Genomic DNA, 144,179 nt, shown 5'->3' on the forward strand with positions numbered 1-144,179 from the left:
AAGTGATTATGTGGCTGGAGGCAGTGCAGTTTCTAGGTAAAATTTCTCTCAGGGCGAGTGTCAAAAAAACTCCCTTCCCCCCCCTCAAAACTGAAATAAGTGTCTACCCATTGTAAAAAATGTGGAACCACATTGCACGGACGGTCACAGTGACGCACTGTCCCACAGACTCAGGCTCTCACTCACAGCAGGCTTCTTTCTCAGCACTGCTCCGGGCGGGCGGTAACAGGCAGGCAGTGCGGGCGGCGGTGCTCACCTCACTCACTGTACGTCACACGGCGCGTGACGTACAGTGAGTGAGCGCCGCCGCCCGCAGAGCCTGCCTGTGGGGGGACATTATTTTTAATAAGGATCACTATGGACATTATTTAGAATGGAGGCTGCTGTGGGTGTCATTATAACTGTATAATGTCTGATAGGCCTAGTCCTGAGTTATATTACCCTGCCCTGTATAATAATGTACCCTGATACCCCTTAGTTATATTACCCCAGCGGGGTAATATAACTAAGGGGTATCAGGGATGGGTACATTATTATACAGGGCATGGGCAGGGTAATATAACTCAGCTCAGGACTAGCCCTATCAGACATTATACAGTTATAATGACACCCACAGCAGCCTCCATTCTAAATAATGTCCATAGTGATCCTTATTAAACTTAATGTCCCCCACAGTGACAGTGGCCCCCATTTTCATGTCTCCCACAGTGGCCCCCCCATTGTAATTAATGCCCCCCCCATTGTAATTAATGCCCCCCCCATTGTAATTAATGCCCTCCCATTGTAATTAATGCCCCCCCATTGTAATTAATGCCCCCCCCATTGTAATTAATGCCCCCCATTGTAATTAATGCCCCCCCAGACCATCACTCACCTCACAGCAGGCATCAGCACTGCTCAGGGGCTCAGGGCGGGCGGTAACAGGCAGGCAGTGCGGCGCTCACTCACTGTACGTCACGCGCCTGCGCCGCCTAGTGGGAGGAGCAGGCGCGTGACGTCAGTAAGTGCCGCCCGCACTGTCTGAAGAGTGAGAGGACTAGTCGGCACTCGGCAGGTCAGGTGAGATGTCAGAGGGAGGGAGCCAGGGCGCACGGCGGAGAAACTACAAGAGGGCGCCCCTGCTGGCGCCCCCCTTCTGACAGCGCCCCGGGCGGACGCCCGTCCCGCCCGCCCCTAGAAACGGCCCTGGCTGGAGGTATATTAGACTGTCAGTGGATAACAATTTTAGTGTAGGCCAGTACAGGCCCAAAAATTAGACATTTACCTGACATTAAAGAACAAGTGATTATGTGGCTGGAGGTATATTAGACGGTCAGTGGATAACAATTTTACTGTAGGCCAGTACATGTCCCAAAAGTTAGGCATTCACCTGACAGAAAAGATCAAGTAATTATATGGCTGGAGGTACATTAGGCGGTCACTAAATAACAATTTGACTGTAGGTCAATGGAATTTAGGCCCCAAAAATTATGAATTCACCTGACAGAAAAGAAATTGTGATGATGTGGCTGAAGGTACAATAGGCGGTAACTGGCTAAAAATTTTACTGTATGCCAGTACAGGCCCCAAAAATTAGGCATTCACCTGACAGAAAAGAACTAGTGATTATATGTCTTGAGGTATATTAGGCGGTCACTGGATAAAAATTATACTGTAGGCCACTGGAGTAGAGGCCCCAAAAATTAGGCATTCACATGACAGAAAAGTCCTTTTATGATGCTTTATATACATAAGACAAGGACCATTCTTTGTTCTTTGTGGTGGCGGATATGTGTGGGCTGGCATGAGGAAATTTAATTACACGTGGTCCTCACAGGTATTGAATTCCTCCGAGATCCATGCCTCATTCATTTTTAGAAATGTGAGGAAGTCCACACTGTCGTGAGCTAGGCGAGTGCGCTTATCGTTCATGATCGCCCCTGCTGCGCTGAACGTCCTTTCGGACAGGACACTCGACGAGGGGCAAGCCAAGAGTTCCATGGCAAATTGTGCCAGCTCTGGCCACAGGTCAAGCCTGCACACCCAGTAGTCCAGGGGTTTCTCGCTTCTCAGAGCATCCACATTGGCCGTTAACCCGATGTAGTCGGACACCTGTTGGTCTAGGCGTTCCCTGAGGCTGGATCCGGAGGGCGGCTGTCGATGGGTTGGTTGCAAGTATGATTTCATATCCAAATTGACCAACACATCTTCAAACCGCCCTCTTTGATGCTGGTAACATGTCCACCATTTTACATAGTAACATAGTACATAAGGCCGAAAAAAGACATTTGTCCATCCAGTTCGGCCTGTTATCCTGCAAGTTGATCCAGAGGAAGGCAAAAAAAAACTGTGAGGTAGAAGCCAATTTTCCCCACTTTAGGGGAATAAAAAATTCCTTCCCGACTCCAATCAGGCAATCAGACTAACTCCCTGTATCAACGACCCCTCTCTAGTAGCTATAGCCTGTAATATTATTGCGCCCCAGAAATACATCCAGGCCCCTCTTGAATTCCTTTATTGTACTCACCATCACCACCTCCTAAGGCAGAGAGTTCCATAGTCTCACTGCTCTTACCGTAAAGAATCCTTTTCTATGTTTGTGTACAAACCTTCTTTCCTCCAGACGCAGAGGATGTCCCCTCGTCACAGTCACAGTCCTGGGGATAAATAGATGATGGGATAGATCTCTGTACTGACCCCTGATATATTTATACATGTTAATTAGATCTCCCCTCAGTCGTCTTTTTTCTAAAGTGAATAACCCTAATTTTGATAATCTTTCAGAGTACTGTAGTTGCCCCATTCCAGTTATTACTTTAGTTGCCCTCCTCTGGACCCTCTCCAGCTCTGCTATGTCTGCCTTGTTTACAGGAGCCTAGAACTGTACACAGTACTCCATGTGTGGTCTGACTAGCGATTTGTAAAGTGGTAGGACTATGTTCTTATCATGGGCATCTATGCCCCTTCTGATGCAACCCATTATCTTATTGGCCTTGGCAGCAGCTGCCTGACACTGTGTTTGTACCGGGGGCTTAAGTACGTTGCCACCCAGTACTGTTCCTTGCCCTTTATCCTTTTTATACGGGGGTCCCTCTTCAAACACTGAAGCATGAAAGCCCCCATTTGCATTAAATTGGAAGCGGTGGAGCGCCCTGGCTCCTGCTCATAGCCCAGGAGAATGTTGTCCTTGGTCTCCTCCCCCCAGCCACTGACAACACCAGGGATCCCCGAAAAGTTTAAAGCCCCCCTCAAAGCCTGCTCTTCTTGCTGCTCCTACTCCTCCTTCCCGCAGCCACCATCCTCCTCTGACTGCTCTTCAGATTTCTGCTGACTTGTCTCAGATGGGGTAGCCCCCCCACTGGGAATTCATTCAGCATTGCGACTTCCTCATCTTCCAGCTCTTGCTCCTCAACAGCTTGATCAATGACACGACTCAATGCATGCTCCAGAAAGACGTCTGACGGACAAGTGGTGTCACCGCTGAACGTCAGCAAGGCGAGCCATGGCCGTCTAAGATCATCTAAAATGGCAGAGATTTTCCTGGCCTGCCGCAAGACGTCCTGGATCCCAGGGTAATTGGCAATGAATCACTGCACGACTAAGTTTAGGACGTGTGCCATGTACGGAACGTGTGTCATTTTGCCCTGTTCCAGCGTGCTCAACAGATTTACACCACTTTACCAACAGTCAAATTTAGCAGGGTTAGCCACTGATCGGCCTGTGACTGCAGAGCTGAAAGCAGTGCAGGACCGATGTGGCTCTTGGCTTCCAGGCACAACAGCCACAGCACACCATGGCAACGTCTCACCTGGCACGTCAAATAGGTTCTAGGGAGCTGGGGGGGTGCAGCAGAAGAGGTGGTAGCAGTGGAAAAGGAGGAGTCAGCCGAGGAGGAGACGGACGATGGAGTAGGAGGAGGAGAAGAAGAAGCCAGCCTGCATGCAATCCGTGGCTGTAACACACACGGGTGCCAAGGCTACATGCTTGACGGCCGTCAGAAGGTTCACCCAGTGGGCAGTAAAAGTTATGTACCTTCCCTGCCCGTGTTTGCTAAACCTGTCTGTGGTCAGATGTATCTTGGCATCAACACTGAGTGCCAGAGATACATTCACTTGCCGCTGAACGTGGCCATATAGCTCTGGGGTGCCCTTCTGGGAGAAATATTTCCTTCCGGGGACCTTCCATTGCGGTGTGCCAATAGCCACAAATTTTCTAAAGGGCTCCGAGTCCACCAGTTTATATGGCAGTAGTTGGCAGGCTAGCAGTTCCGACAAGCAAGCGGTCAGCCGTTGGGAAAGAGGATTATCTGGCGTTATCATTTTTTTACGCTCAAACATTTGGGCCACGTAAACCTGCCTTGTGCCAGCTGAACGTGACAACGGCACGGTGGAAGGTGGAGTGGAGGACAAAAGGGATGAGAGAGGAGCAGGAGTAGAGGCAGGACGTGGAGCACCAGGAGTGTGGCTTTGTGGGTTCTGATGGCGTTGCTCCCACTGGGCTCAGGGATGGGAAGCCAGGTGCCTTCTTAAAGAGGACCTTTCATCTGTTTAGCCCTAGTTTAATTAGGGTCATTCTCCTTGGCTATGAGCGGTGCGCTCTGATTGGATGCTCTCACAGCCAGGGAGAATAGAATCGCTGCAGTCTCCGCCTAGTATAACCAAGTCGGCTAATTAGAATATAAAGCGCCAAAATCAACGGGGGTCAACAGCGGACGAATAGGGGGTCTTTGAAAAAAATAAAAGTGTGATGACATCAGTGGGGGCCGCCCTATAAGGTAAGACCCTAATTAGACTAGGGTTAAACAGATAAAAGGTCCTCTTTAAGGCGGTCATCCCTAGGTGATTGTTGGGCTTACTGCAACTTATGCATTGACAGCACAGGCTGCAGATGGCAACACTATTATCAGCAGCTGACAAGTTAAAAAAAGCCCACACTGCGGAGCCATGTGCCGGCATCCTGGGAGTGCAAGATGTAACTGTGCATGGTGGATGGCTCGCTCCAGATACATTTGCTTTTTGCCTCCTGTGCACTGCGAGTTCTGCCTGCTTCTCATCCTTTCCTCCCTATCTGCTGCTCCGTCTCTCCCTCTGAACTCCCCTCCTCTTCCTCTCTTGTGTCCATCGACAGGTCATCATCGTCACCTAAGCAGCAACAGCGGGGACCACCCTCCTTGGGCTGATCTGGGTACTGTCGTCAGTCCGCTGAGTGGCGGCTGTGACTACCTCATCTTCCTCATCCGATGCCAAGAATTGCTGCGCATTGGTAAGGTCTGGGAATTGATGGGAAATTAATTCCTCTGACTCGAGTGGAGGGGCTATGGTGGTGGTGTCTTTGGGGGTGCACACAACAGTGAGTGAGGAGAGTGCAGATACAGAGGATGAGGAGGGTGCAGAAGCAGAAGGCTGAGTGAGCCACTCAACCAACTCTGGTGCGTACTTTGACGTAATCGCACGCACCTTTTACAACTTCCTACTTAGGCTCCATCCTGGTGCACCTGCCTGACCTCTACCACCCCTGCGGAATGGCCTGCCTCTTCCTCTGCCTGTAATTTTTAAAATGACCCTGTGACAAAGTCCCTATAGAAGAGCAGTATTTGTGGAGGCAGGTATATAGAAGAACCCCTTAATCAGTTTTTTGGGGGGACAAATGGTATATCACACCAGTTGCAATTAGTTGTTCCAATGGCGTTTGTCCCTCTGTATAGCTAAGGTATCTCAGCAGAACCGCACACAAATGCTGCACTATACAAATGCACTATATAGAAATTATATTATAGGTATATCACACCCCTGCCTCAATCCGATTTTTTTGGGGGAAACTGGTATATCACAGCAGTTGCAATTAGTTGTTCCAATGGCGTTTGTCCCTCTGTATAGCTGCAGTATCTCAGCAGAACCGCACACAAATGCTGCACTATACAAATGCACTATATAGAAATTATATTTTAGGTATATCGCACCCCTGCCTCAATCAGATTTTCTGGGGGCAACCGTTTTATCACACCAGTTGCAATCAGTTGTTCCAATTACTTTTGTCCCTCTGTATAGCTGCGGTATCTCAGTAGAACCGCACACAAATGCACTATATAGAAATTATATTATAGGTATATCACACCCCTTCCTCAATCAGATTTTTTTGGGGGCCACTGGTATAGCACACCAGTTGCAATTAGTTGTTCCAATAGCGTTTGTCCCTCTGTATAGCTGCAGGATCGCAGCAGAACCGCACACAACTGCTGCACAATACAAATGCACTATATTATACTTTCTATGTTAGAAAGTATATTATAAGTATATTACAACCGTCATTATGTCACACCTATCGATAGCACACCTATACCAGTTTAAAAGGATTTTTGTGGCCCTATTAGCTAGCGTTTGGTGTCTCTATACTCTCTAACAGTCTGTCCCTGCTCCACACAGCAACCTCTCCCTACACTGGCAAAAGACTGAATGTAAAATGGCGGCAAGATCGGGTTTATTTATAGGGTAGGGGGTGTGTCCATGTGCTGAAACGTCTAAACTGGCTGTCCTATCCCAACTGATGGATGTGTCATGGGTCATAGTTCGGCACTATGCAAAAAAAATGGCGTGTGCGAATATCGCCTTATGTTCGCATGTTCGGCGAATCGCGAACGAGCAAAGTTCGCCGCGAAACGACCGCCGGGCGAACCGCAAGGCCATATCTACAAGCAGGTATATCGCAACCCGCATCAGCATTTTGTGAAAATAGGTATTTAGAACCCGTTAATCAATATTTGGTGGAAGCAGGTGTATCGCAACCCTCAATCAGTATTTTGTGGAAGTAGGTGTAACGCAGGCCTCAATCAATATTTGGTGGAAAAAGGTATATCGCACCCCTCAAACTATATTTTGTGGAAGCAGGTATATAGAACCCCTTAATCAATATTTGGTGGAAGCAGGTATATCACACCCCTTAATCTGTATTTTGTGGAAGCAGGTATATCAAACCCCTTAATCAGTATTTTGCGGAAGCAGGAATATCGCACCCCACAATCAGTATTTTGTGGAAGCAGGTGTATCGCAGGCCTCAATCAGTATTTTGTGGAAGTAGGATTATGGCAGGCCTCAATCAGTATTTTGTGGATGCAGGTATATAGAACCCCTTAATCAATATTTGTTGAAAGCAGGTATATCAATCCCCTTAATCATTATTTTGTGGAAGCAGGTGTATTTCAGGCCTCAATTAATATTTGGTGGAAGCAGGTATATCGCACCCCTCAATCAGTATTTTGTGGAAGTAGGTGTAACGCAGGCCTCAATCAATATTTGGTGGAAAAAGGTATATCGCACCCCTCAAACTATATTTTGTGGAAGCAGGTATATAGAACCCCTTAATCAATATTTGGTGGAAGCAGGTATATCACACCCCTTAATCTGTATTTTGTGGAAGCAGGTATATCAAACCCCTTAATCAGTATTTTGCGGAAGCAGGAATATCGCACCCCACAATCAGTATTTTGTGGAAGCAGGTGTATCGCAGGCCTCAATCAGTATTTTGTGGAAGTAGGATTCTCGCAGGCCTCAATCAGTATTTTGTGGATGCAGGTATATAGAACCCCTTAATCAATATTTGTTGAAAGCAGGTATATCAATCCCCTTAATCATTATTTTGTGGAAGCAGGTGTATTTCAGGCCTCAATTAATATTTGGTGGAAGCAGGTATATCAATCCCCTTAATCAGTATTTTGTGGAAGCAGGTGTGTCGCAGGCCTCAATCAGTATTTGGTGGAAGCAGGTATATCACAACCCTCAATCAGCATTTTGTGGAAACAGGTATATAGAACCCCTTAATCAATATTTGGTGGAAGCAGGTGTATCGCACCCCTTCAATTAGTATTTTGTGAAAGCACGTTTATCCCAGGCCTCAATCAATATTTGGTGGAAGCAGGTATATCACACCCCTCAATCTGTATTTTGTGGAAGCAGGTATATAGAGCCGCTTAACCCCTTTCTGACCAGCGCCAAAATTGTATGGCGCAGCGGGACGTGACTTGCCGCCCAGCCCTGTACTATTACGGCCCGCTGATCGGGCGGGTGCAGGAGCTGCAGGGGACTGGCTGTTGCCGTTAGCCAGACCCCTGCTGTATGGCCGGCATTGGTGAAAACGCTGCTGTGGTGGGGACTCGATGGGTGAGAAGGCAGCTTGATGCCGTGCAGAGGCTGCCCAATGCCTTGCATGGCAACGGGACCTGCCTTCTATGGCTGCCTAGGAGTAGTGTTGAGCGACAGGGGCAATATTCGATTTTGTGCTATTTCGCGAATATATAGGCGAATATTCGTGATATATTCGCAAATTCGCTATCTTCGTGTACTTTTTTTTTCATTTTGAAAATCGCAATGTAAAATTTGCATAATGCGCATGCGTCAAATGGGCGTGGCCTAATGGCTCAACTGTTTTCAAACTACCCAAATTTGAGAAGATTGTACAAAATGGGGGAAAGCAAATTTCGCGACAGTGAAGAAGAACTACTGATCACTGTATGTAATTTGACATTACAGCAGTGTATTTGGTTACATTTCACATGCATGTCAGAACAATCGCTTTATATGCATATAAAGTGTTATAAAATAATCGTGATTGCGAAAATCGCCAATTATTATACGAATTTATTTTCGCAATACATGCAACTTCATATTTGATCAGGTCTAATTAGATATTACTGATTGGTGCACTAAGTATTGATGTGACATCACAGCACTATGTCTGTAGCATGTATGTATGGACAGCAGAGAAATATCTCTCACATGCACATCGCACATCAATTTTCCTGCCGCACACTATATACCCCACACACACACACACCAGCATAGTCTATAGATTAAAGTTTGTGTCCTGTTGGTCGGGACTCAGGAGAAGCTTTATTTGTATTACTGCCAGTATTTGCTGGTTCATTTAGAGTTACCCAGGGTGCACTACGGGGAGGCGAACCAGCTTTACACCCCTTACCGTAACGTCACTTCACTAGAAAGGTACATCTCTGCTACTCTGGCCAATATCCGATTGGTCAGACCCCACACACATACAATCGCAATACAATCCGATCTTTTAATGGTAACATTAAATCTAATATTTCCCCTTCAAAGACTTAAATACTTTTTGATGTTTTGTTGAGGACATTATTTTCAATACTTGTATAAAAAAAAATTGGGCTTAAATGCTTGTGTCTTTATCCTGCAGCGCATGTTGGAGCGAGGCTACGACCACACCCGAGTCCAGGCAGAAATGCAGAGGATCGTGAAGGAGATCCGGTCCTAGCTAAAAACAAATTCAAGCTCAATCACCCCAGGATGGCCATCAAGAAAAAATGGTCCGATCTGAAGAGGAGGCACATTGGCTGGATCACAGAGATCAGTGACCGCACATGCCCAGGTAAAATGCTTACATTACTTTTGTATCTCTCGCCAACACTCTGTAATTAGGGATGAGCGAACCCGAACTGTATAGTTCGGGTTCGTACCGAATTTTGGGGTGTCCGTGACACGGACCCGAACCCGAACATTTTCGTAAAAGTCCGGGTTCGGGTTCGGTGTTCGGCGATTTCTTGGCGCTTTTTGAAAGGCTGCAAAGCAGCCAATCAACAAGCGTCATACTACTTGCCCCAAGAGGCCATCACAGCCATGCCTACTATTGGCATGGCTGTGATTGGCCAGTGCAGCATGTGACCCAGCCTCTATTTAAGCTGGAGTCACGTAGCGCCGCACGTCACTCTGCTATGATCAGTATAGGGAGAGGTTGCAGCTGCGACGTTAGGGCGAGATTAGGCAGATTAACTCCTCCAAAAGACTTCATTCTGTGATCGATCTGCAGCTGTGGATCATTGAAGTGCTATTATTGACTTGCTCACTTTTTTGAGGCTGCCCAGAGCGTTTTTAGATCACTTTTTTTCTGGGGTGATCGGCGACCATTTTGTGACTTGTGGTGCGCCAGCACGAGCTATCACCAAGTGTATTTAACCATCGATAGTGTGGTTATTTTGTGCTATATCCTACATCAGCTGCAGGCTGAGCCTGTGTCACCGAAGTGCATTTAACCATCAACAGTCTGGTTATTTTTTGGCCATATACTACATCAGCTGCAGGCTGAGCCTGTGTCACCCAAGTGCATTTAACCATCAACAGTCTGATTATTTTTTGGCCATATACTACATCAGCTGCAGGCTGAGCCTGTGTCACCCAAGTGTATTTAACCATCGATAGTGTGGTTATTTTGTGCTATATCCTACATCAGCTGCAGGCTGAGCCTGTGTCACCCAAGTGCATTTAACCATCAACAGTCTGATTATTTTTTGGCCATATACTACATCTGGTGCAGGCTGAGCCTGTGTCACCCAAGTGCATTTAACCATCAACAGTCTGATTATTTTTTGGCCATATACTACATCTGGTGCAGGCTGAGCCTGTGTCACCCAAGTGCATTTAACCATCAACAGTGTGGTTATTTTTTGGCCATATATTACATCAGGGGCAAGTTGAGCCTGTCACCCAGCGCCTAAAAAATAGACCTGACATTTCTATTCAACCAAATCTGTACTGTTTTAGCTGGTCAAGTTATTTGTATTGACCGTAAAAGCACACTTTTTTTTCTGGGTTGAAAAAGCATTCCCAAATTTGCCATTCTCAAAATAACTAGTTTCTGGTATTTGAGGCCTACTTGAAATCTATCCCAAAAAGAAAATCTTACATTGAAGGTATTGATAGTGTCATTCAGAAAAACCTAAGACACACGCTAGCGTGCTGATAGAAGTGTGATTCTGTGATTAAACCTATACCTGTCACACAGCGCAAAAAAAAACAGGTCTCACATCTCTATTCAACCAAATCTGCACTGTTGTAGCTGGTCAAGTTATTTGTAGTGACCGTAAAAGCAGACTTTTTGTTCTGGGTTGAAAAAGCATTCCCAAATTTGCCATTCTCAAAATAACTAGTTTCTGGTATTTGAGGCCTACTTGAAATCTATCCCAAAAAGAAAATCTTACATTGAAGGTATTGATAGTGTCATTCAGAAAAACCTAAGACACACGCTAGCGTGCTGATAGAAGTGTGATTCTGTGATTAAACCTATACCTGTCACACAGCGCAAAAAAAAACAGGTCTCACATCTCTATTCAACCAAATCTGCACTGTTGTAGCTGGTCAAGTTATTTGTAGTGACCGTAAAAGCAGACATTTTGTTCTGGGTTGAAAAAGCATTCCCAAATTTGCCATTCTCAAAATAACTAGTTTCTGGTATTTGAGGCCTACTTGAAATCTATCCCAAAAAGAAAATCTTACATTGAAGGTATTGATAGTGTCATTCAGAAAAACCTAAGACACACGCTAGCGTGCTGATAGAAGTGTGATTCTGTGATTAAACCTATACCTGTCACACAGCGCAAAAAAAACCAGGTCTCACATCTCTATTCAACCAAAACTGCACTGTTGTAGCTGGTCAAGTTATTTGTAGTGACCGTAAAAGCAGACTTTTTGTTCTGGGTTGAAAAAGCATTCCCAAATTTGCCATTCTCAAAATAACTAGTTTCTGGTATTTGAGGCCTACTTGAAATCTATCCCAAAAAGAAAATCTTACATTGAAGGTATTGATAGTGTCATTCAGAAAAACCTAAGACACACGCTAGCGTGCTGATAGAAGTGTGATTCTGTGATTATACCTATACCTGTCACACAGCGCAAAAAAAAACAGGTCTCACATCTCTATTCAACCAAATCTGCACTGTTGTAGCTGGTCAAGTTATTTGTAGTGACCGTAAAAGCAGACTTTTTGTTCTGGGTTGAAAAAGCATTCCCAAATTTGCCATTCTCAAAATAACTAGTTTCTGGTATTTGAGGCCTACTTGAAATCTATCCCAAAAAGAAAATCTTACATTGAAGGTATTGATAGTGTCATTCAGAAAAACCTAAGACACACGCTAGCGTGCTGATAGAAGTGTGATTCTGTGATTAAACCTATACCTGTCACACAGCGTAAAAAAAACCAGGTCTCACATCTCTATTCAACCAAATCTGCACTGTTGTAGCTGGTCAAGTTATTTGTAGTGACCGTAAAAGCAGACTTTTTGTTTTGGGTTGAAAAAGCATTCCCAAATTTGCCATTCTCAAAATTGTGGTGAACGGGAACAATGAGGAAAACATCTAATAAGGGACGCGGACGCGGACGTGGACATGGTCGTGGTGGTGTTAGTGGACCCTCTGGTGCTGGGAGAGGACGTGGCCGTTCTGCCACAGCCACACGTCCTAGTGAACCAACTACCTCAGGTCCCAGTAGCCAGCAGAATTTACAGCGATATTTGGTGGGGCCCAATGCCGTTCTAAGGATGGTAAGGCCTGAGCAGGTACAGGCATTAGTCAATTGGGTGGCCGACAGTGGATCCAGCACGTTCACATTATCTCCCACCCAGTCTTCTGCAGAAAGCGCACAGATGGCGCATGAAAACCAAGCCCATCGGTCTGTCACATCACCCCCATGCATATCAGGGAAACTGTCTGAGCCTCAAGTTATGCAGCAGTCTCCTATGCTGTTTGAAGACTCTGCTGCCAGGGTTTCCCAAGGGCATCCACCTAGCCCTTCCCCAGGGGTGGAAGAGATAGAATGCACTAACGCACAACCACTTATTTTTCCTGATGATGAGGACATGGGAATACCACCTCAGCACGTCTCTGATGATGACGAAACACAGGTGCCAACTGCTGCGTCTTTCTGCAGTGTGCAGACTGAACAGGAGGTCAGGGATCAAGACTGGGTGGAAGACGATGCAGGGGACGATGAGGTCCTAGACCCCACATGGAATGTAGGTCGTGCCACTGACTTTCACAGTTCGGAGGAAGAGGCAGTGGTGAGACCGAGCCAACAGCGTAGCAAAAGAGGGAGCAGTGGGCAAAATCAGAACACCCGCCGCCAAGAGACTCCGCCTGCTACTGACCGCCGCCATCTGGGACCGAGCACCCCAAAGGCAGCTTCAAGGAGTTCCCTGGCATGGCACTTCTTCAAACAATGTGCTGACGACAAGACCCGAGTGGTTTGCACGCTGTGACATCAGAGCCTGAAGCGAGGCATTAACGTTCTGAACCTTAGCACAACCTGCATGACCAGGCACCTGCATGCAAAGCATGAACTGCAGTGGAGTAAACACCTTAAAAACAAGGAAGTCACTCAGGCTCCCCCTGCTACCTCTTCTGCTGCTGCCGCCTCGGCCTCTTCTGCTGCTGCGGCCGCCTCGGCCTCTTCTGCTGCTGCTGCCGCCGCCTCTTCCTCCGCCTCTGGAGGAACGTTGGCACCTGCCGCCCAGCAAACATGGGATGTACCACCAACACCACCACCTGCGTCACCAAGCATCTCAACCATGTCACACGGCAGCGTTCAGCTCTCCATCTCACAAACATTTGAGAGAAAGCGTAAATTTCCACCTAGCCACCCTCGATCCCTGGCCCTGAATGCCAGCATTTCTAAACTACTGGCCTATGAAATGCTGTCATTTAGGCTGGTGGACACACACAGCTTCAAACAGCTCATGTCACTTGCTGTCCCACAGTATGTTGTTCCCAGCCGCCACTACTTCTCCAAGAGAGCCGTGCCTTCCCTGCACAAACAAGTGTCCGATAAAATCAAGTGTGCACTGCGCAACGCCATCTGTGGCAAGGTCCACCTAACCAAAGATACGTGGACCAGTAAGCACGGCCAGGGACGCTATATCTCCCTAACTGCACACTGAGTAAATGTAGTGGCGGCTGGGCCCCAGGCGGAGAGCTGTTTGGCGCACGTCCTTCCGCCGCCAAGGATCGCAGGGCAACATTCTTTGCCTCCTGTCTCCTCCTCCTCCTACTCAGCTTCCTCCTCCTCTTCCTCCACCTGCTCATCCAGTCAGCCACACACCTTCACCACCAACTTCAGCACAGCACGGGGTAAACGTCAGCAGGCCATTCTGAAACTCATATGTTTGGGGGACAGGCCCCACACCGCACAGGAGTTGTGGCGGGGTATAGAACAACAGACCGACGAGTGGTTGCTGCCGGTGAGCCTCAAGCCCGTCCTGGTGGTGTGCAATAATGGGCGAAATCTCGTTGCAGCTCTGGGACTAGCCGGTTTGACGCACATCCCTTGCCTGGCGCATGTGCTGAATTTGGTGGTGCAGAAGTTCATTCGCAACTACCCAGACATGTCAGAGCTGCTGCATAAAGTGCGGGCCGTCTGTTCGCGCTTCCGGCGTTCACACCCTGCCGCTGCTCGCCTGTCTGCGCTACAGCGTAACTTCGGCCTTCCCGCTCACCGCCTCATATGCGACGTGCCCACCAGGTGGAACTCCACCTTGCATATGCTGGACAGACTGTGCGAGCAGCAGCAGGCCATAGTGGAGTTTCAGCTGCAGCACGCACGGGTCAGTCGCACTGTGGATCAGACCCACTTCACCACCAATGACTGGGCCTCCATGCGAGACCTGTGTGCCCTGTTGCGCTGTTTCGAGTACTCCACCAACATGGCCATTAGCGATGACGCCGTTATCAGCGTTACAATACCACTTCTATGTCTCCTTGAGAAAACACTTAGGGCGATGATGGAAGAGGAGGTGGCCCAGGAGGAAGAGGAGGAAGAGGGGTCATTTTTAGCACTTTCAGGCCAGTCTCTTCAAAGTGACTCAGAGGGAGGTTTTTTGCAACACCAGAGGCCAGGTACAAATGTGGCCAGACAGGGCCCACTACTGGAGGACGAGGAGGACGAGGATGAGGAGGAGGTGGAGGAGGATGAGGATGAAGCATGTTCACAGCGGGGTGGCACCCAAAGCAGCTCGGGCCCATCACTGGTGCGTGGCTGGGGGGAAACACAGGACGATGACGATACGCCTCCCACAGAGGACAGCTTGTCCTTACCTCTGGGCAGCCTGGCACACATGAGCGACTACATGCTGCAGTGCCTGCGCAACGACAGCAGAGTTGCCCACATTTTAACGTGTGCGGAATACTGGGTTGCCACCCTGCTGGATCCCCGGTACAAAGACAATGTGCCCACCTTACTTCCTACACTGGAGCGTGATAGGAAGATGCGCGAGTACAAGCGCACGTTGGTAGACGCGCTACTGAGAGCATTCCCAAATGTCACAGGGGAACCAGTGGAAGGCCAAGGCGAAGGCAGAGGAGGAGCAAGAGGTCACCAACGCAGCTGTGTCACGGCCAGCTCCTCTGAGGGCAGGGTTAGCATGGCAGAGATGTGGAAAAGTTTTGTCACCACGCCACAGCTAACTGCACTACCACCTGATACGGAACGTGTTAGCAGGAGGCAACATTTCACTAACATGGTGGAACAGTACCTGTGCACACCCCTCCACGTACTGACTGATGGTTCGGCCCCATTCAACTTCTGGGTCTCCAAATTGTCCACGTGGCCAAAGCTAGCCTTTTATGCCTTGGAGGTGCTGGCCTGCCCGGCGGCCAGCGTTTTGTCTGAACGTGTATTCAGCACGGCAGGGGGCGTCATTACAGACAAACGCAGCCGCCTGTCTACAGCCAATGTGGACAAGCTGACGTTCATAAAAATGAACCAGGCATGGATCCCACAGGACCTGTCCATCCCTTGTGCAGATTAGATATTAACTACCTCCCCTTAACAATATATTATTCTACTCCAGGGCACTTCCTCATTCAATACTATTTTTAATTTCATTTTACCATTATATTGCGGGGCAACCCAAAGTTGAATGAACCTCTCCTCTGTCTGGGTGCCGGGGCCTAAATGTGTGACAGTGGCCTGTTCCAGTGGTGGGTGACGTGAAGCCTGATTCTCTGCTATGACATGAAGACTTATTCTGTGCTGACATGAAGCCAGATTCTCTGTTACGCAACCTCTCTCCTCTGCCTGGGTGCCTGGGCCTAAATATGTGACAGTGGCCTGTTCCAGTGGTGGGTGACGTGAAGCCTGATTCTCTGCTATGACATGAATACAGATTCTGCGCTGACATAAGGCCAGATTCTCTGTTACGGGACCTCTCTCCTCTGCCTGGGTGCCTGGGCCTAAATGTGTGACAGTGGCCTGTTCCAGTGGTGGGTGACGTGAAGCCTGATTCTCTGCTATGACATGAATACAGATTCTGCGCTGACATAAGGCCAGATTCTCTGTTATGGGACCTCTCTCCTCTGCCTGGGTGCCTGGGCCTAAATGTGTGACAGTGGCATGTTCCAGTGGTGGGTGACGTGAAGCCTGATTCTCTGCTATGACATGAATACAGATTCTGCGCTGACATAAGGCCAGATTCTCTGTTACGGGACCTCTCTCCTCTGCCTGGGTGCCTGGGCCTAAATGTGTGACAGTGGCCTGTTCCAGTGGTGGGTGACGTGAAGCCTGATTCTCTGCTATGACATGAAGACAGATTCTGCGCTGACATAAGGCCAGATTCTCTGTTACGGGACCTCTCTCCTCTGCCTGGGTGCCTAGGCCTAAACGTGTGACAGTGGCCTGTTCCAGTGGTGGGTGACGTGAAGCCTGATTCTCTGCTATGACATGAATACAGATTCTGCGCTGACATAAGGTCAGATTCTCTGTTACGGGACCTCTCTCCTCTGCCTGGGTGCCCGGGCCTAAATGTGTGACAGTGGCCTGTTCCAGTGGTGGGTGGCGTGAAGCCTGATTCTCTGCTATGACATGAAGACAGATTCTGCGCTGACATAAGGCCAGATTCTCTGTTACGGGACCTCTCTCCTCTGCCTGGGTGCCTGGGCCTAAATGTGTGACAGTGGCCTGTTCCAGTGGTGGGTGACGTGAAGCCTGATTCTCTGCTATGACATGAAGACAGATTCTGCGCTGACATAAGGCCAGATTCTCTGTTACGGGACCGCTCTCCTCTGTCTGGGTGCCGGGGCCTAAATATGTGACAGTGGCCTGTTTCAGTGGTGGGTGACGTGAAGCCTGATTCTCTGCTATGACATGAAGACAGATTCTGCGCTGACATAAGGCCAGATTCTCTGTTACGGGACCTCTCTCCTCTGCCTGGGTGCCTGGGCCTAAATGTGTGACAGTGGCCTGTTCCAGTGGTGGGTGACGTGAAGCCTGATTCTCTGCTATGACATGAAGACAGATTCTGCGCTGACATAAGGCCAGATTCTCTGTTACGGGACCGCTCTCCTCTGTCTGGGTGCCGGGGCCTAAATGTGTGACAGTGACCTGTTCCAGTGGTGGGTGACGTGAAGCCTGATTCTCTGCTATGACATGTAGACAGATTCTGTGCTGATATCAGGCCAGATTCTCTGTTACGGGACCTCTCTCCTCTGCCTGGGTGCCGGGGCCTAAATGTGTGACAGTGGCCTGTTCCAGTGGTGGGTGACGTGAAGCCTGATTCTCTGCTATGACATGAAGACTGATTCTGCGCTGACACGAAGCCAGATTCTCTGCTATGGCATGAAGAGACTGATTCTCTGCTGACATGAAGCCAGATTCTTTGCTATGGCATGAAGAGACTGATTCTATGCTGACGTGAAGCCAGATTCTCTGCTATGGGACCTCTGTCCAATTGATATTGGTTCATTTTTATTTTTTTAATTTTTATTTTAATTCATTTCCCTATCCACATTTGTTTGCAGGGGATTTACCTACATGTTGCTGCCTTTTGCAGCCCTCTAGCTCTTTCCTGGGGCTGTTTTACAGCCTTTTTAGTGCCGAAAAGCTCGGGTCCCCATTGACTTCAATGGGGTTCGGGTTCGGGACGAAGTTCGGATCGGGTTTGGATCCCGAACCCGAACATTTCCGGGAAGTTCGGCCGAACTTCTCGAACCCGAACATCCAGGTGTTCGCTCAACTCTATCTGTAATGTATAAATACAGGTAGGAAAATAAGTATTTCATACCTTTACAAATGATTACTTAGTACCTTGTGTGACACGTAGCAAATCAGCAGGTTACATCATACATCTCTACCTCGCCATGAGTATATATATATATACAGTCAGGTCCATAAATATTGGGACACCCACACAATTCTATTATTTTTGGCTCTATACACCACCACAATGGATTTGAAATGAAACAAACAATATGTGCTTTGACTGCAGACTGTCAGCTTTAATGTGAGGGTATTTACATCCAAATCAGGTGAATGGTGTAGGAATTACAACAGTTTGCATATGTGCCTCCCACTTGTTAAGGATCCAAATGTAATGGGACAATTGGCTTCTCAGCTGTTCCATGGCCAGTTGTGTGTTATTCCCTCATTATCCCAATTACAATGAGCAGATAAAAGGTCCAGAGTTCATTTCAAGTGTGCTATTTGCATTTGGAATCTGTTGCTGTCAACTCTCAAGATGAGATCCAAAGAGCTGTCACTATCAGTGAAGCAAGCCATCATTAGGCTGAAAAAACAAAACAAACCCTTCAGAGAGATAGCAAAAACATTAGGCGTGGCCAAAACAACTGTTTGGAAACATTCTTAAAAATAAGAAATGCACCGGTGAGCTCAGCAACACCAAAAGACCCGGAAGACCACGGAAAACAACTGTGGTGGATGACCGAAGAATTATTTCCCTGGTGAAGAAAACACCCTTCATAACAGTTGGCCAGATCAAGAACACTCTCAAGGAGGTAGGTTTATGTGTGTCAAAGTCAACAATCAAGAGAAGACTTCACCAGAGTGAATACAGAGGGTTCACCACAAGATGTAAACCATTGGTGACCCTCAAAAACAGGAAGGCCAGATTACAGTTTGACAAACGACATCTAAAAAAGCCTTCACAGTTCTGGAACAACATCCTATGGACAGATGAGACCCATATCAACTTGTACCAGAGTGATGGGAAGAGAAGAGTATGGAGAAGGAAAGGAACTGCTCATGATCCTAAGCATACCACCCCATCAGTGAAGCATGGTGGTAGTAGTGTCATGGCGTGGGCATGTATGGCTGCCAATGGAACTGGTTCTCTTGTATTTATTGAGGATGTGACAGCAGACAAAAGCAGCAGGATGAATTCTGAAGTGTTTCGGTCAATATTATCTGCTCTTATTCAGCCAAATGCTTTAGAACTCATTGGACGGCGCTTCACAGTGCAGATGGACAATGACCCAAAGCATACTGAAAAAGCGACCAAAGAGTTTTTTTAAGGGAAAGAAGTGGAATGTTATGCAATGGCCAAGTCAATCACCTGACCTGAATCCGATTGAGCATGCATTTCACTTGCTGAAGACAAATCTGAAGGGAAAATGCCCCAGGAACAAGCAGGAACTGAAGACAGTTGCAGTAGAGGCCTGGCAGAGCATCACCAGGGATGAAACCCAGCGTCTGGTGATGTCTATGCGTTCCAGACTTCAGGCTGTAATTGACTGCAAAGGATTTGCAACCAAGTATTAAAAAGTGAAAGTTTGATTTATGATTATTATTCTGTCCCATTTCTTTTGGTACCTTAACAAGTGGGAGGCACATATGCAAACTGTTGTAATTCCTGCACTGTTCACCTGATTTGGATGTAAATACCCTCAGATTAAGGGCTCATTCAGACGGCCGTATGCTGTCCGCAAAAATACTGAATGCTATCCGTTTTTTTGCGGATCCGCAAAAAAACGGATCTGCAAAAAAACGGATAGCATTCAGTATTTTTGCGGACCCATAGACTTCAATTAGGCCATGTCCTGATTTTCACAGACAAGTATAGGACATGTTTCATTTTTTTTGTGGATCCGCAAAAAAACGGATAGCATTCAGTATTTTTGCGGACAGCATACGGCCGTCTGAATGAGCCCTAAAGCTGACAGTCTGCAGTTAAAGCACATCTTGTTCGTTTCATTTCAAATTCATTGTGGTGGTGTATAGAGCCAAAAATGTTAGAATTGTCCCAATATTTATGGACCTGACTGTATATATATATATATATATATATATATATAATAAAAATCGGACTGCACTCCAGATGAATCTTCAATGAAACAGTGTGTTTTTATTCACCAATACAGTGGCAAAGAGCGACGTTTCGGCTCATAGGCTTGAGAAAGGCTCATGTATGAGCCGAAACGTCGCTCTTTGCCACTGTATGGGTGAATAAAAACACACTGTTTCATTGAAGATTCATCTGGAGTGCAGTCCGATTTTTATTTTATACAAGTGGGTAAGCTCCTGTTGCCATACTTGGACATTGCACCCGCCTTTTACCTTTTTTTGGGTGGTGCTGCCAGTAATTTTTTCTATTATATATATTTATATATACATATATATATATATATATATATATATACACACAGCGAGGTACAGATGTATGGTATAACTGGCTGATTTTGTGCGTTTTACGGTGCCATCGGCAGTGCCATCAGGTACCCGTGGGGCTGTAGGGGGGACTCGATGGCATGGAAGGCAGCGCGATGCCTAAGGAAGCCTTTCGGTGATGAGCCTGTGAGATCCAGCCCCCTGGATCTCACAGGCAGGAAGCTGTATGAGTAATACACACAGTATTACTCATACAGCCAATGCATTCCAATACAGAAGTATTGGAATGCATTGTAAAGGGGATTAGACCCCCAAAAGTTGATGTCCCAAAGTGGGACAAAAAATATAGTGAAAAAAAGTTGAAAAAATAAAGTTTTCCCCCCAAAAAATTAAAAGTTTCAAGTAAAAATAAACAAAAATTTCACCCAAATAAAGTTAAAAAAAATTGGTAAAAAATAGGGAAAATAAAAAAAGTTGACATATTAGGTATCGCTGCGTCCGTATCGACCGGCTATATAAGAATATCACATGACCTAACCCCTCAGATGAACACCATAAAAAAGAAAGAATAAAAACTGTGCTAAATAAATAAAAAAATTGTCACCTTACATCACAAAAAGTACAATAGTAAGCGATCAAAAAGGCGTGTGCCCACCAAAATACTACCAATCTAACCGTCACCTCATCCCGCAAAAAATGAGCCCCTACCTAAGACAATCGCTTAAAAAATAAAAAAAATATGGCTCAGAATATGGAGACACTAAAACATCATTTTTTTGGTTTTAAAAAAGCTGTTATTGTGTAAAACTTAAGTAAATTTAAAAAAGTATACATATTAGGTATCGCCGCGTCGGATCGACCAGCTCTATAAAAATATCACATGACCTAACACCTCAGGTGAACACCGTAAAAAAAAAAAAAAAAAAAAACGTGTAAAAAAAGCAATTTTTTGTCATCTTACATCACAAAAAGTATAATAGCAAGCGATCAAAAAGACATACGCACCCCAAAATAGTGCCAATCAAACCGTCATCTCATCCCGCAAAAAATGTGACCCTACCTAAGATGATCGCCCAAAAACTGAAAAAAATATGGCTCAGAATATGGAGACACTAAAACATCATTTTTTTGGTTTTAAAAAAGCTGTTATTGTGTAAAACTTAAGTAAATTTAAAAAAGTATACATATTAGGTATCGCCGCGTCGGATTGACCAGCTCTATAAAAATATCACATGACCTAACCCCTCAGGTGAACACCGTAAAAAAATAAAAATAAAAACTGTGTAGAAAAAGCTATTTTTTGTCATCTTACATCACAAAAAGTGTAATAGCAAGCGATCAAAAAGTTATATGCACCCCAAAATAGTGCCAATAAAACCGTCATCTAATCACGCAAAAAATTAGAAACTACCCCAGATAATCGCTGAAAAACGGAAAAAACTATGGCTCTCAGACTATGGAGACACTAAAACATGATTTTTTTTGTTTCAAAAATGAAATCATTGTGTAAAACTTACATAAATAATAAAAAGTATACATATTAGGTATCGCCGCATCTGTATCGACCGGCTCTATAAAAATATCACATGACCTAACCTGTTAGATGAATGTTGTAAATAACAAAAAAAAAAAAAGAGGTGCCAAAACAGCTATTTCTTATTACCTTGCTTCACAAAAAGTGTAATATAGAGCAACCAAAAATCATATGTACGCTAAACCAGTACAAACAAAACTTCCAGCCTATCCCGTAGTTTCTAAAATGGAGTCACTTTTTTGGTGTTTCTACTCTAGGGGTGCATCAGGGGGGCTTCAAATGGGACATGGTGTCAAAAAAAACAGTCCAGCAAAATCTGCCTTCCAAAAACCGTATGGCATTCTTTTCCTTCTGCGCCCTGCCGTGTGCCCGTACAGCAGTTTACAAACACATATGGGGTGTTTTCTGTAAACTACAGAATCAGGGCCATAAATATTGAGTTTAGTTTGGCTGTTAACACTTGCTTTGTAACAAAAAAATATATATTAAAATGGAAAATCTGTCAAAAAAGTGAAATTAATTCTTGTGGAACACCTATATGGTTAACAACGTTTGTAAAATCAGTTTTGAATACCTTGAGGGGTGTAGTTTCTAGAATCGGGTCATTTTTAGGTGGTTTCTATTATGTAAGCCTCACAAAGTTATTTCAGACCTGAACTGGTCCTTAAAAAGTTGTTTTTTGGAGAAATTTCAAGATTTACTTCTAAACTTCTAAGCCTTGTAACGTCCCCCAAAAATAAAATGTCATTCCCAAAATGATCCTAACATGAAGTAGACATATTGGGAATGTAAAGTAATAACTATTTTTGTAGGTATTACTATGTATTATAGAAGTAGAGAAATTGAAACTTGAAATTTGCAAATTTTTCCAAATTTTTTATTTTTTTATAAATAAAAAAGATTTTTTTTACTCCATTTTACCAGTGTCATGACGTACAATGTGTGACGAAAAAACAATCTCAGAATGGCCTGGATAAGTCAAAGCGTTTTAAAGTTATCACCACTTAAAGTGACACTGGTCAGATTTGCAAAACATGGCCTGGTCCTTAAGGTGAAATAAGGCTGTGTCCTTAAGGAGTTAACCCCTGCTTACCACGGATTGTTCGAGAATCAGACATGCGCTGCTGTGACTGGGACCCGATGGCAGAAAAGGTAGCCAATGTCTTCGTTAGGCATCGTGTTTGCCTTGCGGGAGGGCCTGTGAGATCCAGCCCCCTGTATTACACCGGTAATACACTTATAGCCAATGCATTAGTATACAGAAGTAGTGTATTGCATTGTAAAGAGGATCAGACCCCCAAAAGTTGAAGTCCCAGAGAGGGACAAAAAATAATCTAAAAAAAAAAGTTATAAAAATAAAGCTTTCCCCAAAAAAATGACATTTTCAAGTACAAAAAAAAATTCCTTTTCCCAAAATAAAGTTAAATAAAAATTGGAAAAAATAGGCAAAAAAAAAGAAAAGTAGACACATTATGCATCGCCGCGTCCGTATCGACCGGCTCTATAGAAATATCACATGACCTAACCCCTCAGATGAACACCATTAAAAAAATTTATATAAAATAAAAAGTCTGCTAAATAAAGTATTTTTTGGGCACATTATATCACTAAAAGTGCAACACCAAGCAATCAAAAAGGCGTATGACCCCCAAAATAGCACAAATCTAATCGTCACCTCATCCTGCAAAAAATTAGCCCCTACCTAAGACAATCACCTAAAAAATAAAACAAATATGGTTCTCAGAATATGGAGACACTAAAACATGGGTTCAAAAATGCTATTATTGTGAAAAACTTAAATAAATAAGAAAAAGTATACATTTTAGGTATTGCCACGTCCGAAACAATCTACACTATAAAAATATCACATGAGCTAACAACTCAGGTGAACTCTGGAAAAATATATAAATAAAAACTGTGCCACAATTACAAATATTTTGGTCAACATGCCACAAAGTGTAAAAATGAATGATCAAAAAATCATATGTGCCCAAAAATTGTACCAATAAAAACAACAACTTTTCCTGCAAAAAACGCGCCTCTGCACAAGACGATCGGCAGAAAAATAAAAAAAATAAGGCGTTTAGAAAATGGAGACACAAAAACATATATTTTTTTTAAATGCTTTTGTCACGACTGTGACTGATCCAGACAGGTCTGGGAGGAGAAGGTCGCAGCGACTTGCTACTCGCGATAGCTTGTGAGTTTGCTCCGTGGTTCAGGGTATGTCATCTGGGTTTTGCCTTGTGAACCTTTTTGTCCTGACTGGGAATTTGTAGGCATCCTTCTCAGGTGAGTCCTGTCTGCCACTCCCAGCTACTATATTAGTTTCACTTTCACTTGCAGTCATTGCCAGATATAGTCCTTACTTCCAGTTCTATTCTGACCTTTGAAGGAGATCGTTTGATGGTGTTGCTGTGGAGCTCTTGTCTGGCGTGGACTGTCGTGATTAGGATCGCCTTCTCTGCTCGTGACTGGATAAGTCTATCTCTGATATAGTTTGTTGCTGTCTACCCCTGCTGTTCTCCTAGACATGAGTGATGGTGACTAGTGCTCCCATCGGCCTTTCCCCACTCTAGGCTTGTTAGGGTGACTGAGGGTTTAGGCATCCTGCTCGCCGCACTGGTTCACACCCCGTCTAGGGTATCAGGGCAGACAGGTGCCAGCTTAGGGTTAGTCAGGGGTGGCCATTCTATTTCCATCCGTAGATAAGGGTCCCCCTTCCCCTCCGTCTGGTGCGACACGACTGCTGCTGGGGTAGCGGTCGTGACAGTATATCTGGCCTTTTAAAAAAAAAAAAAAAAAGTGACATTTCTTTTTTTTTTTTTTTGCTTGCTGTTTTGCTTTGTTTTTTTCTGTTCCACTATGGATCCGGTTACGGTTTTGGCGAAACAATTACAGGGATTATCCCTTGAAGTGGCAGGATTAAAAGCAACAGTGCTGCAGCAGCAGCAGCAGCCATCCTTGGGTTCCACCATTGCTACGGGAAACCAAGGTACTCCTGATCCAAAAGTGGCTTTACCTGATAGGTTCTCAGGAGGGAGAGACCAATTTGTAACCTTCAGAGAAGCTTGCAAATTGTTCTTCAGGTTACGCCCTAGATCCTCCGGCGGTGAGGAACAACGGGTGGGTATTGTAATTTCTCTCCTGCAAGGAAATCCGCAGGCTTGGGCTTTCTCCCTACCATCAGACTCTCTGGCCTTACGATCAGTGGAGGAGTTTTTTGAAGCCCTGGGTCTCGTATATGATGACCCGGACAGGGTCTCACTGGCTGAGTCTAAGCTACGTAGACTTCGGCAAGAGAACCGGTCTGCTGAACTATATTGTTCCGAATTCCGTAGGTGGGCTACTGATACGTTATGGAACGACACGGCCCTTAGGAGTCAGTTCTGCCAGGGGTTGTCTGAAAAATTAAAAGACGCGCTGGCGGTATACGAGGTCCCTGGGTCTCTGGAGGCTGCTATGTCTCTGTCCATAAGAATCGACAGACGACTCAGGGAGAGACTATTACATTTTACGGAGGCCTCTATAGGGCAGGGATCGGTTTGTTATGATCCAGTCGAACCAATGCAAATAGGGGGCGCCACTAGACGGGTGAATCCTCCTAAGTTCCGCTGTAGGTCAGAGGTTTGTTTTCGTTGTGGGGGGAGGGGTCATTTTGTAAAGGTTTGTCCCTCAGAACCCAAGAGACCACAAACAAAGGAGCCGCCGGGAAAACTAGAGTCCCCAGATTGTGCGGAGGATAACAGTCTGGGCGTATTCGTTTCCTCCATACGCATGTCTCAGTTTTTGTTGTCCGCTACCGTTGAGGCAGGCAATAAGACTGAGATCTGTTCCGTCTTTTTGGACAGTGGGGCGGGGGTCAACTTGGTGGATTCACGGTTTGCTTAGGCTCTTTGTTTTACTCCAGAACCGATACGCAGAACTATTCCTGTTTTTGCCATCGACTCCTCCCCTCTTACTCAGAAAGAGTTAACTCAGATCATTCATAATATCCATCTGCAGGTAGGGGACCTCCATAAAGAGCATATCTCGTGTTATGTCCTGGACGGTCTTCCGGCTCCTATGGTATTGGGGCTTCCCAGGCTGGTGACTCACAATCCAGTGGTGGATTGGCAGGCCGGGGAGATTGTGGAGTGGAGTGAACATTGTAAGGACAACTGCTTGAGTAGTAGGTGCTCTACACTCTCTGTAACATCTTTACCTGCCTTTCTGTCAGATTTTATGGATGTGTTCTCTGAGAAGGGTTGTCAGGGGTTACCACCTCATCGTCCATATGATTGCCCGATTAATCTACTACCTGGGGCCAAACTACCTAAAACCCGGTTATACAATCTTTCCGGCCCGGAGAGGAAGGCTATGAAAGATTATATTTTGGAGAGTTTGGCTAAGGGACACATCAGACCCCCTTCTTCACCTGTGGCTGCAGGGTTCTTTTTCGTTAAAAAGAAAGATGGGGGCCTACGTCCTTGCCTGGATTTCTGGGAATTAAACCGGATAACTATCCGAGATCCCTATCCTCTTCCTCTCATTCCCGACCTCTTTAATCAGGTTGCTGGTGCTAAATGGTTCTCCAAAATGGATCTCAGAGGAGCCTATAACCTGGTTCGCATCAAAGAGGGGGATGAGTGGAAGACGGCTTTTAATACTCCGGAAGGGCATTATGAAAATCTGGTCATGCCATTTGGTCTTACTAATGCGCCTGCGGTATTCCAACATTTTTTCAACGATATTTTTAGTCACCTTATCGGGAGATTTGTTGTGATATATCTTGATGACATCCTGGTCTATTCCCCGGATCTGGATACACATAAGATCCATGTGAGACAAGTGCTGCAGATATTAAGGGCCAACAAATTGTTTGCTAAGTTAGAAAAATGTGTGTTCGCCGTAAAAGAACTGCCATTTCTGGGGTATGTGTTATCAGATTCAGGTTTCCGCATGGATCCAGAGAAAGTCCGGGCGATTATAGACTGGGATCTGCCTGAGAACCTGAAGGCATTGCAACGCTTCCTGGGGTTTGCCAATTTTTATAGAAAGTTTATAAAAAACTATTCCTTGGTGGTCAAACCACTGACGGACATGACCCGAAAGGGATCCGATTTTTCCAAATGGTCACATGCAGCCAAAACTGCCTTTGCATCTCTGAAGGAGAGATTAACCTCGGCCCCTATTCTCGTACAGCCAGATGTCTCGCTTCCTTTTATTGTAGAGGTTGACGCATCAGAGGTGGGGGTGGGAGCGGTACTATCTCAGGGCCCGTCCCCTGGTGAATGGCGTCCGTGTGCTTTCTTTTCGAAGAAATTGTCTACTGCAGAAAGGAACTATGATATTGGCAACAGGGAACTTTTGGCTATTAAGTTGGCTTTTGAGGAGTGGCGTCATTTTTTGGAGGGGGCGGTTCATCCCGTCACGGTGATTACTGATCACAAAAACTTATTATATCTGGAGTCTGCTAAACGTCTCACCCCTAGACAGGCTCGGTGGTCGTTATTTTTTACTAGGTTTAATTTTGTAATAACCTATCCCCGGGGGCAAAAAATACTAAGGCGGATGCATTGTCTCGAAGTTTTCCTGGAGGGGGTGATGTTGAGGTACCAGAGCCCATTTTGCAAAAGGGGGTGGTGGTCTCTGCATTACACTCAGGTTTGGAGGGGAGGGTGTTGGAAGCTCAGGGGGACGCCCCGGCCTCCTGCCTCTCGGGTAAACTGTTTGTGCCAGAAAATTTACGACTGGAGATACTAAAAGAACACCATAACTCCACACTGGCAGGACACGCAGGTAGTAGGGCAACCTCTGAGTTAGTGTCTCGTCAGTTCTGGTAGCCTAAATGGCGCCAGGAGGTGTTGAATTTTGTGTCTGCATGTGCTACCTGTGCTCGTTCTAAGGTAGATCATACTGGCCATCCCCAACAGGCCTTGGACGCACCTGTCAATGGATTTCATTACGGATCTACCAGTATCAGCGGGGAAGACTGTTATTCTTGTAGTTGTTGACAGATTCAGTAAAATGGTGCACTTTATTGCTCTTGCCACATTGCCTAATGCTAACACACTGGCTCAGGTTTTTATTGACCACATCGTGAAGCTTCACGGGGTCCCTTCCGATATTGTTTCGGATCGTGGAACCCAATTCGTTTCTAAATTTTGGAAAGCTTTTTGTTCTCGTTTAGGGGTTCATCTGTCGTTTTCTTCATCTTTCCATCCACAGTCCAACGGTCAGACTGAACGTACCAATCAAAACCTAGAGACATATTTGAGATGCTTTGTTTCCGAAAATCAGGTGGAATGGTCATCTTATTTACCGTTAGCCGAGTTTGCCATTAATAATCGTCGTCAAGAATCCACCGATAAGTCACCATTTTTTGGTGCGTATGGTTTCCATCCTCAGTTTTGTACGTTTAGTGAGGGGGGGCCGTCTGGGATTCCCGAGGAGGAACGATTTGCGTCTTCACTTTCTTCAGTGTGGCAGAGTGTGCAAGAAAGTTTGAAGAGAATTGGTGGTAGATACAAACGTGCGGCTGATAGGAAGCGCTCTGAAGGTCCGGACCTTGGGGTGAATGACTTGGTGTGGTTGTCTACCAGAAATATCAAGTTGAAGGTTCCCTCGTGGAAATTAGGTCCGAGATTTATTGTTCCTTATAGGGTAATTAAGATCATTAACCCGGTGGCTTTTCGTCTGGAGCTACCTCAGACTCTAAGGATCCATAATGTCTTCCACAGATCTCTGCTTAAGAGATATGTAGAACCTCCTGAACCATTGCCACTACCGCCTCCACCGGTGGTTGTTGATGGCAGTCTTGAGTTTCAGGTAGAAAAGATTGTTGATTCACGATATGTTCGCCGCTCTCTTCAGTACCTGGTGCACTGGAAAGGTTATGGTTCCGAAGAGAGAATGTGGGTTCCAGCATCAGAGATAAAAGCGGACAGACTCATTCGGGCTTTTCATAGCTCCCATCCGGAGAGGCCTGGTCTTGAGGGTCCAGGGGCCCCTCGTAGAAAGGGGGGTACTGTCACGACTGTGACTGATCCAGACAGGTCTGGGAGGAGAAGGTCGCAGCGACTTGCTACTCGCGATAGCTTGTGAGTTTGCTCCGTGGTTCAGGGTATGTCATCTGGGTTTTGCCTTGTGAACCTTTTTGGCCTGACTGGGAATTTGTAGGCATCCTTCTCAGGTGAGTCCTGTCTGCCACTCCCAGCTACTATATTAGTTTCACTTTCACTTGCAGTCATTGCCAGATATAGTCCTTACTTCCAGTTCTATTCTGACCTTTGAAGGAGATCGTTTGATGGTGTTGCTGTGGAGCTCTTGTCTGGCGTGGACTGTCGTGATTGGGATCGCCTTCTCTGCTCGTGACTGGATAAGTCTATCTCTGATATAGTTTGTTTGTTGCTGTCTTCCCCTGCTGTTCTCCTAGACATGAGTTATGGTGACTAGTGCTCCCATCGGCCTTTCCCCACTCTAGGCTTGTTAGGGTGACTGAGGGTTTAGGCATCCTGCTCGCCGCACGGGTTCACACCCCGTCTAGGGTATCAGGGCAGACAGGTGCCAGCTTAGGGTTAGTCAGGGGTGGCCATTCTATTCCCATCCGTAGATAAGGGTCCCCCTTCCCCTCCGTCTGGTGCGACACGACTGCTGCTGGGGTAGCGGTCGTGACAGCTTTATTATGTAAAACTGAAACAAAAAAAATAAAAAAATAGACATATTTGATATCATTGCCCTCGTAACAACCTGATCTATAAAAATAGCACATGATCTACCCTGTCAGAGGAATGTTGTAAAAAATAAAAAATAAAATCTGTGCCAAAACAACCATTTTTTGGTTACCTTGCCTCACAAAAAACGTAATATAGAGCAAATTAAAAATCATATGTACCCAAAATAGTACCAATAAAACTGGCATATCCCTTAGTTTCAGAAATAAGGTCACTTTTTGGGAGTTTCTGCTGTAAGGGTGCATCAGGCGGGCTTAAAATGGGACATGGCATCTAAAAACCAGTCCAGCAAAATATGTGTCACTGCGCCGTCTAGGAGGCGGGCACGTCCAGAGCGCGCGCGCATCATCAGTGCGTCCAGCGTCACCCGCGCTCCTGATAATACTATGCGTGCATCTATCTGCATTCATGCTAATGGTTTTAGGGCTGAGCACAGAGCTGATCACTCGGTGCTTGGCTGTGTAGTCTGTGTGGAGTCATGTGATGCTGGCCACGTCACATGACCCCTCCAGCTCCCTATTTAAACAGGCAATCTGCTGGCCACAGATTGCCTGTTATTTAGGTTCCACCTGCGATTTTGTCTTTCCTGGCGTACTTACCTCCTGCTGAATTCCTGACGATCCTCTGCATGCTCCTTGTGTACTTTGCTGCTCTCCTGGTATTCTGACCCCGGCCTCCTCCTGACGATCCTCTGCTGACTCCTTTTGGTACTTCACGACTCTCCTGGCATTTATGACCCCGGCTTCTCCTGACTATTCTCTGCTTGCTCCATTTGTACTTTGTAGCTTTCCTGGTATTGACTCGGTCCGTTCACGTTCTGTTGTTTGTCTGTCTGTCATCCCTGGACTTATTCCAAGCTAGGGATTGCCATCCAGTTGTCCCCTGTCATTAGGACTCGCGAGGCAAGTAGGCAGGGCCAGGGGTAAGGGGGGAGCGCAGTGGTCACTTCCCTCCCCCCTGTGTGTGTGTGTACGCGACCGTTACAATATGCCTTTCAAAAACCATATGGCGTTCCTTTCCTTCTGCACCCTGATGTGTGCAGGCTCACTGGCAGCAACCACTCGTCGGTCTGTTGTTCTATACCCCCCCACAACTCCTGTGCGGTGTGGGGCCTGTCCCCCAAACATATGAGTTTCAGAAATGCCTGCTGACGTTTACCCCGGGCTGTGCTAAAGTTGGTGGTGAAGGTGTGTGGCTGACTGGATGAGCAGGTGGAAGAAGAGGAGGAGGAAGCTGAGTAGGAGGAGGAGGAGACAGGAGGCAAAGAATGTTGCCCTGCGATCCTTGGCGGCGGAAGGACGTGCGCCAAACAGCTCTCCGCCTGGGCCCAGCCGCCACTACATTTACCCAGTGTGCAGTTAGGGAGATATAGCGTCCCTGGCCGTGCTTACTGGTCCACGTATCTGTGGTTAGGTGGACCTTGCCACAGATGGCGTTGCGCAGTGCACACTTGATTTTATCGGACACTTGTTTGTGCAGGGAAGGCACGGCTCTCTTGGAGAAGTAGTGGCGGCTGGGAACAACATACTGTGGGACAGCAAGCGACATGAGCTGTTTGAAGCTGTGTGTGTCCACCAGCCTAAATGACAGCATTTCATAGGCCAGTAGTTTAGAAATGCTGGCATTCAGGGCCAGGGATCGAGGGTGGCTAGGTGGGAATTTACGCTTTCTCTCAAATGTTTGTGAGATGGAGAGCTGAACGCTGCCGTGTGACATGGTTGAGATGCTTGGTGACGCAGGTGGTGGTGTTGGTGGTACATCCCATGCTTGCTGGGCGGCAGGTGCCAACGTTCCTCCAGAGGCGGAGGAAGAGGCCGAGGCAGCGGCAGCAGCAGCAGAAGAGGCCAAGGCGGCGGCAGCAGCAGAAGAGGTAGCAGGGGGAGCCTGAGTGACTTCCTTGTTTTTAAGGTGTTTACTCCACTGCAGTTCATGCTTTGCATGCAGGTGCCTGGTCATGCAGGTTGTGCTAAGGTTCAGAATGTTAATGCCTCGCTTCAGGCTCTGATGGCCCAGAAAAAAGTGATCTAAAAACGCTCTGGGCAGCCTCAAAAAAGTGAGCAAGTCGATATTAGCACTTCAATGATCCACAGCTGCAGATCGATCACAGAATGAAGTCTTTTGGAGGCGTTAATCTGCCTAATCTCGCCCTAACGTCGCAGCTGCAACCTCTCCCTACACTTGTATCAGCAGAGTGACGTGCAGCGCTACGTGACCCAAGCTTATATAGAGGCTGGGTCACATGCTGCACTGGCCAATCACAGCCATGCCAATAGTAGGCAAGGCTGTGATGGCCTCTTGGGGCAAGTAGTATGACGCTTGTTGATTGGCTGCTTTGCAGCCTTTCAAAAAGCGCCAAGAAAGCGCCGAACACCGAACCCGGACTTTTACGAAAATGTTCGGGTTCGGGTCCGTGACACGGACACCCCAAAATTCGGTACGAACCCGAACTGTACAGTTCGGGTTCGCTCATCCATAGTTAAAGAATAAAAATGGATTAAAATGTAAAATCTGCCAAAAGAGTGAAATTTTGAAATTTCATCTCCATTTTCCTTTAATTCTTGTGGAACACCTAAAGGGTTAACAAAGTTTGTAAAATCAGTTTTGAGTAGCTTGAGGGGTGTAGTTTCTACAATGGGGTAATTTATGGGGGGTTTCCACTATGAAAGCCCCACAAAGTGACTTCAGACCTGAACTGGTCCTTAACCCTTTCATGACCAAGGGTCATTGATGCCCCAGTGTCCAGGTCAAAATTTACAAATCTGACATGCGTCACTTTATGTGGTAATTGCTTTGGAACACTTTTATTTATCCAAGCTATTCTGAGATTGTTTTCTCGTGACATATTGTACTTCATGATAGTCATAAATTTGAGTCAATATATTTCACCTTTATTTATGAAAAAATTCCAAATTTATAAAAAAAATAGAAAAATTCACAATTTTCAAAATTTCAATTTCTCTGCTTCTAAAACAGAAAGTCATACCTAATAAAATATTTACTACTTAACATTTACCATATGTATACTTTATGTTGGCATCGTTTTGGAAATGTCATTTTATTTTTTTAGGACGCTAGAAGGCTTAGAAGTTTAGAAGCAATTCTTCAAATTTTTAAGAAAATTTCCAAAACCCACTTTTTAAGGACCAGGTTCAGGTCTGAAGTCACTTTGTGGGGCTTACATAGTGGAAACGCCCCATAAATGACCCCATTGTAGAAACTACACCCCTCAAGTTACTCAAAACTGATTTTACAAACTTTGTTAACCCTTTAGGTGTTCCACAAGAATTAAAGGAAAATGGAGATGAAATTTCTAAATTTCACTTTTTTGGCAGATTTTCCATTTTATTAAATTTTTTTCTTTAACACATTGAGGGTTAACAGCCAAACAAAACTCAATATTTATTACCCTGATTCTGCGGTTTACAGAAACACCCCACATGTGGTCGTAAACTGATGTAAGGGCGCACGGCAGGGCGCAGAAGGAAAGGAACGCAGATTTTGCTAAACTGGTTTTAGATGCCATGTACCATTTAGAGCCCCCCTGATGCAACCATACAGTAGAAACTCCCAAAAAGTGACCCTATTTTGGAAACTAGGGGATAAGGTGCCAGTTTTATTGGTACTATTTTGGGGTACATATGATTTTTAATTGCTCTATATTAAGTTTTTTGTGAGGCAAGGTAACTGAAAAATGGCTGTTTTGGCACAGTTTTTTTTTTTTTTTTTACAAGATTCATCTGACAGGGTAGATCATGTGCTATTTTTATAGAGCAGGTTGTTACGGACGCAATGATATCAAATATGTCTACTTTCTTTGTTTGTTTCAGTTTTAAATAATAAAGCAATTTTAAAAAAGAAATTATGTTTTTGTGTGTCCATTTTCTCAACGCCATATGTTTTTTATTTTTCTGCCGATCGTCTTGTGCAGGGGCTCGTTTTTTGCAGAAAGAGTTGAGGTTTTTATTGGTACCATTTTTGGGTACATAGGAATTTTTGATCATTCATTATTTCACTTTATGGGGCAAGGTTTTGGAACAGTATTTATTTATTTTTACAGCGTTTATCTGAGGGGTTAGGTCATGTGACAGTTTTATAGAGCAGATTGTTACGGATGTGGCAATACCTAATATGTATACTTTTTCTTATTTATTTAAGTTTTACACAATAATAGCATTTCTGAAATCAAAAAAATGATATTTTAGTGTTTCCATAGTCTGAGAGCCATAGATTTTTTTTATTTTTTGGGCGATTGCCTTAAATAGGGTATAATTTTTTGCGGGATAGGGTAACGGTTTGATTGGTACTATTTTGGGGGTCATAAGCCTTTTTGATCGCTTGCTGTTGCACTTTTTGTGATGTAAGGTGACAAAAACGTATTTTTTTAAAAATTTTTAATTTATTTTTATGGTGTTTATCGGACGGGGTCTATCATGTGATATATTTATAGAGACGGTCGTTACGGACGCGGTGATACCTAATATGTGTATTTATTTTTTCATTTTTTATAGGAAAAAGCAATTTCGTTTTTTCATTTTACATTTTTATTTATTTATTTTTTTACTTTTATTATTTTCACTTTTTTTTTATCAAGTCCCTCTTGGATCTTGAAGATCCAGTGGAACTGTTGGCTGTACTATACTTTGCAATGCCCTTGCATTGCAAAGTATAAAACAATCAGATGCCCTGTAGGTGGCAACAGCGGACGCTTTTGCAAAGCGTCCGGTTGCCATGGCAACCATCGGGCGCTGCAATCGCAGCGCAGCAGCCCCGATGGTGGAGAGAGGGAGCCCCCTCCCTCTATTAACCCCATGGATGCCGCTGCCACGGCATCTATGGGGTTACAGCAGAGTGTCAGCATAGAGCTGACACTCTCTGCTGATGGCGGCGGCTCAGGAATGGAGCCGCCGCCATCACACACAGCAGGGGGACCGCACGTCATGGGGACAGCGCTGGAAAGGGGGGGTGTCACGGCCAGCATTGAGGGGGCAGGAGGAATGTATGGGGCGGGGAGGGGGCGGACCGCAGGAGGCAGGAGATAAGCGCTTCAGCGGCAGGTGGACACAAGGGGGGGCTTTGAGGGGCACAGATGGGGGGCACAGATCGGGGAGGGGGGGCACGAGGACACATTACCTGATTTCAGGCTCTGATCTGCAGAGCGCAGATCAGAGCCTGAAACCGGCATTTTTTCACTGCCGCGATCCGATTGGTTAGTCTGCACAGACTAACCAATCGGATCGATTGTCGGCAAGGGGCCACTCTGATTGGTCACTTGCCGGCATTACTGAACTGTATGCTGTCCGTGACAGCAGCAGGACAGGGGCAGAAGCTTTAATCCAAGCGCTTTGATAAAAATGGCCTGAGCAGGAAGGTAAAAACTGGCCCAGGGTAGAAAGGGTTATTAAATATTTTGTGGAAGCAGGTATATCGCACCCCTCAATCAGTATTTTGTGGAAGCAGGTTTATAGAACCCCTTAATCAATATTTGGTGGAAGCAGGTATATCGCACCCCTCAATCTGTATTTTGTGGAAGCAGGTATATCAAACCCCTTAATCAGTTTTTTGCGGAAGCAGGTATATCGCACCCCTCAATCAGTATTTTGTGAAAGCAGTTGTATCGCAGGCTTCAATCAGTATTTTGTGGAAGCAGGTATATCGCAACCCCCAATCAGTATTTTGTGGAAGCAGGTTTATAGAACCCCTTAATCAATATTTGGTGGAAGCAGGTATATCGCACCCCTCAATCAGTATTTTGTGGAGGCAGGTTTATAGAACCCCTTAATCAATATTTGGTGGAAACAGGTATATCAATCCCCCTAATCAGAATTTTGTGGAAGCAGGTATATCAAACCCCTTAATTAGTATTTTGTGGAAGCAGGTATATCAATCCCCTTAATCAGTATTTTGTGGAAGCTGGTATATAGAACCCCTTAACCGCCTCCGGACTGCCTAACGCAGGATCGCGTTCCGGAGGCGGCTCACTCGGGCAGAGTCACGCATCTACGCGTCATCTCGCGAGACGCGAGATTTCCTGTGAACGCGCGCACATAGGCGCACACGTTCACAGGAACTGCAGGTAAGCGAGTGGATCTACAGCCTGCCAGCGGCGATCGTTCGCTGGCAGGCTGTAGATGCGATTTTTTTAACCCCTAACAGGTATATTAAACGCTGTTTTGATAACAGCGTCTAATATACCTGCTACCTGGTCCTCTGGTGGCCCCTTTTGCTTGGATCGACCACCAGAGGACACAGGCAGCTCTGTAATAAGTAGCACCAAGCACCACACTACACTACACCCCCCCTGTCACTTATTAACCCCTGATCACCCCATATAGACTCCCTGATCACCCCCCTGTCATTGATCACCCCCCTGTCATTGATCACCCCCCTGTAAGGCTCCATTCAGATGTCCGTATGTGTTTTACGGATCCATGGATCGGATCCGCAAAACACATACGGACGTCTGAATGGAGCCTTACAGGGGGGTGATCAATGACAGGGGGATGATCACCCCATATAGACTCCCTGATCACCCCCCTGTCATTGATCACCCCCCTGTAAGGCTCCATTGAGACGTCCGTATGTGTTTTACGGATCCACGGATCCATGGATCGGATCCGCAAAACACATACGGACGTCTAAATAGAGCCTTACAGGGGGGTGATCAATGACAGGGGGGTGATCACCCCATATAGACTCCCTTATCACCCCCCTGTCATTGATCACCCCCCTGTAAGGCTCCATTCAGTATGGATCCGTGGATCCGTGGATCCGCAAAACACATACGGACCTCTGAATGGAGCCTTACAGGGGGGTGATCAATGACAGGGGGGTGATCAGGGAGTCTATATGGGGTGATCACCCCCCTGTCATTGATCACCCCCCTGTAAGGCTCCATTCAGACGTCCGTATGTGTTTTGCGGATCCACGGATCCGCAAAACACGGACACCGCGGATCCGCAAAACACATACGGACGTCTGAATGGAGCCTTACAGGGGGGTGATCAATGACAGGGTGGTGATCACCCCATATAGACTCCCTGATCACCCCCCTGTGATTGATCACCCCCCTGTAAGGCTCCATTCAAAAAAAATTTGGCACAAGTTAGCGGAAGTTGATTTATTTTTTTGTTTTTTTGTTTTTTCTTACAAAGTCTCATATTCCACTAACTTGTGACAAAAAATAAAATCTCACATGAACTCACCATACCCCTCACGGAATCCAAATGCTTAAAATTTTTTAGACCTTTATATTCCAGACTTCTTCTCACGCTTTAGGGCCCCTAAAATGCCAGGGCAGTATAAATACCCCACATGTGACCCCATTTCGGAAAGAAGACACCCCAAGGTATTCGCTGAGGGGCATATTGAGTCCATGAAAGATTGAACTTTTTGTCCCAAGTTAGCGGAAAGGGAGACTTTGTGAGAAAAAAAAATAAAAAATCAATTTCCGCTAACTTGTACCAAAAAAAAAACTTCTATGAACTCGCCATGCCCCTCACAGAATACCTTGGGGTGTCTTCTTTCCAAAATGGGGTCACATGTGGGGAGAAGAAGTCTGAGAAGCGTGAGAAGAAGTCTGGAATCCAAATGTCTAAAAATGCCCTCCTAAAAGGAATTTTGGCCCCTTTGCGCACCTAGGCTGCAAAAAAAGTCACACGTGTGGTATCGCCGTACTCAGGAGAAGTTGGGGAATGTGTTTTGGGGTGTCTTTTTTCATATACCCATGTTGGGTGAGATAAATATCTCTGTCAAATGCCAACTTTGTATAAAAGAAATGGGAAAAGTTGTCTTTTAGAGAGATATTTCTCTCACCCAGCATGGGTATATGTAAAAAGACACCCCAAAACACATTGCCCAACTTCTCCTGAGTACGGCGATACCACATGTGTGAAACTTTTTTGCAGCCTAGGTGGGCAAAGGGGCCCAAATTCCAAAGAGCACCTTTAGGATTCACAGGGCATTTTTTACACATTTTGATTTCAAACTACATCTCACGCATTAGGGCCCCTAAAATGCCAGGGCAGTATAACTACCCCACAAGTGACCCCATTTTGGAAAGAAGACACCCCAAAGTATTTCGTGATGGGCATAGTGAGTTCATGGAAGTTTTTATTTTTTGTCACAAGTTAGTGGAATATGAGACTTTGTAAGAAAAAAATAAAAAATAAAAAATAAATCATCATTTTCCGCTAACTTGTGACAAAAAATAAAAAGTTCTATGAACTCACTATGCCCATCAGCGAATACCTTAGGGTGTCTACTTTCCAAAATGGGGTCATTTGTGGGGTGTTTGTTCTGTCTGGCCATTGTAGAACCTCAGGAAACATGACAGGTGCTCAGAAAGTCAGAGCTGCTTCAAAATGCGGAAATTCACATTTTTGTACCATAGTTTGTAAACGCTATAACTTTTACCCAAACCATTTTTTTTTTATCAAAGACATGTAGAACAATACATTTAGAGAAAAATTTATATAGAAATTTAGTTTTTTTTGAAAAATTTTACAACTGAAAGTGAAAAATGTCTTTTTTTGCAAAAATTTTGGTAAATTTTGATTAATAACAAAAAAGTAAAAATGTCAGCAGCAATGAAATACCACCAAATGAAAGCTCTATTAGTGAGAAGAAAAGGAGGTAAAATTTATTTGGGTGGTAAGTTGTATGACCGAGCAATAAACCGTGAAAGTAGTGTAGTGCAGAATTGTAAAAAGTGGTCTGGTCATTCAGGGGGTTTAAGCTAGGGGAGCTGAAGTGGTTAATCAATATTTGGTGGAAGCAGGTATATCACAACCCTCAATCTGTGTTTTGTACAAGCAGGTTTATAGAACCCCTTAATCAATATTTGGTGGAAACAGGTATATCAATCCCCTTAACCACCTCCGGACCGCTGTACGCACAGACGCGTCCTGGAGGTGGTTGTTTCATTCCGGGTGGACGCGCCGGCGCGTCTTCTCGCGAGACGCGAGATTTCGGTCTCAGCCGGCCCGCGCATGCGCATCGCGGGCCGGCAAAAGTTCGAGGAGAGTTGCATCAGCAACCTGCCAGCCAATGATCGTCGCTGGCAGGTTGCTGATTTTTAAAAAATCGAATCACAAGCCAGATAACAGATCATATTAGTAAATATGATCTGTTATATGGCTTCTCTGCTCCTCTGCTGGTCCTTTTCGTCGGTTGGATCCAGCAGAGAAGCAGACATCACTGTGAGTACACACAAAACACTGCCCTTAGCCCCTGATCACCATCCATCACCCCCATCATCCAAATTAACCCCTTGATCGCCCCCTGTCAATCACTTAGTGAAAGACAAAAAGTGATCAGTGTAAACTGTCACTTTTTTTTTTCACTAGTATTGGCTGTTAGGTTTTAGGGATAGTTTAGGCCCCTTGGTAGGTAGTTAGCGTCAGTTAGCGCCCACCCCACCGCACCGCAGTCACTTTTATTCGCTGATTAGCGTATCGCTAATCAGCATTTGTACTTTTATAGTATCTGTAAGTGATCAAAACTGATCACGGTCAGATCTATAATAGTATTAGTGTCACTTTAGTTCGCCCTCCACCCAAAACGCAGTGTTTGCCCGATCAGGCCTGATCGGTCGCCCACACGTGCGTTCACCCACGCCCGCCCCACCGCAGTGACAAAAAATTATTATTTTTTGATCACTGCACATTCACTTTACACGCACTGCGGCGATAAAAAAATCAGTTTTGATATTTTTTATCAACCGCAGCGGCCTCCGGTACTTCGCTAGCCTCCCCTTTGTAAGACAGGTTTGCTTTTTTTCTTGGGTAGTCTCAGGGAATACCCCTAAATTTAGTAGTCCAAAATGTCAAACGGGGTATTCTTCTGAAGAGGCCTACAGGATTCTGACCCAGTCGGATGAGGAGTGGGAACCCTCATCTGATGAATCTAGCGGGTCAGAATATGAACCTGTAGAAAGCAGTGGCTCTCTGACCCAAAGTTCGGACGAGGAGGTGGAGGTCCCTGGCAGCACCAGGCGTACCCGGCCCCGTGTCGCTAGACCACAGGTTACGCAGGATCCGTTTCAAGAGCAGCAGAGTGGGGCTGTCGCTGCCGGATCACGTGGTGAGGCATACACCAGCAGCGCAGCCCTTCCTGGACCTAGTACCAGCACTGCCGTACAACCTGGTGAAGTAGCGAGCACCAGAAGGGCAGTTGAAGCTGGTACGGTGGCACGTGCAGTAGTTACCCCGTCGCAGCCACCGCGCAGACAGGCCCGTAGACCCCCTAGAGTCCCTGAGGTGCTGGCAAACCCTGATTGGCAGTCACCAACTTCAGCCGCACCTGTAGTTCCCCCTTTCACCGCCCAGTCTGGAGTTCGGGTTGAGACGGCTCAAATCGGTTCGGCCCTGGGATTTTTTGAGCTGTTCTTGACTGCGGAGCTCTTGGACTTAGTCGTGGCAGAGACCAACCAATATGCCACACAATTTATAACCGCAAACCCGGAAAGCTATTATGCCCAGCCTTTCCGGTGGAAACCAGTCCAAGTTTCCGAAATTAAAATTTTTCTGGGCCTTCTCCTCAACATGGGCCTGACAAAAAAGCATGAATTGCGGTCATATTGGTCCACGAACCCAATTCATCACATGCCCATGTTCTCTGCTGCTATGTCCAGGACACGATTTGAGACCATCCTGCGTTTTCTGCATTTTAGCGACAACACCACCTCCCGTCCCAGAGGCCACCCAGCTTTTGACCGGCTCCACAAAATTCGGCCCCTCATAGACCATTTCAACCAGAAATTTGCAGATTTGTATACCCCTGAGCAAAACATCTGCGTAGACGAGTCCCTAATACATTTTACCGGGCGCCTTGGCTTCAAACAATACATCCCAAGCAAGCGTGCCCGGTATGGGGTCAAATTGTATAAGCTCTGTGAAAGGGCCACAGGCTATACCCACAAATTTCGGATCTATGAGGGAAAAGATCAGACCCTGGAGCCGGTCGGTTGCCCTGACTACCTGGGGAGCAGTGGGAAGACAGTCTGGGACTTGGTGTCACCCTTATTCGGCAAGGGGTACCATCTTTATGTGGACAATTTTTACACAAGTGTGGCCCTCTTTAGGCATTTGTTTCTAGAACGGATTTGCGCCTGTGGCACCGTGCGACCTAGTCGCGTGGGCTTCCCCCAACGGCTTGTAACCACCCGTCTTGCAAGGGGGGAGAGGGCTGCCTTGTGTAACGAAGAACTGCTCGCGGTGAAATGGAGAGACAAGCGTGACGTTTACATGCTCTCCTCCATTCACGCAGACACGACAATCCAAATTGAAAGGGCAACCCGTGTCATTGAAAAGCCCCTCTCAGTCCACGACTATAATGCGCTCATGGGAGGGGTGGACTTCAATGACCAGATGTTGGCTCCCTATTTAGTTTCCCGCAGAACCAGACGCTGGTATAAGAAGGTGTCTGTATATTTAATTCAATTGGCGCTGTACAATAGTTTTGTTCTCTACAGTAAGGCTGGGAGAACACGATCCTTCCTCAAATTCCAGGAAGAGATCATCGAGAACCTCCTGTATCCAGAAGGTTCCGTGGCCCCATCCACCAGTGTAGTTAGCCGTCTACACGAGCGACATTTCCCCAGTGTCGTTGCTGGTACCTCAACCCAACCGCCACCCCGAAAAAAATGTCGTGTCTGTAGCAGGAGTGGAATAAGGCGTGACACCCGCTATTTCTGTCCTGACTGCCCTGACCACCCTGCCCTATGCTTAGGTGAGTGTTTCCGGAAGTACCACACACAGGTACACCTAGCATAGGGATTGCATCTCACAGGACAGGCACACAGGGCTATTAGGGCCCATTCACTCACAGCTGCTGCAAACCTCTCCTTTCACCTGGGATAAAGTGCATAACGTACTTCGCCACATCTTTGGGCGATTTGCGCTTTGCACATTGTCCCATGGGGAAGGAGAGGTTTGTTCTATAAAGGTAAAAAAAACTAAACAAAAAAAAAATTACCGGTAAGTAAAAAAGTTAAAAAAAGTTTAAAAAAGTTAATATGTTCTGTTCTAAAGTTAATAAAGTTATTGCTTTGCGGCCTGGTTTTTTCTTTTTTGTTTTGTTTTTTTTACCTTTCAGGTGGACCAACCGATCGACTAGCTGCAGCACTGATGTGCATTCGGACAGAAGCATTGCGCTGCTGTCAGATTACACGCAAGTCGGTGTATGCGGCGCTGCAAGACGAGATTTCTCCTCTGCAGTAAAAGATACGTTTGCCGAGGCATATGAGCTGAGGAGGTGGCGGTGTTCATATACTTTGGCAAACACTTTGTATATATAAAAAAAAAAATCCCGGCAATGATTTATTCATCCACATCGATTGATGTGAATGGAGAAATCGGGTTTGCCAGGGCATACGAGCTAAGTGGGCATGGATGTTGGGCGGAGCTCCTATGTCCTGGCAGACGCCTTTCCCCTCCTTTTTCTTTTTTTTTGGCAGAGATTTTTTCATCCACATTGATTGATGCGAATGAAGAAATCTGTGCCGTTCATTTTTTTCTTTCAGCCCAGAGGCTGAACGGAAAAAAAAATCTCATTACCTGTATGCTCAATATAAGGAGAATAGCAGAAACTCCTAATGCTGGGCATACATGTAATGATTGCGGAGACCCTCAAATGCCAGGGCAGTACAAACACCCCACAAATAACACCATTTTGGAAAGAAGACACCCCAAGGTATTCGCTGAGGGGCATATTGAGTCCATGAAAGATTGAAATTTTTGTCCCAAGTTAGCGGAAAGGGAGACTTTGTGAGAAAAAAAATTTAAAAAATCAATTTCCGCTAACTTGGGCCAAAATTTTTTTTTTTCTATGAACTCGCCATGCCCCTCATTGAATACCTTGGGGTGTCTTCTTTCCAAAATGGGGTCACATGTGGGGTATTTATACTGCCCTGGCATTTTAGGGGCCCCAAAGCGTGAGAAGAAGTCTGGTATCCAAATGTCTAAAAATGCCCTCCTAAAAGGAATTTGGGCCCCTTTGCCCACCTAGGCTGCAAAAAAGTGTCACACATGTGGTATCTCCGTATTCAGTAGAAGTTGGTGAATGTGTTTTGGGGTGTCATTTTACATATACCCATGCTGGGTGAGATAAATATCTTGGTCAAATGACAACTTTGTATAAAAAAATGGGAAAAGTTGTCTTTTGCCAAGATATTTCTCTCACCCAGCATGGGTATATGTAAAATGACACCACAAAACACATTCCCCAACTTCTCCCGAGTACAGCGATACCAGATGTGTGACACTTTTTTGCAGCCTAGGTGGGCAAAGGGGCCCACATTCCAAAGAGCACCTTTCGGATTTCACAGGTCATTTACCTACTTACCACACATTAGGGCCCCTGGAAAATGCCAGGGCAGTATAACTACCCCACAAGTGACCCTATTTTGTAAAGAAGACACCCCAAGGTATTCCGTGAGGGGCATGGCGAGTTCCTAGAATTTTTTATTTTTTGTCACAAGTTAGTGGAAAATGATGATTTTTTTTTTTTTTTTTTTTTTCATACAAAGTCTCATATTCCACTAACTTGTGACAAAAAATAAAAACTTCCATGAACTCACTATGCCCATCAGCGAATACCTTGGGGTCTCTTCTTTCCAAAATGGGGTCACTTGTGGGGTAGTTATACTGCCCTGGCATTCTAGGGGCCCAAATGTGTGGTAAGGAGTTTGAAATCAAATTCAGTAAAAAATGACGAGTGAAATCCGAAAGGTGCTCTTTGGAATATGGGCCCCTTTGCCCACCTAGGCTGCAAAAAAGTGTCACACATCTGGTATCTCCGTACTCAGGAGAAGGTGGGGAATGTGTTTTGGGGTGTCATTTTATATATACCCATGCTGGGTGAGAGAAATATCTTGGCAAAAGACAACTTTTCCCATTTTTTTATACAAAGTTGTCATTTGACCAAGATATTTATCTCACCCAGCATGGGTATATGTAAAAAGACACCCCAAAACACATTCCTCAACTTCTCCTGAGTACGGGGATACCAGATGTGTGACACTTTTTTGCAGCCTAGGTGGGCAAAGGGGCCCATATTCCAAAGAGCACCTTTCGGATTTCACAGGTCAATTTTTACTGAATTTGATTTCAAACTCCTTACCACACATTTGGGCCCCTAGAATGCCAGGGCAGTATAACTACCCCACAAGTGACCCCATTTTGGAAAGAAGAGACCCCAAGGTATTCGCTGATGGGCATAGTGAGTTCATGGAAGTTTTTATTTTTTGTCACAAGTTAGTGGAATATGAGACTTTGTATGAGAAAAAAAAAAAAAAAAAAAAAATCATCATTTTCCACTAACTTGTGACAAAAAATAAAAAATTCTAGGAACTCGCCATGCCCCTCATGGAATACCTTGGGGTGTCTTCTTTCCAAAATGGGGTCACTTGTGGGGTAGTTATACTGCCCTGGCATTCTAGGGGCCCAAATGTGTGGTAAGGAGTTTGAAATCAAATTCAGTAAAAAATGACGAGTGAAATCCGAAAGGTGCTCTTTGGAATATGGGCCCCTTTGCCCACCTAGGCTGCAAAAAAGTGTCACACATCTGGTATCTCCGTACTCAGGAGAAGGTGGGGAATGTGTTTTGGGGTGTCATTTTATATATACCCATGCTGGGTGAGAGAAATATCTTGGCAAAAGACAACTTTTCCCATTTTTTTATACAAAGTTGTCATTTGACCAAGATATTTATCTCACCCAGCATGGGTATATGTAAAAAGACACCCCAAAACACATTCCTCAACTTCTCCTGAGTACGGGGATACCAGATGTGTGACACTTTTTTGCAGCCTAGGTGGGCAAAGGGGCCCATATTCCAAAGAGCACCTTTCGGATTTCACAGGTCAATTTTTACTGAATTTGATTTCAAACTCCTTACCACACATTTGGGCCCCTAGAATGCCAGGGCAGTATAACTACCCCACAAGTGACCCCATTTTGGAAAGAAGAGACCCCAAGGTATTCGCTGATGGGCATAGTGAGTTCATGGAAGTTTTTATTTTTTGTCACAAGTTAGTGGAATATGAGATTTTGTATGAAAAAAAAAAAAAAAAAAAAAATCATCATTTTCCACTAACTTGTGACAAAAAATAAAAAATTCTAGGAACTCGCCATGCCCCTCATGGAATACCTTGGGGTGTCTTCTTTCCAAAATGGGGTCACTTGTGGGGTAGTTATACTGCCCTGGCATTCTAGGGGCCCAAATGTGTGGTAAGGAGTTTGAAATCAAATTCAGTAAAAAATGACGAGTGAAATCCGAAAGGTGCTCTTTGGAATATGGGCCCCTTTGCCCACCTAGGCTGCAAAAAAGTGTCACACATCTGGTATCTCCGTACTCAGGAGAAGGTGGGGAATGTGTTTTGTGGTGTCATTTTATATATACCCATGCTGGGTGAGAGAAATATCTTGGCAAAAGACAACTTTTCCCATTTTTTTATACAAAGTTGTCATTTGACCAAGATATTTATCTCACCCAGCATGGGTATATGTAAAAAGACACCCCAAAACACATTCCTCAACTTCTCCTGAGTACGGGGATACCAGATGTGTGACACTTTTTTGCAGCCTAGGTGGGCAAAGGGGCCCATATTCCAAAGAGCACCTTTCGGATTTCACAGGTCAATTTTTACTGAATTTGATTTCAAACTCCTTACCACACATTTGGGCCCCTAGAATGCCAGGGCAGTATAACTACCCCACAAGTGACCCCATTTTGGAAAGAAGAGACCCCAAGGTATTCGCTGATGGGCATAGTGAGTTCATAGAACTTTTTATTTTTTGTCACAAGTTAGTGGAATATGAGACTTTGTAAGAAAAAAAAAAAAAAAAAAAAAAATCATCATTTTCCGCTAACTTGTGACAAAAAATAAAAAGTTCTATGAACTCACTATGCCCATCAGCGAATACCTTAGGGTGTGTACTTTCAGAAATGGGGTCATTTGTGGGGTGTTTGTACTGTCTGGGCATTGTAGAACCTCAGGAAACATGACAGGTGCTCAGAAAGTCAGAGCTGCTTCAAAAAGCGGAAATTCACATTTTTGTACCATAGTTTGTAAACGCTATAACTTTTACCCAAACCATTTTTTTTCTACCCAAACATTTTTTTTTTATCAAAGACATGTAGAACTATAAATTTAGAGCAAAATTTCTATATGGATGTCGTTTTTTTTGCAAAATTTTACAAGTGAAAGTGAAAAATGTCATTTTTTTGCAAAAAAATCGTTAAATTTCGATTAATAACAAAAAAAGTAAAAATGTCAGCAGCAATGAAATACCACCAAATGAAAGCTCTATTAGTGAGAAGAAAAGGAGGTAAAATTCATTTGGGTGGTAAGTTGCATGACCGAGCAATAAACGGTGAAAGTAGTGTAGGTCAGAAGTGTAAAAAGTGGCCTGGTCTTTCAGGGTGTTTAAGCACTGGGGGCTGAGGTGGTTAATCAGAACTTTGTGGACGCAGGTATATCGTAGGCCTCAATCAATATTTGGTGGAAGCAGGTATATCAATCCCCTTAATCAGTATTTTGTGGAAGCAGGTATATAGAACCCCTTAATCAATATTTGAGGGTTGCGATAGATCTGCTTCCACCAATCTGTATTTTGTGGAAGCCGGTATATCAAACCTCTTATTCAGTATTTTGTGGAAGCAGGTATATCGCACCCCTCAATCAGTATTTTGTGGAAGCAGGTATATCAAACCCCTTAATCAGTATTTGGTGGAAGCAGGTATATCGCACCCCTCCATCAGTATCTTGTAAAAACAGATATATGGAACCCTTTAATCAATATATGGTGTAGGCAGGTATATACGCACCCCTTAATCCGTATTTTGTGGAAGCTGGTATATCAAACCCCTTAATCGGTATTTTGCAGAAGCAGGTATATCGCACCCCTCAATCAGTATTTTGTAGAAACAGGTATATAGAACCCCTTAATCAATATTTTGTAGAAGCAGGTATATCGCACCCCTCAATCAGTATTTTGTAGAAACAGGTATATAGAACCCCTTAATCAATATTTTGTGGAAGCAGGTATATCGCACCCTTCAATCAGTATTTTGTGGAAGCAGGTATATAAAAACCCCTTAATCAGTATTTTGTAGAAGCAGGTATATCGCACCACTCAATCTGTATTTTGTGGAAGCAGGTATATAGAACCACTTAATCATTATTCGGTGGAAGCAGTTGTATCACAGGCCTCAATCAGTATTTTGTGGAAGCAGGTATATCACACCAGTTGCAATTAGTTATTCAAATAGCGTTTTTCCCTCTATATAGCTGCTGTATCGCAACAGAACCGCACACAACTTCTGCACAATACAAATGCACTGAAATTTACTTTCTATATTAGAAAGTATATTATAAGTATATCACACCCCTCAGTATATCACACCTATCGATAGCACACCTATACCAGTCCTTAAAAGGACTTTTGTGGCCTATTAGCTAGTCCCTAACTGTCTGTCCCTGCTCCACAAAGCAACCTCTCCCTACACTGGCAAAACACAGAATGTAAAATGGCTGCTTGATCGGGTTCTGTTATAGGGTGAGGGTGTGTCCATGTGCTGAAACGTCTCAATTGGCTGTCCTGTCCTACCTGATGGATGAGTCATGGGTCAAAATTCAGCGCAATGCAAAAGAATATGGCGCATGTGAACATCGTCATATGTTTGCATGTTCAGCGAATCGCGAACAAGCAAAGTTCGCCGCAAAACGACCTCTGGTCGAACCGCAAGGCCATTTCTAGTTACTGATATTTAGGATGCGATAACATTATACTGGAGATGCAGCGTAGGTAATGTCGCTGCCACCAGCAGCAAAGAAATTTGACTGAATGTCACTGATATTTTGGATATGCAAACGTTATACAGGAGATGTAGCTCAGGTAATGTAACTGTCCACAGCCAACACCGTCTACGGAAAAAGTACACTGGATGTCAAAGATACTTTTAGGCTGCACACACGTTAGACAGGAGATTTAGCGCAGATAATGTCGCTGTCTGCAGTGGCCAAACAATTGCAAGCTATTTAGCGCAGGTTGCGCTAAAAATATATATTGGTGCCAGATACAACTATAGTCCTTAAATGGACTTTTGGGTCTCTAACAAGTTTTAGCAATTTAGTGCAGGTTGCGCTAAAAATATATATTGCTGTCACACGCCCCGTGCGGGCCACAATGCACAAACACCATCCGTGGGGCAGCCGCAGCGGATCGCGGACCCATTCACTTTAATGGGTCCGCGATCCGGCCGTTCCGCAAAAAGATAGGACCTGTTCTATCTTTTTGCGGAATAGAAGTACGAGACGAAACCCCATGGAAGCACTCCGTAGTGCTTTCGTAGGGTTCCGTTCCATGCTTCCGTTCCACACCGTTCCGCATCTCCGGATTTGCGGACCCATTGAAGTGAATGGGTCCGCATCTGTGATGGCAACGGCATTACGGCAACGGGACACCTATGATCGTGTGCAGGAGGCCTAAGACTAAACCGAACACGTGTCATCGGGTGCTATATAGCACCCGATGATGCGTTCTGGCCAGCCAATCACTGTAATGCCAGTAGCCAACATGGCTACGGCATTACAGTGAATGGCAATAATCACCTGCACGTTTATTGGCTGCGTAGCAGCCAACAAACTTGCGGGGAGGAGACTCGAGCATCGCGCTCGAGCACACACGATATTTAGTTATTACTCCAGGAAGCCAGGGAGTAAAAAACGAAAAATGGAAAATCTCCATTTCCTGAACACGTTAAGACTGAGTAGACTAATATATGCTGGACTGATTAAAATGTCACTTACCTGAAATTAGCATAGAAATATTAATATCTTCTGGTGCTGAGATCTCTTAGCAAACAATAATGAGCATGTTTTTCCAGAGGTATGGTGGCATGTACCCCATTACCATGCATTGTCTATGAAATGCAAGGGCATTATGTCAGAATAAGGCCTCATTCAGATGTCCGTAGTGTTTTGCGTATCCGTAAAAACATAGATACTGGCTGTGTGCCATTTGTGGAGTGCACATGGCCGCAACCATAATAGAAAGTGCCTATTCTTGTCATGCTCTATCCTTTCCAACGAGCCGCAGAACGTAACCATGGATGCAGACAGCACACGGTGTGCTGTCCACATCTTTTGTGGCTCCATTTAAATGAATGGGCCCACACTCGTTCCGCAAAATTGCGTAACTGGTGTGAACCCATTCATATGGCCATCTGAATGGTCCCTATGGGTGAGGAACCCATTCATTCCTCAATTCAAGGTGTGAACCTAGCCTTATTTTCTAAGCAAATTCTTGTTCTTCATTTGAGTTATAAAATTCCTGTTTATGTGTAAATTCTCCACTAAAGCTAGGCTCACAAATGTATCTGAGGATCCATTCGGAAGCCTTATTGCAGGTTCAATTCTATTTGATAGGAAAGATGGGACTGCATGGAGCATTATTTAGCAGAACTCAATTGAACCCATTGTAAATCGGTGATGTCTATCAGTCATTGGATCTAGCACTATGTTCCGCTTTCCATTGTAACTGGAGCCCACAATGCAGATGTGTTCCAAATTTTTAAAAAATGATCTCTAACATCTTTTTTAGGCATAAAAATGTTATTCGCATAATGAAACAAATTAGCTGCATTTAATATCCTGCCTGAGTGGAATTTATGTAACACTAGTAAACTGCATTGGATAATGATAGCATTTGGCTACCAAAAGCATACTTCTCAGTCAGTGCTTTATGCTATAGAGATTAAAAAGAGGTACTGCTTTTTTTGCATTAGTCCATTTCAGAAAACCCTCTATAGAAATAAGATGTTGCCTCATAAATGGGTATGCACATCTGCTAAAATGTACATACAAAATTGTAAATGAGCAATTATGACACATAGGGCACATCATGAAATTGGAGCGTAGGGAGATATGTTCACAGTTATTGTTAATGTGCATTATGCAGTGAAATCCCTATGCAATACTTTCAAAATTTCATCCAATAACACCATCATTGTATCTCTAATAGCAGATATTTAAATTTAATGTAAATTAGTAAAAAAAAAACTATAAAAATAACCTTGTATGAAACCTGTGTACAGATAAATGGATTATGTAAATCCCTTCCTAATTGGTGTTTATACATGAAATGAACGAGAAGCAACTAAAAATTTACTCTCTATACCAACTGCAACTTTTATAAAATATTGTAAACCACTTTTCTCTAAGAAATAAACATAGGAGAGTGCATAAGTCTGATCAGTGCAAGCATTTTCCTGCATCAATAAGGGAGAGAAGTAGACTGGAGATGAGCAAATCAGTTCTAAAGTAACCAGATTAAATAAAACGTTTTATCAACTCAAGGTGGATGTGGAATCGAGAGAGAGTGAGATATTCATATTTGTTTTTAAAGTGAGAGACAACAGAGAAAATTATGAATTCTAGAAGACCTCAGAGTGTCATACAAAAATCACGCCAATTGGAGCACTTTTAATTTCAACCTGAATCAAATCAAACGATTTGCCCGAATCAAACCTCAAATCAGACTAAATAACCTCTGAAGAAGACCAAAATCGTTTCCCCTACCAACATCCTAGAAAAAGACTCCAGCTTTTGAAGATAAATGAAAAAACACTTCTGCGACTCTGAAAGCATCATTTGTATGTACAGTAGAAAGTTCACATCTATGGCAGCAGATCGGCAGGCTGTTCTGGCAGAGTGCAGACTGCCGGATTTCTCTGCATCCAGCATTGCCGAATTCTATAGTTCACCATCGAATCCCCCCCCCCCATTGACTGTAATAAAAGTCCAGTGGTGAACCAACCGCTTTCTGGCATAAATTCCAGGTTTTAGCCAGACAAAAATTGCTGCATGCAAGCAGTATTTGACCCCCATAATCTAGCACTGATGGCCTAGGCAGGGATAGGCCATCAATTAAAAATAAATTTGGATACCCCTTCAAAAGGGACCTCTCAGCTCTTCTGAAATGTACTCAAGTTACTAGCTATTAATTACTTGTGTCCTTCATGAAATAATAATTCTATAGCAATTTTTCTCAGAACTCTATGTTGTGCCATCCTTCTGTTATTCCTCAAAAAATCGGAATAAATTGACTGGGTGTTATCAGTTGAATGTGTGTCCTTACACATTTCCTTATTTACAAATAGTCTTTTGGACTAATAATTGCCTCTTGTTTGTTATTACTAAGACGTAGCTTTTAATACATACATAGTATATAAAATGTTTTTTAAGACCAAATAAGTCAGTTTAAGGCTACTTTCACACTAGAGTTTTGCTGGATTCGGCATGGTTCAGCAAAAATGCTACTGTTACTAATAATACAACAATCTGCATCCATTATGGACAGATCCGGTTGTATTATCTTTAACATACCCAAGACGGATCCTTCATGAACTCCATTGAAAGTCAATGGGGGACGAATCCGTTTTCTATTGTGTCAGAGAAAACGGATCTGTCCCCATTGACTTGCATTGTGGGTTAGGACGGATCTGTTTTACTCTGCATCCCAGGATGGAAAGCAAACTGCAGCATGCTGCGGTTTGCTCTCCGGTATAAGAATGGAACGGAATGCATTATTGACAATAAATAGCGACAAAACTGAAGCGTTTTTTTCCGGTATTGAGACCCTATGACAGCTCTCAATAACGGAAAATATTAACGCTAGTATAAAAGTAGCCTAAAACTCTCAGTTGTGTTTAATTCTTTTTCTCATTAGTTAGATATAATGGCACTGTTTTCTTCACAGCGCTCCTATTGTAGCAATGGGCCGGGGCAGGATGGTTGCTGCTGGTGCTACCAGCCCCCTTATTGTCTCTGTCCCCTGCTACTATAAAGTTTAGGCCACTGCTTATAATCTATAAAATGCTGCACCTCTGTACTTAAAATCCCTCAAACTCTGCCCCCCGACATGTTTCGCCAGTTACACTTTCCTCTGGAAACTTTATAGTAGCAAGGGACAGAGACAATAAGGGGACTGGTAGCAGCGCGCAGCAACCAGCCTGCCACGGCCCATTGCTACAATAGGAGCTCTGTGAAGACAACAGTGCCATTATATCTAACTAATGAGAAAAAAGAATGCAACACAACCGAGAGTTTTAAATTGATTTATCTTAAAATACATTTTATATACTATGTATTAAAAGTAGGGGTGCACCGAAATGAAAATTCTGGTCCGAAACCGAAACCGAAAATTCAGGATGCCCTTGACCGAAAACCGAAACCGAAACTGCCTTTTTGCCCAAATACTTTTAAAATACTTTTTTTTTAATGATTTTATTAATAATTATTTTTCATGAATGAAATTCATCTGTGGGTGGCGCTGTTATGGAGAGGGGGATCTGTGGGTGGCGCTGTTATGGAGAGGGGGATCTGTGGGTGGCGCTATGGAGAGGGGGATCTGTGGGTGGCGCTGTTATGGAGAGGGGGATCTGTGGGTGGCGCTGTTATGGAGAGGGGGATCTGTGGGTGGTGCTGTTATGGAGAGGGGGATCTGTGGGTGGCGCTGTTATGGAGAGGGGGATCTGTGGGTGGCGCTGTTATGGAGAGGGGGATCTGTGGGTGGCTCTGTTATGGAGAGGGGGATCTGTGGGTGGCGCTGTTATGGAGAGAGGGATCTGTGGGTGGCGCTGTTATGGAGAGGGGGATCTGTGGGTGGCGCTGTTATGGAGAGGGGGATCTGTGGGTGGCGCTGTTATGGAGAGGGGGATCTGTGCACTGTTATGGAGAGGGGGATCTGTGGGTGGCGCTGTTATGGAGAGGGGGATCTGTGGGTGGCGCTGTTATGGAGAGGGGGATCTGTGGGTGGCGCTGTTATGGAGAGGGGGATCTGTGGGTGGCGCTGTTATGGAGAGGGGGATCTGTGGGTGGCGCTGTTATGGAGAGGGGGATCTGTGCACTGTTATGGAAAGGGGATATGTGCACTGTTATGGGCATAACAGTGCACAGATCCCTTTCCCCATAACAGTGCACAGATCCCTTTCCCCATAACAGTGCACAGATCCCTTTCCCCATAACAGTGCACAGATCCCTTTCCCCATAACAGTGCACAGATCCCTTTCCCCATAACAGTGCACAGATCCCCCCTCCCCATAGCAGTGCCATAGACCGATCCCCCTACCCATAACAGCCCCGGCCCTGCTGCTCACAGCAGACTACTCACTGCATCTTTATTTTACCTTACAATCGTGACGCTCCAGTAACAACTCTGCAGGCAGAGCGGAGGGCGGCGTAACGTCACTTACTCACGTGACGCACCTGCTTCGCCCACTTTATGAATGAAGGAGGCGGAGCAGGCGCGTCACGTGAGTAAGTGACGTTACGCCGGCCTCCGCTCTGCCTGCAGAGTTGTTAGTTACTGGAGCGTCACGATTGTAAGGTAAATTAAAGATGCAGTGACAAAGTAAACCGCCCGCCCGGCGCCCGCCCGCAGATGGTGGGTGACAAATCCCACACCCCATATTTTCGGCCGATATGTAACAATATCGGCCGAAGTGGATTAGGTGCATTTTCGGCCGATATTTTCGGCTGCCGATATTTCGGTGCACCCCTAATTAAAAGTTATGTCTTAGGCCACTTTCACATCTGCATTTTCGATTCCACTATTGAGATCTGTCATAGGATCTCAATAGTGGAAGAAAACGCTTCAGTTCTGTCCCCATTCATGGTCAATGGGGACAAAACTGAACTGAATGAAACGTAGTGCACCAAAATGCATCCCGTTCCATTTGGTTGCGTCTCCATCGCGGACAGAAAAATGCTGCAAGTAGCGAGTTTCTGTCCGCAATGTGGTGCGGAGAAAGACAGATCTGTCTTGACACATAATGTAAGCCAATGGGGATGGATCAGTTTTCTCTGACACAATAGACAACGGATCCATCCCCCATTGACTTTCAATGGCGTTCATGATGGATCCGTCATTGCTATAGAAGACATAATACAACCGGATCCGTTCATGACAGATGCATGCGGTTGTATTATGGTAGCGCAGGTGACGGATCTGCAAAAAAGCTAATGTGAAAGTAGCCATAGTAATAACCAACAAGAAGCATATGTAAAAATAAGGCAATTAGTCCAAAAGACTATTTGTAAATAATAATATAAAGTGCCTGTATCTATGCCTCGGGTCTACTTTTGTAGAACTTTTTTACATATTTCCGACATAATCCAATTGGTGCTGACAGTGCCAGACTAAGTAGACATACACCTCTTTGGTTGAATGGTAATTCCCATTTATCAATGTATTAATATACATTCTGGACTCTGAGGAATAACATCGGAATAACACAGAGTTATGAAAAAGATGCCCCAGAACAGTTATTTTATGTGATTTTCAAGTTTTTGCTAAAGCAGGCATGGCAGGAGTAGTATCAGATCTTCTGTAAAGACTTCAAAAATGCAGGTACACACTGGGGTATTACAAAATAATAAAAAAACATACTCACCTGGGGATTGGACAGCTGAGTAAGGCTTCTTTATTTTTACAGCACTTTCTACATTTACATATATTTTTGTGGGACTCGGAATCTCTTTAATGGTAGATGGAATAATGATAATAAAAATGTTTTGTTTTTCTGAAAAGGCACATTGATGACCAGCAAAAATCTGGGGCTTTCATACCTTTCGGAAAAATTACAAACTCTTGGAATTGCAGCTCAGCTCTATTTGATCAGACGTATGCTCTTATGCTACTTCTTGACAGAACATCCCATGGATCGGACCCCCAAAGAGTTCCTGAGCTCTTATTTTGAGGACTTTTTCTGGAGGTGCTAAGGTATTTACATGAAGCATACTAACAGTGAATATGCATATTGGAATCTCTGTCCACAGATGAAGAGATCTCTATGTCAGTAGATACAGAATGCATACAAAGAGATGCATGCATACAAACATAAGTGCTGCATATTCACAGGCAAGGAATGTGGAAGTAGGGATCTGTCATCAAAGCTTCCATCATCAAAGCTCTAGGATGCAGCAGAGACATATACCGAGCTAAAGAGATTCTGCACATTCTGTTCTCTGCTTAAGACTACCAAATGTTGTAATTAATTGTCATCACATTACATGGGATTATTCACAACATGGCAGCACTAAACATGAAAGAGCACATTAGGAATATATAATGCCATATAGTTTTTCATGCAGTTTATTTTATTTTTTGCAAAGCTAGAAGTGGAGATGTAAAAATCTTTCTTGCATACAGTACTTTCATGAAGACATACGGTACCTTCTTATGCCTTTGATTACATATGGAATTGGAAAGCAACAGTGGCATGCTCCATTGGGTACCATATTGCAGAGCTATTCTCCCCTAGAAGAAATAATTCTAATATTCCCAAGCATGATGCCGCACAGAGAACCATACGGTGGCACATGGAATGTCTATGCTTTCATCATATTGAGCACATGGTTCTGCATGACCCAGCATACTTTTCCTCTGTTATGATCCAATCCCGGCTTGGGCTGAAACAGTTGCACCAAGAACTGAATGAGTAAAGGCAGCATTATTAATTTTATTAATTACATGATATAAGGTTTATAAAGTAGAATGAGAAGTGATTTTCCCAATCTTTCATAATTTACCTGCTGAAAATCTAAAAAAATAAGATATTAAAAAAAATAGGAAGATATTGGGGGAAATTTATCATTGCTTTAAGGCCACTTTTATCATGTTAATTTGCAACCTTTTTTTAACCATTGAGAAAAAGGGGTGAGACTCAGTGGAGGGGCAAAACATCAGCTGCCCACTGGAATTACTATAATGTATGCCAGAAACTGGTGTACATTATAGCTTGTCTATGCCACCCAATAGCTAGCATAGATTTAAGTTTCTGCCACATAGAGAGCTATAGTTGCACCCAATTTATTAAGAAGCATTGCCTATAAATTAGGCACAAGGTTTAAGACTGGATTAGAAAATGCCATTCCTGATAAATCTCCCCCTATGTGCATAGAATCTTGTGTATACATTGAATAGACACACAGACTACATGCATCATTAGAGAACATATGAAAGATAATAATATAATAAAATTATAATATGGTTATTGTAATTAAAAAGGTTGTCCAAGATTAGAAACACATGGCTGCTTTGTTCCAGCCCCACACCTGTCTATGGGTTGGCCTGATATTGCAGTTCAGCTCCACTGAGGTGAATGAGCTGAGCTGTAATACCACATGCAACCTGTGGACAGGTGTGGTGCTGTTTTTGGAAGAATGCAGACATCTTTTTCAAGTCCTGGACAATCCAGTCAACTGCAATTAATTGTATTGAGTATTCCATAGGAAAACTTTAAGAAGTGTCTCTAAATGTAAAGAATCGATCTTGCCAGTTCTTAGGCAATAATTGCTTTACTTTAATCTATGAAACATCACTGTCAATGTGATAGTTTAATAGGTTTGAAATTTTAATCAAAAGAAGATTTCCGCTGGCTGCAGGATGATCATAAACAGCTGCCAGAGCCGCAGAGCTTGGTAAATAACAAGCAGTGCATGTAGCACAGCAGTACGCTGAGAGGAATCAATCAATGCATAATCCCTAAAATGAAATGGGAAATTATATTAGTGCTCCATACATGAGCAGAATATCATCTCGCCATAACTTTTCTATTTATCTGCTATTTATTTATGTAGTTCTCCTGTGAAATGTAAAGCACCCTCAAAGACAAGGGTAAAGAAATTAATATAGTAGATACAAACTGCCCTATAGACTAGGGATGCCGTAACTTACAGCAACAAACTCTTAAAAGGGACACTGCCATCATTTTTATCATATATTAATAGCCTATGTGCGAATATTCTATGACCTTTTTTTTTTTTTTAGAAAGGTAGATGGTTTTCTGGATATCGTGTTTTTCGTCACTCCATGTATTCTACTTCCTGTCCTGTGTCTATAATGACTCTTTCACAAATTAGAGAATCACAGTTGTGTGGTGCTTGTGGTCTCCATTGACAGCACATATAGTCATTGACTTAAATATCGATTGTCTATTCGCACACCGGTGTTATTCCACAGACTGTGGACCCTTGGTGACACCACTGAAGCATGACCTATTTTGACCATGATTACAGATGCCTTACGCATATTAAAGTCTATTGGATATTATAGTCTATGGACACAACAAGGATGCCATCCATGTTAGCTCCTTAGTTTCCACAGATCTTTGCTAGGAGATGCTCTGGAAATTAATTTTTAGCTTAGCAGTGTCTTTGGAATACGGATAGCACACAGAGGGCAATAAATGCACACAAGGACCAAACATGGACTCTCCATGGACATCTTCATGGATGAACCAATGACCATCTTGTCATGTCATCATGGACACAGACATGTGAATGAGTTCTAACGTCCTCCTTTGTTTGAACTTTTAACATGCCAAACAGTCTTGCTTGACTTTCTCATTTAGAGCATCACACATTACCCTGATAAGTGCAATGCTTTTCTTTAGTTATCTTCATCCAGGCCTATCAAGAGAACAATAGAGCTGCCATACTATTATCCCAACCCTACTAAGGCTACTGTCACATCTGCGCTTTCCTTTCCTGTATTGAGATCCATAATAGGATCTCAAAACCGGAAGAAAACACTTCAGTTTTGTCATCATTCATTGTTAATGGGTACAAAATAGTGTTGAGTGGCAGGGGCAATATTCGAATTCACGATATTTTGTGAATATTTGGTAGAATATTCGTCATATATTCGCAAATTCGAGATTATTTTCTTGATCGCTAAAAATTGGCAATGTAATATTCGCGTCATGCGCGCGAAATACAGGCGTGGGTCACTATAGCTACATTTTTCAAGCTGCTAGAAGTTTCCTGAGACTGGAGAAAATGGTTGGCATGGCAGAACATTACAATAGCTTTATATGCAGATAGAGTGCTCGCAATCGGCACTAATTATGCAAATATTTTGGCGCAATACATGCAAATTCACATTTTAACAGGTCTGACTACATATTACTGATTGGTGCACTAAGTATTGTTGTGAACTTGTGACATCACAGCACTATGTATGTAGCATGTATGTATGGACAGCAGAACCTATCAGCTACACTATATCACTATCTAACCTACACTAACTATCTCCCACTAACTGTATTATATACACTGCTCAAAAAAATAAAGGGAACACAAAAATAACACATCCTAGATCTGAATTAATTAAATATTCTTCTGAAATACTTTGTTCTTTACATAGTTGAATGTGCTGACAACAAAATCACACAAAAATAAAAAAATGGAAATCAAATTTTTCAACCCATGGAGGTCTGTATTTGGAGTCACACTCAAAATGAAAGTGGAAATACACACTACAGGCTGATCCAACTTTGATGTAATGTCCTTAAAACAAGTCAAAATGAGGCTCAGTAGTGTGTGTGGCCTCCACGTGCCTGTATGACCTTCCTACAACGCCTGTGCATGCTCCTGATGAGGTGGCGGACGGTCTCCTGAGGGATCTCCTCCCAGACCTGGACTAAAGCATCTGCCAACTCCTGGACAGTCTGTGGTGCAACGTGACGTTGGTGGATAGAGCGAGACATGATGTCCCAGATGTGCTCAATTGGATTCAGGTCTGCGGAACGGGCGGGCCAGTCCATAGCATCAATGCCTTCGTCTTGCAGGAACTGCTGACACACTCCAGCCACATGAGGTCTAGCATTGTCTTGCATTAGGAGGAACCCAGGGCCAACCGCACCAGCATATGGTCTCACAAGGGGTCTGAGGATCTCATCTCGGTACCTAATGGCAGTCAGGCTACCTCTGGCGAGCACATGGAGGGCTGTGCGTCCCTCCAAAGAAATGCCACCCCACACCATTAATGACCTAATGCCAAACCGGTCATGCTGGAGGATGTTGCAGGCAGCAGAACGTTCTCCACGGCGTCTCCAGACTCTGTCACGTCTGTCACATGTGCTCAGTGTGAACGTGCTTTCATCTGTAAAGAGCGCAGGGCACCAGTGGCGAATTTGCCAATCTTGGTGTTCTCTGGCAAATGCCAAACGTCCTGCACGGTGTTGGGCTGTAAGCACAACCCCCACCTGTGGACGTCAGGCCCTCATATCACCCTCATGGAGTCTGTTTCTGACCGTTTGAGCAGACACATGCACATTTGTGGCCTGCTGGAGGTCATTTTGCAGGGCTATGGCAGTGCTCCTCCTGTTCCTCCTTGCACAAAGGCGGAGGTAGCGGTCCTGCTGCTGGGTTGTTGCCCTCCTACGGCCTCCTCCACGTCTCCTGATGTACTGGCCTGTCTCCTGGTAGCGCCTCCATGCTCTGGACACTACGCTGACAGACACAGCAAACCTTCTTGCCACAGCTCGCATTGATGTGCCATCCTGGATAAGCTGCACTACCTGAGCCACTTGTGTGGGTTGTAGACTCCGTCTCATGCTACCACTAGAGTGAAAGCACCGCCAGCATTCAAAAGTGACCAAAACATCAGCCAGGAAGCATAGGAACTGAGAAGTGGTCTGTGATCACTACCTGCAGAACCATTCCTTTATTGGGGGTGTCTTGCTAATTGCCTATAATTTCCACCTGTTGTCTATCCCATTTGCACAACAGCATGTGAAATTGATTGTCACTCAGTGTTGCTTCCTAAGTGGACAGTTTGATTTCACAGAAGTGTGATTGACTTGGAGTTACATTGTGTTGTTTAAGTGTTCCCTTTATTTTTTTGAGCAGTGTATATATAAGCTAACTAACTAACTATCTAAAGTAATGACACAGGAAAGCAGAGAGCAAAATACTGCATACAAGGGCTGCTGGGGAGGTTCTTATATAATAAGGGGTAGGCAACTTTCCTATTGGTTGCTAGAGATTTTGCTAAGCTCAGACAAAGATATTGCAGCCTTCTCATTGGCCCACAAGCAAGAAGGGAGTTTACTGCTGAAGAAAAAAAATCTAGAATATTCGAAATTACGAATATGTATCACTATATTCTAAATATTCGCGAATCCTCGAAGTGCTGATATTCGCGATTAATATTCGCTATTCAAATATTTGCACCCAACACTAGTACAAAACTGAATGGAATGGAATGTGCCAGAATGCATTCTGATCCTTTTCATTGCGTTCCCATCCCGCACACAAAAATGCTGTGTCATGGGATACTGACCAAGAAGGATCCAGATTGCGGGTTTTGATACACCTGCTTCAACTAACAACTGATTGAGGCCTACCATATATCAGCTTCCACAAAATAGTGATAGAGGTTTTCCATATACTTGCGTCCACAAAATTACTGCTTGAGGGTGATATACAAGTTTCAACTAACAACTGATTGAGGCCTACCATATATCAGCTTACAAAAATCAGCCCCCAAAAAAACTGATTAAGGGGTTCTATATACCTGCTTCCACAAATACTGCTCTTCTCTAGGGACTTTGGCACAGGGTCATTTTGAAAATGACAGGCAGAGGAAGAGGCAGGCCGTTCCACAGGGGTGGTAGGGGTCGGGCAGGTGCACCAGGCTGGAGCCTAAGTGGGAAGTTGGAGAAGGTGCGTGCGATTATGTCAAAGGACGCACTAGAGTTGGTTGAATGGCTCACTAAGCCTTCCACTTCTGCGCCCACCTCATCCTCTGTATCTGCACCCTCCTCACTCTCTGTTGTGTTCACCGCAAAATACACCACCACCATAGCCCCTCCACTCGAGTCAGAGGAATTATTTTCCCATCCATTCCCAGACGTTACTGATGTGCAGCCATTCTTGGCATCGGATGAGGAAGAGGAAGTAGCAATGGCCGCCACCCAGCGGTCAGACGACAGTACCCAGATCAGCCCAAGAGGGTGGACTACGCTGTTTCTGCCTTTTCCGAGATCTCTAATATCAGTGGTGGTTAAGGTGACGATGGACATATCGATGGACATTACATGGGTGCCCACAAGAGAGGAAGAGGACGGGATGTTCAGAGAGAGAGACGGAGCAGCAGAGAGGGATGAGAAGGAGGAGAAGCAGGCAGAACTCACAGTGCACAGGAGGCAAAAAGCAGACTGCAAATGTATCTGGAGTGAGCCATCCACCATGCACGGTCACATCTTGCACTCCCAGGACGCCGGCACATGGCTCCGCAGTGTGGGCTTTTTTTAACGTGTCAGCTGCTGACAATAGTGTAGCCATCTGCAGTCTGTGCTGTCAATGCATAAGTCGAGGTAAGCCCAAAACTCACCTAGGGACGACCGCCTTAAGAAGGCACCTGGCCTCCCATTACCGAGCCCAGTGGGTGCAACTCTGTCAGAACCCACAAAGCCACACTCCTGGCGCTCCATGTCCTGCCTCTTCTCCTTCTCCTCTCTCCTCCCATTTGTCCTACACTCCACCTTCCACCGTGCCGTCGTCGCGTTCATCTGGCAGGATTCCATGGCCCAAATGTTCGAGCATAAAAAAAATGATGCCTCTTGCTCAACGGATAATGCCTCTTGCTCAACACCTGACCGCTGGCTTGTCGGAACTGCTAGCCCGCCATATAAATTGGTGTACTCTGAGGCCTTTTGAAAATTTGTGGCCATTGGCACACCGCAATGGAAGGTCCCCGGAAGGAAATATTTCTCCCAGAAGGGCATCCCTGAACTATATGGCCACTTTCAGCAGCAAGTTAATATATCTCTGACACACAGTGTCAGTGCCAAGATACATCTGACCACAGACAGAAGGTCTAGCAAACACGGGCAGGGAAGGTACATAACTTTTACTGCCCACTTAGTGAACCTTCTGACGGCCATCAAGCATGTAACCCGTGGCACCCGTGTGGATTTGGTGTTACCGCCTCAGATTGCATGCCGGCCGGCCTCTTCTTCTCCTCCTTCTACTCCTTCCTCCGTCTCCTCCTCAGCTGACTCCTCCTTTTCCACTGCTGCTGCCTCTTCCGCTGCACCACCCAAGCTCCCCAGAACCTATTCGACGTCCCAGGTGAGATGTTGCCATGCTGTGCTGTGGCTTTTGTGCCTGGAAGCCAAGAGCCACACCTGTCCTGCACTGCTTTCAGTTCTGTGGTCACAGGCTGATCAGTGGCTAATCCCGCTTAATTTGACAGTTTGTAAAGTGGTGTGCGACAACGGTGCCAATCTGCTAAGCGTGCTGAAACAGGGCAAAATGACACACATGCCGTGCATGGCACACGTCCTGAACTTATTCGTGCAGCGTTTCGTTGCTAAATATATTCGGTGTCCAGGATGTCTTGAGGCAGGCCAGGAAAATCTCTGGCCATTTTAGAAGATCTTACACAGCCATGGCTTGCCTTGCTAACGTTCTGTGGCGATACCACTTGCCCGTCAGATTTGTGACAGCCCGACGCGCTGGAACTCCACCTTGTATATGCTTGATAGGCTGCTCCAGCAGAAACGTGCCGACTACCTGTATGAACTCTGCGGCAGGACAGGTTCTGGGGAGCTTAGTTTATTTTCACCGCGCCAGTGGCGGCTCATGCGCAACGCATGCAGACTTCTGCGGCCATTTGATGAGATCACCAAACTGGTCAGTAGCAGCCAGGGTGCCATCAGTGACATCATACCTTACGCCTTTTTTCTGGAGCGTGCATTGTGTCATGTCATTGATCAATCCGTCGAGGAGCAGGAGCTGGAAGATGAGGAAGTCGCAATGCTGAATGAATTCTCAGTGGGGGGCTTCTCCATCTGAGACAAGTCAGCGGGAGTCTGAAGAGGATGATGGTGGCTGGGGGGAGGAGGAGGAGCAAGAAGAGCAAAGTTTGAGGGGACATTAAACTTTTCGGGGATCCCTGGTGTTGTCCGTGGCTGGGGGGAGCAGACCGAGGACGACATTATCATGGGCGATGAGCAGGAGACAGGGCGTTCCACCGCTTCCAATTTAGTGCAAATGGGAGCCTTCATGCTCCAGTGTTTGAAGAGGGACCCCCGTATAAAAAGCATTAAGAGAAAGGACTACCGGTACAAACACAAAATGGCGGACATGTTACCAGCATCACAGAGGGCTGGCAGAATGCAGCATTTCCAGGCCTTGCTGCGAGAGATGCTGCATTCTGCTGTTGCGGGCACTGGCAGAGAACTTTCCACCCACAGCGAAACAGGTGTGGGTACCAATCCTACCGCGCCTGCAAAAAGAGGGCGGTTTGAAGATGTGTTAGTCACTTTGGATATGAGATCGTTCTTGCAGCCAACCCAGCCGCTTTCCGGATCCAGCCTCAGGGATTGCCTAGACCAACAGGTGTCGGATTAACGGCTGATGTGGATGCTCTGAGAAGCGAGGAACCCCATGACTATTAGGTGTGCAGGCTTGACCTGTGGCCAGAGCTGGCACAATTTGACATGGAACTCTTGGCTTGCCCCACGTCGATTGTCCTGTCCGAAAGGATGTTCAGAGCAGCAGGGGGGATCATGACCGATAAGCGCACTCGCATAACTCACGACAGTGTGGACTACCTCACATTTCTAAAATGAATGAGGCATGGTGTCACGGCTGAGGATGGGGGAAATCCTCAGCCGTGTAAAGCCTGGTCATGTTATGGCCTACTCGGCCAGGAGAACAGGATAGGGAGCAGGTCACCTCCTAACAGCGTCCCTACCCTGACCCTAACTCCTAACTGCATGGGCCGACCTTAAAGGTAGGAGGGCCCATGCGCAGGAACCTCGGATCCCTAACTCACCCTCCGTCCGGTCCCTGCGCTAGGAGTCAGAGTAAGACGCCCCACTCCTCCTAGGCACGGAGGAGCAGGAGTCTCAACGGCCAAGCTGTTGGGAAAATGGGGAAACACAAACAGTCCTATGGATATGGCAGGTAATGTGAACTAGTTCCACTTACCTGCCACAGCCTTGCTGACTGGATCCCTGTGCAGGCAAGCTGAAGTCCAGACAAGATACAATGAACCCAGCAAACACAACACAGCCACACACAGGAACCCAGATCCATAGCTGCACAAATATATAACAGGAACCAAATCAACTGATCATAACATAACATAGTGTATCACAATTTATGATCACAAGGGTGGCCCACACTGGCAGATGGAAATGACCAGGAGAGTTCCTCCAGCTTACAAGGCTGGAGTACCCCTCAGAAGTCTGTCTAAACTGAGGCTTTATAGCCCAGGCAGCCACACCCACAAACGGACACACCCAGTGCACACACAGGGAAGGGAGTTAACCCTACACACACCACAGAAGGGAAACTCACAAAAAGGAACAGTGTCCAACAGATCACACTGTGGCCGTAGCCGCAAGCAACCACATGGGTGACAACACGTGTCCAGGGAGTCAGCCCGAAGGCCGGGACACTGCCACCCCATGTACCTAATACCACCTAAGGTTGCCACGGGAAACCACAGTGCGGGGAATGATGTCCGTGCGCACACAAACATAAAACACAGTGCACACCAGACATACAAACGTGCATCCACACACAACTCCCCGGGAACCGCACACAAGGCTGTTGTCCGCGGCAACCGCACCGAGGCCAACTACATTATGCCTCAGCTGCGGTTGACACAACAACCAAAACCGCGGGCAACTGTATGCGACTCCCAAGGAGTCACGACCATAACCGTGGCCGTGACACATGGATCTCAGAAGAACACCTGTGACGACCACGTGTAATTTAATTTCCTCATGCCAGCTCACACATATCCGCCAATACCCAGAACAAAGAATGGTCCTTGTCTTATGTATATACAGCGGCATAAAAGGCCTTTTATTGTCAGGTGAATGCCTAATTTTTGGGGCCTGTACTCCAGTGGCCTACAGTAAAATTTTCATCCAGTGACCGCCTCATGTACCTCAAGCCTCATCATCACAAGTTCTTTTCTGTCAGGTGAATGCCTAATTTTTGTGGCCTGTACTGGCCTACAGTAAAAAAAAAAATATCCAGTGACCGCCTAATGTACCCCCAGCCACATCATCCAGTGACCACCTAATGTACCTCCAGCCACATCATCATAAGTTATTTTCTGTCAGGTTAATGCCTATTTTTTGGGGCCTGTACTGGCCTACAGTAACATTTTTATCCAGTGACCGCCTAATATACCTCCAGCCACATACTCGCAAGTTCTTTTCTGTCAGGTTAATGCTTAATTTTTGGGGCCTGTACAGGCCTAAAGTAAAATTATTAGCCAGTGACTGCCTAATGTACCTCCAGCCACATAGTCACAAGTTATTTTCTGTCAGGTGAATGCCTATTTTTTGGGGCCTGTACTGCAGTGGCCTACAGCAAAATTTTTATCCTGTGACCATCTAATGTACCTCCAGCCACATAATCACAAGTTCTTTTCTGTCAGGGGAATGCCTAATTTTTGGATCCTGTACTCCAGTGGCTTACAGTAAATTTTTTATCCAGTGACCGCCTAATGTACCTACAGCCACATAATCATAAGTTCTTTTCTGTCAGGTGAATGCCTAATTTTTGGGGCCTGTACTGGCCTAAAGTAACCCTAATGTACCTCCAGCCAAATAATAGCAAGTTCTTTTCTGTCAGGTAAATGCCTAATTTTTGCGGCCTGTACTCCAGTGGCCTACAGTACAATTAAAAATAAACATTAAAAATAAACATTGTGCCAAAACAGATTTTTAGTGACAAAATGGTAGCAATGAAAATGCCACCTAATCCGGCAAAAAATGAGCCCCCACACAAGGCCATAAAAATAAAAAAACAATATGGCTCTATGAAAATTGCAACACAAAAACATGATTTTTTCTTTCTAAAAATGCTATTGTGTAAAATGCAAAAAAAAATAATAAAAAATAGACATATTTAGTATTGCCGCATCGATAAAAATTGGCTCTACAAAAAGATCTACCCCATCAAGTGAAGGGTGCAAAATATAAAAATAAAACCTCACCTCACAAAAAACATATCAATCAATCAAAAAATCGTATGTACCCCAAAATGTTAGCAATAAAAACGGCACCACGTCCCGCAAAAAAAAAAATCACACAAGACTGTAGCCAGAAAAATTAAAAAAATATGGCTTTAAAAAAATGGCAACACAAAAACATTTCTTTTCTAAAAATGTTTTTATTGTGTAAAATGTAAAATAAAAATAAATAATTGATATATTTGGTATTGTTGTGTCCGTAATAACCAGATCTATAAAATATCACATGATCTACCCCATAAAGTGAATGGTGTAAAAAAAATTAAAATTACACCAAACAGCTTTTTTTGTGACTTCTACTCCCAAAAATGAGATTAAAAACAACCAGAAAGCCAAATGTACGCCAAAATGGTGCCAATAAAACCTAGAGCTTGTCTCGCACAAAATAAGCCCTCACGCAGCTCATTCAACAAAAAATAAAAAAGTAAGGGGTTGGGTCAGCACAACCTGCCTGTAGGTGCAGAACACTATGGCGAAATACATATACAAACGGAAAATGCAAATGTGATCGCACACTACATCCAGCACTCTGCCCTCCATGCTGGATGAGACATTGGTTTATATTTTGGCCAAAGCATAGTAAGCCACTCACCGCGTCAAGGTTGTCTCATGAGTGGTCCCTAACTCTTGTTCCTACCTGTTCATGGGCCATGACAGCCACATAAAATCCAGGGGATGCAGGTCAGCATGCAAGCCAAGTACACTTTGCTTGTAACCCCGTCCGGTGCCATTACGGCTTTCATCGGATCCAGGGATGCAAGTACCAACATGCATGCTGAACCCACCATATACTTCTCCTGGAGCCAGATGGCTAATGGTAGGTTCTATACAAGCAGACTCAGTTTTATACTGACTTTAAAACCAGCCTCAAGGACAGATTAACTGGTCAGGTGTGCAATGACTCCAAGGAGATCGCCACGCCGCCAATATATACTACAAAGAAAAGTTAATCTGTCCTTGAGGCTGGTTTTAAAGTCAGTATAAAACTGAGTCTGCTTGTATAGAACCTACCATTAGCCATCTGGCTCCAGGAGAAGTATATGGTGGGTTCAGCATGCATGTTGGTACTTGCATCCCTGGATCCGATGAAAGCCGTAATGGCACCGGACGGGGTTACAAGCAAAGTGTACTTGGCTTGCATGCTGACCTGCATCCCCTGGATTTTATGTGGCTGTCATGGCCCATGAACAGGTAGGAACAAGAGTTAGGGACCACTCATGAGACAACCTTGACGCGGTGAGTGGCTTACTATGCTTTGGCCAAAATATAAACCAATGTCTCATCCAGCATGGAGGGCAGAGTGCTGGATGTAGTGTGCGATCACATTTGCATTTTCCGTTTGTATAAAAAATAAAAAAGGTTATTGCTCTTAAAAGCCATGACAGAAAATTCCATGTTAGAAAATCCAGATGCCGCTCCCTCCCGTCTGAGCCCTGGCATATCCCTATATAACAGTTTACAACCACAATTGGGGTGTTCAGGAGAAAGTGGGTAGCAAATTTGGTGTGGGGGGGTATTCTCCTGTTATCTTTTGTGAAAAAGAAAGTTTGGGCCTAAAGCACCATTTTCTTGCAAATAAAAAAATTTAATTTTTCATTTTCACACCCAAGTATTAAAGAGCACCTTTCACCACTCCTGACATGTCTGTTTTAAAGAGCTTCTGTCACCCCACTAAACTCTTTTTTTTTGGGGGGGGGGGTAATTATAATCCCTATACTGCGATATATCTATACATTATGCTATTAATCATTTTCGTTCAGTAGATAATGCAAAAAACTTACTTTTATAATATGTAAATTACCTGTCTAGTAGGGCGGCTACTTGCTGGTAGCAGCCGCAAAAAACCGCCCCCTCCTCTTGTTGATTGACAGGGTTAGCAGCGATCTCCTCCTCTGGCTGGCCCTGTCTGCATTTCAAAAATCGCGCGCCTGTCTTGATTCAGCGCAGGCGCTCTGAGAGAAGGAGGCTCGCCTCCTCAGCACTCCCTCAGTGCGCCTGCCCGGATGACGTCTTCTCTTTCGGTGACGTCATCGGCGCAGGCGCACTGAGGGAGTGCTGAGGAGGCGAGCCTCCTTCTCTCAGAGCGCCTGCGCCGAATCAAGACAGGCGCGCGATTTTTGAAATGCAGACAGGAGGAGGAGATCGCTGCTGGCCCTGTCAATCAACAAGAGGGGGCGGTTTTTTGCGGCTGCTACCAGCAAGTAGCCGCCCTACTTGCTGGTAGACAGGTAATTTGCATATTATAAAAGTACGTTTTTTGCATTATCTACTGAACGAAAATGATTAATAGCATAATGTATAGATATATCGCAGTATAGGGACTATAAGTAGCCCAAAAAAAAGAGTTTAGTGGGGTGACAGAAGCCCTTTAATAGCTTCATGCATTCCCCATGTAACAACAATTCTGGAGCATCTATTGTTTTGACTCTATGATGTGCCATTCCTTTATTATTTCTACTAGATGTTATGAATGAATTGCTATTAGCCTTCAGTAAGGGTACAGAGGGGAAGTGACAAGTTGGGGGTGTGTACCTGCACAGACTCACTCTATCCAATCAGTGCTGCCATTTTCAGACTGTGCAGGTACACCCCCCAAGTTGTTACCTCCCCTCTGTACCCTTAGTGAAGGCTAATAGCAATTCATTCATAACTTCTGGTAGAAATAATAAAGGAATGGCACAACATAGAGTCATAAGAGTAGATTCTCCAGAATTGTTATTACATGGGGAATGCATGATGCTATTAAAACAGGCATGTCAGGAGTGGTGAAAGGTCCTCTTTAAAAACTCCATGGAACAGCTGTTGAGTGAATTGCTCGCTACACCCTTAAAAATTCCTCTTCAAATGCAACATGTGCCCAAAGACCATTCCAGCAAAATCTGCCCCCAAAAACCATATGGCACTCCTTGCCTCCTGTGCCCGGCCGTGTGCCCAAACAGTGGTATACGACCACATATGGGGTGTTAATGCAAACTGCAGAATCAAGGTAATAAATATTGAGGTTTGTTTTGTTGTTAACCCTTGATGTGTTCCAGGAAAAAACTGATTAAAATGGAAAACCTGGAAAAAAAAGGGACATTTTGAAGTTTCACCTCTATTTTGCTTTAATTCCTGTGGAATACCTAAAGGGTTAACAACATTTCTAAAACCAGTTTTGAATATTTTGAGGGGCTTCATTTCTAAAATGGGGTCATTTATGGGTTGGTTCTATTATGTAAGCCCCACAAAGCGACTTCAGAACTGAACTGGTCCTTAAAAAAGTTGACTTTGGAAATTTTTTAAAAAATTAAAAAAATTGCTTCTAAAATTCTAAACCTTCTAGCGTCCTAAAACAATAAAATTACATTACTAAAATGATTCCAACATAAAGTAGACTTATGGGGATTGGGGAATGTTGATTAATATATATATATATAATTTTTATTTAGCTTTTTATATTTTTCATTAGATTTTCTTTTTATTATTTAACCACTTCCAAACCGGGCCATTTACCCCCTCCCTGACCAGGTCTAATTTTGCAAATGTGTAACTTTATGTGGTAATAACTTTGGAACGCTTTGACTTATTCAAGCCATTCAGAGATTGTTTTCTTGTGACACATTGTACTTCATGTTAAATGGTAAATTTGAGTCAATATGTTTTACCTTTAGTTATAAAAAGAATCCCAAAGTTAACGAAAATGTGAAAAAATTCACTGTTTTCCAAATTTGAATATCTCTGCTTTTAAGACAGATAGTGATGCCTCATAAAATATTTATTAGTTTTAGCAATAGTATAGCAGACTACGTATACACACAATTTTTTTAAACAAATAAAATGCAAATATATTACTTTTAGCAATAGTATAGTGGACTATAGTGTGTGAAATATATAGACGTACACACATTTTTTTTACTTTTTCTATCATAGTTTTTTTTCCCTTAAATCTAGGTATTTGTTTTCATATCCATTTTCACAATATAAACATACAGTAATGGCTTTAGAATGGTTTTGTCTTGAAATATTTAGTAAGAAAAACATTTATAAAAAAACAAAAAAATTTTTTTTTTTTCATAATTTTCATTTTTTCCTTCACTATTTTTAAAAAAAATATTATATCTGTCATCTAATGGAACAAAGGAAAGTTCTAATATGTTATGTAAAAAATATCAAATACATGTAGGTTGGCTCAGTTATTAAAGTTATTTGCAGTTAGATAGACCCATTGCCAAAATTGAATGAAGCATTGCATTTCTATGTCTAAACATACAACAATTAGCCATAAAATTAAAATCCTTGGGGAGGAGCCTGGCTGGGGCGTGAGAAGGTCGAGCCACTGTGAGCTCCAGCATGTTCCTGTTCCCTATGTGAAAGGCAAGCAAGATCCAGCTTTATAGCAGCTCATGGAACTCTGGAAAAGATCTGTATACTCGGCGTGGTCGCCTTCTAACCTCTGCGATACTGTCGGTAAGCTCCCTGAGAAACAGAGACAGGAGAGCTATGGTCAAAAGAAAAAAACTCACAGACTTTTTCGTCTCGCCTTGGCAGGAGTTTCTTCCAGATAGTGATGGCGGCATCCAGGTGGCGGAGCCTCGGAGTCACGGGGTGAGTGCTGCGGTGGTGCTCCTCTGGAGAACTCGGTGTCGGGCGGGGATGCCTGCTCTGTGGGAACCCGAGAGATCGGACAGACACCAAGTTAGCGACCTTGTTTTACCAAACAGCCAGTTGACAGCCGGAAGTGTGTCCTCCCCTGGCTCTTTCTTGAGCCTCCCTTGGCTCTTTCGGAAGTGTGTCCTCCCCTGGCTCTTTCGTGAACTGCAGGCGAAGCAGCGGGAAGCTGCATGTCTTGTAGTTTGTTGAGATTGGGGTTTCAAGATAATGTAAGTGCTCCAGTGAGCTCTACTTTAATGGGAGAACCGATATCAAACGAAAAGAACTTAATTCCTACACTCCCAGATATTAGGGGCGAGCCTCATAAATATAACTGTGAGTATATGGTGAGCTCCTCTGGGTCACTTACTGTATTTGGCCCAGAAAAAAACAGTACAGCCTCTAATTTAGAAAATCTGGAGTCTATGCCTGGCTCTGATGAAATAGTCACTAACTCGTCACTTAAAATCATGCTTTTGGCCTTACACAACTATATAAAAGAGGATTTAAAACTTGTAGTAACTCAGATGCAGGTGAATATTGAGGAGCTGGGTGGTCGTACAGTTTATATGAAGTAAATGACAGAGCATATTGAAGCACATAATTATCTGATAAAGTCACATACTGCTCTGAAAACTGAGGTCCAGCAACTAAGGGCCAAAGTTATAGATCTTGAGGATAGGTCAAGACGGCTAAACATTACGTTTCGGGGAATACCCGAAAATGTGCAATCTATAGACCTGATCCACTACCTACAATAGCTTTGCAAAAAAGTACTCCCTTCTTTACCTAACATGGATCTGAAGATTGATTGAGCACATACACTGCCGAAACCGAAGTCTGCTCCAGAATTTGCTCCAAGAGATGTACTCGCTAGGATCCATTATTTTCATATAAAAGAACAGATTATGAATGCTGCTCGGATAATGCAGTCATTACCATACCCATATAATTCTGTCCATCTGTATATGGATCTATCTGTAACTACATTGCAATCACAACGTCAGTTTCTGGGTGTGACTAAGGCACTTCGAGCAAATAAGGTGAAATACAAATGGGGGTTCCCTACAAAATTAATCATTACATATGAACATTCAACATGTGTTATTTCGACACCAGAGACAGGAAAGGAATGGCTTTTACATCATAATTTGCCTCTGCTAGAAGGTTCAATCGGGAGAGGTAATCGTGCCAATACTAATACTTGTATAAGTAAGGAGTAGTGATGATCGAGCATGCTTGGCCGAACAATCGGCACATCGCGGTGTTCAGCCGAATACCGCATGTGCTCGAGCGCAATGCTCGAGTCTCCTCCCTGCACGTTTGTTGGCTGCTACGCAGCCAATAATTGTGCAGGTAAGAACTCCCACTCACTGTAATGCCGTAGCATGTTGGTTACTGGCATTACAGTGATTGGCTGGCCAAAACGCGTCATCAGGTGCTATAAAGCACCCGATGACACATGGTTCGGCCAGTCTTAGTCAGGGAGAGCTCTGCTGTAAAAGGGACAGATAGTGTAGGGAATTTAATTATATTTTTTGGTTAGGGAGGGTTGGTGTTAGAGACCCAAAAGTCCTTTAAAGGACTATAGTTGTGTATGGCAGTAATATATATTTTTAGAGCAAACTGCGCTAAATTGCGTGCGATTAGAGACACAAAAGTCATTTTAAGGACTATTGTGTGTGGCAGCAATATATATTTTTGGTGCAACCTGCACTAAATTGCAAAAACTTGTTAAAGACCCAAAAGTCTTTTTTAAGGACTATAGTTGTATCTGGCAGCAATATATAGTTTTAGCGCAACCTGCGCTAAATAGCTTGCAATTGTTTGGCCGCTGCAGACAGCGACAATATCTGCGCTAAATCTCCTGTCTAACGTGTGTGCAGCCTAAAAATATCTGTGACATCCAGTGTACTTTTTCCATGGACGGTGTTTGCTGTGGAGTTGCAATACCTGCGCTACATCTCCTGTATAACGTTTGCACATCCTAAAAATATCTGTGACATCCAGTGTACTTTTTCCATGGACGGTGTTTGCTGTGGAGTTGCAATACCTGCGCCACATCTCCTGTATAACGTTTGCACATCCTAAAAATATCTGTGACATCCAGTGTACTTTTTCTGTAGACGCTGCAGACAGTGAAATTACCTGCGCTACATCTCCTGTATAACGTGAGCGCATCCTTAAAATATCTGTGAAATCCAGTGTACTGTGTCCAGTGGGCGCGGTGAAACTGTGCCTGCTGCCAGAGCACAAGAAACACACTCATCCACGATATCTAGCTTCATGTCCCAGTTTGCAGGGCGGTTCAGGACACCACTCTCAAAGTCAAACCAGTGCGACCAGGTGGTCAGTTGGATTGCAGCAAAAAATTGCTTCGTCGGTTAAGCACCACCCTGTCTTCCACAAAGTCCAGTCTCAGTAGCCAAGAGTCTGGTCAACAGAATCCTCACCCTGATCCTCCTTTCTCCCACCATGGAGAGTCTTGCCAAACAAGTGATCCCACACTCGGATCTTCCGAGGAGCTATTTTCATCGCCATTCCTTGATTTGGGCCTCTCGCCAAGCCCGCTTGAAGAGGGACATGAGGAGATCGTTTACACCGATGCCCAAACTCTTGAGCATCCACTGTCACAAGAAGATTACGGTGAGGAACGTCAATTAGTGTTTCACAAGGTGGATGATGATGATGAGACACAGTTGCCAATAAGTCAACCACAATTAGTGTCTGAAAAGTTCATGATGAGGATGAGATACAGTTGTCAATAAGTGAGGTTCTTGTGAGGTCAACTGTCACGGCCTTTGGTTTGCGCTGTGACACAGTTGCCACACTTGTGGTTGCCCGCGGCAACGTGTTGCTGTGAGAGCATGCGGTGGCAGTGTCTTGGCCTTCTGGGTGATTGCAGTGACATGGTTGCCACGCATGTTGTTGCCGGTGGTAACATGTGGTTTTGTATGCTTGTGTGTGCACTTCCCCTTTAAGTTGTAGCCTTCCCTTGTCTGGTGTTGGAAGGGTTAATTCCCTTCCTAGTGTCTTGTGAATACTGGGTTTTTGTGTGTGTGGGTGTGGCTGCTTGGGCTATTTAGTCTCTGCTGGATGCTCGAAGCCCAGTGTTCCTCCATCCTTGGTGTATGCTGGTGGTTCTCTTTTCCATCTGTCCAGTGAGGGCCACCCTTGTGGTCATCAATGTTATCACGGTGTCTCCTTCCCTTCCTGTCCCTTTGTGTATGGAGTGGGTTTTGATCAGGGTGTTGGTATGTCTATTTTTGGTGTTACATGTCTGGTAGTGTTTTGTGTCCAGCATGTTGTTTAGACATTCCCCTGTTTCACGTTTATTGCAGCTATGGATGTCCTGGGTTCCTGTGTGGTTGTGGTGTGTGCTGTGTCCTTTTAATGTTGGTGTGGACACCAGCACTTGTGCACGGGTTCCAGTCAGTGTGTCTGTGGCAGGTAAGTGTGTTACTGGTTTCACTTACCTGCCATCTCCTTATAGCTGTATGTGTGGCCTCAGATAGAGACTCCTGTTCCTCCATTACTGGGATGAACAGGTCGTCTCTTCCCTGCTCCTTGGTGAGGGATTACCAGGGTGACTTAGGGTCTTTAGGTATCCCGAGTATGAGTCGTCCTACCATCGGGGTCCGCTCATACAGTGAGGAGTCAGGGAGAGGATTAGGGACGCGGTAGGCGGTGACCTGCTCCCTTATTACTCCTTTTGGCGAGGCTGATCCCCCTTTACCCTCTGACACCGCACGGTGGGGGGTTTCCCCCACTCCCCGCCGTGATATCAACAAGTCAGGAGGATGACCAGAGTAAGGAAGTGAAAGAGGAGGTGGTGGACGATGAAATCACTGACCCAACCTGGGAAGGTAGCAAGCTGAGCGAGGACAGCAGTACAGAGGGGGAGGGATTTCTCTTCACCGCAACAGGCTGGAAGAGGCAGTGGGGTGGCAAAAGTGAGAAGGTGGGCCACACCAAACAGGCCTGCAACTGTTCCCTGGAGCACCCCCTTGCAGCAATCTCCCTTGCCAAGGGGTAGGTGTTCCGCAGTCTGGCACTTTTTTGAGGAAAGTGCGGACGATAAAATAATTGTCATTTGCAACCTGTGCCGTACCAAAATGAGCATGGGCGTGAACACTAGCAACCTCACCACCACCAGCATGATCCGCCACATGGCATCAAAGCACTCTAATAGGTGGGCCGAATGCCTGGGTCCACAATCATTGTCTGCGGGTCACACCACTGCCTCTTCTTCCCCTGTGTTACATGCTGGACAATCCCCTGTCCAAGACGCAGGCCCGGATGCCTCCCGCCCTGCACCTGGACCTTCACAAGCACCATCAGCTAGCACATCCACTTCTGTGTCCCAGCCCAGCGTACAGATGTCCATACCCCAGGCCTTAGAATGAAAGTGCAAATACCCAGCCACCCACCCACAGGCCTTAGCACTAAATGTGCACCTTTCCAAATTACTGGCCCTGGAAATGTTGCCATTTAGGCTTGTGGACACTGAGGCTTTCCGCAGCCTGATGGCGATCCCCGCCTTACACCAGCATGTGTCCCGTAACATCACTCGTGCCCTGACCAACGCAGTTATTGGGAAGGTCCACTTAACAAATGACACATGGACAAGTGCTTGTGGTCAGGGACGCTATATTTCCCATACGGCACACTGGGTGAACGTTGTGAAGGGCGGGAGCGAGTCGTACCCTGGGATGGCACAGATGCTACAGACGCCAAGGATTGCGGGCCCTACGTCAATCAGGTTTTCCGCCAGCACCTACATTAGTGGCTCCAACCCCCCACTTCTCCTCCTCCGCTTCCTCCTTCACTTCCACCTCCGAATTATCCGTGTGCAGCACCAGTCAGTGATTAGTCAGTAGCTGGAAGCAGTGTAGCATTGCGGTGGGGAAGCGGCAACAGGCCGCGCTGAAGCTGATATGCTTAGGGGACAAACAGAACACCGCTGCAGAGCTGTGGCAGGGGATAAGAGACCAGACTGAGCTGTGGCTCTCGCAACTCAACCTAGAAGGAGACATGGTTGTGTCTGATAATGGCCGTAACTTGGTGGCGGCTTTGGAGTTCGGCAAGCTCACACACATACTATGCCTAGCCCACATCTTAAACTTAGGGGTTCAGCTGTTTCTCAAAACCTACCCCAATTTGCCTGAGCTACTGGTGAAGGTGAGCAGTGTGTGCCCATTTCTGAAAGTCATCGACAGCTTCAGTCAGGTCTGGCAACGCTGCAGCAGCGCTTGAAATTGCCAGCTCACCGTCTGTTGTGTGACATGAGCACGCGCTGGAACTCCACGTTCCACATGTTGGCCAGGCTTTATGAGCAGCAGAGGGCAGAAGTGGAATACCAGCTGCAACATGGTCGTCGCCTTTCCAGTCAGCTTCCGCTTATCACAAGAGACGAGTGGGCATGGATGTCTGACTTCTGTAAAGGTTTAACGCAACTTTGATGAATCAACATAGATGGTGAGCGGCGATGCCACTATTATCATCATAACCATCCCACTTCTGAGTCTACTGAAACGCTCACTGCTCACAATGAAGTCAGACGGTTTGCATGTGGAAGAGGTGGAAATGGGGGAAGACAGTACACAGGGTGATAGCCAGACCACCCTCCGTTTGTCTTCTCAGCGTGAATTGGATGATTATGAGGAGCAGGAGATGGTTGCCTCCGCTACAGAGGGTAGTACCCATAGCAGATTTATTCCATCTGTTCAGCGTGGATCGGCCGAAGAGGAGGAAGAGGATGTGGAGATTGAATGTCATCCTCCTGATGAGGACAGTGAAGTCTTGTCTGTTGGGACTCTGGCTCACATGGCTGACTTTCTGTTAGGCTGACTTTCCCGTGACCTTGCTTTATACGCATTTTGGCCAACACCGATTACTGGTTGTTCACCCTTCTCAAAAGAAAACTTCTCATCTCTCATTCCTGTGGTGGAGAGAACTAGCAAAATGGTGCAATACCAGAAGGTCCTTGTGGAAAAATTGCTCCAAAAATTTCCAGCTGACAACGCTGGCAGTACGTAGTACGAGTACGTAGTTCCTTCGGCAACCGAATAGGGGAGACGAGGGCAACAGCAGTTCCAACAGAGTCAAGGCAACACTCTTCAAGGCCTGGGACAGTTTCATGACAACCCCCCAGCACCCTCACCCTGATGCACGGCCTAGTGTCACAAGAAGAGAAAAGTTTTGGAAGATGGTGAAGGAGTACGTAGCAGACCGTGTCAGCGTCCTCAATGATCCCTCTGTGCCTCACAACTATTGGGTGTCCAAGCTGGACACGTAGAACGAACTAGCGCTCTGCCGCCAGCGTTTTGTCAGAGCGGGTATTTAGTGCTGCTGGGGCCATAATAACTGATAATTGCATCCGACTGTTAACTGAAAATGCTGACAGGTTGACTCTTATCAAAATGAACAAGGCCTGGATTGCCCCTGACTTCTCTACTCCACCAGAGGAAAGCGGCTGAACATAAATGCACTTTAAATGTGGCTTTTATGGTATATTGAATACACTGTATTCCCATGCAGCTATTCCACAACAAAAAAGGGTATATGGTTCAATCTTCCTTTTCTCGTCCTTCTCCTCCTCCTCCATCATATCAACATGCTTATTAGGCTGCCCTCGCTCCTAATGTTTAGAGTGTCAGCTAAGCAGTAGGCCCGCAACTATTATTTTTTCCATGGTCCGATCAGCAGCAGGCCCTCAACCATAATTTTTTCCATGGTCAGATCAGTAGCAGGCCCTTGCCCCTAATGTTTTAGACAGTCAGCTCACCAGCATACCCTCAACCATAATTTTTTCGATAGCTCAGCAGCAGGCCCTCAAGCATATTTTTTTCCATGGTCATCTTAGCAGCAGGCCCTCAACCATAATTTTTTCCATGGTCAGATCAGCAGCAGTTCCTCGCCCCTAATGTTTTAGAGAATCAGCTCACCAGCAGACCCTCACCCCTAATGTTTTAGATGGTCAGATCAGCAGCAGGCCCTCGCCCCTAATGTTTTAGAGGATCACCAGCAGGCCCTTGCTCCTAATGTTTTTGAGGGTCACCAGCAGGCCATCAATCATAATTTTTCAAGGGTGTGTATGATGCCCTCCTTTATGTGTAATAAAGGGTGTATTGGAGTGCTGGTTCCTTGTAATTTTTGGAAGACCTTTCACTTAGTGCATAGGCTTTATGAGTGTAGGAGTCCCACTACCTGAAAAATTGTAGGGAATTTAGGGAATCAGGAAAATGTCCCTTACATGGTATTACTACTAAATACCCAAGGTGTTTGTCAATTTTTTTTTCTTTTGTGCTATTGATATCTGTATTTATATTTGCAATTTTGGTTTTGTACCTCACCTCACGAGGTCCACTGAGAAGTGGAGACGTGGGAAAACTATTAGATATATAGATGTAGTGTCCCACACCAGGTGGATGGGATTAATACAAAACAGTTTGTGCCATCCTATGTCATTTTGCACTATTTATTGTATTTTCCTTTGTAAATGCTGATAAATTTCCATTTCAGGCTGGTTCAATGCACTACACATATCCACCTCTAGGTGTCACTTTAACACCATTTATATAGGTCAGACACAGGAAGTTAGAGGGAGATTAGGAGTGAGGAGTTAGGAGAGGAGCCAGACTTGGCTCTGTCCTCCTGGGCCTAGCCCAGGGAGTGAAGCAACTTCAACCTTTTTAGTCCAAGACTAGGACTTATTGATCCTTCACTGTAATACCCCTTCCAGGGTTTAAGAAAATAATAATTGCTGTATCTTGCGCAACCTTTTCAAAGAATGGAGCAGAGAGTTTACCTGACATGAAGGAGACTGACCTTGGGTTGCTGAATCACTGAAGCACTAATTTTTGCTGAATTGCTAAGTGCAGAATAGAACTTACAGAGAATTCAAACTATTATTGAAAGGCTGAGTAACCAGAGCAAGATCATGAACCAAGTACAAGCAAGATCATCACTTCTATATAGTTGAGCTAGAACCTACATATACCACCTCACTGAGCCTGTTATTGGGATTTACAGCTTTACCATCTGTACTTATGACAAAGAATTGCTTTTGGATGATACTTATTGCAAGACTACAATTTACAAGTAAAGTTCCTGTTTCGTTCAACTACTGCCTCTCTCATTATTCTACTCTATCTCCTAATTCCACCTTACGGTGCTGGCGTCACGAACACAGGGGCCCAGCCACCAAAATACCCTTAGCATACCCACTACCATCAAGAGCACCTCAACTTCCATCTGGCTGGTGTTCCCTGCAATAGAGTGTGCCCCGGAGGATTTAGTGCTGTCTTCCCCTCCACTGCAGGCCGGCCCAGGGGACAACTGAACTGTGAGTACTACTACCCTCACTGGGAACATCATCACCATTTCCCTCACATACCACTCCTGCGGTCTGGAACATTGCATAGATACCTCACAAGCTTCTGTATTGAGGGTACAAGTACTGTAGATGACCAGTTTGACAATGCTTTCTTATTTTCTATAGTATGACTCTTGACCTGTTATCTTTGAATGTTAAGGGCCTGAATAGTCTGTTTAAACAAAATATGATGTGACGTGAGGCACTGCAGCATAGGTGTGATATATTTTTTGTCCAGGAGACACACTTTGCTTCTGGAAAGATGCTGATTTGTAAACATCATAGATTTCCTCACATCTATGCTGCTTGTGCCGCTCAGTAAAAGAGAGGTGTATTAATTGCAATAAGAGACTCTGTGAGCTTCCAGCTCCGCTCAGTGGTGTTGGACCCAGATGGGAGATATTTATTAGTTAGATGTTCCATAGATAGTGTGGCTTATTCCCTTCTTAAAGTTTACTTTCCTCATACGAAACATTAAAAATTTCTGAAGAAAGTGTTAAGGGTGTATCAAAAAGAATCATTTGGTACCTTAATAATGATTTTTACACTATTATGGACTCTGGGTTGGACACCACTAGCGGAACTGGAAGACGCACGCCTTTGACAGAGTATTTTCAAAATCAGGATTTGATAATTACATGGCGGTGTCTTCATGGGTCAGAGAAAGATTTTACTTTTACTTTTCACACTCTTGTTTGAGTTATTCTAGGATTGATATGTTTTTTTGTGAATAGGAGATCTCTCATGAAGGTGAAAAGTGGCCGTATCTCTACAATTACCTGGTCAGACCACGCACCAATTTCCTTAACAATTAAAAATGGTGATTGTCTGCCAGGTAACTCTTCTTGCAGACTTAATGAGTTTCTTTTGCACCATCCGCGTTAAGTAGGGGATACTTGTATAATGTGTATTGCCCATAAGGCATTTATGAGGGGACTATTCTTAAAATATGGAGCTATATAACAAAAAAGAAGAAGATCTAGGATAGATGAATTATTAAAACAGATTCATTTGACTGAGGTACAGAATAGAATCTGCCCCACAGTGCTAGGAACACAGCAACTTAGGGTACTTTCACACTAGCGTCAAGAAAATCCGGCAGTCTATTCCGGCAGGTGAACAGCCTGTCGGATCCATGTTGTTGCTAGTGCACGCGTGCCCCCGGACTATTGCTTTGGCCTCATTGACTTTAATGGTGGCGGGCCGGAGTTCCGGTGGCAGCACGGCAAACATGCCAAGAGGCGGCCGGAATAAAATTACGATATGTCGTCAGAACTCCGGCCTGCCCCCATTATACTCAATGGGACCGGAGCGGTAGTCCGGGGGCACATGTGCACAATCAGCAGCACGGATCCGACAGGCTGTTCACCCGCCGGAACAGCCTGCCGGAGTTCCTTGCCGCTAGTGTGAAACTAGCCATAGAGAACTAAGAGATAATTTACTAACCATTCTTACTTACCAACATGACCTTGCACTGTGAAGGGCAAAGCTTGATTATTATTTGAATGCCAATACAGCAGGGTTAATCTTAGCTCGAAGGCTAAAAGGTTTCCAAGCTAAGTCACAGATTAAATATTTAAAAATAAAGATGGCGGTAAAATTATAAACCCACAACATATTGCGGAAAGATTTTGCAATTATTATGCCCATTTATACAATCTGGCTTCGGACCCTTTTACCCTGCAACCTTTCTCTGAGCAGATTCACCACTCAACAAAAAAAGACTTTTCGTCTGCTACTGGGCAAAAACTATTTGTCCTATACTAAAATACTAAATGGAGTGTGCGGATTACAAATCCAAAGTCAGAATTGTTGTAACACGTCACGAAATTTTGCTATGCATAAGTATGTCTAAATGAATTAAGCACTTGGAAAGCATTGAATAATTTTGAACAGAACGATTTTTACGTTTGCGTAGTAAACAGTGTATGAAAATGTAATGGAATAACAAAATTTCAAAAAGTCTGTTTTTTTTCCGTTTAAAAGTCTTACTTGAGCAAGGCCCAATACTGTTAAAAGTGCTTCAGGCATCTGCTTTTGCGTTTGTGAACTGTCATATTTTCCCATTGCAAAAACCAGCAGTAGTCCCCCATCATGTTGGGATTCCAGCGGCCTTGATACCTGTTCTCCATTGTATAAATATCTTTATGGAACCACTCTCCATGATCGTCACTTATGTGTCCCAAATTGGGTGGGTAAAAGTCAAGATGGAAATGTAAGAAATGTACTTTCAATGACATTCGGCAGCCAAGTTGTTCATATTCTGTAAGCATGTTGTCTACTAATTCAGCATAGTTTGCAGCTCGTCTGTTCCCAAGGAAGTTCTGCACTACTAGCACAAATGCATCCCAAGCTGCAAGCTGAGGGTAGAGTTTTGTTCTGAATGTGTCATCATGCATTCGTTTGTTGATTTCGGGGCCAATAAAAATTCTGGGCCTTTATTTTAGCATCAGTTTTCAGTGTGCTAAACTTCCCCTTCAAATACTGGAAACCATTTCCATCACGATCAAGTACAATTACAAAATTTTTCCTTAAACCAAGTTTAATGTGAAGTGGTGGAAGATAAACTTGAAGTGGATCGACCAGTGATTTCTGTTGTACATTGTACTGACTAACTGTGTGCTCGACTCTGAGAGGCCACTGTCTCCTTTTGTAATGATTGTTGTCATCACGACTGTTCCATAGGCACAAGAAACACATATGCTTAGTGTACCCTAACTGTAGGCCAAGCAGCAGTGCTACCACTTTCAGGTCAGCACAAATTTTCCATCTATGTTCTGAGTATTTGATAATTTTTAAAATAAAATCCATAGAAGCATGGGTCTCTTTCATTCCAACGGCATGAGCCAATGGAACAGATGGTTTTTCGTTACCATTGTGCAACAAGACAGCTTTCAAACTTATTTTGCTAGAGTCTATGAATAGCCTCCATTTATCGGGAACATGTGTACCATCTAACTCCATCATAAGACCTTTTACATCAATACAGAAACAGACATCGCTTTCCATTGCATAGTATGCAGCTGACTTGGTGTGTCGATGATGAAAGTGTGTAGTTGTGGTGCCTCATTGTAGCAAATTCCATTTCTGAACTCTAGAAGCTTGCAATTCTGACTTTTCTTTAGATAATGACAGATCTCTTACCAGATCATCTAAATCTGATTGACTCAGCAAGTGTGGCTTACCCTTCAGTTGTTCTGATTAAGGAAATACAGTGTGACAATCAACATCTTCTTCATCAGGATCAGAACCGTCTGTTTCAATTGCCGTTCCTGCTGTGGGAGGGGCAGGCACTGGATTCTCTACATCGTGTGGTACTGGTTTAAGAGCAGACTCACAGTCAGGACACACAATTTGTGACTTGTTTCTCTTTGAATATCCAGCGATTTTAATCATGCACACTGTGAATGGTGATTTTTCTGCTCACGCCCAAACCATAGGCACTGCAAAAGCAATTCCTTTCCTTTTACCATTCAACCACTGCGTTAGCCCAGAGTAACACACAGTGCAACAAACATGAGGTGCCCAGCTTTTATCTTGAGCTCCAATTTTACAGTCAAAATAATACTTGTAAGCAAGACGCACTCGCTTTGTCAGATTCTTGTGCTGATCATAAGTAGTGTATTTGCCACATATGTAGCAGAAATTGTCTGGATCGTTAACACATTTGCGTTTATCCATCTTAAGTTTCAAAATTGATAGCACTATAACAGATCACTTTATCAAAATCTGTCCAGCTTGCTTTATATACTTACTGCTGACATCAGCCTGAGTGCGTCCGGACAGGCCTGGACATGTCCATTGGAATATTTCCAATATAATGCATTAATATTATAACTGAATAGGCTTTGCATGCATAACTTAAAATCTAGACATGTCGGGCAAATTCCGAGTTCATATTTGGAATCAGCGCGTTCATTTTTGTATAAATCACAAGTTTTCTCTCAGTAGGAAAATCAGTGTTGCACGGTGATGAGCTTTTTGGATAGCATAAATCTGTCAAAGCTGAAACCGGGTCAAATAGCCACTTTGTTAATGGCTTTTACATGCTCTGAGGTGGTGCAGGCGATACAAATCTTGAAGCCACATAAAGCACCTGGACCAGATGGATTCTCTAATGCCTATTCCATAGCCTTCCCATATGTGTTGTCCCCTCATTTGGTCGATGTGTTTAACTCCGCAGCATGTAGGCGATGCTTTCCATAAGAGATGTTGCGTGCCCCCATTATTACACTAACTAAGGAGGGCAAAGATCCAACAGCACATACTGCATCCTGGTATTGCCCATATGGCCCAGGTAGGTTTAGCGTTAGGTCCCGAGCTACTTAAGAAACCTTTGCGCGGTGCTCGGGCTCAGACATGTCCTCACGTAGGACATGTTGGTTAATCTCTCAATTTTAACACCAGTTTGAGGGCTTAGTAAGACTGCAGAGTGCACCTGTCTTTGTTTTTGTTGTATTATATATACTGTTTATCACATCCACACATTTGCTATCCTGTGTAGGATGTCCATTGTGGTACTTGTGGTCCGCTGCAGGCATCCTCCATTGTATGCATTTTTGCTGGGGATTGCCATTAGCAGCGGACCACAAGTGCAGGATCTGCCCCCCCGGTATAGATGCACCACTGCATATGGGGTTCAGCACTTCCTGCTTTTTAATACCACGCCAATTTGTAGTTTGTATTTAGAATTTTCTGGAGGTGTAGAAACTCCTAGTCTGAATGTGCCTTTATTTCCATCCACAGGCAGCATTCTGGTGCACATGTGAGGCCCGAGCTATATCAGCCAGTCTTGGGTGGGGCTCAGAGCTCTCTGCCTCCTCCCATTGTATGCATGGTCACATGCTGGAGGTTACTGGGAGATAGCTTTGAGTCGGACCTTGCGCTCCTTTAATTCGCCCACTGCATCCTGGTATTGCCCATATGGCCCAGATAGGTTTAGCGTTAGGTCCCGAGCTACTTGAGAAACCTTGGCGCGGTGCTCGGGCTCAGACATGTCCTCACGTAGGACATGTTGGCTAATCTCTCAATTTTAACACCAGTTTGAGGGCTTAGTAAGACCGCAGAGTGCACCTGTCTTTGTTTTTGTTGTATTATACATACTGTTTATCACATCCACACATTTGCTACCCTGTGTAGGATGTCCATTGTGGTACTTGTGGTCCGCTGCAGGCATCCTCCATTGTATGCATTTTTGCTGGGTATTGCCATTAGCAGCGGACCACAAGTGCAGGATCTGCCCCCCCTGTATAGATGCACCACTGCATATGGGGTTGTGCACTTCCAGCTTTTTAATACCACGCCAATTTGTAGTTTGTACAAAGATCAGTGCCTGAGAATTTTCGGCCAATCTCTTAATAGTGATATTAAGTTGTATGCTAAGATCTTAGCCATGAGGCTTCTAAATATCTTGCCTCATATAATTAATTCTGATCAGGTTGGGTTTGTGTCTGGCTGTCAGGTCTCTGATGGTACCCGTAGATTTTTAGATCTTATACAGTGGGTGGACCGAACTTGAACCCCTTCTCCGCTTCTGACTTTGGATGCGGAGAAGGTGTTTGACAAGGTCCACTGGGGATATTTGATGGCCGTGTTGGATAAATTTGGGGTCTCAGGCTTTTTAAAAATAGCTTTTTCGGATTTATACTCACAACTGTTTTTACCTTGGGTTATTTCTCTACTATGTTTAGTATAGACAATGGAACGAGACAAGGCTGCCTACTGTCTCCTATTATATTTTCTTTAATAATGGAGCCCATGGCGGAGAAAATAAGGAAGGAGAATTCGGTGCATGGTATCCAGGTTGAGAAACAGGAACATAAGATTGGGCTATATGCGGATCATGTCATCTTAGCTATAACTCGACCAGAGATGTCTATTCCTAGAATACAGAGGAATTTTGGAAGGTCTCCTACTATAAAATAAATATCAGTAAATCACAATTGCTAAACTTATCTGTGTCATCTGGTAGTCAATCTCGTTTGCATAGGCTCTTCCCGTATAAATGGGCTAAAGACAGTATAAAATACTTAGGTATTCAATTACCAGCAAAACATTTAGACCTTTACCGACTTAACTACGAACCGCTTATAACGGAAATTAATAATAAGTTGCTATGTTTTCAGAAAATCTCTTTCATGGTTGGGTAAAAATGTTTATACTATCTATTATACTGTATAAGTTTTGTACAATTGTTTGCCTGTTAACTGATGGATATATAAAGCGATTGCAACATATAATTTATGATTTTATTAGGTCTTATGGGAGACAGAGGGTGAGATAATAAAAGCATGACTTAGCCATGGCATCAAGGTGGTCTTGGAGTTCCAGATATTAAACAATACAATAATGCAACTACAGTATATTGGCCCTATTAAAAGATTGGTGGAGACCTATGCAATCAAAAAGATGGTTGGAGATTGAAACTGCAGCGATGCAGGCTCCCTTAATTAGTTTACTAAGGAAGAGTGAAGTCACTGAAACGTAAAACGTACCATTTATTTTTGATATCTTAAAAAATATATATGTATGTGTGTTTATATCCCCACAAACAATTAATTTAAACACAAATATATGGAGATCTCTGTAAATGCATCGGACATATATATATATACATATTTGGCTGCTCCACAGATGTGGATACAATACTGAAGACCCTTATGATGAGGAAATTTTTCATTAAACAGGTCGGGCACTGACGATCGTTCTGATCCTTCTTGTACAGGCTTGAATGCTTGTTGCTGAAGCTTGTGTACTGGAATCCTCTGGATAAATTAAAGGGGCACTAGTCCAAGATGCAAAGTCCGATTATAGGCATCTGGGAACTCTCCCTAGGTGTCTGTCCTGTCCCTGCCTAAAAGCAGAATAATCTCCCCGAAAGGGGCGGACCCACTTATCGGTGGCTATACCCTTACTAGGATTCCCTACCTGTCCAGTATTCCCAGTTATAGATGATGCCAATGGTGAAAAAACAAAAATCCAGTGCTGTATAATATCTCCAATGGCTCTGAAAGTCCCAGTTGTGAATGTAAAAAAGTCCAGTGCTGTATATAATCTCCAATAACTTTAAAAGTCCCAACGCGTTTCCTCTAGCTAATATATCGGTTCGTGAGGGGACTAGTGCAAAAAAGCGCAATGGCAAATAATGATAGAAGGTCAATTGTTGTTGACGCATGGCGCGGCTGTTCCCGCCATGGGTTTAAATTCCCTGTCTGCGATGTTGGCGTCTCTTCAGAGCAATTGTGCAGGTGTCGTGGTTGATAAACACGTGCGCCATACAGCCATTTGCCTAAGTGTATGTGATGCCCGAGAGGAGGGAGGGGTTTGATGCAGACGCGTCACTAGACGTGGGAGCGCCGAGTGCGCATGCGACCACTCCATTCTAAGGGAAAAACTGGTACTGGCAATGGGGATCTCAGTATTAATCTGCGCATGTCTCCTTATATAAATATAATACTGAAGGCAAATTATACATATTATAATAAATGTATAGGGGTTTTAAATATGTGTATCGGGCTATAATAGGATTAAGAAAAGCCCCTTCTAGCTTTTATATCCAAAATTTTAAAGACATAAAGGGGGAAAGAAGACCTTTCTTTTTTAAATTACAGGGAGACAAGGTAGCATATTATATGGGCTAAATAAAAAACACATAAACATTGTCTCAAAGAAAAATTTATGAGGGAATAAAGGATTGGATGTATAAGGGGACACCCATTTTTTTACCCCCAAAAAGGGGGAAGATAGATAAATGTTAGGGGGTCCCAAAAATTAAAATCCAATCCATAGGTTAAGATGTTTGATGTTAGATCAATATCTGATCGAATACATCCCTTTTGACCGGACTCAGATTTATGGGTGGACTATTAGTGGCCATGCCCAAGGGCCTCTTTAGTACAAAAAAAGGAAAAAAGATATATAAAAATATAAAACAAAAATATATAATTATAAAACAGGGACCTGGATCACTACAAAAAATTAATGAATGAAAGAGTCTCATTCAGTCCTTGTGGATTCACTGACTTTAATCTAAACATCCATTCAGTCTCCTTCTGCAAAATGATTTTCTCTAGATTACCCCCACTTGGAGATGGACAAATTTTTTCAACAACACAAAAATGTATAGATTTAGGGTCTCCACCATGTGTCTCTATTGTGCCTAATGTCACCTAGATGATCCACTATCCTTCTCCGTAGTTCTCTTATGGTTTTACCCACATATTGGAGTGGGCATGTGCAGGTGCATAGATATACCACCCCCGTGGTCTTGCAATTCACAAAATCACAAATTTTGTATACCTTTTGTGTGGTTACACTCAAAAAACTCTTTTTAGTATGTATATAAGGGCATGCTATGCATCCACCACATCTGTACATGCCACATATTCTTCTCTCCAACCATGTGCCTTGCTTTTTTAGCTGTACATAAAGACTGTGAACAATTCTGTCCTTCAATGATCTCCCTCTCCTGTATGTTATCGATGGCTGATCTGAAATTATATTCTGAATGTCTGGATTCATTTTGAGTAGGTCCCAATATTTATTCAAAACACCCCGTACTGTCATGCTCTCAGGGGCGTAGCTAAAGGCTCATGGGCCCTGGTGCAAGAGTTAAGCTTGGGGCCTCCCTTCCCTCAGTGCTTTGTGGCCAGGGGCAGGAAGTACAAGGCCTTCGTGCTGCCCGAGGTAAAAATTGAAACGGCACCCCCTTGAGCCAGAGGTGTAACTTGACCAGCATAAACATTCTATAATACTGGTGTCTTCTTATGCACCACAAGGGTTGCGGCATCCATGGGGTTAATAGAGGGAGGGGGCTCCCTCTCTCAACCATCAGGGCTGCTGCGTTAGCAGCGCCCGATGGTTCCCATGGCAACCGGACGCTTTGCAAAGGCGTCCGGTTGCCATGGCATAGGCGTCCGGTGCTGCCACCTACAGGGCATATGATTGTATTATACTTTGCAATGCAAGAGCATTGCAAAGTATAAAACAACCATCAGCCCCACTGGATCTTCAAGATCCAAGAGGGAACTGATAAAAAAAAAAGTGAAAATAATAAAAGTAAAAATAAATAAATAAAAATGTAAAAAATAAATTGCCTTTTCCTATAAAAAAAAAAAAAAAAACACACATATTAGGTGTCACCGCATCCGTAACGACCATCTCTATAAATATATCACATCATCAACACCGTCCAATAAACACCATAAAAAATAAAATATAAAAACGGTAAAGGCGTGTATACCCCAAAATAGTACCAATCAAACCGTTACCTCATCCCACAAAAAATGAGTTCATATTTAAGACAATCGCCCAAAAAATAAAAAAGGTATGGTTCTCAGACTATGGAGACACTAAAACATAATTTTTTTGGTTTCAGAAATGCTATTATTGTGTAAAACTTAAATAAATAAGAAAAAGTATACATATTGGGTATTGCCACGTCCGTAACGATCTGCTCACATGACCTAACCCCTCAGATGAACTCTGTAAAAAAAAAAAACTGTTCCAAAACAGCCAATTTTTTGGCCACCTTGCTCCATAAAGTGTAATAATGAATGATCAAAAAATCCTATGTACCCAAAAATGGTACCAATAAAAACCTCAACTCATTCTGCAAAAAACGAGCCCCTGCACAAGACGATCGGTAGAAAAATAAAAAAACATATGGCTTTCAGAAAACCAATCCAGCAAAATCTGCCTTAAAAAAACCATACAGTGTTCCTTTCCTTCTGCGCCCTGCCGTGCGCCCTTACATCAGTTTACGACCACATGTGGGGTGTTTCTGTAAACCGCAGAATCAGAGTAATAAATATTGAGTTTTGTTTGGCTGTTAACCCTTAATGTGTTAAAGAAAAAAATGTAATAAAATAGAAAATCTGCTAAAAAAGTGAAATTTTGAAATTTCATCTCCATTTTCCTTTAATTCTTGTGGAACACCTAAAGGGTTAACAACGTTTGTAAAATTGGTTTTAAGTAACTTGAGGGGTGTAGTTTCTAAAATGGGGTAATTTTTGGGGGGTTTCCACTATGTAAGCCCCAAAAAGTGACTTCAGACCTGAACTAGTCCTTAAAAAGTGGGTTTTGGAAATTTTCTTAAAAATTTTAAGAATTGCTTCTAAACTTCTAAGCCTTGTAACGTCCTAAAAAAATAAAATAACATTTCCAAAATGATGCCAACATAAAGTAGACATATGGGTAATGTTATGTAATAAATATTTTAAGAGGTATCACTTTCTGTTTTCGAAGCAGAGAAATTGAAATTTAGAAAATTGCAAATTTTTTACATATTTTGGTAAATTTGGGATTTTTTCATAAATAAAGGTGATATATATTGACTCAAAGTTATGATTGTCATGAAGTACAATGTGTCACGAGAAAACAATCTCAGAATGGCTTGGATAAGTAAAAGTGTTCCAAAGCTATTACCACATAAAGTGACGCATGTCAGATTTGTAAATTTTGACCTGGACACTGGGGCATCAATGACCTTTGGTCATGAAAGGGTTAAGGTGAAATAAGGCTGTGTCCTTAACCAGTTAAGAATTCAGTTTCTACTGGTCAAAAAGCTTGGGGAAATGAATGGTCTAACATTTTCACAATAGATTGGGATAATATATTTGCTAATTTAAGGTTCGTATCACATAACTTTAATCACGTAGTAGTTCAATTTAACAATATACACAGAATATATATCACTCCGATTTGGTTGAATAAATGCGGGTTGAGGGAAACCTCTTATTGTCCAAGATGTAACATACCTGAAGCAGATTTTCTACATCTGTTTTGGTCCTGCTCAGAGATGGGTAACTATTGGAATTTAATTATTGAATATATACTGCAAAGACTGAGAATAGTGATCCCACTAACCCCACAGTGTCTGTTACTGAATGATCTTTTTAACATAAAGTGCAGTAAAGACACTAGAATACTCCTCACTGGAAAAACGTTCTTGGCCCGCCTCCTAGTTACAAAAGTATGGTTTTCTTCAAACCGCCAAATTTAAACGTATTGGGTTAATTTAGTGAACAAAGTTAAAGGCTTTGAATACATTCTATATAAATAAAGGAACAATGGGGATAAATGGAAGAGGATTTGGTTATGACCTCATACCACTTTGTGAATCATGGGTGTAGATTCTCTGGCTCCCTTTATCCCCCCCCGCCCCCCAACGACCATCACGATAAGAGACCCATCGCAAAAAAGGGTGAGGTGGGGATGGGTTGGGAAAACTAAGCATTTGTATTAATGGCACTTTTTAGTTCTCCTGTGTGAGAACATTTTTGTATGGAATTTAATGCAATAAAGCTTTAAAAAAAAAGATGATACATCAGGAAGATATGTATCTATTGGAATAGAAGTATGATATAAAGGAACTAATTATTATAATATAATATTGTATATAAGCTTTTTTTCCCCCTTGATTAATTTATATATTTGATTTCTGTTGTTATTATATTGTTATAATCCTATTGCAAATTGTTTATTAAAGAATAAAGATTTTTTTTAAATTCTAATCCTTGTCAAATGAAATAATTAACATCTTCTGACAAGCGCACAAGTTAAGGGGTGGGATCTATTGGGCAGCAAGCAAACATCAGTTCTTAAAGTTAATGTTTTAAAAGCAGATAAAATAGGCAAGTTTAAGAAACTGAGTGACTTTGACATGGATGATAATGTGTTGGCTGACAAATGGGTCAGAGCAACTTCAAAACAACAGTTTTTCTGGGGTGTCTCTGATATGCAGAGGCTAGGATCTACTAAAAGTTGTCAATGATAGGATTACAAGTATACCGGAAATAGGGTCATGGGTACCTAAGGCTCAGAAGCAAAGACTAGCTCATCTGGTCTTATCCCACAGAAGAGCTATTATACTGTAGGACAAATTGCTGAGAAAAAGATATGAGAGAAAGGTGCCAAAACATACTGGTCATCAGGATCGGACTGGCCAACAGGGGTACAGGTGAATCCCCTGGTGGGCCCCTATGCAAAGTGGTCCCCTAGTCTCCCACCCCCTGCACAAGTGGCACGTAACACAGTATACTTACTGCACTACATACATATATTCAAAGTACAGAACCTCAACCAGCCTATGTTCATCTAAAAAAATGATACATTAATAAAGAAACTACCCAGTTAATTATTATAGACTAGTGATGAGCAGCAGGGGTCATATTTGAATTCACGAATATTCGTTCTATTCTACGATTTTTTTTACTCGAAAAATCGACAAGGTAATGATCGCGTAATATGCAAATTTTCATAATGCGAATTTTTATTGCGAATTTTTCAATTGCCGAGTAGAGTTGAGCGAACACCTGGATGTTCGGGTTCGAGAAGTTCGGCCGAACTTCCCGGAAATGTTCGGGTTCGGGATCCGAACCCGATCCGAACGTCGTCCCGAACCCGAACCCCATTGAAGTCAATAAGGACCCGAACTTTTGGGCACTAAAAAGGCTGTAAAACAGCCCAGGAAAGAGCTAGAGGGCCGCAAAAGGCAGCAACATGTAGGTAAATCCCCTGCAAACAAATGTGGATAGGGAAATGAATTAAAATAAAAATTAAAAAAATAAAAATGAACCAATATCAATTGGAAAGAGGTCCCATAGCAAAGAATCTGGCTTCATGTCAGCAGAGAATCAGTCTCTTCATGCCATAGCAGAGAATCTGGCTTCATGTCAGCGCAGAATCAGTCTTCATGTCATAGCAGAGAATCAGGCTTCACGTCACCCACCACTGGAACAGGCCACTGTCACACATTTAGGCCCAGGCACCCAGGCAGAGGAGAGAGGTCCCGTAACAGAGAATCTGGCCTTATGTCAGCGCAGAATCTGTCTTCATGTCATAGCAGAGAATCAGGCTTCACGTCACCCACCACTGGAACAGGCCACTGTCACACATTTAGGCCCAGGCACCCAGGCAGAGGAGAGAGGTCCCGTAACAGAGAATCTGGCCTTATGTCAGCGCAGAATCTGTATTCATGTCATAGCAGAGAATCAGGCTCAACGTCACCCACCACTGGAACAGGCCACTGTCACACATTTAGGCCCCGGCACCCAGACAGAGGAGAGCGGTCCCGTAACAGAGAATCTGGCATTATGTCAGCGCAGAATCTGTCTTCATGTCATAGCAGAGAATCAGGCTTCACGTCACCCACCACTGGAACAGGCAACTGTCACATATTTAGGCCCAGGCACCCAGGCAGAGGAGAGAGGTCGCGTAACAGAGAATCTGGCCTTATGTCAGCGCAGAATCTGTATTCATGTCATAGCAGAGAATCAGGCTTCACGTCACCCACCACTGGAACAGGCCACTGTCACACATTTAGGCCCCGGCACCCAGACAGAGGAGAGCGGTCCCGTAACAGAGAATGGCCTTATGTCAGCGCAGAATCTGTCTTCATGTCATAGCAGAGAATCAGGCTTCACGTCACCCACCACTGGAACAGGCCACTGTCACACATTTAGGCCCAGGCACCCAGGCAGAGGAGAGAGGTCCCGTAACAGAGAATCTGGCCTTATGTCAGCGCAGAATCTGTATTCATGTCATAGCAGAGAATCAGGCTTCACGTCACCCACCACTGGAACAGGCCACTGTCACATATTTAGGCCCAGGCACCCAGGCAGAGGAGAGAGGTCGCGTAACAGAGAATCTGGCTTCATGTCAGCACAGAATAAGTCTTCATGTCATAGCAGAGAATCAGGCTTCACGTCACCCACCACTGGAACAGGCCACTGTCACACATTTAGTCCCCGTCACCCAGACAGAGGAGAGGTTCATTCAACTTTGGGTTGCCCCGCAATATAATGGTAAAATGAAATTAAAAATAGTATTGAATGAGGAAGTGCCCTGGAGTAGAATAATATATTGTTAAGGGGAGGTAGTTAATATCTAATCTGCACAAGGGATGGACAGGTCCTGTGGGATCCATGCCTGGTTCATTTTTATGAATGTCAGCTTGTCCACATTGGCTGTAGACAGGCGGCTGCGTTTGTCTGTAATGACGCCCCCTGCCGTGCTGAATACACGTTCAGACAAAACGCTGGCCGCCGGGCAGGCCAGCACCTCCAAGGCATAAAAGGCTAGCTCTGGCCACGTGGACAATTTGGAGACCCAGAAGTTGAATGGGGCCGAACCATCAGTCAGTACGTGGAGGGGTGTGCACAGGTACTGTTCCACCATGTTAGTGAAATGTTGCCTCCTGCTAACACGTTCCGTGTCAGGTGGTGGTGCAGTTAGCTGTGGCGTGGTGACAAAACTTTTCCACATCTCTGCCATGCTAACCCTGCCCTCAGAGGAGCTGGCCGTGACACAGCTGCGTTGGCGACCTCTTGCTCCTCCTCTGCCTTCGCCTTGGGCTTCCACTGGTTCCCCTGTGACATTTGGGAATGCTCTCAGTAGCGCGTCTACCAACGTGCGCTTGTACTCGCGCATCTTCCTATCACGCTCCAGTGTAGGAAGTAAGGTGGGCACATTGTCTTTGTACCGGGGATCCAGCAGGGTGGCAACCCAGTATTCCGCACACGTTAAAATGTGGGCAACTCTGCTGTCGTTGCGCAGGCACTGTAGCATGTAGTCGCTCATGTGTGCCAGGCTGCCCAGAGGTAAGGACAAGCTGTCCTCTGTGGGAGGCGTATCGTCATCGTCCTGTGTTTCCCCCCAGCCACGCACCAGTGATGGGCCCGAGCTGCTTTGGGTGCCACCCCGCTGTGAACATGCTTCATCCTCATCCTCCTCCACCTCCTCCTCATCCTCGTCCTCCAGTAGTGGGCCCTGTCTGGCCACATTTGTACCTGGCCTCTGGTGTTGCAAAAAACCTCCCTCTGAGTCATTTTGAAGAGACTGGCCTGAAAGTGCTAAAAATGACCCCTCTTCCTCCTCTTCCTCCTGGGCCACCTCCTCTTCCATCATCGCCCTAAGTGTTTTCTCAAGGAGACATAGAAGTGGTATTGTAACGCTGATAACGGCGTCATCGCCACTGGCCATGTTGGTGGAGTACTCGAAACAGCGCAACAGGGCACACAGGTCTCGCATGGAGGCCCAGTCATTGGTGGTGAAGTGTGTCTGATCCGCAGTGCGACTGACCCGTGCGTGCTGCAGCTGAAACTCCACTATGGCCTGCTGCTGCTCGCACAGTCTGTCCAGCATATGCAAGGTGGAGTTCCACCTGGTGGGTACGTCGCATATGAGGCGGTGAGCGGAAAGGCCGAAGTTACGCTGTAGCGCAGACAGGCGAGCAGCGGCAGGGTGTGAACGCCGGAAGCGCGAACAGACGGCCCGCACATTATGCAGCAGCTCTGACATGTCGGGGTAGTTGCGAATGAACTTCTGCACCACCAAATTCAGCACATGCGCCAGGCAAGGGATGTGCGTCAAACCGGCTAGTCCCAGAGCTGCAACGAGATTTCGCCCATTATCGCACACCACCAGGCCGGGCTTGAGGCTCACCGGCAGCAACCACTCGTCGGTCTGTTGTTCTATACCCCGCCACAACTCCTGTGCGGTGTGGGGCCTGTCCCCCAAACATATGAGTTTCAGAATGGCCTGCTGACGTTTACCCCGTGCTGTGCTGAAGTTGGTGGTGAAGTTGTGTGGCTGACTGGATGAGCAGGTGGAAGAAGAGGAGGAGGAAGCTGAGTAGGAGGAGGAGGAGACAGGAGGCAAAGAATGTTGCCCTGTGATCCTTGGCGGCGGAAGGACGTGCGCCAAACAGCTCTCCGCCTGGGGCCCAGCCGCCACTACATTTACCCAGTGTGCAGTTAGGGAGATATAGCGTCCCTGGCCGTGCTTACTGGTCCACGTATCTGTGGTTAGGTGGACCTTGCCACAGATGGCGTTGCGCAGTGCACACTTGATTTTATCGGACACTTGTTTGTGCAGGGAAGGCACGGCTCTCTTGGAGAAGTAGTGGCGGCTGGGAACAACATACTGTGGGACAGCAAGTGACATGAGCTGTTTGAAGCTGTGTGTGTCCACCAGCCTAAATGACAGCATTTCATAGGCCAGTAGTTTAAAAATGCTGGCATTGAGGGCCAGGGATCGAGGGTGGCTAGGTGGGAATTTACGCTTTCTCTCAAATGTTTGTGAGATGGAGAGCTGAACGCTGCCGTGTGACATGGTTGAGATGCTTGGTGACGCAGGTGGTGGTGTTGGTGGTACATCCCATGTTTGCTGGGAGGCAAGTGCCAACGTCCCTCCAGAGGCGGAGGAAGAGGCCGAGGCGGCGGCATCAGCAGAAGAGGCCGAGGCGGCAGCAGCAGGAGAGGTAGCAGGGGGAGCCTGAGTGACTTCCTTGTTTTTAAGGTGTTTACTCCACTGCAGTTCATGCTTTGCATGCAGGTGCCTGGTCATGCAGGTTGTGCTAAGGTTCAGAACGTTAATGCCTCGCTTCAGGCTCTGATGGCACAGCGTGCAAACCACTCGGGTCTTGTCGTCAGCACATTGTTTGAAGAAGTGCCATGCCAGGGAACTCCTTGAAGCTGCCTTTGGGGTGCTCAGTCCCAGATGGCGGCGGTCAGTAGCAGGCGGAGTCTCTTGGCGGCGGGTGTTCTGATTTTGCCCACTGCTCCCTCTTTTGCTACGCTGTTGGCTCGGTCTCACCACTGCCTCTTCCTCCGAACTGTGAAAGTCAGTGGCACGACCTTCATTCCATGTGGGGTCTAGGACCTCATCGTCCCCTGCATCGTCTTCCACCCAGTCTTGACCCCTGACCTCCTGTTCAGTCTGCACACTGCAGAAAGACGCAGCAGTTGGCACCTGTGTTTCGTCATCATCAGAGACGTGCTGAGGTGGTATTCCCATGTCCTCATCATCATGAAACATAAGTGGTTGTGCGTTAGTGCATTCTATCTCTTCCACCCCTGGTGAAGAGCTAGGTGGATGCCCTTGGGAAACCCTGGCAGCAGAGTCTTCAAACAGCATAAGAGACTGCTGCATAACTTGAGGCTCAGACAGTTTCCCTGATATGCATGGGGGTGATGTGACAGACTGATGGGCTTGGTTTTCATGCGCCATCTGTGCGCTTTCTGCAGAAGACTGGGTGGGAGATAATGTGAACGTGCTGGATGCACTGTCGGCCACCCAATTGACTAATGCCTGTACCTGCTCAGGCCTTACCATCCTTAGAACGGCATTGGGCCCCACCAAATATCCCTGTAAATTCTGGCGGCTACTGGGACCTGAGGTAGTTGGTACACTAGGACGTGTGGCTGTGGCAGAACGGCCACGTCCTCTCAGAGCACCAGAGGGTCCACTAACACCACCACGACCATGTCCATGTCCACGTCCGCGTCCACGTCCCTTATTAGATGTTTTCCTCATTGTTCCCGTTCACCACAATTTTGAGAATGGCAAATTTGGGAATAGTTTTTCAACCCAGAAAAAAAAGTGTGCTTTTACGGTCACTACAAATAACTTGACCAGCTAAAACAGTACAGATTAGCTTGAATAGAAATGTGAGACCTGTTTTTTTTTGCACTGTGTGACAGGTTAAGGTTTAATCTCAGAATCAGACTTCTATCTGCACGGTAGCGTGTGTCTTAGGTTTTTCTGAATGACGCTATCAATACCTTCAATGTAAGATATCCTTTTTGGGATAGATTTCAAGTAGGCCTCAAGTACCAGAAACTAGTTATTTTGAGAATTGCAAATTTGGGAATAGTTTTTCAACCCAGAAAAAAAAGTGTGCTTTTACGGTCACTACAAATAACTTGAGCAGCTAAAACAGTACAGATTTTCTTGAATAGAAATGTGAGACCTGATTTTTTTTGCACTGTGTGACAGGTTAAGGTTTAATCTCAGAATCAGACTTCTATCTGCACTGTAGCGTGTGTCTTAGGTTTTTCTGAATGACACTATCAATACCTTCAATGTAAGATATCCTTTTTGGGATAGATTTCAAGTAGGCCTCAAATACCAGAAACTAGTTATTTTGAGAATGGCAAATTTGGGAAAAGTTTTTCAAACCAGAAAAAAAAGTGTGCTTTTACGGTCACTACAAATAACTTGAGCAGCTAAAACAGTACAGATTTGCTTGAATAGAAATGTGAGACCTGTTTTTTTTTGCACTGTGTGACAGGTTAAGGTTTAATCTCAGAATCAGACTTCTATCTGCACGGTAGCGTGTGTCTTAGGTTTTTCTGAATGACACTATCAATTCCTTTAATGTAAGATATCCTTTTTGGGATAGATTTCAAGTAGGCCTCAATTACCAGAAACTAGTTATTTGGAGAATGGCAAATTTGGGAATAGTTTTTCAACCCAGAAAAAAAAGTGTGCTTTTACGGTCACTACAAATAACTTGACCAGCTAAAACAGTACAGATTTGGTTGAATAGAAATGTGAGACCTGTTTTTTTTTGCACTGTGTGACAGGTTAAGGTTTAATCTCAGAATCAGACTTCTATCTGCACGGTAGCGTGTGTCTTAGGTTTTTCTGAATGACACTATCAATACCTTCAATGTAAGATATCCTTTTTGGGATAGATTTCAAGTAGGCCTCAAATACCAGAAACTAGTTATTTTGAGAATGGCAAATTTGGGAATAGTTTTTCAACCCAGAAAAAAAAGTGTGCTTTTACGGTCACTACAAATACCTTGAGCAGCTTAAACAGTACAGATTTGCTTGAATAGAAATGTGAGACCTGTTTTTTTTTGCACTGTGTGACAGGTTAAGGTTTAATCTCAGAATCAGACTTCTATCTGCACGGTAGCGTGTGTCTTAGGTTTTTCTGAATGACACTATCAATACCTTCAATGTAAGATATCCTTTTTGGGATAGATTTCAAGTAGGCCTCAAATACCAGAAACTAGTTATTTTGAGAATGGCAAATTTGGGAATGGTTTTTCAACCCAGAAAAAAATGTGTGCTTTTACGGTCACTACAAATAACTTGACCAGCTAAAACAGTAGAGATTTGGTTAAATAGAGATGTGAGGCCTGTTTTTTTTTGCGCTGTGTGACAGGTATAGGTTTAATCACAGAATCAGATTTCTATCAGCACGCTAGCGTGTGTCTTAGGTTTTTCTGAATGACACTATCACTAGCTTCAATGTAAGATATTCTTTTTGGGATAGATTTCAAGTAGGCCTCAAATACCAGAAACTAGTTATTTTGAGAATGGCAAATTTGGGAATGGTTTTTCAACCCAGAAAAAAAAGTGTGCTTTTACGGTCACTACAAATAACTTGACCAGCTAAAACAGTACAGATTTGGTTGAATAGAAATGTCAGGTCTATTTTTTAGGCGCTGGGTGACAGGCTCAACTTGCCCCTGATGTAATATATGGCCAAAAAATAACCACACTGTTGATGGTTAAATGCACTTGGGTGACACAGGCTCAGCCTGCACCAGATGTAGTATATGGCCAAAAAATAATCAGACTGTCGATGGTTAAATGCACTTCGGTGACACAGGCTCAGCCTGCAGCTGATGTAGTATATGGCCAAAAAATAACCAGACTGTCGATGGTTAAATGCACTTCGGTGACACAGGCTCAGCCTGCAGCTGATGTAGTATATGGCCAAAAAATAACCAGACTGTTGATGGTTAAATGCACTTCGGTGACACAGGCTCAGCCTGCAGCTGATGTAGGATATAGCTCAAAATAACCACACTATCGATGGTTAAATACACTTGGTGATAGCTTGTGCTGGCGCACCACAAGTCACAAAATGGCCGCCGATCACCCCAGAAAAAAAGTGATCTAAAAACGCTCTGGGCAGCCTCAAAAAAGTGAGCAATTCAATAATAGCACTTCAATGATCCACAGCTGCAGATCGATCACAGAATGAAGTCTTTTGGAGGAGTTAATCTGCCTAATCTCGCCCTAACGTCGCAGCTGCAACCTCTCCCTATACTGATCATAGCAGAGTGACGTGCGGCGCTACGTGACTCCAGCTTAAATAGAGGCTGGGTCACATGCTGCACTGGCCAATCACAGCCATGCCAATAGTAGGCATGGCTGTGATGGCCTCTTGGGGCAAGTAGTATGACGCTTGTTGATTGGCTGCTTTGCAGCCTTTCAAAAAGCGCCAAGAAAGAGCCGAACACCGAACCCGAATTCGGACTTTTACGAAAATACATACAGTTCGGGTTCGCTCATCCCTATTGCCGAGCAAAAACATGATTCCTCCCTGCTTCTTGCTTGTGGGCCAATGAGCCATAGCACTATATCGAATATATTAATTTTTTCAAATATTCGTAATATTCTAAAACAAGAATATATAGCAATATAGCGAATATTCGAAAAAAACAAATGTAGAGCAATTTAGCTAATATAGAGCTATAAGAAGATTATAGCACTATATTAGCTTAATTGCTCTATATTTGTTTTTTTCAAATATTCGCTATATTGCTATATATTCTTGTTTTCGAATATTACGAATATTCGAAAAAACAAATATATTCGATATAGTGCTATATATTAGTTTTTAAGAATATTCATCATTTTTCCCATTTAAGGTCATGATTCCTCCCTGCTTCTTACTTGTGGGCCAATGAGTCATTGGCCCACAAGCAAGAAGCAGGGAGGAATCATGTTTTTGCTCTGCAATTAAAAAATTTGCATTACGAAAATTTGCAATTAAAAAAAATCTCGAATATTTGAAATTACGAATATATATCACTATATTCTAAATATTCGAGAATTTTCAAAGTAACTATATTTGCGATAAAAATTTGAATATTCGTGATCAACACTTATAGACATGATCAGATAACTGAGATGACTTCTAGGTATAAAGGAAAGCTAGCCAGTATCCTCTTTTCCCCAGGACCTACCTTCTCAAAGTTGCTGCAGGGACCCCATATTCAATTATCTGGTAGCATCTTGCTGCTGTGTGAGCAGGTAATATTTGAATGTATCCGTACGGTGGTCCTCCAAAATAAATTTTACTGGTGGGCCCTAGGCACCCCATTCTGACACTGCTGGTTATTTCAGCTTGCTGCGTTAAGGGGCTGTACAGACACATAACAGCTATAGTGGCAATAATAACCCTTTTTCTCCCAGGAAAGTGCTTACAAGGTCCATGTGCGCATCAGAATTGGACCATACATCAACAGAAGAGGTAGTCTGGTCATGACAATGGTCTCTTTCAAGAAGATAATGCACCCTGACAGGCTGTAAAATTTGTTTAGGAACGGTTTTAAGAACTTTCAAAGATCTCATGGTGTTGACTTAGTCTTCAATTTCCCTAGATCTCACTTCAAACATCTGTGGGATGTGCTAAAAAAAAGTCTGAGTAATTCACACCTTGCGGATTACAGAAATAAGTCTACTTTCACACTCGTGTTTTGGCTTTCCGTTAGTGAGATCCGTCTAGGGTTCTCACACGCAGTCCAAAATGGATCAGTTTTGCCCTAATGCATTCTGAATTGAAAAGGATCAGCTCAAAATGTTTCAGTTTGCCTCCGATCAGTCTCCATTCCGCTCTGGAGGCTTGAAGAAACTGAGCCAAACGGATCCGTCCTGGCACACATTGTAAGTCAAAATGGGGACAGATCCGTTTTCTCTGACACAATCTGGCACAATAGAAAACGGATCCGTCTCCCATTGACTTTCAATGGAATTCATGACGGATCCGTCTTGGCTATGTTACAGATAATACAAACGGATTCGTTCATGACGGATGCATGCGGTTGTATTATTGTATCGGATCCGTTTTTGCAGATTCATGACGGATCCGCCCAAAACGCGAGTGTGAAAGTAGCCTAAAAGAATCTGCTGCAAATATCTCAATGCCAGATACCACTGGACACCTTCAGATGTTATGCAGAGTCCATGACCTGATAAGTCATAGTTGTATTGAAGTTATGGAAGATGTGGGGGAGTAACTACTTGATATTAGGCAGGTTTTACTAGATTTTTACTATTTTTACTAGACAACCTTTATTTCAATTTATGTTTTAGCATTATTTTGTTTTTACATTATTTTAACCCTCTGCTATTATAATCTTTTAAACTAAGCTGGCATTTCACCTTATTGGTTTTATTGCTTGCAGCTTGTAAGTAAGGCTTGACTTTTGAATTACACTGCTCAAAGAAATAAAGGGAACACAAAAATAACACATCCTAGATCTGAGTTAATTAAATATTCTTCTGAAATACTTTGTTCTTTACATAGTTGAATGTGCTGACAACAAAATCACACAAAAATAAAAAAATGGAAATCAAATTTTTCAACCCATGGAGGTCTGGATTTTGAGTCACACTCAAAATTAAAGTGGAAAAACACACTACAGGCTGATCCAACTTTGATGTAATGTCCTTAAAACAAGTCAAAATGAGGCTCAGTAGTGTGTGTGGCCTCCACGTGCCTGTATGACCTCCCTACAACGCCTGTCCATGCTCCTGATGAGGTGGCGGATGGTCTCCTGAGGGATCTCCTCCCAGACCTGGACTAAAGCATCTGCCAACTCCTGGATAGTCTGTGGTGCAACGTGACATTGGTGGATAGAGCGAGACATGATGTCCCAGATGTGCTCAATTGGATTCAGGTCTGGGGAACGGGCGGGCCAGTCCATAGCATCAATGCCTTCGTCTTGCAGGAACTTCTGACACACTCCAGCCACATGAGGTCTAGCATTGTCTTGCATTAGGAGGAACCCAGGGCCAACCGCACCAGCATATGGTCTCACAAGTGGTCTGAGGATCTCATCTTGGTACCTAATGGCAGTCAGGCTACCTCTGGCGAGCACATGGAGGGCTGTGCGGCCCTCCAAAGAAATGCCACCCCACACCATTACTGACCCAATGCCAAACCGGTCATGCTGGAGGATGTTGCAGGCAGCAGAACATTCTCCACGGCGTCTCCAGACTCTGTCACGTCTGTCACATGTGCTCAGTGTGAACCTGCTTTCATCTGTGAAGAGCACAGGGCGCCACTGGCGAATTTGCCAATCTTGGTGTTCTCTGGCAAATGCCAAACGTCCTGCACGGTGTTGGGCTGTAAGCACAACCCCCACCTGTGGACGTCGGGCCCTCATATCACCCTCATGGAGTCTGTTTATGACCGTTTGAGCAGACACATGCACATTTGTGGCCTGCTGGAAGTCATTTTGCAGGGCTCTGGCAGTGCTCCTCCTGTTCCTCCTTGCACAAAGGCGGAGGTAGCGGCCTGCTGCTGGGTTGTTGCCCTCCTACGGCCTCCTCCACGTCTCCTGATGTACTGGCCTGTCTCCTGGTACTGGCCTGTCTCCATGCTCTGGACACTACGCTGACAGACACAGCAAACCTTCTTGCCACAGCTCGCATTGATGTGCCATCCTGGATAAGCTGCACTACCTGAGCCACTTGTGTGGGTTGTAGACTCCGTCTCATGCTACCAGTAGAGTGAAAGCACCGCCAGCATTCAAAAGTGACCAAAACATCAGCCAGGAAGCATAGGAACTGAGAAGTGGTCTGTTGTCACCACCTGCAGAACCACTCCTTTATTGGGGGTGTCTTGCTAATTGCCTATAATTTCCACCTGTTGTCTATCCCATTTGCACAACAGCATGTGAAATTCATTGTCACTCAGTGTTGCTTCCTAAGTGGACAGTTTGATTTCACAGAAGTGTGATTGACTTGGAGTTACATTGTGTTGTTTAAGTGTTCCCTTAATTTTTTTGAGCAGTGTATTTTGTAGAGTCACATTATTTTGACCACCAGCTAATATCCAGAGTAACTGCTGTGTGCAGCATGGACAACAGCTAGACAGGCTAGGAGTGACTCAGTAAGGGCCAGGTAGGCTGTCCATGCTTACTGCACTGCATCCCATAGCTTCTGGAGGGAGCATGAGGTGAAGATCCATAGAGCGAACACGACGATAGAGGTTGTCCCACATATGCTTGCATAGGGAATTAGGGGGCCAGGTTATTACTTGGAAGTCTTGGTCATGCTCTTCCAAACAATATTGGACATTTCTATCCGTGTGACATGTCCCATTGTCTTGCTAGAAGATGCATGATGAATTCATACCCAAATCAGTTGAGGTGCCTTCCACATGGATGAATGGGCCCAGAGAATGCCACAATAACATTCTCCATTACCATATATTGTAGAGCAGTGTAGTGTGTAGTGAGGCCCCCCCGACACACATACACCTTAAGCAGGTCTGTAAGTGGAGGCAACCAGTCTTGATCACATTTTCAAACAGGTTGCTGGCAGCCATTTTAAGTCACTCCCAGATAGCCTCTTTAAGCTGCGAAGAGTCTGCAGCACTCACTGGAGCCCTACAAAAAGCCCTATTCTAAAGATATGCCATAAATTTCAAACTTGCAGAAAACCCCTGCATTGTTTATAAGTTGCTGCCAGGGTCATACATAAGGGTGCAGTGGCCCTACAACAAAGATTATAATAGGCCACCCTTTCAGTTAACCATATCTAACCATCTGGAACAGGGGAACTTGGCCTGTTTTGTTGAAATTTTGTTGTAATGACACCTGTCTTTTAAATTTACAGACCTTTACTCAGCCATATAGAATATGCATGATAGGTTCCTTTCTTCTAGCAGAAGAACTCATGTAAACTAGCATGTTGACATGATCATATCAGAAACTAAAAGTTGCTTAAATTATGAAACGGTAGATTGTTAAAAATGCAATTTTGGCATTTTACTCTTCCAATTATTTTCTGTCATTAATTCACTTTGAAATACACATTGATATATGTACTGCATGTATCTGTTTTAACAAATAAGCCCATCTCCTTCTTGTTAAGGTCATAAAATATACTGCATGTCCATCCCTTGCAGTTTACTCTTTTTAAAGAAGTCCCAAGACTCTTTACTGACAGATCTTTCTAACCAAGAGGGAGTCTACTCAAAGGATTAAAGCCGAGAACCTCAATTAGACTCTCTCTGATTTCTTCAGATGTTGTTTCTAATCTTTTAATGTGGGATTACAGTAAACTATATCTTATGGTTTTTACATAGCTGATTTTTTTCATGTATTAAAGCATGCTTATTAGATATGTTCAATGATTTTAGTGGGTCATGTGTCCCTCATCTTATTTATAGTTCTGGTATTCTCCATAATAACATGTTGACATTTTATGCTGCCGCCAAAATAGGTTGATAAAAGAATTGAAGCACACTACAGACTCTCTTCTCCGTGATCTGCAGGGTAACTCCCTAAGAGACTGATTAGACCATGCTTGTCACAAATAGGATAGATAATTATAAGGGCTTATAAGGGCTTAGCTGACTATGTTTAAGATGTTGGGAGGAAGAGAAATAGAAGAACACTTTAAGGTTTTATTATGAATCAGCCACTATTTTGAATTTAACCTATGTCTATTTATCTCTATCTGTTATCTATCTATCTATATCCACCCATCTATCTATCTAGCATCTATTTATCTCTCTATTGTTATATATATATATATATATATATATATATATATATATATATCTAATGCCTTAATTATTAGGCTGTATGAACAAAAATAATTTTGCCATTAAAGACACAAATAATTACCATATGCAATACAGTATCCAAATCATACCACCATGCTGTTATCAAAAATCTGCTTTATTTTCTCAAACAATTAGGCCATTTGAAGCCACAAATAACTAATTCCACATTGACTCCAAATATTTGGCCAAAGTAATTTTCCATACACTTATCAAAAAAAATAAAAAATTCAGCATGCTTTGACCAAATAAGATTGCCATAAAATGCTGAATAATTCTGCTATACAATGTACAGATAAGGCTACTTTCACACCAGTGCTTTTGCTGGATTCGTTGTATGAATGGATCCGGTTGTATTATCTTTGACATAGCAATGACAGATCCATCTCTAAAACCATTGTGAGTCAATGGTAGATGGATATATTTTCTTTTGTGTCAGAGAAAATGGATCCATCTCCAATAACTTACATTGTGAGTCATGACGGATCCATCTTGCTCCGCAACCCAGGATGCACTCAAAAACACTGCTTGCAGCGTTTTTGTGTGCGTCATGGGAACGTGATGAAACGGAACGGAATGCATTCTGGTGCCCTCCAATCCCTTCAGTTCAGTTTTGTCCCCATTGACAATGAATGGGGATAAAACTGAAGCATTTTCCTCCGCTATTGAGACCCTATGACGAATCTCAATAGCGGAAAGGGAAAACGCTGGTGTGAAAGTAACCTTATCCTGTCAAACAGAGATGAAATAGTTTATTGTACAATATTCACGTAATGCCAATGAAAACCATCTATGAAATTCAATGTTTCAATAATATATTTGTTCTCAGCTTAAATATTGTAGCCATACAGTGTCCATAACAGAGCAGATAGCGTGGGGGAGAGAATAATGCACATCCCCAGCTGGTCCTCTTCCACCCATGATATCAGTACACTAATTCTACCTTGTGTGTCCTCAGCAATTACTCTTGGCTCTGGTAGGCATAAACATTTATAGGTTGCATTGTTACAAACTCACATTTTGTAGATCTGTTGTTGTCTCCCAACGAATGCACGTGCCTACAGCCCAATATGTAGACTCAGCCTGGACCATGTCTACCCATGATGGAAGCATGACTGACAGGCCAATCCACCAGATTTTTAATCGTTACAGTAAGGTAGTATATTGATAAAGAGGATGATATACCCATTAGTGATGAGCGGCATAGGCAATATTCTAATTTGCGATATCTCGCAAATTGTTGGCCGAATATTCGCCATAAATTTGCAAATTCGAGAATTCGTGATCTCCAGTCATTGTTTACTTGATTGCGAAAATCGACAATGTTAAATATTCACGATAAATTCACGATAAAAATATTCAACACTATTTGCAAATACGAATATATAGCACTATATTCTAAATATTTGCGAATTCTCGAAGTGCCGATATTCGCGATTAAGATTTGCAATTCGAATATTCACGCTCAACACTAATACCCATATATTAGAGTGGCATAATGTACCCACAATACAACATTAGATACAAAGTGTAAGATTTTGTATATATATTTAACACAAGACATGCAAAACTTAATGTTTATGTGAGTCTATTACAGTTCTTTGTATATAGTCTTAGTCATGGTTGAGTAATTAAAGCCATTAAAGGGATTGTCCCATTAAAAAAATTGTATAAATTAGCACCTGGATCTGAGTACTTTTGTAATTGCATGAAATTAAAAATGTAGTATAGCTACTGAGTTATTCAATAAAATGTACTTGTACAGTGCTACTGTATGTGTTGTTTGTTCTTTTCCTTATTTCTCTGTCCACCTGCTATAATGTTCACAAATGCTCAGTTCCATAAATCCCTATCTACTTTTAGAAGGTATAGGGAGCCTCAGCAGAAAGGACACAACCCTTTAGCTGCCAGCTTGAAATAAATCTAGCAGAGCAATTGGAGCAAGGTAGGGGGCGGGTTCTAGCTTTGTTAGAAAGGGAATGTCATGTACTATATGATGTCTGATTATAATATTTAACATTAATCATTGGATAATCCCTTTAAGACAACATTGAAAAAGTGTATCAACTAAATTCGTGTACATGAAATACAAGAAGCTAACTTGCCAGTGGTTTGCCACCAATGAGGCTTGCTAGCTTCAAAATGTGAATAAAACAATCAGTAAATAAATGCTATAATATAAGCGCTACTACATGGAGGAGCATTGGCTTTACAATGGTGAATCTCATCCTGTCATTCATGTTATACATATTGCATAGCATTTACTCGGATAAAACATCAAAAGTTATGAAAATAGAAAAAGGGTGTAATATCATTTAGATAATTGTACACAGTTGCTAGTTTTATTAAAAGTATCTATAAAACTATTGCTATTGCTCCGTGGCAGTTGCAATATGAGGATGTTCTTAAGTACGGCCTTATGCTCATAGGTTGAAGGTCGGAGATGTTTTCTCCGTATCATATTCCTATGTTAGACATTTGAAAAGGTTTATAAATAAGTAATCTAGCATGTGTTTTCATATTTCTTTTCAGGGTCGTGATATGGCTTCCACAGGAAAATATCCTTGACCTGTACTTTCTAGACATTGATAAAATAATCCTTTGTACATTTCCCTCAGAAACGAAGCTGAACCGATTTCTAAGGTCACAAGGATGGCAATGTGATGAGCCCTGATATATAGACATAGATATAGACATAGATGTATAAACATATATATACATTTTTTTATATATTTTTTTTACTCTCCGAATTTTGTTGTTGTGAAAAGTTTCCTTAGCAATTTCCAAGAACAGATGGGAAATTACAAAAATATTATATATTTCAGTGTAAAAATTAAATATACATGTAAAGAGATCCAATGAAATATATTGGTACTCAAATCTGAGTAAGCCAGTCATTTTGCAAGACATGTTTTATTGATTTTTGGTTGGATTACAATTGATCCCTCCTCCATTAGCTTCAGTTGCAAACTGTCTAGCAGTTCCAAGCCTGCTAAGCTGCAGTCAATGCTCTGGGATAAAAGCTAATATCCACCTCATCACTGATAAAGATGATAGACCTGAAAAAACTATCTCCGTCATATGTAAAAAACTAGCTTTTTCAAAGTTTTTATTTTTTTTCCAGTATTAAAATGTAAGAAAAAAAAAAAATATATATATATATATTTATAGATTATACAAAACGTATTAAATATAAGAAAAAGAACTGGATCGCACATCCTCAATACTATACTTTTATCTAACTGCTTCTCTGCATAATTAACATCACTTCTCAGCGCAATATATCGTATACCAACCCCTATGCTACATATTGTACATAAGGCATTAGTATACAATTTGTTCAAAAAGCATTGGTGGTCGCCGTGCAGTGCTGCGCCAAATTTAGGTTAGGGTCCCATTCAAAGAGGCAACCTTGTCGTGGTGAGTGGGCCTATGCTTTTTGATCAAATTGTATACTATGTACAGTATTTAGAATAGAGGTAGGTATACGATATATTGCGCTGAGAAGCAATGTTAATCATGCTGAGAAGCAGTTACCGTATTTTTCGCCCTATAAGACGCACTTTTTCCCCCCCAAAGTGGGGGAAAAATAGCAGTGCGTCTTATGGGGCGAATGCTGCTGATTTTGCCGTATTTTCAATGATACACCCGCCGCGATGCCGCGCGGTGGGTGTATCAGCTGTGAGGGAGGAGGGGCTGGGGGCTGACATCTGCTTTTATAATGACAGCGGGGCCCGTGCAGTGACTGTATTCTACTACACGGGCCCCGCTCACTGTATAATCGTATCTGTAATAGTTAATTATGTATATACCGGTAATCGCATAATCAGCGCTACTTACAACTACAAGCGTTCGGTAGGTAGCAGAGAGGAGGGAGGAGGCAGGACGGGCGGGCGGAGTGTCACTCACTACGTCACGCGCCTGCACCGCCTACTTTATGAATGAAGCAGGCGGCGTGGGCGCATGACATAGTGACTCACGCTGCCAGCGCCGTCCTCCCAAGTCCCGGCCTGCCTCCTCCCTCCTCTCTGCTACCTACCGAGCATGCGATTACCGGTATATACATAATTAACTATTACAGATACGATTATACAGTGAGCGGGGCCCGTGTAGTAGAATACAGTCACTGCATGGGCCCCGCTGTCATTATAAAAGCAGATGCGACCCCCACCCCCTGTATTGAGGGTCATTCACTACAGGGACAATTATGGAGGGGATCTGTGGATGACACATAGCATAAGATGCTATATATGTGTCATCCACAGATCCCCTCATAACTGTCATACACAGATCCCCATAACAGTGCCATCCAGAGACCCCAATAAGAGCCACCCACAGATTCCCCATAAGTGTCACCCACAGATCCCCCATAAGTGTCACCCACAGATCCCCCATAAGTGTCACCTACAGATCCCCCATAAGTGTCACCCACAGATCCCCCATAAGTGTCACCCACAGATCCCCCATAAGTGTCACCCACAGATCCCCCCTAAGTGTCACCCACAGATCCCCCATAAGTGTCACCCACAGATCCCCATAACAGTGCATCACCCACAGATTCCCCATAACAGTTCGCCAGCCACAGATCCCCCATAACAGTGCGCCATCCACAGATTACAATTAGTTCAAAACCCACCAAAAGCACACCTATTAGTTCAAAATATATTTTTTCTTATTTTCCTCCTCAAAAACCTAGGTGCGTCTTATGGGATGCGTCTTATAGGGCGAAAAATTAGATAAAAGCATAGTATTGAGGATGTGCGATCCAGTTATTTTTCTTATATTTTACATATATTTATATATACAGTATATATATATATATATATATATATATATATATGGTATTGCCAGATTCGTACTGACCATGGAGAATGAAGAGCATGAGTCAATTTTACTGATTAGTTAACCCCATAAAAAAAACACATAAATTTGTGGGAAAAATTGCCTTTTTTCCAATTCCATTCCATTTGGATACTTTATTTTTTTTGCTTCCCACTACATCCTATGCAATATTAAATAGTAACATTATAATGTACAACTTGTCCACCAAAAAATAAGCCCCCAAACGCCTATGTGAATGGAAAAATAAAAAAGTTATGACTCCAGAAATGCAGGGAAGAAAAATTAAAATGCAAAAACCAAAAATCCTCCGATAGCCAAGGGTTTATAAAATAAAGAGTAGAATATAGACCTTATATAGCAATTGACAAATACATTACATATAAAAACTAAGGGGATCATTTATTAAACAGAAATAAAATTATTCCTGGTGCAGATTGCGGCGCAAAGGGCCTCTTTATAACTTTGGTGGATCCACCGCCAGTGCAGGGTTTTATTCTAACGCCAGTCTTACTAAATGTGCCCCTAAATTTATGGGACACCTGTCATGTTGAAAATTTAGTCTGAACTGCATTATGTTATAAAGCAGGAGGAGATCAGAAAACTCATATATATAGTTTTGTGGGAAAACATCCAGTCTATCCTATTATTGACTGATCCAAAACTCTGTTTATTCTGTGCTTAGGGTGGGTGGTTCAGGTGAAAATTAATACTTCACTTTTAATGATACTTGAATTAAAATTCTGAACGTGTACTTGATAACTTTATTTGTTTCTATTTAATGAGCCAAAAACAAAATTTTTAAAAAAATACAGCCATCACTCCACTGTATTATCACGGTTTGGTCAGTGATTCAAAGGGAGAGCATGTGCACTATCTCTCACCCCCGTCACTTTAAAGGCAAGGTACTGCCATTACCCCGCTTGCAGTGCCACTATCAACTAGACTGAGATGTGGGAGCGAGGAGCCGTCAACCCACTGCAAACACACATTAAGTTTTCATGTGCTATCTTATCAACATGTATCCTATTGATAGCGAAAACTGCGGGCGGAACAGTCACGGTTTTGATGCCGTGTCTAACTGCTAACATTGATAAGTAGGCCGACCGGACAATTTATTTTTTTTTTTTAACCGGCGTACTAGGTATAGCAGTGGTACTATACACCAAAAAATTTGTGAATTTCACCCGAAAATGTAAATGACAAAGTAGTGAAATGATATAAAATAAAACACGTACAAATAAAAAAAAAAAATTTGATTTATGAGGTGGAGTTCCATATGGAGTAGGAGTTTGAGGAGGCGGTGGACGTAGCGGTGTAGGTGGAAGCGGCGGTGGAGGAGGAGCGTGAGAAAGATACACCACATCCAAGGGAGGATTCATTTTTTCAAATATAAAAATATAGAGTTGAAATATGGGAGAAATTATTAAAGCGTAAAAGTGTGAAAACTTTTCAAAGTTTAAGCATTGAATGAAAGGATGTGGCGCGCATTAATTACTGAATAATATATTCAATTTTATTCCCTGTCACCTATGCATAGCAGGTGTTTATTCACGTCTAAAATTGTATAATGTCAACCCAAGAATGTAACAGAAAAATTATTGAAATTTATTAGGCCCCTTTCACACGGGCGAGTATTCCGCGCGGATGCGATGTGTGAGTTAAACGCATTGCACCCGCACTGAATCATGACCCATTCATTTCTATGGGGCTGTGCACACGAGCGGTGATTTTCACGCATCACTTGTGCGTTGCGTGAAAATCGCAGCATGCTCCTCTTTGTTCGTTTTTCACGTAACGCAGGCCCCATAGAATTGAATGGGGTTGCGTGAAAATCGCAAGCATCCGCAAGCAAGTGTGGATGCGGTGCGATTTTCACGCACGGTTGCTAGGAGACGATCGGGATGGAGACCCGATCATTATTATTTTCCCTTATGTTATAAGGAAAAATAAGAGCATTCTGTATTCAGAATGCTATTATTTTCTCTTATAACCATGTTATAAGGGAAAATAATACAATCTACAGAACACCGATCCCAAGACCGAACTTCTGTGAAGAAGTTTGGCTTTGAGTACCAAACATGCGCAATTTTTTTCACGCGAGTGCAAAACGCATTACAATGTTTTGCATTCGTGCTGAAAAATCGCACATGTTCCCGCAACGCACCCGCACCTTTTCCCGCAACGCCCGTGTGAAAGAGGCCTTAAGCTGTCAACTAGGTAGAGGAGGGGTATATTACACCCCAAAATTTATGAATTTCACAAAAAAAATTAACTGACCATTTAAAAAAAAAAAAAACTGTCTACTATGTATAGCAGTGGTACATCACACCCAAAAATTGGTTAATTTCACCCGAAAATGTAAATTACATTTTGTTTTGTTTTGTTTAAACTGTCTACTAGGTATAGCAGTGGTACTATACACCCAAAAATTGGTTAATTTCACCAGAAAATGTAACAGACAATTTTTTTTATTTATTTTACCGGTCTGCTAGGTATAGCAGTGGTACTATACACACCAAAATTGGTGAATTTCACCCTAAAATGTAAATGAAATATATATTTTTTTAACCGGCCTACTAGGTATAGCAGTGGTACTATACACACCAAAATTGGTGAATTTCAGGCTAAAATGTTAATGACAATTTTTTTTTTTAAGCGGCCTACTAGATATAGCAGTTGTACTATACACCCAAAAATTGGTGAATTTCACCCGAAAATGTTAATGACAATTTATTTTTATTTTTTAACCGGCCTACTAGGTATAGCAGTGGTACTATACTCCCAAAAATTGGTGAATTTCACCCGAAAATGTTAATGACAATTTATTTATTTTTAACCGGCCTACTAGGTATAGCAGTGGTGCTATACACCCAAAAATTGGTGAATTTCACCCGAAAATGTTAATGACAAAGTAGTGAAATGATATAAAATAAAACACGTACAAATAAAAATAAAAAATTTGATTTATTAGGTGGAGTTCCATATGGAGTAGGAGTTTGAGGAGGCGGTGGATGTAGCGGTGTAGGTGGAAGCGGCGGTGGAGGAGGACGAGGTTGCCAACACAGGTTTTTGGTTTAAATTTTATTTTTTAAAATTAGGGTACACTCCAAAAGAGTGTGAAATATACAAAATACAAACATGAGCAATTGCGCTGCAGTATAACAATGGCTGGTTAGTGCCGGCATACATGTCTATTCTGGACAAGGTACAGACAAGTCCTGAGGGATCCATGCCTGGTTCATTTTAATGAACGTGAGCTTGTCCACATTGGCTGTGGACAGGCGGCTGCGCTTGTCTGTGATGACGCCCCCTGCCGTGCTAAACACACGTTCAGGCCAGCACCTCCAAGGCGTAAAGGGCAAGCTCAGGCCATGTGCCCAATTTGGAGACCCAGAAGTTGAAGGGGGCAGACCCGTCATTCAGTACGTGTAGGCGTGTGCACACATAATGCTCCACCATGTTGGTGAAATGCTGCCTCCTGCTAAGATGTTCCATATCAGCTGGTGGTGCTGGTTGTTGTGGCGTGCTGACAAAGCTTTTCCACATTTCGGCCATGCTAACCCTGCCTTCTGAGATGCTGGTGGTGCCCCAGCTGCGTTGGCGACCTCTTCCTCATCCTCTGCCTTCGCCTTGTGCTTCCACTGTGCCCCCGCTGTCAGGTGGGTATGCCACCAGCAGCGCGTCTACCAGCGTGCGTTTGTACTCGCGCATCTTACGAACACGCTCTAGTGAGGGAATTAAGGACGGTACGTTGTCCTTGTAACGGGGATTCAGCAGCGTGGCCACCCAGTAATCAGCACAAGTTAGAATGTGGGCAACTCAGCGGTTGTTGCGGAGACACTACAGCATGTAATCGCTCATGTGTGCCAGGCTGCCCAGAGGCAACGAAAAGCTGTCCTCTGTGGGAGGTGTATCATCTGTGTTCTCTGCATTTCCCCATCCACGCACCAGTGATGTCCATGAGCTGGTCTGGGTGCCACCCTGCTGTGAACATGGTTCCTCCTCCTGAATCTCCTCCTCCTCCACCTTGTCATCCTCCAGAACTGTGCCCTGGCTGGACAATTGTGTACCTTGGGTGTGTGGGTCCAGAAACCCACCCTCGGAGCCACTTGGGAATGACTGGCCGGAATCCCTACGAAATGATCCCTCTTACTCCTCCTCCTCCTGTGCCACATCCTTTTTCATCATTGCCAGGAGCATTTTTTGAAGGAGGCATAGAAGTGGGATAGTAACGCTGAGAAAGGCGTTATCGGCACTGGCCATGTTGGTGGAGTACTCGAAACAGCGAACACAGGTCTCGCGTGGAGGCCCAGTCATTGGTGGTGAAGTGGTGCTGTTCCGCCGAGCGACTCACCCGTGCGTGCTGCAGCTGAAACTCCACTATCGCCTGCTGCTGCTCGCACAGTCTGGCCAGCATGTGCAAGGTGGAGTTCCACCTTGTGGACACGTCGCATATGAGGTGGTGAGCGGAAAGGCCAAAGTTACGCTGCAGCGCTGACAGCAGCAGCAGGGTGAGAACGCCGAAAGCGCGCACAGACGGCCCGCACTATATGCAGCAGCTCTGACATATCAGGGTAAGTTTTAAGGAATCTCTGCACCACCAAATTCAGCACATGCGCCAGGCAAGGGATGTGCGTCAAACCGGCTAGTCCCAGAGCTGCTACGAGATTTCGCCCATTATCGCACACCACCAGGCCGTGCTTGAGGCTGACTGACACAAACCACTCATCGGTCTGTTGTTCAAGGCCCGTCCACAGCTCCTGCGCGGTGTGTGGTTTGTCCCCCAAACAGATAAGTTTTAAAACTGCCTGCTGTCGTTTACCCCCGGCTGTGCTGAAGTTGGTGGTGAAGGTGTTACGCTGACCGGATGAGGAGCTGGTAAAGGATGAGGAAGCAGAGTAGGAGAAGGAAGCAACAGGAGGCAAACTGAAGTGCCCTGCAATCCTTGGTGGTGGAAGGACATGCGCCAAACTGCTATCCGCCTCAGACCCAGCCTCCACTGCATTTACCCAGTGTGCTGTTATGGAGATATAACGGCCCTGACCGTGCTTACTGGTCCACGTATCCGTAGTCAGGTGCACCTTGCCACAGATGGCGTTGCACAGTGCACACCTGATTTTGTCCCCTACTTGGTTGTGCAGGGAAGGGATGGCTCGCCTTGAAAAGTAGTGGGGGCTGGGCACGACGTACTGTGGGACAGCCACCACCATAGGCCTTTAAAACTATCTCCACCAGACGGAATGACAGCATTTCAAAGGCCAGTAATTTAGAAATGCTGGCATTCAGGGCTAGGGATCGCGGGTGGGTAGGGGGGTACTTCCTCTTCCTCTCCAGCGTTTGGGAGATGGAGAGCTGAACGCTTCTGTGGGACATTGTGGAGATGCTTGGTGACCCAGGTGTTGGTGTTGCTGGCAGATCCTCTGTTTGCGGGGTGGCAGGTGGCACTGTCACTCCAGAGGCAGATGAAGAGGCCGAGACTGCAGCAGAAGAGGAAGCAGGAGGAGCCAGAGACCTTTCTTGGTTTTTGAGGTGTCTACTCCACTGCAGCTGGTGCTTTGCACTTAAATGCCTGGTCATGCAGGTTGTGCTCAGGTTGAGAACATTTATGCCTCGCTTCAGGCTCTGATTGCACAGCGTGAAAACCACTCGTGTCTTGTCGTCAGCACATTGTCTGAAGAACTGCCACGCCAGGGATCTCCTTGGAGCTGGCTTTGGTGTGCTCGGTCCCTTGATGCGGTGGGCAGTAGCAGGCGTACTGTCTAGAGGACGGCCGCTCCGCTTTTGCACCCTGCTCCCTCTTCTGCTGTGCTGGTGGCTCTGTGCGACCACCGCCTCTTCCTCCGAACTACATAGGTCACTCGCATGACCTTGATTCCATGTGGGGTCGAGGACCTCATCATCCTCCACATCATCTTCCACCCAGTCTTCACCCCTGCCTTCCTTGTCAATCTGCACACTTTCAAAAGCCCCAGCAGTTGGCACTTGTGTTTCGTCATCATCCGAGACGTGCTGCGATGGTCCTCCCATGTACTCATCTTGAAAGATAAGTGGTTGGGCATTGGTGCACTCAATCTCTTCCACTTCTGAGGCAGGGCTAGGTGGATGGCCCTAGGAAACCCTGCTAACAGAGTCATCAAAAAGCAGAAGAGACTGTTGCATGACTTGGGGCTCAGACTTCTTGGCTGATTTGCAAGGGGGTGAGGTGAAAGACTGATTGACATCGGCTGCAGGTGCCAACTGTGGTCTTTCAGCAGGAGACTGGGTGGGAGACAATGTGAAGGAACTGGATCCACTGTCAGCAACCCAATCTACTATCGCCTGTACTTGTTCAGGCCTCACTATTCGTAGAGCAGCATTAGGCCCGACCAAATACCTCTGCAGGTTTTTTCGCCTACTCACACCTGAGGAAGGGGTTTCACTTGTGCATGTAGATGGCACAGATCGACCACGTCCTCTCCCTGCAACAGGAGCTCCATTAGCAGCACCACGACCTGGGCCACGTCCCTTATTTAACGCTCTCCTCATATTTTTTGAATTTAGGATCTTTCCCTAAATGGGTGTTTAATTAATAGTAAAAGAGAACGACAGTATGTAAAGGGTGTATCTCACACGGCCTGAACCAGACTAGGCCTCAATAAAATATATTTTTGCCCAAAATGGCTGTATTTCAAATGCCTGAATCAATCCCCTGTATGTAGAGGGTGTATCTCACACGGTCTGAATCAGTGTAGGCCTGAATTAAATATTTCTTTGCCCAAAATGTCTGTATTTCAAATGGCTGTATTTAAAATGCCTGAATCAAACCCCTTTATGTAGAGGGTGTATCTCACACGGTCTGAACCAGTGTTGGCCTGAATTAAATATTTCTTTGCCCAAAATGGCTGCATTTCAAATGGATGTATTTCAAATGCCTGAATCAAACCCCTGTATGTAGAGGGTGTATCTCACACGGCCTGAACCAGTGTAGGCCTGAATTTAATATTGGTGCACCAAATGGCGGTATTTAAAATCTCTAAATCTAACCCAAATGTATTAAGGGTGTATCTCACAATGACATCTGCATCAAAGGCTGCCAACAATTATTTTTTTTGCCCAAACAAGTGTTTGTTTAACAACTGAATTTGACAGCAGTATATAAGCCTGTAATTTTACACGTGCTGATGCTGCAAGGCCTGAAAATAGTGTTTTTTGTCAAAAAAGTGTGTTTTTAAAACCCCAGAAAATTATGGGTGTATTTCTAGCTTAAATTGCATACTGACTAATCCAGATGTTGTAGATTGCCAAAAAAGTGTTTTTTTTGGTAACAGAATATGAAAGCTGTATATATAAAACTTGAATTTAACACTTGCAGATCAGGAAAATACAGTTTTTTGGCAAAAAAGTGTGTTTTTAAAACCCCAGAAAATGATGGGTGTATTTCTACCTTAAATTGCACACTGACTAATCTAGATGTTGTAGATTGCCAAAAGCTCAGATGCAGTGCTGGTGCACTGAGCTTGCATAAAATGGCCGCCGCCCACCTAACTAACAGAATTATAAAAGTTTTTTTTTTTGGTCAATGGGCTCAGGGCAGGGTAAAACGATTGTGCCCCGCACCCACACAACTATTTCTATATAGATAGCTGAGTTAGATTTTCTCCTATTTTCTCCCTGAAATCACAAGTCCAGCAGCATCCTCTCCTTACACTTGTAACAGCAGAGTGACGTGCAGCGCTATGTGACTTAAGCTTATATAGAGCCTGGGTCACATGCTGCTCTGGCCAATCACAGCCATGCCATTAGTAGGCATGGCTGTGATGGCTTCTAAGGTCAGACAGTTAACCTGAACCCGAACTTTTACTGAAATGTTCGGGTTCGGGTCCGGGGTCCAAAAATCCTAAAGTTCGGTACGAACCCAAACTTTACAGTTCGGGTTCGCTCAACCCTACTCCTGACATATCTGGATTAGTAACTACTTGCTTTCCTCATTTAATAATAATTCTGAAGCATCTTTTCTTATAACTCTATATATGGTCCATTCCTGTTATTACAACTAAAAGTTATAAATTAATTACCAATAGTCTGCAGTAAAGGTCCATCTGTATGTTACCTGTTGGGGGGGGGGGGGGGGGTGTCCCTGCACAGCCTGACACTGCTGTCCCCTTAGTGTTGCCAGTTGAAGACTGTGAAAGCACTCACCCCCAGCTGGTAAGACTCAGATGGACCTTTATTGCAGACTACTGGCAATTCATTCATAAAGTTCTAGTAGGATTGTTATTACATGGGGAATACAAGTAGTTACTAAAACTGACATGTCAGGAGAGGTTCTATGCCTAGATATAAGGAAAGATTAGGAACTGTTTATTGCAAGAAAGGTTTTAAATGGTAGGTGCAATGAATAGCAGTTATCTTATATGAAGTACTTCAGGTCCCAGTTATCACCCTGTACATCCATGATCATTATCAATCATTATCAATTTGTTTCCTTCTACCTGACTATTAATCTATAGTCTACATAAGATTTTAACAAGAGATTTCAAATTGTGCTGCCACCAGTCATTTGTAGTCTGATTTGTATAACTCCCTTACTTTATATGAATGTTCCCATGTTACTTACTCATAGCACCATGTCTGAAATACTTTAATTGAATTGCTAGCACTCAAGAGGTGGAGTGGAAATCACAAAAGGAGGTAATGCTGGAGCTGAAGAGGCGGCCTTAAGCTCTTGTGAGAGATTGGCTTGGCCACTTGGAGAAGGCAGTCCTGGCCTCTTACAGTTGGGGATGCCATGCTGGGCACCTTGAACCTCATTTCCATACTGAATAAAGTGAATTTTCTGTAGTTCCAAAAGCAAAGATAAAGCTAACAAAGGTATAGTTAAAATGACGTTAGAAGTAGCTGAAGGAATCCCTAGAATGCTTATCACCAGTTATAAAAAAAACTTTCAATGATTTGAATGCAAGTGTTGGAGACCCTATTGTTCATCAGAATGGACCTTAAGTATGTAACAGCTTCAACATAATGACCTCTTTGGGCTTTTCTTAGGACGGCTGAATATGGTCCATTGACTTGCATTACAGTTTACTAGTAGAGTTAAACTGGAAAAAGTCTGTGTCTCAACAAGCACCCTAACGGCTTCATTCTAGTGAATGGTGGGGTCTCAAAGCCCAAGTTATACCTGATTACAACTTTTTTTAAAAACTGTACTGAGCTTTATTAGGCAACCTCCTAATGAAATAGAACGCAGAGAAATAGATTCTCATTGTGTTGTGCTATAGGTACATTGCCTCAGAAGACATGCCAGCTGCATTCTTCTGTGGCTCCCTCTAAGGTCTACTTTAGAACTGATGACCTATCCTTTGCTGTTTGAGAAGGCACTGGAGCTCCTCATTGTTTTCATACTCCCAAACTGCATGTTGATTACAACTTCTGGCATGTAATTGTCATTGTCACATGACATGACATTCTGTACTTTGGTAGAACAAGATATATGCTTAAAAGGTTTTTCCAAGACTCTAGGAGTTGCCTGGTTTACAATAAATTCTGAGGTAGGTTCCTCATTTGGACCACCACACACTCTGGAGGATCCACCACGTCCATGAGTCAGTTCAGTGAGTTTAATGGACACCATCTAATGCTTCATTTCTCCATTCATAGTGCTGTAGAGGAACTGAACAGGTGCTGGTGGGTTTCCTAGAGATTACAGCCACTGGACAGTTGAAGCAATTGTAGACCATAGCTTATTATTTGTAATTATTATATTTATTGATAGCTAACATGCTTATCATGCATGAGTTCCATGTTTTATTTTACCAAATAGTGTATAATATTCTGTGACAATTAGAGAATCAATAGGATTGTTAAAAACACTTAAAGATGACCTTTCTTGCATTACCATTTTCTTATAATAACAATAAAGTAAACTAATCATGTGGAAACCTTTAATAAAAGTAATCTAAGTCCCCAAATAATTATTCTATTCTATTGATATAAAAATGGAAGTGGGGCACTCTATTAAGCAAAGGGATCTTTAATACATATTAAATACAATAAATTGACAATATAAAACAAATACACGGTTTTTCTACGATAGCAGCAAGTAAAAATGGGGTGACAATCCTAAAAAAAAATTATTTAAAATTATTGAATTACAATCAGCATAAATATAGATCCCAATTTACGGTAAAAATATTCCAATTTTCAAATATTCAGTAATATTCGAATAAATATTAATATTCACTGGTATTCGTTTGGTATGTTTCTTCACATAAGAAATATTGAGGAGGTGAATGCTCGGATAATTCCGGATTATGACCAGTCTCTAATATACATCAATCGATGATTGATTCCAGAGTTCTCATATTATAGATGATCGCAAGCTGTTAGTTGGTAAGCTTACAATTTGTATCAGAAGCATATGCGTGTAATAGCCAAAGTTCCAAGCAAGTGTAACTTTCAATGATTCATGCAGACAATGTAGTAACTGCCTAACAATTTGTATCAGAAGCATATGCGTGTAATAGCCAAAGTTCCAAGCAAGTGTGACTTTCAATGATTCAGCAGACAATGTAGTAACTGCCAATGCGTACAGCGGCGTCCCGCTGTGATTGAAACAGAGCGATCGCTTATGTAGGATATATGTACTCTTACCCGGAGGTCTTTAAGCTGGACGGTAAGCCCTCGACTCGGCGAGTTAGATTGGTAAGCTCCCGGTCTCAAGGGCTGTTGCTTCAGGTTTGAATTGTGGCGCCAAATGAATTGTTTGTTCCACGCGGTCTCGGTATCACCAATAGCGTGGTTGGTTAACTTGACAATTCCTTATTCTTATGGCGATATCCAGGCCTCACCGGAGTTACAGTATCCTTTCTTTCCTTAGGGGGGAGATTCACACCAGACGCGTTTCGGGGATTTTAAAGCATTGACAGTTTTCTTCTGGGCATAATACATTGTATGACATAGGTAGTACAGTGTATTATAGAAACCATCAAACGATTATGTCAAAGTCCATTTGTGTGACTAATAAATAATATAGAGACATGCCAACATTTTAAAAAAAACTATTTTTTTCCTGAAAGTTTTAAATGGAAAAATATTTAAAATGAAACTAAAAATGTAACAGCCTGAACTATAATTATTGTGTAATGTATCTTGTACAGTAAAGGCAGTAAAAAAAAAATCTAGAAAAATGCCTGAATTGCTGTTTTCTGCATATCCACTGCCCAAAAAATGGAATAAAAAATTATCAAAAAGTTATGTGCCTCAAAATGGTACCAATAATAACTCAGAGTCTGCAAACAAAAATCAAGAACAGTATGTATACATAAAAATCTAAAAATCATCATTTGCCGTCGGTAGATCGTGCTGTCTAATCACAATGTGCTGCCAGCAAACAATCTGTATGGGGACAAAGGATGGCATTAGCAATCACTCATCCTTATACTGTGGAGGAGATCGCTGCATGTAATTGCACTAGTCTCTTCCGCTGACGAGCAGACAATTGTCATGAAAGAACACTTCCTTCCCCACTGTCGCCTGCAAAATCGTTTAATGTAATACAGCCCTTAGTGACATGTATGTGTGTGTCTTTGTGGCAGTTGGCTGGAGTGCAGGAGAGGAACCTGATAAGAGGAGAAAGAAACATATATTTCAAACTTCTTATATTCACTTGTCTTGTAGCATTCATTTATGAAAATCCTAGCTCAATGGGCATTTTGTATGACAAAACTAAGGGGAATAACTTAATTTATTTAGCTCTTTATTATTTCCCTGTTATTTTCATACATTAATAATTGGCGATGTATTTTGCCACTGAGGAAGGGGTCAATGCTTTAAAATCCCCGAAACGCGTCTGGTGTGAATCCCCCCCCTAAGGAAAGAAAGGATACTGTAACTCCGGTGAGGCCTGGATATCGCCATAAGAATAAGGAATTGTCAAGTTAACCAACCACGCTATTGGTGATACCGAGACCGCGTGGAACAAACAATTCATTTGGCGCCACAATTCAAACCTGAAGCAACAGCCCTTGAGACCGGGAGCTTACCAATCTAACTCGCCGAGTCGAGGGCTTACCGTCCAGCTTAAAGACCTCCGGGTAAGAGTACATATATCCTACATAAGCGATCGCTCTGTTTCAATCACAGCGGGACGCCGCTGTACGCATTGGCAGTTACTACATTGTCTGCTGAATCATTGAAAGTCACACTTGCTTGGAACTTTGGCTATTACACGCATATGCTTCTGATACAAATTGTTAGGCAGTTACTACATTGTCTGCATGAATCATTGAAAGTTACACTTGCTTGGAACTTTGGCTATTACACGCATATGCTTCTGATACAAATTGTAAGCTTACCAACTAACAGCTTGCGATCATCTATAATATGAGAACTCTGGAATCAATCATTGATTGATGTATATTAGAGACTGGTCATAATCCGGAATTATCCGAGCATTCACCTCCTCAATATTTCTTATGTGAAGAAACATACCAAACGAATACCAGTGAATATTAATATTTATTCGAATATTACTGAATATTTGAAAATTGGAATATTTTTACCGTAAATTGGGATCTATATTTATGCTGATTGTAATTCAATAATTTTAAATAATAATTTTTTAGGATTGTCACCCCATTTTTACTTGCTGCTATCGTAGAAAAACCGTGTATTTGTTTTATATTGTCAATTTATTGTATTTAATATGTATTAAAGATCCCTTTGCTTAAGAGAGTGCCCCACTTCTATTTTTATATTTATTTCACATTCTCAGACTGGGTGTCGTCTGTTAGTGGGAGCACCTCTATTTGGATCACCACCCCATTCGAGTGCGACATTACCTTATATCTATTCTATTCTATTGATGCTGGTCCCTAAATCAGATTTATCATGCACCATCAGGTCATTGGACTTTAATATTCTGCAGTAATTGTGTCATTTTTGTTCACTGTCATTATAATTTAATTTAATGTAAATCAGCTATACAATCAAGAGTAAAGGCAAAATACATCGCCAATTATTAATGTATGAAAATAACAGGGAAATAATAAAGAGCTAAATAAATTAAGTTATTCCCCTTAGTTTTGTCATACAAAATGCCCATTGAGCTAGGATTTTCATAAATGAATGCTACAAGACAAGTGAATATAAGAAGTTTGAAATATATGTTTCTTTCTCCTCTTATCAGGTTCCTCTCCTGCACTCCAGCCAACTGCCACAAAGACACACACATACACGTCACTAAGGGCTGTATTACATTAAACGATTTTGCAGGCGACAGTGAGGAAGGAAGTGTTCTTTCATGACAATTGTCTGCTCGTCAGCGGAAGAGACTAGTGCAATTACATGCAGCGATCTCCTCCACAGTATAAAGATGAGTGATTGCTAATGCCATCCTTTGTCCCCATACAGATTGTTTGCTGGCAGCACATTGTGATTAGACAGCACGATCTACCGACGGCAAATGATGATTTTTAGATTTTTATGTATACATACTGTACTTGATTTTTGTTTGCAGACTCTGAGTTATCATTGGTACCATTTTGAGGCACATAACTTTTTGATAATTTTTTATTCCATTTTTTGGGCAGTGGATATGCAGAAAACAGCAATTCAGGCATTTTTTTAGATTTTTTTTTTACTGCCTTTACTGTACAAGATACATTACACAATAATTATAGTTCAGGCTGTTACATTTTTAGTTTCATTTTAAATATTTTTCCATTTAAAACTTTCAGGAAAAAAATAGTTTTTTTTAAAATGTTGGCATGTCTCTATATTATTTATTAGTCACACAAATGGACTTTGACATAATCGTTTGATGGTTTCTATAATACACTGTACTACCTATGTCATACAATGTATTATGCCCAGAAGAAAACTGACAATATATTTGCTTGTGCCTCTGAGTTGTTTGCAAAATACAGACCTGGGGGCGTTCAGGTCACATTTGCGTGTGTGTGTGGGGGTGGAAGAGGGAGCCCCCTCCCTTTGAATCACTTAGATCCCATGGTCACTATCAAGTCACTAGGGGACAATGTGTATTAGAATTACTGTGTATTATGCTTATACAAAAAGTCTAGGGTCTATATCCCCAGGTGCCATGACAACAGCTCGGTAACCCACAATCATGGAACCCCTTTCTCTCTAACAGTTCAGACGTGACAGTTACGGTTGACCACAGCATCTGAGGGGGTTAAATGGACAGGATCAAAGTTATCTCCAATAAAGGTCACTGTAGGTGAGTGTCAATTGTATAACACAGCTGTACATACCAGGTATAGAGCAGGCTCAGCTCCTGAGCCCACTTCATATACAACTTCCATCCTTATGACATGTACATGTCAAAGGTTGGAATGGGATTAAAGATGTATGCACATACCAGCAGTACAATAAAAAAGATTAAAGTGGAACATAAAAACATCTAATTGCACGGTCAAGAACCGCATCAGATACCTATAACAGTGCAACACAAAATAACTTTGTAGCTGCACCACGTGCCAAAATGCAGCACAAAGTACTTCCAAAGCAATGACAAATACCATAATGCAGCACTTAATAGCTTCTCCACAGGGCCAAACAAATACCACAGTGCTGGCACAAAATACCTCCTCAACAATGTCTGATACCACAATCAGACACAAAATGCCTCCCTAGAAATGTGAAATACCACAGTGAAGCAAAAAATATATCCCATCTTCCCATGTATGTGTCTTCTGCAGCCAATCATTGGCCTCAGTGGTCTTGTGCCACATAATGCCGAGTATAGTGCTTGGTTATCTCCGGCATTCCCATAAAGAATGAATGGAGCAGCTTGTGATTGGTGGGGTCCTAGCGGTTGAACTCCCAGTGACTAGCTGGCTATCTTAAAAACTTGGCACAACCCCTTTTACATATCGACATTTTCTGCTGGGATCTTTGGTCTATTTTAGCTAATATTATTGAATAGTTAAATGGGTTGCGCAGGCAAGATAGGTCATCAATATCTGATCGGTGAGGGTCCGACACCCGGCACCCCCGCTAATCAGCTGTTTGAAGAGCAGGTGGGGCTCCATGCAAGCATTACTTCCTCTTCATTACACTGTGCATCGTCTTGAAAGTGCAGTGCAATCACAAGTACAATTCAAGTGAATGGAGCGAGACCACGCACAGTGTAATGAAGAGGAAGTAGCACTTGCATGGATTGCCACCTCCTCTTCAAATAACTGATCGGTGGTAGTGCCGGGTGTCGGACCCCAGCAGATCAGATATTGATGACCTATCCTTAGGATAGGTCATCAATATATGCAGCCGGCACAACCCCTTTAATATATAAAATGGAAAAATATAATATACAAAAAGTAGAAAAGAAGGAGAACCCGCGCTGACTAGATTCCTCCCTATAAGTTTGTTGGTAATGTCACCCTAATTGTAGCATGTGGCACCATATAGTTAATGTTTGCTGTTGGTGATTTAACTTATTTCTGTCAAGGGTACATGCGGTACATATGGCAACAAAGTATGAAGCTGTTGCGGTGTATTGCGGTGGTACTGTGCACTTACTGTTATGTGCCCCCGCTCGGTCCGTTCCCGGAAGTTCAGTCTTGTTGGTGATGATCCTCTTGTCTTGTCCTGGTATGTCTTCAGCTTGCTTTGTGATGCGAGCGCAGCTCCGGCCGGTAGCTTGCGCGCGCACAGAGCAGCCTTGTTAGGTTCGTTGTCCTGGAAACCTGTAGTGTGACGTCACACCCGAAGCTACGGAAGCCTCAAGGGTCCACAATTCCTCCGACGCGTTTCGGAATAAACGTATTCCTTCCTCAGGGATGGCTGTAGAGCCTGTTCGGCCGATCTTTAAGCATGCAGGTTTCCATGGAGACGTCCTTTGTTTACACGACAATAGAGGAACAATGCAAAGACTTCAAAGGGTATGGCAGGATATAGGGAAAAAAAGGGGGTTTTGTATTTATTTTCTGATTTATATTGGATTGGTTTTAGTCATTTTGGTGCTTTTGAACAGTTTTTGCCCAGATTATCAGACTTGATGGTATGGTATTATTTATTTATTTGATGAATGGGCCTAATTCTTGGAATAGCTTCTTTGTTGTTGTTATTGGCTTTACATGATGGTGGCTTACTTCTTGCTATCTATATAGAGGGATTACAGAAATTACAAAAATGCGAACAGTTCGATTTCTTGGTTCAAACCTATAGGGGCCAAGGTATTTAAGTTGTAGATCCACTCGCTCTCTTTGCGTGACATTGCTTTTATGTAGTCTCCTCCTCTGGGATCTTGCCTAACTTTCTCTATGCCTCCAAAGGATGAGCCTTCAAATTTGCCCTTGTGTTTTTCCGTGAAGTGGCGTGATAGTGGATGACCCACAAATTTTTTACTTATATTTTTTACGTGTTCCCAAATTCTGACTTTTAGTTCGCGCTTCGTTCTCCCTACGTATACCTTCCTGCACGGACATTTTATATAGTAGATGACCCCCTTTGTGAAGCAGGACAGATGGTTTTTTATTTTGTAAGAGTTATTTTCACTGGTAATTTCCTTGATGATGTCTTTTTGTTTGGACGCTATACAGGCCTTGCATGTTCTGCAGGGAAAAAAACCTTTTTTTTCGTCTGGTACAGTAGTCTTTTTGTGTTTTCCATCAATTGTACTTCTGATTGATGGGGCTATCAAATTTCCCAAATTTTTTGATTTCCTAAAGATGAATTTAGGGGCCTTTGGTAGTTTTTCCCCAATAATTTTATCGTGCTTCAAGATGTCCCAGTGTTTTTTTATAATTTGTCTAAACTGATATTCTTTTTCATGATATTGGGTTATTATCGGTATATCCAGGTCAGTGTTATCTTTCGATGTGTTTTTTTCTTCGTTATCAGAGGATATATCTTCTTTTCTTTGTTTTTTTGGGTTTTTTTGAATCAGCGATTGCCGCTCTATTTTCATAACCTCATTTTTAATTTCCTCTAGTTGGGTGGCATTATAACCCTTTTCTAGGAATTTTTGCTGTAAATTGTTTGCCTCGTAGTTGAACTGTTCCTTCAATGTGCAATTTCTCCGTAACCGGATATATTGGCTCCGTGGAATATTGGTAAGCCAAACTGGGAGGTGGCAGCTGTCCAGAGCGATAAAGCCATTGCTATCTGTGGGTTTTGTGTATGTTTGGGTAAGTATTGTATTGTTCTGGATTTTTATAGTTAGGTCCAGGAAATTGATTTCCTGGGTACTATAGGTGGATGTGAACTGTAGATAAAAATCGTTTTTATTTATATCTTTTAAAAATTGTTGTAAGGATGGCATCCCCCCTTTCCATATAAAAACAATGTCATCTATAAATCTTCGCCAGAGGACCAGACTCGCGCGGAGCTCGCCGGTGGGAAAGATGGTAAGCTCCTCCCATCTTCCCATGTATAGATTAGCGAAGCTCGGCGCGAATCTGGTCCCCATGGCGGTCCCCCACGTCTGGAGGAAGAAACTGTCCTCAAATTTAAAATAATTATGGTTCAAAATGAATAAAATGCATTCCCCGAGGTAGTTTATTTGTTCAGGTGGAATGTCTCCCTTTTTGTCTAGGAAGTGTTGGGCTGCTTCCCTTCCTTTGTTGTTTTCTATCACCGTATATAGGGAAGTGACGTCAAGTGTCCCCAAGATATAGTCTGGTTCCCATTTTATTGTTTCCAAAATTTGTAGGATGTGTTGTGTATCTTTTAGGTAGGCCGGCAATTCTTGGACATATTTTTGAAGAATGGTGTCCACATATTTAGATAGATTACTAGTTAGACTGCCTATACCACTAATTATTGGGCGCCCAGGTGGTTGTGATTCAGATTTGTGGATCTTAGGTAAATAATAAAAACATGATATGCGGGGGTGTCTTATGTTTATAAAATCAGCTTCTTCTTTGTTTAAAATACCCAATCTCCTCCCTTTTTGTGTCAATTGGTTCAGTCTCAGCTTGTATTGTTCTGTAGGGTCGTTCTTGATCATCCTGTATGTTTTTCCATCCTTGAGTATTCTATTGGATTCTTTTTGGTAATCTGTATGGTCCAGTATCACTATACCCCCTCCTTTGTCGGCTGGTCGAAACTAATCTGGGCAAAAACTGTTCAAAAGCACCAAAATGACTAAAACCAATCCAATATAAATCAGAAAATAAATACAAAACCCCTTTTTTTCCCTATATCCTGCCATACCCTTTGAAGTCTTTGCATTGTTCCTCTATTGTCGTGTAAACAAAGGACGTCTCCATGGAAACCTGCATGCTTAAAGATCGGCCGAACAGGCTCTACAGCCATCCCTGAGGAAGGAATACGTTTATTCCGAAACGCGTCGGAGGAATTGTGGACCCTTGAGGCTTCCGTAGCTTCGGGTGTGACGTCACACTACAGGTTTCCAGGACAACGAACCTAACAAGGCTGCTCTGTGCGCGCGCAAGCTACCGGCCGGAGCTGCGCTCGCATCACAAAGCAAGCTGAAGACATACCAGGACAAGACAAGAGGATCATCACCAACAAGACTGAACTTCCGGGAACGGACCGAGCGGGGGCACATAACAGTAAGTGCACAGTACCACCGCAATACACCGCAACAGCTTCATACTTTGTTGCCATATGTACCGCATGTACCCTTGACAGAAATAAGTTAAATCACCAACAGCAAACATTAACTATATGGTGCCACATGCTACAATTAGGGTGACATTACCAACAAACTTATAGGGAGGAATCTAGTCAGCGCGGGTTCTCCTTCTTTTCTACTGTTCAATATTAGGTCTTTTCCTATTTTGTGGGCGTTTTTTTGGCAATTAACCCCATAATAGAACCCTGCAGCGACGGGGCTCACTCATAGCCAGTTTGTGTGAGCTCATTTTTTCCATCCTATCCAGACGGCAGCGCGACTGTTTATTCACTACTTTTTGTCCACATAATATACAAAAAGTCGACAAAACAATAAGCCATTGCCTTTTTAGTTTACTTAAATGGCTATGAACGTTTATAGTAGGTGTAAAATATTTTTCTGAGACTAAAAAAAACCAGAGAAAAATGTTATTACATATGTATGCTATGGTTCCCCATATTTCTAAAAGGAAAACAGCAGTGTTATCCCTTTTCTTATTAAGTGTCTAGGGTGTCTCAGGGGATGTGTCCCTGGGGGACTACCTCAGTATGAAAACAGATCTTTCCTAAGTGTTCTGAGCAGATGGTGAAATGAGTACATGATACAGGAATTAACCTATTGCCTGCCACAGAGACACATTATTTCATCGCTCTTGATTTCACTGTTGTCCTTTACATCAGCCGAAGAGTTAAACACGCACCAAGTATTTCACCCGCACTGCAGGAATTATTATATAAAACAGTAATTCTAGTTAGGATTTACCTTTCTTAGCAGATGGTCTGATGGTACAAAACTCGATTTCTAACCCATTGACTGGGATTAAACCTCCTGTTTGTGTTAAGAGGTTTATAATATTTATCCTGGGAAAATCATCCTGTGAATTTGTGAAGATGATACCTTAATTGGCTGAATGCTGCTAATAGATTTACTCCCATAGGATAATTTTGACCTTATTATTAGAAAAATGTCAGTCTGTCAACATTTTGCTCATTTGTAACACACTGACAAAGTACATGCTGGACAAATTTGTTTTATAAATTATCTAAAAGAATAAAACACGTTCAAAGACTTATTTAATGAAGAAATGTAAATTTTTTTACAGTAACAAAGGAAACAAAAAAGAAATACATTTATAAATGAATTGTTAATACATAGTAGCAGAGTCATAACTAGGCTTTCTAACACCTGGAGCAAATGTTCATTTTGCCATTTTGTTTTTTGTCTGGATACCCTGGCCAGTGAGGAGTGACTTTTTGGCAACTCAAGCGATGCCTTCCCTTGATACATGAACCCTAACTTATGTTCGGTAGAACTGTGCTCTACTTTTTATCGAAAGAGAGAGCACCAGAATGTCATTCACAGCTTTTCAGGGATTTGGGTCTGAATTAAATTTTACACCAGATTCAGAACAATCGGACCCAAATAGAATTTCCAGAAATTTGCTCATATTTAGGCTCCATTCACACGTCCGCAAATGGGTCCGCATTCGTTCCGCAATTTTGCGGAATGGGTGCGGACCCATTCATTTTCTATGGAGACAGAATGGATGCAGACAGCACACAGTGTGCTGTCCGCATCCGCATTTGCGGAGTGCGGCCCCGATCTTCAGGTCCGCAGCTCCACAAAAGATAGAACATGTCCTATTCTTGTCCGCAGCTTGCGGACAAGAATAGGCATTTCTATAGGGGTGCCGGGCGGATGTGTTGCGGATCCGCAATTTGCGGGTCCGCAACACACCACGGATGTGTGAATGGAGCCTTACTCCTTCATTCTCTGAATTGTTTCCACCATTAAATCCTAAATTGACATGTAGATAATTTTAACCATTTCAGCAATCGGGTTACCAAGGTGGGTAACCATGGTCCAGATGCCCTTATTTCATCATTTATCACTCAGACTAATATGGCTGAGGATGATTATCGCTTCATTTGGACCTGTCTGGACGTATATGCATCAATAAAATTATCCCCTAAGCATATCATGTCGAATAACGAGGTACTTTTCTTCTTTGTTGTGGCTCAAGCCCTCCACTGGCACTTGAATCCATTTAACAGAGTGCAAGTATCAATTTTTCTTAAGCAAGGATTTATTGAGTAACTTGGACAATTTATACTTCAGGTAGACTCATAAACTGTAATAATATATATCAACAATTAAACAGGTATGGGTATGTTCATATCTGCGGTACGGTTTTCCATAGTCTGTTGCGGCAGAGAAGCAGACTACCAGAATTACTGTATTTTGGATAGCCAGACAGTTCACTGTTAAAGAGATTATGTTTCATTTACAGACCAAGAAAGTCAATCTGGAGGGGAGGCAAATGGACACTTAGAGACATTGTTGCAGCATCTACTTAAAGAGGTTATCCAAGACTGAAAAATGTCCCCCATATGCCTGGGCCACTCACACTGAATATACTTACCTGGCTTCCGCTCCCTATGCCGCTCCTGGTCCCTGCACCGCCATTGCTGCTTCTCCCCGTGCGCGCATGAAAACATCCAGTGTTGTGGGGGAGCAGCCAATGGCAGGCGGGGACAGGGATGAGTCTCCCTAGCATTGTGGGTAACGCTACGGAGGCTTGTCCCCATCCCCACCTGCCATTGGCTGCTCCCCCCCGACACCAGATGTTTTCATACGAGCACAGGGAGAATTGGCAGTGCGGGGACCAGGAGGGGCGCGTGGAGAAAGGTGTGAGGGGCCCAAGAAAATGGGGGACATGTTTAAGTCTTGGATAACCCCTTTAATGTTCAACTTCAACCCAATAGATGCAGCAGTTTTTTCTCAGAAGAAAGCTGAAACCCGGTGGATCCCAATATACAGTAGTTAATAGCCAGTGGCCGAGGTGGTGTCCTGCTATGCCGGATGTGGCAACTCTTCTCCTCTGCTAAAACAGAGTTCTGAAATAGCCAAACACAGATGTGGATGAAGCCTAAGCTATAGGATAATCAAATGTCTTTTCAGTGGCTGTTCTAAAGTGTTACTATCATTTGAGGTGACCCGCAATAAGCTGTCATTACACTTGTATCCTATATTTTTAGCTGTTTTCCCTTTCTGCTGCCTCTATGTCTGACCATTTCAACCTGGTGAATGGAGAGCTGCTATGATGTCTCTCATACCTTGCACACAGAGAAGATATGATTTTGCTCCTCTATCTCCTGAGAAGGAACAGCATCATGTATGACATTATACAGAAATACTAAGCAGTGTATATGCGAATCAAACACTGGGGTGAAGTAGAACATTTAGTAGATGCTGCAACATTGTCTCTGTGTGTCCTTTGCCTCCCCTCCCCATGGACTTCCATGGTTTGTAGATGAAACCTGATCACTTTTAGCAGTGAACTGAGAGTGAATGGTCTTGGCCGGATGGATGGCAAGTGTAAAAACAGTCTGATAAGTGGAGAAAGACCTATTATTCACTTATAAAATTATTACAATGTTTATTTTGATGCATGCAATAATTACAACCAGTGCTGAATTAGGAGTTTAGCAATATAGAAGCTGAAAAGTTTCCCTAGATAAAATTAGCTCATTATCAAGGTTGTGTTTTGCCACTATCTGTGATTTTACAGATGTGAGTCCCCTTAGGTGACATTCAGTTGGTAAGTTGTGTACAAGGCTGTGAGTGCTTCATATTTATAGTTTAGTGTGGACCAGTCTAAATACTGCCCCATACCTGCAGATTTGGTTATAGGTTAGGATGAAGTCTAGTCTAAACACTGCCCCATACCTACAGATTAGGTTATAGGGGAGGGTGAAGTCTAGTCTAAACACTGCCCCATACAGTACCTGCAGATTAGGTTATAGATTAGGGTGAAGTCTAGTCTAAACACTGTCCCATACCTGCAGATTAGGCTATAGGTTAGGGTGAAGTCTAGTCTAAACACTGCCCCATACTGCAGATTAGGTTATAGGTTAGGGCAGTGGTGGCGAACCTATGGCACGGGTGCCAGAGGCGGCACTCTGAGCCCTCTCTGTGGGCACCCACACCCTGGAAAAAGTCTGAGTGTACCAATATGCCTTAGACCTTTCCTGCCATTCATCAGCGCAGGACGCACAATGAACAGCACAGGCAGCACAATGAATGTAGACAGGCTATAAAGTACATGAAAGATATACTATATTGGACTGTAGGATTCAGGTTAACTTGCCACGTTGGCACTTTGCGATAAATTAAGGGGGTTTTGGGGTTGCGGTATGGGCACTCGGTCTCTAAAAGGTTCGCCATCACTGGGTTAGGGTGAAGTCTAGTCTAAACACTGCCCCCTACCTGCAGATTAGGTTATAGGTTAGGGTGAAGTCTAGTCTAAACACTGCCCCATACCTGCAGGTTAGGTTATAGGTTAGGGTGAACTGTAGTCTAAACACTCCCCTATACCTGCAGATTAAGTTATAGGTTATGGTGAAGTCTAGTCTAAACACTGTCCCATACCTGTAGGTTAGGTTATAGGTTAGGGTGAACTTTAGTCTAAACCCTGCCCTATACCTGAAGATTAGGCTATAGGTTAGGGTGAAGTCTAGTCTAAACACTGTCCCATACCTTTAGGTTAGGTTATAGGTTAGGGTGAACTCTAGTCTGTAGACCACATGGTCTGTAGATCTGGAATTAATGTTTGCAAGCCGGTCTAAAAACTTCAATGATCAGCTGAGAAATAAGCAAATGATCGTTTGTCGATGCTCAGATATTTTATTCTGGAAAAAAAATGCTTGCTTAGCAGCACAATCACTATCCCACTTTCAGTTTGTATTGGCTCATCAATTATATTCATTTAATGCTGGGCTTTGGCCCAATTGGAAACACCCTGAAGTGCTGATTGCTTTTGCTGAAGATTTTAGCTGTGACCTGTGGCTGCCTAGTGGCTGTCATGACATTTTTACATTGCTATGAAAAGGTTCCTTACTTATAAGGGTACGGCCACGTCGTCAGGTTTCTGCATGCCGGTTTGGAAGCCAAATTCAGGAGTGGATTATAAAAGGAGAGAAAGTGTAAAGGACAGATGACCTCTTTTTTGAATTCACTCCTGGCTTTGGCTGCCAAAACACCTGTCCGTGTGGTCGTACCCTAAAAAGGTAGGATTAGAGTTATCTTTGATGCTGGTCATTAACAAGTTAGAGTATAACTATCATTTCAGAAAACTTTTAACATGTAATAGTGACATTTGAGAAGTTTTTATCAGCAGGAGTCTTCATTGGATCCCTAGCTGCCCAGTGAAGACCTTGGCACCCTGTGATCTCATTTGCAGCAGTGCCGATGGTCAATAGAGGGAGCCTTCTCCTTCTGAAACCATTTCACTATTGACCATGGCTTAAACGGCTAGGATTGGTGATTCTGCCGATCTGGGCTGATACAGCAGGAGCCCAGCTGTCAAGAGACAGCTGAGCACCTGCTTTTCCCTGCATGGGAGAGCCTTGCAGCGCTTAGAATAGGCCACCATAAAAATGCCGTCAGTCTAGCCTAAGGTCCCTTAGTGACTATAATAAAAAGGCGTATTGGTGGTCAATAAGAGGTTAAATAATATGTAATAATATTCACAGTGAACTTAAATATTGTGATAATTGCAATCACACTAATAATAGGAGCTCTTCTGGCTTCAAAAATTTACAAACACTATTATTATTATTATCTCCTATTTTCATGGCCAATCCAGGAATTTCTGGACTGCAAGCCTGTGCTGCGTAACCTGCTGGCATGTCATTACGGCATCCAGTATATTTCTTGCATGACAGTCACATGAACTTCCCATTCTGATGATATTCTCAGGCAGCTCAGTGTACAGTATTACCATGGACAGCCACAGTTGCTGTTGTGTGACAAACAGTTTCTATTAGGATTCTGTAAGGATAGGAGTTTGACAGACTTGTGTCTTGAGGCTTTATGTAACCTATATGCCTATAGTATGTATTGCTATCTGCTTAGTTTAGGCTTGGGCTACAGCACTGAGGTTTTCTAGCCGGACCGCTTTGAATTTACCCCTCATGTAACACATGACAGCTTCAACAGTAACTGTATTGAGATTTACATAACCTGGAAGAAGCTCCTGAAGAATTATTTTTATATTTTGTACTATTTATTACATAGAACTTGCATTGACATTTCATCAAAGTTGCATAAATATGCAGTTCAGTGTACCTCTATGCATTAGCTGTGCTATGCTACTATACAATTTTTAAAAAGCTACAGTATTTTAAAAAAAAGCTATGATCATGGTTGCTCAATCATTTTTATCCTTTCATGTTATTTTTTTTAACCGTTGTGCTTGAAAATCTCACTTTTTTATTGTGCAATGTTCACATTAAAACCAGTTGTAAAAAAAAAACTGAGTAGGTATGCAGCAGTTTTAAAATCCTGTAAAATCAGGTGACCATTTGTGGGAATTGGGATTTATTAAAGCCATTTCACCACAATTTGCGCATGTGCATGAAACACAATACAGAAGAATGAACCCTTATGAATGATTCACATTTTGTGTGTGTGTTATGTTAACTTTGGAGCCAATTTATTAAGACTGATATGTAGTACAATAGTCTTAATCTGATGCTGTGCTGACATAAAGTGACTGTAAGGTGCTGGGGAATATGTTGGTGCTATGTAAATAGAGATTATTGTATTATTATAATTATTATTATTATTCACTATTATTTAGAGGTATGCCTCTTAAAAATGTTGGTGCATCTCAAGATGTCCATGCACTAGGAACTGGTATCAACACCAGCTAGGAGCCAGTGTGGATTTCTGGTGCAATTTAAGCTAGTGTTCTGGAATAAATAAAGGAAAATCTGTCCAGCAACCTGTTCCCATACCCCTGACTTTTCATAAAAGTTGTATAGATAAGCAAAAAGTTGCAAATTTTTGCAAAAAAAAAAGTTTTTTTAATTTTTGTTTTTATGAGTAAAAGTTGCAGCTTTTCTACAAAAGAGAACTGGTGTAGACGTTTTCATAAATTTCACCTATTAGTTTTAGTGATAGTGAGTTATGGTAAAGTGGTAATCACATGTGCCTTTATTTTGCAGCTTTATATGCATTTAATGTTTTAAAAATTAAAGTAAAATAATTTTAGGATTCTTTCAAATTATTCTTCTGGGTACAATTCTTACCCCCAACGTTTATATTTATTTTCTGGAAAAAAAAATGCTGAAAGGAAATAATTCTTTGAACAGTCTATTTATTAGACAAATTTTGGTACATATGGCAATTTTATATTCTTTCAATAGAGTGCAAGCTTTGTAACTAAATTAATAGTTATGTTACACTTCCCGAATAATGGTGCATCCTATGCATTGATTTATAGATGTATACATTATACAGTAGTTAGGTACACATTCAGGAAACATCTTGTTACATTTTCAAATTTGCAGATTTATATAAAAATATGTTTTCCAAGGTCATGAAAAGTATGCTTTGTTGCTGACATCTTTTATTTTACACAAAGCTGCCATCTAGTGGACAAATGTGATCAAAACATGTGATGTGCAACATCGACATTGTACAGTTCGCCCCAAATGTTTTAGTGTTTTCCATGTTTATAGTTTTTATATATGCATATAATCCACATAAACACATATAAATAATAATGTACACAACAAATAAATATGATTAACTGTATTCACTGAAGTTTCAGGTTTTGATATTAACTTGTCGAAGACGACACTTATGCTGGTGGACAGACCCAACTATTCTATTGAGGGGACCTTGAGTTTACTTAGGATCTCTGATTCATTTGAATATTTGGGCATGATTATATCCCCTAATGTTGAAGATTTTCTAAATCTAAATCTAATTCCATTGATAAGTAAGTTGAGGTCAAAAGTGACTATATGGCTTTGACTTCCTTTATCTAGAGCTGACAGGACATCCCTAGTTAAGAAGGTGATATTACCCCAATTCCTCTATATTCTTAGGAATTCTCCAGTGTGGATTGAGGATACGCTTTTAAAGTTGAGAGAATTATTAATGATCTGCTGTGGGGAAGAAAGCGGTTGAGGCTCAAATTGGAATATCTTTATAAGCCAATTGAACAGGGAGGGTTAAACCTTCCCTATTTTAAGGGTTATTTTATAGCTTCACAGCTTTGGCTTTATAATCAGTGGGAGGATAGTCCACTTTGTAGGAACTTATTGAGTAGTTTACATTACTAGAGTCTGGCCAATTATTTAGAGTCCAACAGGATTATAGGGAATCTAGGAAACTATTTAGTAAGACTTGGAGCACTGTTAGAGGTTGGTTGGGGATAAAGGGATCTCTCCAATGTACATAATGTGGCATAATTATTATCTACAGGAGTTGGATGACTTAGCTGAAGATAAATACAGGCAGAAAAACAATATTCTATGTTGCACAAGTGGTAAATAATGGAGAAATATTTCCTTTTTTGGAGCTGACACAAAGAGAGCACATAAATCATTTATCTTGGTTTAGATATTTACAGTTACATTTGGCACTTTTTAGTGTAAAGGGGAGATTTTTGTTACAGATAGAAACTGATACACTTTTGAATGATTTAATGGGAAAGCTGGGGCAGAAGTTTAGAATTTCTCAACTTTATAAATTTCTTCTTCGAGCACTATTTATTAATATATGTTCCCCCGGACAAAAGGCTTGGGAATCTTCTCTAAGGATCCAACCAGATGATTGGGGGAATATAATGATTAATTTAACCACCTCCCATCCGCCCATAGGATATAAACGTCTGGGAGGTGGTTCTCTATTTCTGAATGGACGTTCCTGAACGTCCGTTCAGAAACTGCAGCTGCACGCTAATCGTGCAGCTGCTGATCGGGTTGCTCGCTGTCAGTGACAGCAGGGCAACCCAGAGAGAAGGCAGGGACAGTGCCCAGGTGTCCCTGCCTTCTAGATCGCTGCATGCACAGCGCTCACTGAGCTCTGTGTATGCAGAGCAGGAAGCGCTATGCGCGTCCTGTTCCGCCCCGGCGGTCATGTGACCGCCGTGACCGGAGAGTGCAGGAGCTGTGTGAGGTCTTTCAGAGACCTCGATCAGCCCTGCACTGAGGCTGTGCAGTGCTGAATTATGCTGTACAGCCTCTCTGGGGGGTGTATTTCTCCTGTAACTGGGGCTACTATGTCAGCCCCAGTTACAGGAGAAATCAACAGTGAAAAAAAAAAGAAAAAGTTTAAGTAAATGTCCCCCAGAGGTCTTGTATGACCTTATGGGGGATGAAAAGTGTAAAATAAAAAATAAAAAAAATAAATGGTTGAAAAAATAAAATAAAAAAAAGGTTTCACATGTAAAAAAACAAATTCCTCAAGTAAGGAATAAAAAAAAAAAATTAAAAATAGAAAAAATAAAATAAAATAGACATATTTGGTATTGCCGCGTCTAGAAAAACCAGCTCTATAAAAATATCACATGACCTAACCCCTCGGGTGAACACCGTAAAAAAAAAAAAAAACTCTCAAAACAAGCAATTTTTGTCACCTTACATCACAAAACTGCAACACCAAGTGATCAAAAACGCGTATTTCCCACAAAATGGTACCAATAAAACCATCACCTCATCCCGCAAAAAATTATCCCCTACATAAGAAAATCTCAAAAAAAAAAAAAAACTATAGCTCTTAGAACATGGAGACACTAAAACATAACTTTTTTGGTTTTAAAAATGCTATTATTGTGTTAAAGTGAAACAAATAAAAAAAGTATACATATTAGGTATTGCCGCGTCCGTAAAAACCAGCTCTATAAAAATATCACATGACCTAACCCTCCGGGTGAACACCGTAAAAAAAAAAAAAAAAAACTGTGTCAAAACAAGCAATTTTTGTCACCTTACATCACAAAAACTGCAACACCAAGTGATCAAAAACGCGTATGTCCCACAAAATTGTACCAATAAAACTGTCACCTCATCCTGCAAAAAATGAGCCCCTACATAAGAAAATCTCTCAAAAAAATTAAAACGATAGCTCTCAGAACATGGACACATTAAAACATTTTTTTTGTTTCAAAAATGCTATTATTGTGTAAAACTTTAATAAATAAGAAAAAGTATACATATTAGGTATCGCCACGTCCGTAACAATCTGCTCTATAAAAATGTCACTTGACTGAACCCCTCAGGTGAACACTGTAAAAATAAATAAATAGAAACTGTGCTAAAACAACCAATTTTTTGGTCACCTTGCCCCATAAAGTGTTATAATGAATGATCAAAAAATCATATGTACCCAAAAATAGTAGCAATTAAACTGGCACCTTATCCCCTAGTTTCCAAAATGTGATCACTTCTTGGGAGTTTCTACTGTAAGGGTGCATCAGGGGGCTTCAAATGGGACATGGCATCTAAAAACCATGTGGAGTTCCTTTTCTTCTGCGCCCTGCCGTGTGCCCATACAGCAGTTTGTGACCACATGTGGGGTGTTTCTGTAAACCGCAGAATCTGGGTAATAAATATTGAGTTTTGTTTGGCTGTTAACCATCGATGTGTTAAAGAAAAAATTTGATTAAAATGGAAAATCTGCCAAAAAAGTGAAATTTAAAAATTTGATCTCCATTTTCCTTTAATTCTTGTGGAACGCCTAAAGGGTTAATAAAGTTTGTAAAATCGGTTTTAAGTAACTTGAGGGGTGTAGTTTCTACAATGGGGTCATTTATGGGGGTATCCACTATGTAGGCCCCACAGAGTGACTTCAGACCTGAACTGGTCCTTAAAAAGTGGGTTTTTGCAATTTTCTTAAAAATTTGAAGAATTGCTTCTAAATTTCTAAGCCTTCTAACGTCCTAAAAAAATAAAATTACATTTCCAAAATGATGCCAACATAAAGTAGACATATAGGGAATGTTAAGTAATAAATATTTAATGAGGTATCACTTTCTGTTTTAAAAGCAGAGAAATAAAAATTTAGAAAATTGCAAATTTTTCTAAATTTTTGGTAAATTTGGGATTTTTTCATAAATAAAGGTGAAATATTTTGACTCAAATTTATGACTATCGTGAAGTACAATGTGTCACGAGAAATCAATCTCTGAATGACTTGGATAAGTAAAGGCGTTCCAAAGTTCTTACCACATAAAGTGAGATATGTCAGTTTTGCAAAATTAGGCCTGGTCAGGAAGGGGGCAAATGGCCCAGATGGCAAGTGGTTAAGGTTAGTGCCACATAATTTTAATTATTTAATTTAATTAAATTTAATATTAGGCCTCATGCACACGACCGTTGTGTGCACCCGTGGCCGTTGTGCCGTTTTCCGTTTTTTTTCGCGGACCCATTGACTTTCAATGGGTCCGTGGAAAAATCGGAAAATGCACCGTTTTGCAGCCGCATCCGTGATCCGTGTTTCCTGTCCGTCAAAAAAATATGACCTGTCCCATTTTTTTGACGGACAACGGTTCACGGACCCATTCAAGTCAATGGGTCCGTGAAAAAACACGGATGCACACAAGATTGGCATCCGCGTCCGTGATCCATGGCCGTAGGTTACTTTCATACAGACGGATCCGAAGATCCGTCTGCATAAAAGCTTTTTCAGAGCTGAGTTTTCACTTTGTGAAAACTCAGAACCGACAGTATATTCTAACACAGAGGCGTTCCCATAGTGATGGGGACGCTTCTAGTTATAATATACTACGAATTGTGTACATGACTGCCCCCTGCTGCCTGGCAGCACCCGATCTCTTACAGGGGGCTGTGATCCGCACAATTAACCCCTTCAGGTGCGGCACCTGAGGGGTTAATTGTGCTGATCACAGCCCCCTGTAAGAGATCAGGTGCTGCCAGGCAGCAGGGGGCAGTCATGTACACAGTTCGTAGGATATTCTAACTTGAAGCGTCCCCATCAACATGGGAATGACTCTGTGTTAGAATATACTGTCGGATATGAGTTTCACGATCTAACTCAAATCCGATGGTATATTCTAACATAGAGGCGTTCCCATGGTGATGGGGACGCTTCAAGTTAAAATATACCATCGGATTGGAGAAAACTCAGATCCTATGGTATATTAACTCCTGACTTTACATTGAAAGTCAATGGGGGACGGATCCGTTTGCAATTGCACCATATTGTGTCAACGTCAAACGGATCCGTCCCCATTGACTTGCATTGTAAGTCAGGACGGATCCGTTTGGGTCCGCACGACCAGGCGGACACCAAAACGACTTTTTTTTCATGTCCGTGGATCCTCCAAAAATCAATGAAGACCCACGGACGAAAAAACGGTCACGGATCACGGACCAACGGAACCCCGTTTTGCGGACCGTGAAAAAATACTGTCGTGTGCATGAGGCCTTATACACAGACTATATGTCACACCAGTGTGGCTTAATAAATGTGGATTCAGAAGGATGGCTAATTGCCCATGGTGTGATTCACTTGGTGCTGATTTCTTACACATGTTTTGGTTTTATACACAACAAACAGAATATTGGGAGTCAATAGCTAAAAATATTACTCAAAAACTGAACATAGTGATTCCATATATGGTGGAATGTTGGATCCTGGGAGATCTTTCCCGAACTATTTGTGATAAGTATAGGAGATTCCTTTTGATCAAATTACTCTTTTTGGCAAGACTCTTAATAACGCGAGTTTGGTTTTTACCAAATACTCCTAGTGTGTATATGTGGTTGAATCTAGTCAACAAGATAAAAAATTATGAAATAATTTTATACAAAGAAATATTGAGGAGAAATGGAATAAGTATTCTGCCTCCAGCAGAGGGAGATTAATTTCAGTTCATGTCTATTTCATTTCTAATTCATTCTGCTGCAATTTCTGTATTCCTGTAGTTATTAGTTAGGTAACAGCCCCATCTAGCGGTGGTAAAATGTATTGCACCTTGTTTTCTTGTTAATAAATATTATTGCTTTGTGGGAGGTTCTAGACATTGTAGGTAGCATTCTGGGAAGGAGAAGCCCAGTCTTCAGTCTACATACAGACTACAGGACATCAGCAGAGCTGTTCCATGCAGTTCTCCTTCTTACACTCTACCATCTTTGTGTAAGTATATCTGGTGAGTGAGATCTACCTTGTTTCATGGACATTATGTTATGCAGAGTTGTTTAGCTACGTATAAGTGTCACTCAGGGAGTTATAAGGTATGGGAGATTTGGAAATCTTAATTTCCCTTCCTTCACCTCACCATTATCCCTACTCCGTCCTGGTTAACGGACGATATAGGAGACACATGGCAAAGAAGGGGGAGGGAGGGGGGAACCATAGGGGTTAAAATGATAAAATAATAAGTATGAAGACTAAATTGTATAGTAAATTAACTTGTATGTTCTCTTTTCCCTTTTCAATAAAAAAAAAACTGTATTCGCTGAAGTAAAGTCATTCAACATGGAAAATATACGTTACAAAAAAGGAAAAAAATAACAGCTCCCGAGCATTAAAGGACTTCTACTAAATTGTTTCCAGCTAAGAGAGTTTCCAATGTACATGTCACTGGGTTGTAACTTTTTGACTGGGTTCACATCACGTTTTTTGCCCCATGTTTAACGTATATGTTTGAAAAAAATAAAAAGGATACACAAGTGTGCTACATGCTTTTCCATTATGCAGAGTCCAGTGAAAAAAAGTATACATTAATGTACTTTTTTTTATACAATGGAACTCTATGGTGACAGATGCCACTGTATGACATCTGTCTGTGGCATCCGTTTAATGTATACAATTTTTAATACATTAAACGTAAGACAAAATGTGATGTAAACCCAGCCTTAGACTATAAGTCTGTAACAGATTAGAATTATAAGGTACTGAATATTGAACGTACAAAAGTTGCACACCTGCTTATGTAGATTCATTCTATATATTAATTTTCTAAATGGTTGTCAAATGTTTTCTAAGGATAGTTGTAATCAATAGGAATAAACTATATTGTATGAAAGTCAAATGTCCCTCGTACAGTCTGGTCAACATACCACAGTCTCTACATGGTGTTTGCAGGTAGTTTTCAAAAATTGTGGCAGCATTTTGCTGTAATGTATCAGTTGGGCAAAACAAAATATTTATATATAGTGTCCCCTCACTATTATAGGGTTTTCAGGTGTCACACAGTCTTAGGTACAGTACGTGGGGCATGCAATCATCTACCATTGAGACCCTTGCATGGGCATAGCAGTCAGGGAGAGCTCTTAGGGTTTTAAAGGGCTCACCTATATGCTCCTTAGTTTGGGATCAAGCAAGTTGGACGTTTATTCATAAGTTCCAGCTATCTACAACATCATCCGTGACATTATAAACCACCATAACCGTCTTAAGCATGGATCCGGTTTCAGCCTTGATTGACCGCATGCAAGATCTTTCACTGGAGGTAGCAGATCTCCGTAAAACTGGGTCTCAGTTTCAGGTGACCGGTTCTGCTGGTGTTCATGGAGTTTGTTCCGAGCCTAAGATCTCGCTTCCGGATACGTTCTCTGGGGGTAGTGAGAATTTTGTTCGCTTTAGAGAGGCTTGCAAACTCAATTTTCGCCTACTTCCCCATTCCTCTGGTGATGAGGAGCAGAGGGTGGGGATCATCATCTCGCTGCTCAGGGATAACACTTAGTCTTGGGCCTTTTTGCTGCCGGTGGGGGCACAGCCCCTCCAATCGGTGGATTAATTTTTTGTAGCCCTGGGGCAGATATATGATGACCCAGATCGTATTGCTCTGGCTGAATCTTAACTGCATCTTTTATGCCAGGGTAAACAGTCCGCAGAGATATATAGTTCTGAATATCGGAGATGGGCAGCTGATACTGGTTGGAATGATGCTGCACTCCGAAGTCAATTTTGCCATGGTCTTTCGGAAAGATTGAAAGATGCATTCGCTTTTCATGAGAGACCAGCATCGTTAGAGTCAGCCATGTCTCTCTAGCTGTTCGTATTGACAGGCGTCTTAGAGAGAGAGAGGAGACTACTCTTTCCTGTCATATTCAGCCCAAGGACAGTGGGGCTGTCTCATTCAGTGCGCAGGGGTCTCAGTCTGTCTCAATCCCCTCTGAGGAGGAGGCCATGCAGCTTGGTTTACTTGCCTCTGATAGTAGAGGATTCAGCTCTCAGAGGAGGGTTTGTTTCTGTTGTGGGGGTATAAATCATTTGGCTAATGTTTGCCCCTCTAAGAGATTCATGGCGTTTTCTGAGGGTAATAAAAACAAAACAAAACAAAAAAAAACTCTAAAAACTTTCCATTTGCTACTATTGGCAAGGTTGATGCGGAAATTGAAGGTTTGCTGTTTGCTTGTAGTTCCCGTTTTCTCCTACCTGACAGGGTGGCGCTAGACAACAATAACATTGTAAGATTTTTGTAGATAGTGGAGCAGCTGTCAATCTCATTGATAATCAATTTGCAACAACGCATGGTTTCCAGGTATGCACTTTGGAAAAGGATATACCTGTTTTTGCTATCGATTCCGCTCCACTTTCTCAAAGATCGTTAAAGGGCATAGTTCACAATATTCGTTTGACTGTGGGTGATGCTCATGTTGAGGATATGTCATGTTTCGTCTTAAGCGGATTACCTACTCCTCTAGTGTTGGGGCTACCCTGGCTCACTAAACATAACCCCACCATTGATTGGCAAGCAAGGCAAATAAATGGTTGGAGTGAGTTTTGCAGAGAGAATTGCATCACGGCGGCTCTTTCAGAGGTTTCTACCAAGACTGTACCATCTTTTCTCTCTGAATTTTCGGATGTGTTTTCCGAGAGTGGTGTCCAGGAGTTGCCCCCGCACTGGGAGTACGACTGCCCTATTAATCTCATCCCAGGCGCCAAACTGCCAAAATCACGTTTATACAATCTCTCCCAACCTGAAAGGGTCGCTATGCGCACTTATATCTCTGAGAGCCTGAGAAAGGGACACATCCGACCCTCAAAGTCACCTGTTGCCGCAGTTTTTTTTTTTGTTAAGAAAAAATATGCTTCTTTAAGACCTTGTCTGGATTTCAGAGAGCTGAACCGTATCACGATTCGTGACCCATATCCGCTTCCTCTGATCCCGGACCTGTTTAACCAGATTGTTGGGGCTAAAGTTTTTTCTAAGTTGGATTTAAGAGGGGCATACAACCTAGTCAGGGTCAGGGAAGGGGACGAATGGAAGACGGCCTTCAATACCCCTGAGGGTCATTTCGAGAATTTGGTTATGCCCTTTGGTTTGATGAATGCTTCGGCCGTCTTTCAACATTTTGTGAACAGCATTTTTTATCATTTAATGGGGAAATTTGTACTGGTGTATTGTCGGAATATTTATGCTGTCTCCGATTGACAGTCTATATTATTTATGTGAATAAATTAAAATCTGTAATGAAGGAGATTCTAATTTATTATCATAAATATCAAGCTAAAACAAGCTCGTGATCTGCGTTGAATTGAAGACAAAACCCAGTTACAGACAAAATATATATGTAATTTATTAATACAATTTTTAGTGCAAAATAATATATAATAAAATTGGTGACAATTGAAATTCAATCAATGATATGCAAAATAATGAGAAAGTCTAAAATAATTGAGAATATATATATACACAATTATGCCTTATTATAATGATATCCCTCAATTATATTTTAAATCAATTTAATACTTGATTTCTCTCAGCCGACAAATGTCTGATTAAATCCAAATCTGGTTTATCTTTTATCTATACAGATATATATATATATATATATATATATATATAGAACAAAGAAATCGGACTGCACTCCAGTTGAATCCTCAGTGAAAAAAGGTTTATTCACCCATAGGTGGCACAAGCGACGTTTCGGCTCGCAATGAGCCTTTCTCAAGCATTGATAGGGTGTGGATAGGTTACATATAAAGGGGTGTCAATCATAACACTAGTGATTAAACATAATTGATACTTAAAGTCATATCTGCAGCAAAATATTACAAAATAAGACAACATATTGCTAATTCAATATAGTTGAAGAAAATGAAAAATACAGTAAGTGCATGGAGTGCATAATGCATCAAAATTACATCTGAACTCATCCAGAATCATAATTGATCACAGCTGTATTCTACTCTGAACATGATGATTACATAAGCCATAATGATACACATGTGTGAAAGGAGAAAACAAGTTAATTGATACCTGGAGTAGTACTGGCGACCACGCTGTCCATCGCGCTGTATAGCGCGTCCTTGGAGTGTCTTTGCGCA

General features: G+C 43.2%; 1 non-coding gene across 1 annotated transcript; it reads right to left on the reverse strand.

Annotated features, from left to right (window-relative positions):
* Window positions 1-34,243: 34,243 nt before the first annotated feature.
* LOC120996864 lies at window positions 34,244-34,329 on the reverse strand. Its single transcript, XR_005777962.1, has one exon. It is a non-coding gene; the product is annotated as a small nucleolar RNA SNORD71 (small nucleolar RNA).
* Window positions 34,330-144,179: the final 109,850 nt, after the last annotated feature.

Source organism: Bufo bufo, chromosome 3, assembly GCF_905171765.1.
Source record: "Bufo bufo chromosome 3, aBufBuf1.1, whole genome shotgun sequence".
In the NCBI taxonomy this organism is placed as follows: Eukaryota; Metazoa; Chordata; class Amphibia; order Anura; family Bufonidae; genus Bufo; species Bufo bufo.